This window comes from Dipodomys spectabilis, unplaced genomic scaffold (assembly GCF_019054845.1).
Source record: "Dipodomys spectabilis isolate Male_0828 unplaced genomic scaffold, ASM1905484v1 ptg000006l, whole genome shotgun sequence".
Classification (NCBI taxonomy): domain Eukaryota; kingdom Metazoa; phylum Chordata; class Mammalia; order Rodentia; family Heteromyidae; genus Dipodomys; species Dipodomys spectabilis.
This window is the reverse complement of record NW_024870683.1, coordinates 10505215-10620321: the sequence shown is the minus strand read 5'-3', so window position 1 is coordinate 10620321 and position 115107 is coordinate 10505215. Positions and strand designations below refer to the sequence as shown.

The 115107-nt window shown below is 49.6% G+C and overlaps 3 protein-coding genes and 1 long non-coding RNA gene across 7 annotated transcripts; 2 read left to right on the top strand and 2 right to left on the bottom strand.

Moving 5' to 3' along the window:
* The first annotated feature begins 2446 nt into the window (after positions 1 to 2446).
* Coro2a (coronin 2A) lies at positions 2447 to 56558 on the top strand. Of its 2 annotated transcripts, XM_042697993.1 has the most exons (12): positions 2447 to 2554; positions 30814 to 31014; positions 42081 to 42197; positions 44807 to 44956; positions 46288 to 46467; positions 47038 to 47154; positions 48279 to 48383; positions 48791 to 48887; positions 50777 to 50889; positions 51182 to 51272; positions 52412 to 52686; positions 55915 to 56558. In XM_042697993.1, exons 2-12 carry the CDS (start codon positions 30814 to 30816, stop codon positions 56044 to 56046), a joined length of 1578 nt encoding a protein of 525 aa, XP_042553927.1. In that variant the 5' UTR covers positions 2447 to 2554; the 3' UTR covers positions 56047 to 56558. The 2 variants fall into 2 exon arrangements, with proteins under 2 accessions (XP_042553927.1, XP_042553936.1); XM_042698002.1 differs by lacking the exon at positions 48279 to 48383 and having other exon boundaries at positions 2499 to 2554.
* Positions 48375 to 59112, bottom strand: LOC122123620. Of its 3 annotated transcripts, none has more exons than XR_006150418.1 (4): positions 59011 to 59112; positions 58018 to 58112; positions 57522 to 57582; positions 48375 to 48458 (listed from the first exon to the last, which is right to left on the bottom strand). It is a non-coding gene; the product is annotated as an uncharacterized LOC122123620 (long non-coding RNA). The 3 variants fall into 3 exon arrangements; XR_006150417.1 differs by lacking the exon at positions 48375 to 48458 and adding an exon at positions 55495 to 56019; XR_006150419.1 differs by lacking the exon at positions 48375 to 48458 and adding an exon at positions 55495 to 56004.
* A 91-nt stretch (positions 59113 to 59203) lies between these two features.
* Trim14 (tripartite motif containing 14) lies at positions 59204 to 80179 on the top strand. Its single transcript, XM_042698794.1, has 6 exons — positions 59204 to 59413; positions 62351 to 62446; positions 71372 to 71605; positions 72602 to 72764; positions 75347 to 75439; positions 79610 to 80179. Exons 1-6 carry the CDS (start codon positions 59204 to 59206, stop codon positions 80143 to 80145), a joined length of 1332 nt encoding a protein of 443 aa, XP_042554728.1. The 3' UTR covers positions 80146 to 80179.
* Positions 80180 to 85663: 5484 nt separating this feature from the next.
* Positions 85664 to 102091, bottom strand: Nans (N-acetylneuraminate synthase). The gene is made up of 6 exons (XM_042695983.1): positions 101904 to 102091; positions 98564 to 98779; positions 92787 to 92886; positions 90782 to 90936; positions 87855 to 88121; positions 85664 to 85904 (listed from the first exon to the last, which is right to left on the bottom strand). Exons 1-6 carry the CDS (start codon positions 102033 to 102035, stop codon positions 85695 to 85697), a joined length of 1080 nt encoding a protein of 359 aa, XP_042551917.1. The 5' UTR covers positions 102036 to 102091; the 3' UTR covers positions 85664 to 85694.
* Positions 102092 to 115107: the final 13016 nt, after the last annotated feature.

The following is a 115107-nucleotide window of genomic DNA, read 5'->3' as shown; positions in this document are numbered from 1 at the left end:
GTCAAACTAGAATTGTAGCCATACCCTTTTCATCAGAGGTCTGTCCACAGACAGCAGAGGTGGAGGAGGGGTATGCAGAGGATGCTGGGCCTGCTGCTAATGCTGCTCCAAGGGGCCTGCCCACCTCCTGGACGGCCACTGGAGCCCACCCCTGGTATCAGATTCCAGGCCCTGCACCACAGCTGTTGCCCCTTCCCCAGGGGCTGCTGCCTTCCAGACTGGAGGATCTGATCCCCACAGCCATAGCCCTCCCACCCTCCACCCCCTCCCCAGGGCAGGGACAGACTTCCCGCTCGAAGCATCCCTACCTGGTAAACTGAGGTCCACAGAGGAGGAAAGTCGCCCAGGGGAACCTCCTCTCATTAAAGGGACTGGAGGACTCTAGAATACCGTATACCCCCTTCCACAGAGTGTCCAACAGACCTTCACCCTGGCATTGTCTTCTCTCAGCCCTCTCCCCCATGGGCACAGAGCCACAGCATTGAAAAGCTCCAGAGCAGGTAGGTAAATGGAGACTGAATCATGTACAGACACAGCTACACATACACACACACACATACACACACACCCTGAACAAGATGTTGACCCATGTGTGACAGAGTAAACAAAGATGGCTGTGCTGATGCCCTGGGAAGGAGGGGAGGACATACTGACCAGTCTATCCCAGTCAATACTAAGGCCCACTAGCAGGTGCTGACAGATGGCTCAGCCTTGGAGTCAGATGTGCTGCCTGATACCCAATCCAGATCCTGGCTAGCTCATGGGTCCACTCAGGACTCAGTTTCCCTGTGTGTGTGTGTGTGTGTGTGTGTGTGTGTGTGTGTGTTTTGCTGGTACTGGGGCTTGAACTCAGGCCCTCTCATTCTTGTTTAGCTTTTTTGCTTAAGGCTGGCACTCTACCACTTAAGCCACATCTCTACCTCTGTCATCTTGCTGGTTAATTGGATATGAGTCTCTTGGTTTCCCTGCCCAGGCTGGCTTCGAATCCTGATCCACAGATCTCAGCCTCCTAAGTAGCTAACGTTAAAGGTGTGAGCCACCAGCACCCAGCCTCCCAAGGGTGCAATTCAGATGGTCCGGACCGCCATCCAGGCTAGACCAAGAGAATTAGAAGAAGGATAGAAAAGCCCTCCCATGCACATGTGTGTGGACACACACACACACCTCTCTGGAAGGTCCCAGCTCTTCCGCAAAGCGGTCCCTGTCAAGCCAGCCTTACCCCAGACAGTAATGGCCTGTAACTCCATTGCACAAGCCTGGCAAGGACAGAAGATGATTCTGGAAGAGCCTACCAGGTGGAGGGGATGATGTGAGCAAGAAGATGATTCTGGAAGAGCCTACCAGGTGGAGGGGATGATGTGAGCAAGGGGGGTCTGCAGTGAGTCAGGACATTGAGGTGCTCGGTGTGGCTCCTCTCTCTACCCTCCTGGAAACCAAACAATCATGGAATTCTCACCACTGCTGGAGTGCCCAAATACTGAGCCCATAAACCATCCTGGGTGCTGGGAGCACTTCACCCAATGGGGGCCCCTTTGGATCCAGTCCTGAGCCTCTGAGGCAGACGCAGCACTGTCTCCTGAAACACCCAAGGCCAGCCAGCTCACCGTTGAGTTCAGAGACCCAGGCACTGACTGACCCTGGCATCTCTATAAAGAGGTCATCAGCAGCTCGCCAGTACCTAGCCATTCTGTTTTCCTCTCTATGAAATGGGGTTATGAGTAATGGCCGGATAAAATGTAAGAAAGTACACACCGTTGCAGAGCATGCTTGCTTATTCTCTCAACAACCATGAAGTGAGGGTCTGCCGTGTGCAGGGGGCTGATCTGAGCTCTGAGCTGAACCACAAAAACAAGAGCTCTTTCCAGGGGGGTGCGGGGCGGGGATTGCGCTGCCTAGGGTGGAATTCCCGTTCGCTGTGTGATCTCGAGCTGCGTGCAGGTAAAATGGGTGTGTGCTCCGGCAGTGCCCGGCTCAGAGGTGTTCGGCGGGGTTATCAGAGCGCCCTCCCCCCCCTGCCCCCCCCCCCCGGCTCCCCCGCGGGCGCTAAGCTGGGGAGGCTTGCAGCAGCGCCCCCTCCTGGCCGTCGGGGGAAGGACGCGCTTCCCGGAGCCTAGGTTCCTCTGAACCAGTCCTCGGCCCCCAATGCAGGTGCGGTACAGTCTCCATTTCACGGTGGCGTAAACTGAGGCTCGAGCTGGTCGCTCCCCCTTGCCCTGAGCCACGTGCGAGGGAAGCCGGACGTGCAACCAGGCGGGTCTGGCGGGCCCCACCCTTGCGGGGTCTCGTGCACCCCGCCCCGACTCTGCGGGACGCGGGCGCGCGCCGGCGTGCAGAACGCGCGTGAGCGCGCCCAGGCCGGGAGCGCGGCGGGCAGACGGGCAAGGGGCGTGGTCGGCGTCGGCCCCGCCCACGCCGGCCCCGCCCTGCCCCAGCCCCGCCCGCCAGGCCGCGCCGGGAGGCGGCGGCGCCGGGCGCGGGGACTCAGCGGGCGGCGCGCAGCGCGGAGCGGGAGTGGGACGCCGCCGCCGCCGCCACCTGCGGGGCCGTCAGCAAGGTAGGGCGGCCGCGCCCACGCGGGCTGCGCGGAGGGGCGTCGGGCGGACCCAGCGCGCTGCGCCCCCGCTCCTCCCCCGGCGGCCGCTCCCGGAGACGCAGGGATGCTGGGCTCGGCGCGCCGCGGGGACCCGGCTTCCAGCCCCCCGCGTGACCTTGCACAAAGCCCCGCTCCTCCCCGGGCCTCAGTTTCCCCCATCGGGAGAGCGGGCGCAGTGCGGCCCCCTCCTCAGCGAGCGGTTGCGGGTTCTGGGCACGCAGAGCACCGCCCGCCCCTCCCGGTGCGGGGAGGTGGGGAGGCGGCTCGCCCTGGGCGCGGCCAGCCGGCCGGGCAGGCCCCCTGGTGGCCCGGTGACACCCCCCCCCCCTCACCTGGCTGGGTGACCAGCTGGGCCTCCGGCTGCCCGCGAAGGAAAACAAGGCGGAGAAGCCTCCCCAGATCCCCGCAGGGCGATCTGGGCTGGCGGGTGCGGGGTGCCGCGTGCACTCGCCGAGACTGGCCTAGGCTGGGGCTGGAGGAGGCCAGCGCGGGCAGTGGCCAGACCCTCCGCCACAGATCCGCCCGGCACAGACCCAGGCGGACCCTCACCTGCATTTGAGGTCGGGGTAGAGCTCCTGGTGCATCTCCTGGAGCCCACTTCAGTGCTTCAGCCAGGTGGGACAGAGTGATGGCTGCACTTGGAGCAACAGCACCAGGGGGAGCGGGGCGCGGAGGGGGGGGGGGGTGATGTCTGCATGGGGTTGGTGCCTGGGAGGCACTGTGGTTCCAAGCTCTCTGGATAAGCAAGACCACTGGAAGGTCTTGCTGGCCCTTGCACACTGATGGGGATGGGGAGCTCACTGGCTGCAACAGCTGGAAACCACTTCCCACCCTACTTCTGCCTCTAGTCCCCACCCTGGGGCAGTGATCTCGTGCCTTCACCCTCCAGGCAGAATAGTCCCAACTGCCAGAGTCCCTGGTCAGAACCTAAGGTGAGAAAAAGGGGATAACGTTTCCGCTCCCAGAGCTGGAGTTACTGAGCACCTTTTAGGGCAGACCCCACTAGTGTGTCAGGACTGGAACCCTGAACTTCTGGTGCCTCCAGCCACCTCTTGTCAGGTATAAAGTGAGGGGTGGAGCCAGCCAGTCTCCAGGCTCTCCCTGCCCAGGAAGGCCTTTCCCCCACTTCCTAATACCTGTCCTGATTAAGGAGTACCTTCTAGAAATCAGTTCCAAGTCTTCCCCTCTTTCATACCCTTCATGACCCCACCCCTCACTCAGGGCCTTTCTTGTACCTTGGGCAGGAGATTAGGCAGAGGCTGGATGAGAATTTGTAGCATGATGGGATTCCTGGGCTGAAGCAGAGCCAGCATGACCCTGCCCTGTGGCCTGGTGGAGCTGCCCAAGACCTGGAGTTGGACCACAAATGAGGGTTATTATCCCCTCATAAAAGCAGACTAAGTATATGTGCTGCCCCAAAGCACAGGCTTAAGTGCTACCTGTGTCCCTGTCATCTGCACATGTGTGGTACCTGGGGCCATGCTCCTGCCTAGCTGGTTCATGCCACCATGGGCTGCTGTAGGAATATGTCAGGTTCTGGTTACTAAAAAGTCATCCTATTTGGGGGCGGGGGGAATAGTGGGATTTGAACTCAGGCCTTTGCACAGGCAGTCTACTTGAGCGACACCTCCAATCATCTTTGCTATAGGTTATGACTGTTATTATTATTATTATTTAGATAAGGTCTTATACTTTTATCCTCTAAAGTCTCAGGAGTAGCTGGTACCATGGGCTTGCCACACTCAGCTATACTGACACTTTTTTTTTTTTAATGTACCATAGAATTATGTATTATTGGACTCCTGAAACAGATTTTTAGAAACCATCTACGCAACCTCCTTTGTTTTATAGACATTTGCTCCCAAAGGATGTGACAGGCCAAAGGTCACACAGCAAACCAGCTACAGAGCCCCAGGAATCCTAATCCCAAGATCGCAATGGCAATGATATAGGGCTTTGCCATGGCATTGACATTACTGGGTAATTGGCAGCCCAGAGCGAAAGTCCATGAGCATGGAATTGCCCTGCCCTTTGCTCTCAGGCAACTCCTTCAGGGACTTTGATACCCCAGGATAGTGGCAAGAAAGACACCCAGGTAGCACCATCACGAGTAAGAAGTTATTTTACAGTGAAGATGTTTTCACTCTGCTAACTCTTGCATTTCATTTTCAAAGGAGCCACCAGGAAGCTAGCTACCTTACCAGAGTGTGGCTGGCAGAAGCAATAATCCAGAGGAAAGGCCATGAGACTAATGGCAACCGTCATAGATCTAGAATAGGCTTCCTCTCTGCCCCACAGGGTGTGGTTAGGTCAGCCATTTTGCTCACTGGACTTCACTTTCCCCATCTGTAGAATGGGCACAGGCTCGGTGATGGCTGAGTATGTCTAGTGCTGGCAACGAGGGTTAGCCTTCGCAAGTCTGTGTCAGAGCCTTCTGCGGGAAGGGAAATGGACTCAGGATAACAAAAGGTTTCAGCCTGTCCCCAAGGGGTTTTCTTCTTTAGCTTTTGCTCTTTTCAAAACTGGGATTGTTTCAGTTTTTTTTATTTTGTTTTTGTGGGTTTTTTTTTAATCTTCAGGGAGACTGGGACAGTGCCACAGGGCCCTGTTATTTTCAGTCCTTGGCTGGAGTAGAGCCCTGTCAGAATAGGGAGGGATGCACTGGGCTTCAGCCCTGTGCTGGATAAACATTTTTGGGAGGGGGGGGTGGGGGGGAAGGGGTATTTTGGTGTGCCTGTCAGGAGTGGGTGGAAGCCGGCTAAACCATGCAAAATAGCCAATAGTTGGCGTTTTGTGTGTGTGTGTGTGTGTGTGTGTGTGTGTGTGTGTGTGTGTGTGTGTGTGTGTGTGTCAAGTGGCTTGAACTTTCGAGCTTGGCTTTGTCCCTCAGCTTTTTTGCTCAAGGCTAGTACTCTTCCACTGTGAGCCACAGTGCCCCTTCCAGTTTTGTGGTAGAAAATGGAAGGGTCTCACGGCCTTTCCTGCCCAGGCTGGCTTCAAACTGCAATCCTCAGATCTCAGCCTCATGAGTAGCTAGATTACAGGCCTGAGCCACTAGTGCCCAGCTTTGACCATTTATTTTATTTTGTTTATTTTTGGTCATGGGGCTTGAACTCTGCCTGGGTGCTGTCCCTGAGCAATTCAGCTCCAAGTAAGCGCTCTACCACTTGAGCCACAGCGCCACTTCTAGTTTTCTGGTGGTTATTTGGAGATAAGAGTCTCAGAGACTTTCCTGTCCTGGCTGGCTTTGAACTGCATTCCTCAGATCTCAGCCTCCTGAGTAGCTAGGATTAAAGGCATGAGCCACTGGCGCCCAGTTCATTTTTTGACTTATTAAAAAAACAATAATTTCATTTGGTTCATCCTAAGTGGAAAAAGGTATAATTAAGGATGTAATTACTGATCCTTGCTGTAACTGAGTGGTGAGTGCAGACAGGAGGGTGTGATCGTGAATCTGGAGTAGTCACGGAGTTGGTATGAGACTGCCTTGAAGAATCAATAATAATAATAATAACAACAGTGATGATGGTGATGACCATCCCTTGACTCTCTGTCTGGATCTGCTTTTGTCCTGGGGACTTTGTATTTCACTCATTGAGCCATTCTGCCATGTTTCCCAATGACTCCCTTGTGTTAAGCACTTCCTAGAAGCCAGGGTGACAGTAGAGTTCGATAGTACACAACAACCCCAGAGGTCTGCCCCGAAGAAGCTTAAATCAGATAGGGAGAAAAGGCAAACAGAAAAATGAACAAGAAGGGGGGGGGGGCTAAAGGTATGGGAGGGGGGATAGATCAGAGGATTACACTTTTCAGTCAGCTTTTGAATTGACTTGGGCAAAGGCTTGAAGGAGTGAGCAAGTGGGGCTAGTTGCTGGGGAAAAGCCATTCAGGTACAGGAGCAACCAGCCAGTGCACAAGTCCTGAGGTAGAGCTGTGCCTGGAAGAGCAGGCTGGAACAGAGTGGAGAAGGAGGAGGCAGGTCAGAGGGCCATGGTCCACCTTGTCTAACCCCCTCCAGCATGGCATGGAATCCTACAGGTTTGTGAAGGAGGTACTATTTTTATTCCTCTTTTTTTTCCAGTGAAGAAAGCAAAGGTACCCATAGGTGAAATCACGCTGGCCAGTGATTTCCCCTTCTCTTAGCCCTGATGATCAGCATAAACACTTTGCCATGCTAGCTTTCAGCCTTTGTTCCTACTGCTTCCACTTTGCAGATGCAAACTGAGGCCAGGAAGGTTGGCAGCTCTGGGGGTTGGGGGAGCGGGGGATGGGCTGCTATGTTCTGGCTACTTTCCTTCCCAGCCCAAGATCTCCATTTCTGCTCCCAGTCCAAGATCTCCGTTTCTGCTCCCATACACAGACCTATGAGTGGCTTCTCTTAAGACTCCCACATCCTCCACCAATCTCCAACATCATCTGATAGTCAGGGCAGTGTGGCCAATGGAAGTAGGGCGTTGTCTAATGTCTGACAAGGTCAGGTACGCAGAGGTGTCACTCACAGAGTGGACTCGCTGAGAGCTGGTTCTGGTTCCTGTGCTATTGCCTCCACATCTGGGGTTTGCAGGAGGCTGGCCAGTGTTGGGACAGTATCCACCCCCTCCCCAACCCCCGGAAGGTGTGGTGACTACAAGGCATCCTGGATCTGTCCCCAGGCCTAAAAGTCTTATTCCTCCAACACCCAGATGATGGGGGGGAGGGGGGAGGCGGCTCTGTGAAGCCATGGCCCCTGGGAGTTGCCTTCTTGCTCTGAGCGTGTTCTTTCCAGCTGTCAGCTGCCTGGGATTCAGCCCAGGCCTCCAGCCCCAGCTCACCTGCTGGCTGACCTTGGGTCAGGATCTCTCTGTACCTCCCCTCCTGCAAAGTGGCATCATAATGGTGCCAGCCACAGGCTGAAGTGAGATGTGTGTCAGGTGTTGGTAAGGCCGGGCGTGGCACAGGCTGCTCAGCAGATGGGCAGCTCCCTGGTGCTCTTCCTCAGGCTGCACCAGGGGTTTGCCCCCCTGGCTTGTCAAGGCCACCGTAGACAGCCACCCTCCTGCCGGCCTCTCCTGCACACCTGGCCGGAACAGGTAGGGCCCAGCCAGTGCAAGAGGAGTCGGCAATGAACCCCAGTCAGTGGCTTACAGTCCAGGATTGCAGACAGCAAGGGGCACTGTGGCACAAAACGCAGGAAGGAGACCTGGCCCCCACCCTGGTGTGCTCCTCAGGCAAGTCCTGTCCCTTCTGACGTCGGGTCAGAAGGGATATTTCCACCCCTGTTACAGAGTGAACTTCACTCCAGCCATCCACATATGGAGGCTTCTATGCCTAGGGAGGGGGCGGAGACAATCTAGATCCATCGCAGCCTCCCAGGCAGGAAAGCTATGGTTAGAGAGCTGTAGATCCTCGGACAGCAGTGGGGGAGGGAAGGGAGGGGGGCGTACATGAGGAGAATTCAACACAGCCTGGGTGGGGTGTGGTGAGAGGCCAGAGGAGGAGGTACTGCTGGGCAGGTTGTGGGGTTTGCTTTCTGTAGGGCACCCACCCCGCCTCTCTGAACCTCAGTTTCTTTTTCCTCTGTGAAAGGGGGGTGGTGAATATTCGCTCAGTCTGATGGACAGGGTGATTGAAGGCCATGGAAGCACTTTGTTAACTGTACAGTGGCATTCTTGTGTTCCCTGTTGTGTCCGGTCATTTCTGGGGCTCCTGGGGAAGAGGTGTGGTAGATGCCAGCCAGTCAGACTTGGGGGACTAGGAGAGCTTCCAGTCTGTTATCAGAAGGCTACGAGCAGATCTTGATCTTGCAGGGGGACGGACAGTGTCACTAACCTCACACTTCTCTGTCTGCCCAGAGGGGCCTTGAGAGCAGACGAAATCACAGCCCACCCCACAGGGGCAGCGTCCTCAGGAACCCACCAGCCCACGGCACTGCTTCCCTGCTGTGGGTCTGCAGTTCACACAGAGGGGGCTGTGGGGACTTGCAGGGTGGAGTTTTGTGGGTCACTCTGTAGCCCTGTCTCCGCAGAAGCTGGAAAAGCATGTAGTAGCAGAATGTGTGCATGTGCAGTGAGTCTATGTGAGTTGGAATATGAGAAAAGAATATTTGTCTGCACATAAATACAGAAAAATGATTGGATAGACAGCCATCAAGCCAATCAGTAGGTGGTAGAACTGTGTTTACATGAAGGTTTTCTCTGCTTTAAAACTTAACATACAATAGATATTTTATTTCTCTGAAGATTTTGGCTATCTGTCTAAAATATAGGTTACAATCAATGATTAGGTAGCCTAATAATCAGGCCAGGATGGCACTACCAGGCCAGAGAACCTCCCAGAATATTTGGGAGCAAATCTTAGGGGTAGCTTGATGGAGGAGTCATTCTATAGGAGAGGTTTCTGGGGAGTGGACCCAGGACTCGTTCTAGGGATATCCTGAGGGTTTCGGTGGCTATAGACATGGTGGGCATTGTGACCAAGACCCTGTGGCATGTGTAGGAGCCAAGAACCAGAGCGTAAGGGACTTGCTTGCTGCCACGGGGCCACCTCTGGGTGAGACTTGAGCAGCTGGGACAGATCTTGAGGCAATAGGCTAGGGAAAGGGCATCAGAGTTCAGGTTGTGCCAGGGACTCAGGCTGCTGCTAGACCCCAGGATCCTCCTGTATTCTTCCCGGCTCTTTGCAGACAGAAAAGTAAAAAGGCTAAGCTCCGTGGAAGGACTGGTACTACCTATTATTTTATAATCTGTTAAGAAGGAAAAAAAATGGGCTAGGAAGGTGGCTCAGTGGTAGAGTGCTTGCCTTGCATGCATGAGGCCCTGGGTTCGATTCCTCAGCACCACATAAGCAGAAAAAGCTGGAAGTGGCGCTGTGGCTCAAGTGTAGAGCACTAGTCTTGAGCTGAAGAGCTGAGGGACAGTGCCCAGGCCCAGAGTTCAGACTCCACGACTGACAAAAAAAAAAAAGAAAAAAGCCGGAAGTGACGCTGTGGCTCAAGTGGTAGAGCGCAGGCCCCATGACCGTCCCTTCCAAAAAAAAAGAAGGAAAAAAACAAGCCAGTTGCTGGTGGTTCACTCCTATAATCCTAGCTACTCAGGAGGCTGAGATCTGAGGATCGTGGCTCAAAGCTAGCTGCCACAGGAAAGCCCACAAGCCTCCCCCAATTAACTACCAAAAATAGCCAAAAGTGGAGCTGTGGCTCAAGTGGTAGAGTCCTAGCCTTGAGCTTAAAAGCTTAGGGACAGGGCTGGGAAGGTGGCTCAGTGGTAGAGCGCTTGCCTTGCATGCCTGAGGCCCTGGGTTTGATTCCTCAGCACCACATAAGCAAAAAGAAAAAAAGCCGGAAGTGGTGCTGTGGCTCAAGTGGTAGAGCGCTAGCCTTGAGCTGAAGAGCTGAGGGACAGCGCCCAGGCCCAGAGTTCAGGCCCCATGACTGGACCCCCAACCCCCCAAAAAAACTTAGAGACAGCACCCAAACCCTGAGTTTAAACCCCAAGAACAGGCCCTCATCCCACCCACCCCCCAAAAAAGAAAGGAAATAACAGCAGATTGCACCCCACTTTAGAGATGTTAAGATGATTTGTAAAAACAACAACAACAACACTGTGTCTTGAAAACACATGACATGCTACAGCCCCAGCTAGGGCAATCAAAGAAAAAGGAAAATCAGATTCCTGATATAAAAGGCCGAACTCTGCAGACAGCGGTGACATCTTCATCTTGAAATCAGCTATTGGTCACGATACAGCATAAACACGCGCCGCCTCACACCGCGCCTCACTCACCAGCATGGTCCTCCTCTAGCGGCTCCTCTTGAGTGGTGCCTGATGTGGTTGCCAGTTTTCATTTGAATCCGTTGGAGAAGAGGATGGTTTACTTTAGCTTTTTAGCCAGGAGTTGCTTGATTCTGAAAGTCGTGCGGGGAGAAGCTAGCTGATCATGCCCCCCAACCATCCACAGACGAAGCAAAGGTGTCCCTCCTAGACTCTGACTAGCACTACTGTATACATGTGTGACATGTCCATGCATGTACACGGTGTTTCCCAATCAATCCATCACTCTCCCCTGCCTCTCTCCACTTCTTGAAACCATTTCGTAGGTTTCATCGTTGTGTTGACATCCTTGCAAACAAACAACATCCATTATATCCACCCTCCCTCCCTCCCACATTAGGTCAACCCCCGCCCCCTCCTCTGGTCCCCCCTGTAACAGAGCCTTTTCCTCTTTTCCCTCCGCTCACCTCTTACGGATCAACAACTTCCATTGAGACTCTTTATATTGTCTTCAGCAATTGCAATGTATTTAAAAATTATTCACCCTCTTTCTTCCTTTCCCACATCCTCCTAAATAGTTCCAAAGTTAGTATCATGTTCTGTTGTTGTTTGTAGACATATTTACATAGATTTATGTATATAGGTGCATATCTGTATGTACATGTCCTCAAATAACAGTAGCCTTTAAGTCTAGTTTCCACTTAGGGGCAAAAACAGAATATTTGACTTTTTGTGAGCTTGGCTTGGTGTGTTTAACCGTATGTTTTCTAGTTTCTCCCATTTCCCCACAAATGATATGATTTCATTTCTCTTTATGGCTGTGTAATAATATTCCATGGTATATGCGTACGTATATATATGCCTTATCTTCTTTATTCATCTGTTTGTTGGGCACAAATGCTAATTCCGTCATTTGGCTGTGGTGAACAGCACGTCTTTCTGGTGTACTGACTTCCTCCCCTTCGGAATTATACCCCATGGTGGTGTGGCAGAGCCACAGAAAAGTTCTGGTTTGTTTTGTGAGGATCGTCCACACTGATTTCCAGAGTGGCTATACTCGTTCACATTCCCACAGACAGTGAGTAAGGCTTCATTCTCTGATTCCTCACCAACCTTTGTTGTTGTTTTTGTTTGTTTGATTTTGGTGGCTATTCTCAATGAGGTGAAACAGAGTCCTTTTTTTGGGTGGGGGGTCGGTCGTGGGGGCCTGAACTCTGGGCCTGTCCCTCAGCAATTCAGCTCAAGGCTACCACTTGAGCCACAGCGCCACTTCTAGATTTTTCAGCTTATGTGGTGCTGAAGAATCAAACCCAGGGCCTCAGGCATGCAAGGCAAGCACTCTACCACTGAGCCACCTTCCCAGCCCATGAGACAGAATCTTAGTGTGGCTTTGGTTTGCATTTGCCTATGGCTAAAGCTTTTGAATATTTCTTCATATATCTATTGGCTGTTTATACTTTTTCTGAAGAACTGTCCTGTTCATTTGCCATTTATTAGTTTGATTACTTGTGTGTGTGTGTGTGTGTGTGTGTGTGTGTGTGTGTGTGTGTGTGTGTGTGTGTGTTTGGTGGGGCTTGAACTCAAGGCCTTGACACTGTCCCTGACTCTTTTTGCTCAAGGCTACCACTTTGAGCCACAGCCACTTCTAGTTTTCTGGTGGTTTATTGGAGATAAAATCTCAAAGACTTTACTGCCTGGGCTGGCTTTGAACCATGATCCTCAGATCTCAGCCTTCTGAGTAGCTAGGATTACAGTTGTGAAGCACCAGTGCTCAGCGGATTACTTACTCTTTTGCTCTTTAATTTTATGTGTGTGTATGTGTGCGTGTGCGCACGTGTGTGTTCACGTGTGCGTGTGCGTGCTAGTACTAGGGTTTGAACTCAGAGCCTAGGCACTGTCCCTGAATTTTTTTGTTCAAAGCTATCACTTGAGCCACAGCTCCCCTTTCAGTTTTTAGTGGTTAATTGGAGATAAGAGTCTTAGAGCCAGGGCTGGGAAGATGGCTCAGTGGTAGAGCACTTGCCTTGCATGTATGAGGCCCTGGGTTCGATTCCTCAGCACCACATAAGCAAAAAAGAAAAAAGCCGGAAGTGGCGCTGTGGCTCAAGTGGTAGAGCACTAGCCTTGAGCTGAAGAGCTGAGGGACAGCGCCCAGGCCCAGAGTTCAGGCTCCACAGCCGGACCCAAAAAAAAAATGAGTCTTAGAGCCTTTCCTGCTTAGGCTGGCTTTGAACCATGATCCTCAGATCTCAGCCTCCTGAGTAGCTAAGATTGGTCTCTGGCATGCTCTTTAATTTTTGAGCTGTTTGTATATTCTGAATATTAACCCTTTATCTATTAAATAACCAGAGAAAGTCTCCCATTCCTTGGGCTATCTCTTGATTCTGGTAGGTTTCTTTTGTGGTGCAGAAACTCTTTAATTTGATGTAGTCCCACTTGTCAATTCTTGTTCTTGTTTTCTGGGCAGTTGGAGTTCTATTCAAAAAATAATTGCCTGGGGGCTGGGAAGGTGGCTTAGTGGTAGAGCACTTGCCTTGCATACATGAGGCCCTGGGTTCGACTCCTCAGCACCACATAAGCAGTGGGGGAAAATGCCGGAAGTGGCACTGTGGCTTAAATGGTAGGGCACTAGCCTTGAGCTGAAGAGCTGAGAGACAGTGCCTAGGCCCAGAGTTCAGGCCCCACAACCGGACCAAAAAATAAATAAATAAATAAAATAATTGCCTGGGCCTATAACTTCCAGAGTTTTCCCTGTGTCTTCTTGTAGTAGATTTACAATTTTAGGCTTTTCTTTGAGTTCTTTGACCCATTTGGAGTTGATTTTGTACATCGTGAGAGATGAGAGTCAAGTTTAAAGTTTTCTGTGTATGGACACTGAATTTTCCCAGCATCGTTTGTGGAAGAGGCTGTTCTTTGCCAGTGTGTTTCGGCACCTTTAATCCTCGCATCAGCCTCATGGCTAGACCTTCTTGTCCTTATTTTTTATTTTTTGGCAGCTGAAGAAATGGGCCCAGAGAGGTTAAGTGACTTTCACAGGGTCACACAGACAGGTAGTGACACAGCTGGGGTTTGCCCTTGCTGTCATTAGATTGCACCCATTTTTCCTCAGCCAGCCCTACAGAGACACTGCAGAACAGGTGGGTGCTAGGTCAGAAAGGCTCTGCTGGACTGGCCACTGAGAGCTATCCTGTGCTGTTCTCCTGGAGAGGCCTGGGGTGGGGGTGGGGGCGAACTTAACGACAGGAAGGAGCTTTCAGGCTGGTTGGCTGGTCATTAACCTCATCCTTGCCATCACTGGGAGTGGCTTGGCCCGTGGCCCACCCTGGAGAAAGGCCGCAGATCCACCCCGCCTCTGTGTGTCACCCTGGAGTCCACTTGCCAGACGCGTCCTGGAGTCTGGCCCATTCATTCATGTATTCGCTGAAACTTTTATTTTTCAATTTAATTTTTCATCAGGATCTTTGTTCATGTATCGATCGCTTTCTGCACGTGAAATATAAACCCCAGCATTTGAGGCAGAGCAGAGCAAAACAGAGCCAGGCCCTTTCCTTGTGGGATCCCAGACTAAAGAGACACAGACGGTAATCACTGGGCCTTACACAACCTGGGACAGGTGCCTGAGGGGAAAAGGAGCTGAGAAGCTGCAAAGGAGAGTGTGCCTGGCCCCGGGCCAGGAGACCAGAAGGCTTCCCTGAGAAAGGAACTTTTGAGCTGAGCTCTGAAACCTGAGTAGGGGCTGAGCTGGCAAGGGTGGGGAATGGGGCATGCTGGACCCGAGAAACCGCCTGTGCAAAGGCCCTGAGGCAGGAGGAAATGGGCCTTGGAGGACTTAAAAGTGTCCTGTGTCTCCAGCTCAGATCCCAGGACCGAGTGAGGCTGCAGAGGCTGAGAGCCACGTTATGCTTTGTTGTTCTTTTTGTGTTGAGATAGTGTCTTGTTGAATAGCCCAGCGTAGTTCAAGATCCTCCCTGTCTCAGCTTCCCAGGTGCTCAGTTTACCACTAAAACCGCTGGGCTGGCCAAAAGACCAGGGGCAGGCAAGATGGCAGTGCTGGGACCTAATGATCAGGTGAAAGGGTGAGGTCCGAGCCATGGGAGTGGAGGCAGGTGGAAGGTCTGGGGTCCAGTGGGATCAGCGGTGGGTACTAGGTGGAGGAAGTCAGGCTGAGACCCAATCCCGCAGGGCCTTTCTTAGGCCTGGCTGGCCCAGGAACACCTGGGGCGGGGCTTGGTCCCGCAGTCCTTAGATACCCTACTTCCTCTAATGCTGGGATTGGCTAGGTGATAGGAAAGACAGTGGGAGGGAAGGATCTGAGGGTGACCATGAAAATGAGCTGACCTCCCAAGAAGCGGGCCTCCCAGCCTGCGGCTAGCTGTCATGTGACCCCGATGCCATCCCAGAGCTGGGCGCGCTGTAGTGGGGTCAGGCCGTCGCTTAGTGGGCTGGGTTATCTTGGGAAGGCCCTCTGCGCCTCAGTCCTCAGGCCTCATGCTGACTGATCACTCAGGGATGTGGGTGAAGGGTGGTTCCATGGACAGGGAACAAGAGGAGAGGCTGGAGGTGGCCTCGCCAGCTGACTGACTCTTCATCCCTTTGTCCTGAACGGAGGGACTTGGGAAGCAGTAGTGCTGGGGTTCAGCTGTGGGACCTCAAGTTTGCTAGGAAGCTTCCACCACGTGAGCCATACCTCCGACCCCGGTGCAGTGTGTAGACAAAGACAGTGTTCCGATTAGGTGGGGCGCACGCCTGTGGTCCCAGCTACTTGGGAAGCAGATGCAGGAGACTGTGAAACCAAGGCCTTCCCAAAAAAGTTAGGGAGACTGGTGCTGGTGGTTCATGCCTGTAATACTAGCAACTCAGGAGGCTGAGACTTAAGGATCAGGGTTCAAAGCCAGCCCCAGCAGGAAAATCCACGAGAGACTCTTATCTCCAACGAAATACTCAGAAAAGGCCGGAAGTGGAGCTGTGGCTCAAGTGGTAGAACACTGCCTTGAGCAAAAAAGCTCAGGGACAGTGCCTAGGCCCAGAGTTCAAGCCCCAGGCCTGGATAAAAAAGAAAAGAGAAAGCAAGGAAGGAAGCAAGCAAGCAAACAAGCAGCTAGCCAGGTACTGATGGCTCACTCATGTAATCCTAACTGCTCGGGATACTGGGATCTGAGGACTGTGGTTTGAAGCCAGTTGGAGCAGGAAAGCCCATGAGACTCTTATCTCTGACAAACTGCCAAAAAGCTGAAAGTGGAGGTGTGGCTCAAGGGGTAGAGCACTAGCCTTGAGCACAAAAATTGGGAGATTACAGTTTGAAGCCAGCCCTAGCAAGAAAGTCCATAAGACTCTTATCTTCAATTAACCACCAAAAAAGAACCAGAAGTGGAGCTGCAGCTCAAGTGGTAGAGCGCTAGCCTTGTGCAAAAAAGATCAAGGATCACATCCAGACTCTGAGTTCAAGCTCTAGAACCTGCACACACACACACACACACAAACACACATTAAAAGAAGTCTAGCATGGTGGTACACATCTATAATACCAGCGAGGCAGGAGGCAGAGGTAGGAAAGCTTTCTGAGCCAGGGCAGTCCAGGCAAATGCATGAGACCCTATCTGAAAATCAAACCAGAGCAAAAAGGCTGAGGCATGGTTCTAAGTGGTAGAACACCCACCCAGCAAGCGCTTGGGCCCCAAGTTCAAATTCCAATACTACCGACACCTCCCAAAAGAAAACATCACAAAGAGTGTGGTCAAAAGAAGGGATGGGGGGTGGGGGCTGGGAGGGTGGCTCAGTGGTAGAGCGCTTTCCTCCCATGCATGAGGCCCTGGGTTCGATTCCTCAGCACCACATAAGCAGAAAAGACCAGAAGTGTCACTGTGGCTCAAGTGGTAGAGCACTAGCCTTGAGCTGAAATGCTGAGGGACAGCGCCCAGGCCCAGAGTTAAGTCCTCACAACTGATACAGAGCGGGGGGGGGGGGGGGGGGGGGGGGAGGGGGGGGAGGGAGGGGGCCAAGGTCAAGGGAAAGGCATCATTTAGAAATGAGCTTCACTTTACAGAGGTGAAACAGGCTCAGAGAGGCTGTGGGTCTTGCTGAGAGCACACAGCTAAGAAGTGGGCAGAGGCCCACCTTCTGTAGATCTTTGTGCCGTGGGTTCCTTTCTTTCTAGAATTTTCCATTGAAGATGAAAACATCTTCAAAACACTGTCTGGGAGTCAGGAGGCTTAGGAGGGAGTCAAGGCATGATGGCCCGTGTGTAGGAAGGCTTCCTGAAAGTGGGCCGAAGGGCAGCTGGTCAGAGTGTTGGGGAGGTAGGCCGGGCAGAGGAGAGGTCACAGGCAGAGGAGGTAGAGGGGGCGGGACTGCTGGCCTGTGTGGGCTGCGATGGATCTGGCCTTGGGTTTGGTGTCAGGGAAATGGTACAGTCCTGACCTGACAGGGAGGGACTGCATTCACTTCCACTCTGATCCTTGGTGCTAGGATCAAGGCTTAACGGTTCTGCAGGGCACTCCAAGCCCAGCCTGGAGCAGAATTTTCCCTCTCTGTTTAGCATTGCCACTGCATCAGTACACACGATCAGACTATGGGCTGGTACTCTTACTCATTTAAATTCTCTGTAGAACTGCCCCTGTGCCCACCGGTCCCCTCCCCGCTGCCTTGGTCCTTCCTACTTCCGCTTCCTCTCTGGGCACACCCTATTCCTGGGCTACATCTTGCCTTTGATGGCTGACTGAGAGGCAGTGGGAAGTCTGGAAGACCCTGCCCTCTGACCTTAGCCCCTGGGGGGGGGGGGGGGGGAGGGCGGGGAGAGGACCTCAACCCAGGAGAGGTCCCAGGAGGCTGGCAGGATGCTGAGCCTGGAGACAGGAATAGATGTTTCCCCCACCACCACCTAATCCAGCCCAGATCTCCTCCCCTGGTAGTCCTGGCTCCAAGGGCTCCAGGGCCCAGAGTGCACTGCTGCGATCGGCAGGTACAGGCCCACCTTCTCAGGCCCCAGGAGCACTCAGATTTCAGCCCCCCCTGCTCTCTCCCCCTCCCCCCAAAAGCAGACCTGCCCAGGCTGTGAGGAAGGGTGACTTCAGTCCAAAGATGTCACAGGACCTCGTGCCAGGTCTGATTGGTCCCATTTCACAGGTGAGCAAGCAGAGGCTGTGCAGAAGCAGAGAGGCACAGAGAGCCAGCAGGCCAGTGAGAGGACCAGCAAAAGGGCCATCCGGTGGCCAGCCATCTAGAACCGGAAGCTCGTGTTCTTCCAGAAACCTGCCTCTGAGCAGCCATTGACCTGGGAGGAGCGTGTGAGGGATTTACCCAGCTCCCACCTCTGCAGCCTGAGATCCGGGGTCTCTGCAGCATCTACACCGGGGGCTTCCAGAGTGAGGCGCAAGATGCTCACTGGGCACAGGCAAAACACCCCCTACAACAAGAAGAAAGGGTTCAGCATCCCTCATCTCTTGCAGGTGTGGACAGCAACTCCCCCAGGGAGGTAGAGTTCCAGAAGTCTCCCAGGAGGAGGGGAGACACTGAGAAAAGGGGTGACAAGGACTCTTTACTCTTTGGTCTGCAGATCATCCCAATTAAGTAACCTGGTTCATTAGCCTAGGTGAAGGCAAACTAGTGAATCCAGGTTGTATTTACAGGTCATTGTTTAACCTGTTAAACACCAGTAACTAACCCTCAAAAAATGGGTAAGTGGCTGCTCCTGGAGATTGAACCCAGGGCCTTGAACTTGCTAGGCTAACCTGCTAGGCTAACTTGCTAACGCTGTACCCATCTTTGCTCTTTTGTTAGAATGTTGGTTTTGAGATGGGGTCTTGATTACTTTTGGCCAGGTTGGCCTCCACTTCTTGAGTCACTGAGGTCACAGGAGTATGCCATCTTGCCTAGCTTTAATCAGTTCCCACTAAGAAACTGGGTTAATAGTCGCCCTTGTGTCAGCATGTCTGAACAAGGACTTTGGAGAATTAACCCCGGGATTCTAGCATGATCAGCCATGGGACAACACAGTGGCAGGCTAACAGAGTTTGCAAAAAGTCCGTGTGAGGTTTTATGGTTTAATCTGGGGGCTTTGTTTAAAATACAGGTATGAGCCATGAGCTCATACCTGTAATCCTGGCTACTCAAGAAGCTGAGATCTGAGAATCATGGTTTGAAGCCAGCCCAAGCCAGAAATCCACAACACTCTTATCTCCAATTAACTACAAAAAAAAAAAAAAAAAAAGCTGGAAGTAGAGCTGTGGCTCAAGTGGTAAGAGTGCTAACCTTGTGCAAAAAGCCTAGATTCAAGCCCCAGGACTAGTACACACATGAACCAAAAGAAAAAAAGAAAAACAATTTGATATTCAGGCTGGATGGTGATGCCTCACCCATGTACATGTTGTATCTTGAGGCTACCAACGATGGTGATCTGTATATAATATAAAATAGTGTGGGTAGGGGGTGAGCTCAAGTATTTTTTTCTCTTTGGCAGAGTGATCAGGGCTGGGCCTAGTAGTAAATGCCTGCCATTTCAGCTACTCAAGAGCTAAAAGGCAGGAGGGTCTTAGTCTGGGGCCAGCCTCGGCAAAAGAGCAAGACTATCAGAAAAGCAAACAATCAAAAGGGCTGAGGTGTGGCTCAAATGGGAGGCGCTGGCTTTGATCTCAGAACCCCTCCTAAAGAATGTATGCATGTATGGACATACATAGAGACTAGTGAACAACTGAGAACGTCTGAAGGACCCCTGATTTCTTCCATGTTGCTGTCACCACCCTGACTGCGCTTGAGTTTTGTTTCCTGGGGTGCGACACCTCCATCGGTCTACCTGTTGACAGGGCAGAGACCATCCCCTGTCCCCTAGCTGCCTCTGGGCAGCATCCAGTGTGTCCTTGGAAGAGGTAGATTGAGGGACTGTGCTCCAACTACCCTATGCAGGAGGGGCCATGGGATTTCAAGTCTGTCTTCCCTCCAGACCCCAAGGCCTCCACCTTTCCAGCCCACACCACTCACTCGCTGGAGAAAGAGTTCCACTTTCACAGGTCTGAGCCTGGGAGGGCCCATGGGGTAATGACCTGAGCTCACCATTATAAGGCCTTTCTTCCCTCTCTGGCTGTCTTGGAATTTGCCCTTCCACATACAAGCTTCTACCAGTACTTAGAGCAACACAGATAAGGAACAAAATATTTGGTACCATGTCCAGGCACAAGATGAAAGGCACTTTGTTCTGTGTCTTTAGAGGACAGGACTCCTGGGCCTGATCCTGTTTCTGGTTCTGCTCTGTGTGGGCCAGTGTGCCTGGGCATACTGACTCAATTTCTGTACCCCACTAACTTTCAGGGGCAGGATCAGAGGCTGGGATCCCTCTGGGAACCTACTCCCCCCTTAAGGCTAAAGTGTAGTTCAGAATCTAGACAAGGTGAGAGATGGGGCAGCCCGTGGAACACCAGGGAAAGGCAACAGAAGTGAGTCACACCAGGAACTCCCCAGCTTTAATCAGAACACGCCCAGGGTCCCACACTCAGGAGGGTTCTGGGGTCTTGGCCTTGCTGTTAATGAGGCAGAGGTGGCAGGTGGGGCTGGTGGGGCCCCCAGGATGGAGATGTGGCAATGGGAGGCAGCTAGGAGAGAGGAAGTGTGGCTGTTGAGCTCTTCCTTCCCCAGGAGTGAGTTCCTCATCTTTGGCATGGTGCATGTCAAAACCCTCAGATCTTCCCATGGGCCCCCACCTGGGGTTCTGACTATTTCTGGGCATCTTAGGGATACTCGTGGCTCCTTGCCCAGATAGAATACAGTGTTCAGATCATTTGAGAATTAGATTCAATCACAGAGCTTTAGATTCTGAATCAGCATGAGGGAGGTGGGGGGGGCGGTTACACAGCCTTCTCGGTTTTCTTCTACTTCTGGGCTTTGGTGCCTCCCTGCCCCGAATCTTGAGAGTGTTGGGTAGTGCTGCTGTGAGAAGCTGTGTGGAACTTGGATTCCTTGTGCTCTCATGGCATATTGAAGGCCTATGTTTGCTTTTGTTAAATGTCCCTGTCAATCCTGTTTTTGCTGGTGCTTGGCTCTATAAAAGTGATCCTCATATACTTCCTTTCAATTGGTTATACAAACAAGCACAAAGCTTGAGTTGACCTTGTGCCAAGTGAGATTCTAGATGCCTGAAGGACATACTGGCATCTCACTCTACAGATGAGCATAGACTCACTCCTACAGATGAGCTCAGCCAGCCAGCTGGTACATGGCAGGACACCTAACTGTGTGCCTAGCCTTGCAGCTGCCTCTCAGCCACCATTGGCAGGATCACTGTATGTTGTAGATGACCCAGGCCCCCCATTGCCTCCCTTCTCCCTCTCTTCAAGCCTCTGAGGATAGGGGACAGGCAGGATGTCATTCCCATTTTATAGACGAGGACACTGGAGCCAGGCTCCAGGAAGAGGGAAGTTGACAGGGAGAACCACTCCTCTATCTGGGCGTAGGGAAGAAACACTTGGGGAAATGAGGAGGCTCCTCATCCCCTAGAACCCCTGCACCCCATCAGAGAAGCACGGAGCAGCCCGACTTCTGCCACTAAGACTCCCAGCTAGGCCCCAGGGTCAGGAAGAGCTAGTGAGTAAGGACTGCCCAGGAAAGCTGGCAGATGGGAGCCACTAACATCTCTGCCAAAGGGTTCAGGAAATCTCTCTATGTAATGACTCTTGTCTTCTCTTTATTGAGTTGGGGTGAAATGTACAGAACAGTTACCATCCCAGCCATCTGTAGCTGAGTATGCCCTTCTGTGGCAGGAATAGAGTGACAATATATCACATTGTCATGTATCCATCACCACCACGAGTTTTCAGCTGAACTCCTAGCACTGGTCTTGCTTACATGAGGTCATGAAGAACTCTGTCCCCAAGCCAGGCACAGCTCTTGTTTTCAATGAATAAACTCATTGGAACCTTACAGCACTAGTTCACTTACAGGTAGGAGAAACTTGGGACACAGAGAAGTTTCATACAGAGGCCAGGCATGGAGGGTCTCAGATTAAAGCCAACCCCAACAAAAATGCAAAACCCTCTCCCCAAAATAACTGAAGCAAAAGGTCGAGGGAGGACTGGGGCATGGCTCAAGTAGTAGAGCCATTGCCCTGGGAAGCAACAAGGCCCTGAGTTCACTAGTACCAAAGAAGAAAAAAAAAACAACCAACCCACAAGATCCTCTGGTCCTTTCTGGTCTTCCTCAGAGCCCTTGCTTGCTGTAGTTGCTCGCTTGCTGTAGTTGGTTGAGAAGTTCAATCTGTTACGTTCTTCCCTGTCTGCCAGGAGCTGGGGAAGGTGGGTCTGGGTTCCTGTGGATGCCTGTCTCTGGCTCTACCTGAGCCTGACTGCTGTTGGGATGGATAGCTAGACTGTCATCACTAGAGAGAAACTGTTGTGTATGAGTTTCTATTCCTGCCCTCTTCCAAGTCAGTTAAAGGGTCTGCGAGGTACATGAGGAGATAGAGGATCAAACCCTCAGTTCTTGAGTGATTGGTGACCAGGAAGGCCTTTGTGAATCGTGAGCAGGGCCGCCCAATAGCCATCCTCTGAGAGTAGCTGGGACCAGCTGCCTCTGGGCACCCAGAACTTGTTAGGCTGTACCCAGCCTTGTGGGTACATGAAGTGCTGTCACGTGGTCCAGCAGCCAGTCTTGGGGCAGGCCGAAAGTGCCTCTTCCTACAGGGCACTGACATCTTTTCTGTACTCTTCGCGTCCCTAAACCCTGACTGCCAAAATCCAGGAGAAGCAGTTTGGCTCCCAGCCCTCCCTGCCTTCAGGCTGGGCCTGAGCACTGGATTAGAGCAAAGGCCTCTAGTCTCCTGCCAGCTGTTGCAGCCCCTATCTGGGGAATTGATTATGGCTGAGCCGCAGCACTTATCTCCATGGTAATAAGCTAGTGAAGAGAAACAAAAGAATTTCCCATCACTCTCCTGTGTTAGGACTGAGTTTGGAGACAGTGTTCCGCTGCCCAGCATCTGCAATCTTTTTTTTTCAATTTTTTTCTCCTTGTACCTGTCTTGGAGCTTGAACTCAGGGTCTGATGCTGTCCCTGAGCTTTTCTGATCAAGGCTACAGTACTGCTGCCTGAGCCACACATCCACTTCTGGGTTTTGTGTGTGTGTGTGTGTGAGAGAGAGTTAGTTGAAGATAAGAGTCTCACTGACTGTTCTACTTGGGCTGGCTTTGAATCGTGATCCTCAGATCTCAGCCTCCTGAGTAGCTAGGATTATAAGTGTGAGCCATGGGCACCCAGCGCCATCAACATTCTTATCTGGTACCCCATCACAGGTCAGTCATCCTCTTCCTCTCCATCCAAGGAGGTCCCCAGAGCTCTCTCCACAGGGTGTTATTTCTTCCAGGCTTGAAGAAAGAAAACATTTCTTCCAGGCCAATCATGTTAGTTTCCTAATGGCAAAAGTACTTCAGCACCAACGGTTACAGGCCTGGTCACGCACTTCCGTGCCTCCTGTTGCGGGCCAAGTCCTAGGCTGGCACTCAGAGCCCTCTGGGTCCCTGCACCTGGCTGGGCACCTGCTTCCCACCCTCACACTGTGAGCCTAGCACCAACACCAGGCTAGCTGTGGTAGGCACAGCAGCTCCTCCTGCCAGGGCTGCCTTTCCCTCTCTCTGCTTGTGGTGAACTTGCTGGTTCTTCCCCGCCTCGCTCATCCAGAGTGTCAGTAGCCTGATCCTAACTGCTTCACCCTCATCTCTGGTCCATGGTGCCCAGTGTGGTGTCAGGCTCAGAGAGGGCACCCGCTCTGAGGATGGCTTTGGCAGCAAGTCCCTGAGACAGGTGACAAGGGATGATTTTTTTTGGTGGGGGGGGGGGGTCTTTGGGGCCTCACTGAAAATAGAACACAGGAACCTCCCTGGGATGATTCTTTGGGAGCAAAGCATGAGCAAAGCATGCTCTGCCTTGGGGCTTCGGGGCCCCCCTGTCTAAAGACAGCTCCAGAAGCCCTGTGTCAGATTTCAGCCTTGGGAGGTGTCTTGGAAAATCTCCAGTGACCCTTGTTGCCTGAAACTCCCAGATAAGAAGCTTGTGGGGCAATAAACGTGAATGGAGTTTTGGTCAGGGGCCTGGGTTGGGGAGTGATCAGGAAGCTCCATTCTGTCCTTCAGAAGGTCCAGGAAGGCTGAAGACCCAGCCCTACAAGGACTGGGGCAGCTGGCACGTGGACAGCTCCCTAGGTGTCTGACGGAAAGGGGATGAGATTTGCCTAAGGTCACGGGCCAAATCAATGTGGGAGTTGGGGCTGTCAACCTGCCCAGAGCTCCTGGTAGAAGACGGCCAGCCACAAGCCTCTGGGTGGGCACCAGAGTGGGTGGGCAGAGGGGGGCCATTTGGGGTTACTAGCTCCATGGAAGAGGTGGGGAAGGGAAGCGCAACTCCCCGCTGCATACATCATCCCCTTTAGTCCTCAAGACCCAGCACAGTTAAGCAGGATGCCTTTAAGATGCACCTACAGAGGCAGAGGCAAAGGAGCTGCAGGACTTGATCTTGGTGTGCTTCTCTCCTTGACCTGGGTCTGTGAGGATAGGGGCTTACAGGATGGAGAGGACCTGGGAGAGCTCTCAGAGTCAGTCCAGGAGGAGAGGAAGAGGAAGGGTACTCTATGAGCCCAGCCAAGGGCCAGCCAAGGACTTTCCCCTCCCCCACCAACAGAGCGGGGGGAGGGGGGAGCCAAGATGGGGCATCTGGGAAGGTCCATGCTGAAGAGAGCCCCCAGCCAGCCCGGCTCTCGGGGAGCAAGTATGTGGGGAAAAGGACGCGAGAGAGGGTCCTGCGTAGGTCTTTGTGCTCCACACTACGGGACTCTGGGCAAGGCTTAAGAGAAATGGGGTACCAGGGTGATAGATACAGGAGGCCTGGGGGTGGCAGGGAGACAGAGCCCCCAAGAGCACACGCCTCATAAGGGAGAGGAAGGCGTTGGTATAATGGGGACCATGGTGGGGAGACCTGGGAGCCGCCGTCTGGGGATGTGCCCCCTCCCTCCCTAGATCTGGGTCTGGACAGTGTCAGATGTGGGAGGAGGCGCTCACCGAGGCCTTAATCGCATCAGGAAAAAGGTCTTTCCTTGGCAGCTGCCCACAGCAATCTGTGTTTCCTGTGGGCCTGCCAGGAGGCATCTGTTCTGGACCAGAAGGGTGGAGGAGGGGAGGCGGGGCAGGGCCGGAGGGGACAGGGCAGAGTGAGCTGGGGCAGCATGGTGTTCCTTCGTGCTCTGCGGGACGCCTCTGCCTGGAGATTTTGAGCATCAGGGTCTGCTCACCCTCGCTCAGAGTGCTTGCCTAAGCTGTGGCTGATGGAGAATCCAGAGGACTGCCCCAGGCTCCTGCTCTCCCACCCCCCATCCTCTCAGCCATACTCTTGGGAATCTTGACCAGCTTGGGACTATTGGTCAGCTTTCTCCCTGCAATGATGTGTTTGGGGATCATCAGGACTCCGTGAGAATTTTCCTTTTTCAGTACTGAGGATTGAACCCAGGGCCTTGTGAATGCCAGCCCTACCACTGAGCTAGACCCCAGCATGATTTTTTTGTTTGATTTATGTCAGTCCTGGAACTTGAATTCAGGGCCTAGGTGTTGTCCCTTAGCTTTTTCACTCAAGACTATTGCTCTACCACTTAAGCTACAGCTCCACTTCCATACCAGCCTAATTTTGAACTAACTCCCCCCCCCCCCCCCTGTCTCCTTGAACTCAGGACCTGGGCACTGTCCCTGAGCTTCTTTTGCTCAAGGCTAGCACTTGACCACTTAGGCCACAGCACCACTTCTGGCTTTTTCTGTTTATGTGGTACTGAGGAATCAAATCCGGGGCTTCCTACATGCTAAGCAAGCACTGTACCACTGAGCCACCTTCCCGGCCCCTAGTTTTAAACTTTCTAGTTTGAGGTGTTTGTTGTTGCTAGCCTAGACTCCCCCAGTTTGAGTCCTGCAGAACAAACTGGATATATTCAATCAGAGCTGACTGTTGTGTAAACATTGGAAGCCCCTAAGGTCTCACCAGTGAAAATTTGTTGAATACTAAGTATGCACTGGGACAGACACACACACACACACACACACACACACACACACACGCACACACTGTGCTCTTAGCCCTGTGCAAGGTGCAAGCCGGTTCTGGACTACCCAGATTCTCATTTCAGTGTCATCACTCATCAGCTTTGTGACCTAGGTTGCTTAACCTCTCTGTAAAAATCATACTTCATGAGGGCCGGTGATGTACATAGATGTTCTTAACTGTTAAAGTAATACTCTGCAGCTGTTGTTTGTAGTTTAGTGTGCTACTTATGTTAGTAGAGAAGAAATGGCCACATGGGCCAAGTTGAGACTGGAACATGAGAGATGGCGTACTGGAGCTTTATGTTCATTTACTTTTGATTCGTTTTTGTTGTTTTATGGTCCTAGGGATTGACTCAGGGCTCACCCTTGATAGGCAAGCTGTGTACCACTTGAGCCACACCTCCAGCCCTTTGCTTTTAGTTTTGTTTTCCAGACAGGTCCTCACTATTTGCCTAGGCTGGCTGTGATTAAAGGAGCTCTTCCTGCCTCTGCTTCCTGGGTAGCTGGGACTACAGGTATGTACCACTATGCCCAGTGCTAATTTTGATTAGTTGTTTGGTTTGGTTTTGGGTGCCAGTAATAGTAATAGACCTTGAGCCCTCAGTTATTTTGCTCAAGGGTGTTGTTCTATACTTGAGTCATACCCCCATTTCCAGCTTTCTGCTGGTTAATTGGAAAATCTAAGGATTTGTCTGTCCAGGCTGGCTTTGAACTTGATCTTTAGATCTCAACCTTTTAAGTAGCTAGCATTATAGGCATGAGACATTGGCGCTCGGCAATTCTTTTTTTAGAGATTATATAATATTTATGTGGTATCTGAGTGTCGGTGTGCACAATACATTTGTATTCTGTTACAGGCTTACTTTTTATGGTGCTACTGGCTTTTGAACCCAGGACCTCACACTTAGGCAGATGAGCTATGACTTGAGCCATATCCCAAACCTCCTACCTTGAATTCTTCAGGATATATATTCCAAGGTGGAAATGCTGGTCATTCTAGTTCAATTTGTGAAGAATTATCCATCATGGTACTGTTTTCCACAGCGGTTGCACAGATTCCCACCAGTTCTCCAATTCTTCAGCAGCACTTGTGATTTTTCTGGGTTTTTATTTTTGCTTTTGTCACAGCCATCCATGGGGGTGAAGCTCAGCAGTAGAGCACTTGCCGAGCCTGGGCAAGGCCCTGGCTTCAATCTCCAGCCATCCCAATGGATGTGAGGTGGCATTGGCACACATTGGGCTTTTTGTTAACCTAGACTCCCCCAATTTGAGGCTCACAGCACATACCTGTCACAGAATCTGATCTGTGTGTGGTTTTTATTTGTATTTCTCTAACAATAATGATATTGGGCATATTTTTATATGCTCTGTGGTCATTAGTATATCTTCTCTAGAGAACTGTCTCAGGTCTTTTGCCCCTTCTTTTTTGTAGTATTAGGATTTGAAGTCAGGGCCTATCCTTGCTATCCAGGCACTCTACTACTTGAGCCATGCCTCCAGACCTTTTACTTTTCCAATAGGATCTCTAATTTGTCTCTAGGCTGTCCTGGACTACCATCCTCCTGTTTACACCTCCTGTGTAGTTAGGATGGCTGGTATGTACCACCACATCTGGATAGTGGTTGAAATAGTGACTTATGAACTATTTGCTTGGGCTGACCTCAAACCATGATATTCCTGCTCTCATCCTTCTAAGTAGCAGTTGTGTAAGTGGCTAGGATTACAGGTATGTGAGTAGCCAGGCTTACAGGTGTGTGAGTAGCTAAGATTGCAGATATGTGAATAGCTAGGATTGCAGGTATGAGCCATCATGCCTGGCTTGCTCTTTTACTTTGTTGTTGAGTTTTGAGAGTTCTGTATGTATTCTGTGTATCCCCCATTCCACAGGTTGCCTTTTTTCCCCCTAGAGTTCACTGATAAATATAATTTTATATGATCAGAGGCACAGAGGCACCGTGTCTTTGTGTTCCTCCCATAAGAGTATCCTCCTCTGGCAGGTTGCATTTTTACTGTGTTAAAAAATATCCCTGGGGGCTGGGAAGGTGGCTCAATGGTAGAGCCCTTGCCTTGCACACATGAGGTCCCAGGTTCAACTCCACAGCACCACATAAGTAGGAAAAAAAAGCCGGAAGTGGTGCTGTGGCTCAAGTGGTAGAGTGCTAGCCTTGAGGTGAAGAGCTGAGGGACAGCGCCCAGGCCCATAGTTCAGGCCCATGACTGGAACCCCCCAAAAAAATATATCCCTGAGAAACAAGTTTTGATTTTCATGAAGTCCAATTTGTCCATTTTTTGCATTGCTTTTGGTGACATAGCAAAGAAATCATTGCCAAATCCAGTGTCGTCAAGCTTTTGCCTTGTGCTTTAAGTTTTTAGTCTTCTTTGATCCAGTTTGAATTCCTATCAGAAGTAGATAATGAGCCAGGTGCTAGTGGTCCCACCTGTGTAATCCTAGCTACCCAGGAGGCTGAAAACTGAAGATCAAGGTTCAAAGCCAGCCCAGGCAGATAAATCCCAGAGACTCTTACCAACAGTTAATCAAAAAAGTCAGAAGTGCAAGTGTTGTTTGGGTGGTACAGAACCAGCTCTAAGTGGAAAAAAAAACAAAAACAAAAAAACAAGCAAGATTGTGAGGCCCTGAGTCCAAGTCCTAGTACCAACACACACACACGCGCGCACACATGCACGCACACGCACACACACACAGGTGCATGATAATGTAATGCAGAGGGTTTCCTGTAGTCTAGAGTTTGCTGATCCCTTCCTTATGGAGGGGCATTTCTCCATACCCCCTGTGCACAGTTACAGGCAGCGGCTCGGCCATGGTGGGTTCCATTTCTTAGTCATGTAGCTTCATAAGGAATGTCATGTTCTTTGGCTTTGACTTTGGCTTTGCATTGGGCAGTGTACGGTGCTGAGACTGGTCAGTGGGTTCAGGTGTTGCCAGCAACCCATCCATTATGCCTGGCATCTCAAATCTGACATTCGCCACATGGAAGGGAAGCAGGTTAGAACATAGCCCAGCAGGCTGGCCCGCCCTACAGCAGCCTGTTCAGTGTGTGAGGCAGGGCTTGAGAATGTGCAATTCTGAAATGATGCCCTTGGGGACTCCATTGTGAGAGCACTGGGTCACATCCACTGGAAGTTCTGCTAGACTCTCACCAGCTGAGATTCACTGGGACTCCCTGCACAGTGAGGATGGCTGTGGCCTGGACCCCACCCCCAGAGATGGGAAGGAATATGTGTTTGTGTGTTTGTTTATCTTTTTTAGAGGCAAAGTCTGTTTAGCCCAGGCTGGCTTTGGTGTTTGGGATTTAGGGTTTTTTTGTTGGTAGTGATAGTGGTGGTCTTGGGGATTGAACTCAGGGCCTGGGTGCTGTTCCTGAGCTTTTTTGCTCAAGACTAATACTCTACTACTTGAGCCACAGTTCCACTTCTGGCTTTTGGGTGTACAATTAGACATAATAGTGTCATAGACTTTCCTGCTGCAGCTCACTTTGAACCATGATCCTCAGATCTCAACCTCCTGAGTAGCAAGGATTACAGGTGTGGGCCTACAATGTTCTAACACCTGGATAGAATATTCTTTACTCTTGCTAACTGTCATCTTTTTATTTCTTAAAGTGTCAAGGTATACTGTGGTTCTCCACACACACACACACACACACACTCACTTTGGCAGTGACAGAAGTGGGGTTCTTCAGATCACCACGTGGGACACTGACAGGGAAGCCTCTGTGCCCACAAGGTCAAACTTTAAGAGGGATACAGGCGAACCCTTGAAATACCAGGTGTGTGGAACCACAAACTTACATAAAGATTATGGTAGCTGGCAGTGTCAAACCAGGTTATTTCATTCTTTACCCTAAAGCCACCTACAGAGATGGTGAAAGACTTGTGTCACACCCACCTGGGTGGTTTCATCTACCCTGTAGCTAACCCTTGTCCTGAAATGATGTTAGGGCAAAGAAGAGAGGCTCTGGTGAACATTCTCTCTCCCTCTCCCTCTCGCTCTCCCTCCTTCCCTCCCTCCGTCCATCCCTCCCTCTCTTTTTCTCTTTCTTTCCCCCTCTCTTAAGTACACACACACACACACACACACACACACACACAGAGTACCCCACCACCACTACTACCACCATCCTGTTCAGAGCAGGGACTTAGCCTGATGTCCACCTGCGCTGCTGGTACCCATCTGAAGTTCACCAAGTCTCTTTCTACAGCTTCATTTTCCCATCATGCAGCAGGGACTATGATCCCACTGCCAAGTGGTTGTCTGGTGTGGGACAGGGCCCTGGCCCCTGTACTGCCAGGCATGAAGGAATGAGCACAGAGCTACATTAAACTCACTCATAGCTCAATCCACAGTCCAAGGAGCCTGGCCTTGGGGCCCCTGCGGGTGGGACGGTGGCACAATGCATGGGATCAGGCCTGTGCTCCACGGAGGAGGCTTGGTTGCGGCTTGGCTATGGGCCCTGCCCGTCCCCAGGCTGTGCAGTTCTCACTCCCAGGCATGTTCCTGCTTGCAGAGAAAGCGGAACTCCCTTCTATGATTGCTGAGTCATTAGAGCCAGGCCCTGGCCCTGAGTGCACACCCTTGGGAGTCCTCACCTGGGAGTCAGTGCTGAATGTGGTGCTCACGCACATGCGCACACACACTGCACACGGCCAACCCGCGCCTGCGGGCTTCTCCTGCACGCATGCCCACCCACGCCTGCACCATGCACACAGGCCTGCTGGGTGCCACCTCATTCCCACTTCTGCAGCTTTCCTTTGAGGCATCAGGTCTGGTTGGGCTGGGGCCAAAAGGCAAGAATGTTCACTCTCTTTCACCCACCACTGGTATCATCCCCCACACTGTCCCTGAGCTTTTCTTTTTGCTCAAGACACACTCCACCACTTAAGCCATAGACAGCTCTGCTTTCAGCTTTTTGCTGGTTAATTGGAGATAAGAATATCATGGACTTTCTTGCCTAGGCTAGCTTTGAACCGTGATCCTTAGATCTCAGCCTCCTGAGTAGCTAGGATTATGGGCGTGAGCCACCAGCACCTGATTTGTCTGAGACTTCTGTTATCCCATTGTACAGACAAGAACATGGAGGTTAGATCTCTTGCCCATTCAGTAGGTAAGGGCAGAACTGGAACTGGAGGCCAGGCTGGGGCAGCACTGTGGGCTCGGGTGAGATGGGGGGGGGGGGTGGCAAGTCCCCTGTGGTTTCTCTGTACATACTTGAAGAGATGAAAAGCTGGGCATAGCAGCCCAGCGTGTCTCCCTGAGGGAGCAGGAAAAGCCACAATTACAGCCTGCTCACTTGGTGGCCTTCCTAGCGGGTCACCTGTCCAGGTAGCACTGACCGCCATCCCGGTGTGTCATCTTACTTCCATTGAGCCTCAGGCCTCTCGTCCCCCTTGTCACCCACAGATGTCATGGCACCCCCAGTACCGCAGCTCCAAGTTCCGCCACGTCTTCGGCAAAGCAGCCAGCAAAGAGAACTGCTACGACTCGGTGCCCATCACCCGCAGCGTCCACGACAACCACTTCTGTGCCGTGAACCCCCATTTCATTGCCGTCGTCACTGAGTGTGCTGGTGGCGGGGCCTTCCTTGTCATCCCCCTGCACCAGGTAAGGAGGCCAGCGACACGCCCAGGACAGCAGGGGCTCTGCGCCACAGGCTTCCAGCCCCCAGCGGGACCCGTGCATACCGTAGGACCTCCGGTCAGTCCTTTGGCCTCTTGGAGCCTTGGTTCCCTTCTTAAGAAAAATGAGACCTCGCTGAGCACCGGTAGCTCACGCCTGTCATCCTAGCTACTCAGGAGGCTGACATCTGAGGATCACAGTTTGAATCCAGCCTGGGCAGGAAAGTCTGTGAGACTCTTACCTCCAATGAATTACCAAAAAGCAGGAAGTGGAGCTGTGGGTCAAGTGGTAGAGTGTTCCTGAGCAAAAGAGCTCAGGGACAGCACCTAGGCCCTGTGTTCAAGCCCTACAACCAACAAAAAAGCAAGGAAGGGAGGGCAGAAGGAAAGGAAGAAGGAAGGAATGGAGGAAGGAAGGAAGGAAGGGAAAAAAAAAACAACTAGAGTCCAGCCCCTAGCTGCTAGCCCTGTCCCTCCTAGGACTTCCTGCCTACCTGCACGACAGGATAGCAGATGAATTCTCTCTTGAATAAGATGTCCTTTTCCTTGCTTGCTGGGCTCACATGGATTTGGGGGGATTTCCAAGGCCCTCTGAGACACCTAGCGTGGGGGGGGGAGGGGCGTGCAAGGGTCTTGAGGCTGGAAGCTGTGCCAGGGGCTGAGGCTTGTCCTCAGGATTATGGGGATGGCAAAGACCTGTGCCATGGCTGGAACTCGTGTTTCTGACCCCCAGCAGTGCAAGTCCTTAATGCAAAGTGCAGCCTCTGTCCAAGGCAGAGCACCTCATGGACGGGCTTCAGGTTTTGGGTGGCTTGGGGCCTCTGGCCCTCAGCAGAGACAATCGAGCAATCCCAGGTTAAAGATTAGGAAGCAGAAATTCACTCAGACCTCCAAGCATGTAATCCCCTGTGAGTAAGTAGGCTGCAACAACCCCTGAGGTACTTCCACAGTGGCTACTATACAAACAGGCCAGAATCTCATAGATCAGGCTTTGTGATCACACTGTGCTTGACGTAGAAAGGTAGAACAGGTAAACGTTGAAGTTTCACCCATCTGCTATTCTTAAAACATTTTAAAATCATTTATGGACCTCAGATGAAATCAAAATGGAATTATATTTTATATATTTATTGTTTTTGAATTATTGTTATTATCCTTAAGTAGTTGTACAGAGTGTTGCCATTCAGCAAAGCAGTTTATGAATACAGCACATCTTGACCAATATCACCCCTTTCAACATTCTCACGTACATACTTAATTTTATATTCTTAGTTTTACTTTGGGGGGGTTGGGGGGGCGTGTGTGCACCAGTCATTGTTCTTGAACTCAGGAATTAGCTCTGTCCCTGAGCTGTATGTATGTATATATGTATGTATGTATGTATGTATGTATGTTGTGCCAGTTCTGGGGCTTGAACTCAGGGCCTGAGCTCTGTTCCTGAGCCTCTGTGTGCTCAAGGCTAGTGCTCTACTACTTGAGCCACAGCACTACTTCTGGCTTTTTCTGAGATTAGAGTCTCATGCCTTTCCTGCCTTGGCTGGCTTCGAACTGCGATCCTCAGATCTCAGCCTCCTGAGTATCTAGGATTATAGGCATGAGGCACCAGCACCCAGCTTGCTTTTGGCTTTTTGCTAATTAGAAGCAAGAATCTCTTTCCTGCCTAGGCTAGCAACCTCCTGAGTCGCAAGGATTACAGGAGCCACTGGCTCGGATAGGTTTTTTTAGTTTTAGTTTAGTTTTGTTTATCGGCTGGTCCTGGGGCTCGAACTTGGAGCCTGGGTGCTGTCCCTGAGCACCTGTTCTGTCTCTTGATCCATAGCTCCACTTCCTACTTTTTGGTGATTAATTGGAGTTAAGAGTTTCCTGCCCAGGCTGGATTCAAACTGTAATCCTCAGATATCAGCCTCCTGAGTCCCTAGGATTATAGATGTGAGCCCACCGGCACCTGGGTAATATTAACATTTTTTAAGGAGTAAAAGTTGGTGGTTTTGTAGAATGTGGTTAGACTGGGTTGTATGATCAGGACAGCGATATTGCACACAAGGTGTGGTTCCTTTCCCAGTACATCACAGGTCACAGCTGTCACTCAGCTCTACCCTGTACTGTCTTTGGCAAATCCTGCAGACCACATTCATAAAGGAGAGATATGAAGAGCAACCTCTTGAAAGATCCTGGCTTGGCTTGTAAGAAAAGTCATTTGATGCTAGAGAAACAAATGGGGCGAGATGGAAAGGCCTTGGATGCCAGAGTGAAACAGGAGAACTGTGCTCTAGGGATAAAATGTATGAGCTGGTGCGGGGCCTGGGCAGAGTGAGACTTCCTGGGAGATGTCCAGGTCAGAGCTGGAGAGATGGGACCCCCAGCCTTCATCCTCGCGGCTACTTGTTAAAGATTCTCCCCACCAAACAAACCACATCCTTAAAGAATTCATTAGGTCTGGGAATGTGGCTTAGTATAGAGGCTTGCCTAGCATGCATGAAGCCCTGGGTTCAATTCCTCAGCACCCCATAAGCAGAAAAAAGCCAGAAGTGGCTCTGTAGCTCAAGTGGTAGAGTGCTAGCCTTGAGCAAAAGAAGCTCAGGGACAGTGCCCAGGCCCTGAGCTCAAGCCCCAGGACTGGCCAAAGAAAAAAAAAGAAAAAAAAAAGAATTAATTTATTTTCCTGAGTTTATTTTTTATTACTCAAACTCATTCAGAACTGTCACCATCTCTCATGAACTACTCATGTGCGTGTAAGTAGGTGTGAACAGCTAGTACCCAGAAAATAAATTGGTTTGCTGTGGATGGGAAGAGTGGACAAGATGATCTGGAAAGTCCTTCTTCAGAAGTGACCTTTAAGCACAGAGCTCCTCCCTTGAAATTCTGGAGGAGGAGTGTTCAGCCAGAACCAATAGCAAGTGCACAGGCCCTAGGACAGGAGTGGACCTGGTTGTTTGTGTGCGGTTGCTTTGCAGAAGGGTGGACATGAGGTCTCGGGAGGAGTGGGGCTACAGTGTAAAAGTTGTTTAGGCCACGGGGAGCCTGGGCTCTTGATCCAGCAGGAAGCTGCTGACAGAGGAACCTGGAGGGTGTCCTTCACAACCTGATCCTAGGTAAAAATCACGATCCATTGGGTTGTTTTGAAGTCTGGTATATAACTCAAAGAAACATCTCAGACGCTGACAAACTGAGGCTGAACAGGAGCTCCCAGCCCCTGGGGTCCACATCCTGCACTTGAATGCCACCCAGATTCTCCATTCAGTAGGTTCTGAGTGTGGCAGGGAGCAGGATTCCCAGCAGTCCCCAGGGCTGTTGGCTCATTTTTCTATCGGTGGAGAGTCTTAGAGATGCTGAGGACTCCTCTAACCAGAGCCCAGCTAGGGCCTCTGTCTTGGTCCCGTGCCACAGCTACCATAATGAGTCTGTCAGGATGCAGAGCTTTTCCTCGTCCACAGAGATCTCTCTGAGCCCCCTCTATAGCCGCCCCCTTCCTCTGTCCCCCAACAGCCACTCATCTGCTCATCTCTACATTTCTGCCATTTTACGAATGTGGTATCAGCCGGGTCCCCGTGGCTCACGCCTGTAATCCTCGCTACTCAGGAAGCTGAAATCTGAGGATTGCGGTTTAAAGCCAACCTAGGCAGGAAAGGCCGTGAGACTCTTATCTCCAATTAACCAGAAGTGGTGCTGTGGCTCAAGTGGTGGAGTGCTTGCCTTGAGCTGAAGAGCTGAAGGACAGTGCCCAGGCCCAGAGTTCAGGCCCCACAACCAACAACAAAAAAAATAGAATGTGATATCAAAACGGTAGCTCGGCTCAGGTGGTAAAGCACCTTGCTTAGGAGGACCAAGATCAAACCTCAGTACCAACCACCAAAATAAAGTGCTATAGAAGTAGAACCTAACAGTATATCTTTCTGAGTTTAACTTTTTTTTTTTCTTTTTGGTGGTAGAAAACAACCAAGAGCGCAGAACCCATGCATGCTAAGCCGGCGCTCTACCACTGAGCCATGTTTCCCAACCTAAGCTTGACTTTTTTCACTCTACAATTCTCTAGAAACCCCTCCAGGCTGTGGCATATGCCCGTCATGTGCTCCTTTTCTTTGCTGAGTAGTATTCCACAGTTACCCTTATGTCGATTTGACACCTTCACCCATGAGAAGCTATCTGGTTAGCTATGGTGGCGCAGAGGCAGGAGGATCCCCAACTCCAGGACAGCTGGTCCTATATGGGGAGACATGCTCAAAAATACAACAGGACAAGCCATCTGGTTGTTTCCATTCCAGGGCTGTGAGGAGTAAAACTGTTGTAAGCAGCAGGTGTTGGGAGAGCACCAGCAGTTATGTGTCAGGAGGAGCGGACACGCCCCGTGCTTCATTTTATAGAAAACTGTCAACACGTTTTCACAAATAATTTTGTTGTCTCTGAAGTCTGATTTCACTGGAACGTCCTGTTTTGGGGTTGTTTTTGAGACAGGGTCTTGCCATGGAATCCAGGCTGACCTCCCTGCTGTACTTCCAGGCATGCGCTACCACGCCCAGCCTCAGCTGTGATTTTATTTGCTAAGTCTGGTTTTTCAAAGGAAGCCACTGTTGCTGGGTTGTAAATCCCATCTTGAGTAGCGAGTTTTTTTATAATTGCGGAAAACATCTCCAACACAAAAGTCAATACATACAATGATCTCTTTTCTGCCAGATTCTAGAATCATCACAAATTTACCCTGTCACTTTCTCCATCCTTTTTTTTCCCCCTGAAAGCAAATCCTGGATATTTTGTCATTTTACATACATACACACACACACACACACACACACACACACACACACACACACACGCACACACACCCTTTAGTATGCAATTCTAAAAACATTTTCAGACCCTACCACAATGCCAGGTGACATTAATAATTATATCAGGGACATGTGAGGTGTCCCGTGGGCAGCCTCATTCCTAGATGCCTCTGCCTGAAGCCTCTGACAAACCTGGGTTTGGTTGAAGTGTTTCTGAGTCAGTGTGGGTGCTGTCACTGGCTTGAACTTGGGAACGCCAGCTCTTCCTAGGCCTGTTCACTCAAGGCTGGTCCTCTACTCCTTGAGTCACACTACCACTTCCAGGTTTTTGATGGCTAACTGGAGATAAGAGTCTTATGGATTTGTCTGCCCAGGCTGGCTTCAAACCTCAGTCCTCACATCTCAGCCTCCTGTGTTGCTGAGATTACAGGCTTGAGCTGTTGAAGTGTTCTTAAGTAGCCATGTGGAATGTTCCAGAGCAGCCACATGAAGCGGAGAAGGGGAAGAAGCAGTCCTTGAAGTTCCCACCCCCACTCATGCCTGCTCAGACAGGCCCAGTGCTAGCCACGAATGTGGGCCCCTTACCTACCTGACCTCTTCTGTCCTTATGGAAAGTGATCTTCTAGCACCTAAGCAGCAAGGCACAGACCCTAATGAGTTCTCAGACCTGGGTATGGGCTTGGGCCTGCTCTCACTTCACCTCCTGCTGCTCCTGGGGTTTGGCTCTGTTTATTTACTCAGCTCCTCCTTGACTACCAGGGACTATGGTCTGTGCTGGGCTGTGGAAAGTGCCAGAAACTGGTGATGTGCCAAAAGAGGAGGAGACACAAGTTGTCTGATTTTTGTTTGTGTGGGTTTTTTTTGTTTGTTTGTTTCATGTGTGTTTGTTTGTTTGCACCAGTCCTGGGGCTTGAACTGAGAGCTTGGGCATTGGACCCTGAGCTTTTTCACTCAAGGATAGCACTCTTACCACTTGGCCACAACTCCACCTCGCTGGCTTGTCTGCCTAGGCTGGCTTTGAACTGCAATCCTCAGCTCTCATCTTCTGAGTAGCTGGGAATATAGGCATGAGCCACCAGCACTGGGCAGGTTGGCTAGTTCTTCACTGCTACGGGAGGAGCACTGCACTGGCAGGAAGGGGACATGTCTCTGGAGGTTGTCTGGCCCTGTCACCATGTACCTCAGGTCATCATCACACGGCAGGGCTGCCCCGATACTGCCCAATGCCCTTGAAGGCGTGTGGCCTCCAGTAGGGTCCCAGGGGCCTTCCCTGCAGGGGTGAGCTGCTGTGGGCAGTCCTAAGGTCAAATTCCCTTTTGCACCTTGCCTGGTAGCCTTGACAGCCAAGGCCTGAGCTCCGTGATAAAGGTCCCTCATCAAGATGTAGGGAGAGACCCACCCTGAACCCCAGGACTATAGCTTGAGTTCCTGGCCTGCCCCACCCCCTGGCCTGTATCAGAACAGCCCTACCCTGAGATGTTGGACTTTGCTGTGAGGTGTGGACGAAGGCAGGCCTGGGACAGGCAGAGCCCTAGGAGGGGCAGGTTACAGCTGGGCAGAGCAGGCTGGGGGCCTGAGGGGCTGGGGGTGCGGGACACCATCAGGAGAAAGTAAAGGGGATGCTTCACCTGTGTTCTGTCACAGCCGACTGAACTTTCTCGAGACACTGTGTAGGAGAGACTGAAGCTCCCTACCCCCACCACTTTGGCTTCTTGCCAAAAAGTGTTATCTCCCAGACCTTGAAATAAACTGAGCAGCCAGAGGTGGGGTGACTCCATGGTACAGCCGGGCCTAGCATGTGCCAGATTCCCTCCCCAGCACCTCTGAAAAACTACCCTTGTCCTTCTGATTGTCCCTGTGATGGACCTACACTGTCATTCACCCAGTGTGAACCCAGGGCTTTCCTGTATATCTCATGCCATCCCTACGGTTGCCATTCTGTAGCCGAGGAAACTGAGGCACAGAAAGCTGAGGTCCCTGGCCTGAGGCAGCCCAGGTATAAGTGGCGGAAGAGGGCGATGGCTGAGAGCAAGAGTTTTTCTCCCAGCTCCTTGGGATCCACGCATGATCCACACGTGTTATGGGTCCACAGTGTCTCCCAGCAAGGAGAGGCTCACAAAGTGGAATGTGAGCAAGGGGTGGTTGTAGTATGACGGGATAAAGGAGGGGGGAATGGGAGCCAGAGTGAACACTCAAGATGGTGGCTCTCATCCTCCATTTTCCTACTTTCTGAGCTGGCAGAATGCATGCAGCCATGTCATCTAGTAAGCCCTCGTCATTGCCCAGGGTTCTAGGTGGCCAGGATGGGTGCTGTTTATTCTAAATCATGGCAGTGTGATCTCAGCCACCCAACACACAGGGATAGTAGATGCTTAAATTACTTTGTAATTTAACATAGGAGGCACAAAAAGCTTCCTGGGTTTCTGGGTTGTTGTTTTTTCTTTTTCTTTGCTTTTACTTCCTGGTTCTAAAGTCCCTGGTCCGCAACTTTCTTGCCTGCCTCAATAAATGCTGGAGCAGAAAAGGAGCCCAGGAAGCTGGAATTATGACTGCCTGACCCCAAAACTACACTAGGGAATGGCCCTCCGCCTCTCGTGTGTGTGTGTATGTGTGTGTGTGTGTGTGTGTGTGTGTGTGTGTGTGTGTGTGTGTGTGTGTGTGTGTGCGCGCGCGCGCGCGCGTGTGCCAGTCTTGAACTCGAGGCCTGGGTACTGTCCCTGAGCTCTTTTTGCTCAAAGCTAGCCCTCTACCAATTCTTAGCCCCAGCTCCACTTCTGGTTTTGGGGTGGTTAATTGGAGATAAGAGTCTTCTGGACTTTCCTGCCCAGCCAGACTTTGAACCATAATCCTCAGATTTTTGCCTCTTTGCCAGGATTACAGGGGTGAGCCACAAGTCCCTAGCAGACAATGGGTTCTTGGATCCCAGCATCCCATCCATTCCTCTGTACAGGGAGCCCCCTGCAGACTTGGACACTGTGCCTGTCCAGGAGACACAGCCCAGCCTGACCCAGCCTGCAGGTCTATGAGGGACAAGCTTAATTACTAGTGTCCTCATAAATCCAAGGCCTATCTCTAACCTAATGGGCCGAAAGGTGAAAATGGCCTTCCTGGTTGTAAATGCCCTGCCCTCACAGGCTTTTGGCAGCTCATCTGACAGGAGGTGGCCTGGGTCTGAGGCTGAGGAGAAGGAAGAGCTAGCCAGGGCTGAGCTGCTAAGCTGCTACTCTGGAGGCCCGGTGCAGCCTCCAGAGGAGCTGCCCTGAGCTGGCCTGAGCCAGGGCTCCAGCTGGCTGGAGGCAGAGGGAGTGTCCTGCGAGGTGACCCCATCCCTCTGTCAGCTCAAGGCCAGCCTGACAATTAGCTTTTCCTGAGAAACCCACAGGGCAGAAATTAAGGCCTGGCCCCAGGCCAGAAAGCAGAGATAAAGGCCCCTATGCCCTTTGACCCAGGAAATGCTCCAAGAAAAGGGAAAGACTGTATACAGGAAGTGGGTCAGGACTCTGACTCAGAAAAGGCTGCTGCTCCCTCAGCACAGAAAGCACCCCACAGACTCACACAAGGGGTGGGAAAGCCTCTGCCTCTGTTCTTCCCAGTCCTGGTGACCCAGAGTGAGTCCTTCTATCAATCTGGCCTTCTTCAAGATCATGAGTGCTGTGATCCATTCGTAATGCCTGAGATAGGTACCAAATAAACATCTGGGCTGTTCACTGTTCCTAATCTTTAAAAGCACTTGCAGCTTTTATGACATTTTTTGGGGGGGCGCTAATTGTAGAAAGGCTCATCGTTTCAGAAAGTCTGTCTTTTTCTTCTTAAATACTTTGTTTGAGGCTTGCTTTGTTGCTTTGTTTTAGGCTTGACATGGGGTTGCACTATGTAACCCAGGCTTGCCCCTGAATCAGTTTTTCTTCTCTTCCTCCTAAATGTTGGGGTGACAGGCATGCATCACTACATCTGGGTATTCGTTTTATCATTTGCCAAATAGACACCACTTTAAAAAAAAAAAAAGACAAAGATAAGGAGCTGGTGGCTCATGCCTATAAAGCTACTCAAGAGGCTAAGGTCTGAGGATCATGGTTCAAAGCCAGCCTGGGCAGGAAAGTCTGTGAGACTCTACTCTTATCTCCAATTAACCCCCAGAAAACCAGAAATGGCATTGTGGGTCAACATGGTAGAGCACTAGCCTTGAGCAAAGGAGGCTCTCAGGGACAGTGCCCAGGCCCTGAGTTCAAGCCACAGGACCCACACACAAACAAAAGACAAAAATGGTTAAAAAAAAATCATGATCCCATCAGGTAGGTTAACATGTAGTACATTTCCTTCCAGTTTTTCTCGGCCTTGACATACATCACATATGCATACACACACATGGAACCACAGCTACTATTACTGAGCACTGAGCACAGCCTGTTTGGCTTTCCAGCAATAGAGAGCTTACCCAGCATGTGTGAGATCCAGCATCCTGGGGCTTGAACCCAGAGCCTACATGCTGTCTCTGTACACTTTTTGTACTCAAAGCTAACGTTCTACCACTTGAGTCACAGCTTCTGGCCTTTTGGTAGTTTTACTGGAGATGAATCGCACAGACTTTCTTACCCAGGCTGGCTTTGAATGGCAATCCTCAGATTTCAGCCTCTTGAGTAGCTAGGATTACAGGTATGAGCCACCAGCGCTCAGCCAAAAAAAAGTTTTTATATGAAGAACTACTTTGTGTGTGCCTTGCATGCCATCTTGATTCTTGCTAAGTGTACACACATCCACATCATTTCTTCTCAGCTCTCCCTTGGAGCTATGAGCCCCGATGTACCTGAGCAGGCAGTGACAGCATTGCAGGGTCCTGAGTCTGGTCCCAGCTCTACAGGGCTGTGTACCGTGATGTGGAAAGGAATGGGCTAGCCAGTTCCAGCCCTGGGTTCTATGACTTTCCTGGTAAGACGGTCCCTGGTCCCTGGAATTCCAAGTCTGTTAGTGTGATGGGAATCTCAGCCTCAGCCTTGGAGCTATGGGCAACAGGACGCCATGTCCCTTCCTAGGAGATGCAGACAGGAAGTCTGAGCAGGAAAGGGGAAGGAGGGGGGTGCCCAATTTATAACTAAAATTCAACACATTTATTGTAAAGCTCAGCGGCGCACTGGGGCTGTATATCACGAGGCTGCCATCACTCTCCAGTTGCACTCATTACACAAAGCCTCCTTGGTCATTAGCAGTCCCTCCCCATCAGCCCTCCTCCCCAGCCCCAGCTCATCACTACTCTGGCTCTGTCTCCATGAATTTACCTTTTCTGGGTGTTTCATAGGTATTAGCCAGGGCTCTGCATAGCAGGGACTAGAAGAAGTGCTCATTTGATCAATCAATGAAACCACATCTACATACCATCCAAGTAGGCTCTCTGTAGGTCTATGTGTGCATGCAGTGTGCTCTGGCTATATTGCTCAAGTTGGCTGCCATCTCTAGACTCTCTGCTTAGTTTCCAGTGTAACTGGGGCTTGTTAGTTTTGAGACACAGTATCACTGTGTAACCCAAGCTGTCCTTAAACTCCTGGTCCTCCTGCCTCAGCCTCCTGAGTACTGAGGTTCCAGGCATGCATCACTGTGCCTAGGTAATACGTGACTTTTCCAATCTGTTTCTTTTGCTTAACGTGTTTTCAAGGTTCATCCATATCATGGCATATTATTAGTGCTGTGTTCCTTCTTCTGGCTGAATAGTATTCTGATGCATGGGTATATTTTATCGATTCCATTTATCCTGTGATGGACATTTGAGTTGTCTCCAGCTCTGGCTGTTATGAATGCTGCTGCTGTGAACACGGTGGATGCATTCCATGTAGATCTGTGCTGTCATCTTTCCCGGGGATACTAGGTCCTGTGGTGACTCTGGTTAACTTGGAAGGAGCTCCAGACTTTTAGAAGGCTGCCACTTGCATTGTGTCCCCCGGTGGGGCATGAAGATGGGCCCTTTCCCCAACATCCAGCCTGTGCTTTGCATACAGCCTTTGTGGCCCTCACACCAACCCACGAAGTTCCCAATATTTCCTCCACTTTGCCAAAGGGGGACCCAGGGCTCAAAGGCATGAAGTGACCCTCCCCTCAAGCACACACTGGGTGCCTGATCAGGCTACCTTCACATCCACTTCACACCCACCCCTCCCGCTGTCCGGCTCACTCGGTCACTGCTGACCAAGTGATCTTAGCCTGCTTTCTTCTCCAACCCTGGGTGCAGCGCTCCCCCCCCCCCATGCCTCACTCCAACCCTGCATGCTGCCCTCTAACCCTGGGCACTGTTTTGCAGACAGGAAAGTTGGACCCTCATTACCCCAAGGTCTGCGGACACAGAGGGAATGTCTTAGACATCAAGTGGAACCCTTTCAATGACTTCCAGATCGCCTCCTGTTCTGAAGATGCCACGGTGAGTGTCACCCCAGTGGGCACGTGCACTTCAGTTGAGAAGAATGGGTGAGGTGGCTGGGGCAGGCGGGGCAGGCCTGGGAGGTGGCTGCTGCCCACTGGGCTCCATTGGGCTCCTTCATTACCTAGTTGAGGTTGCTGCATGGGGGGATGGTGTCAGAGATCACAGAAGTTCTGGGTGCAGTGAGACTTGGTAGGGGACACACCTTCTCTCTCTAGGCCTTGGTTTTCCCCATCTGTAAAAATGGGCACATAGCTTCTGCTCATCTAATAAGACCTATCCAGATTCCCACCACAGATCCCACCACAGGGGTGGCTGTAAACTGTCACGAAAGTTGACAGAGGGAGACTTGCATGAACATGGACACCTAAACCATCCCAGAAGGTCCCAGTTTTTTTTAAGACTACAGTCTCAGCCAGGTATGGTGGCTCATACCTGTAATCCCAGCTACTTGGAAGTGAGGATAGTGCCAAGCTTTTTACCAACTCTCTTGCGCTCCTTCTCTATGCCAAGGACATATTTCCAGCCCCCACAATGTTCACTGTCAGTTACTTCTAATTCATTCTGTGCCTGCTTTTAATACAGTGGTTGTGATGTATAAAGCAAATGCAACCAAGAGATGAAAGTCAAGTCGATGCCATGGCTACTGTTTCTTGTGATCCCACCGTACCCCTGACTCCTGTTACTTCGCTGCAGCTCAGTCTTCCCAACAAAAACATCATACCATGTACAAGTCGTTATGTCGAAAACAAACTTTACAACTTTGGTGGGGGGGGAGGATTGGGTGGGGGGGGGTGCGAGGGAAGGATGAGAAAGGATGGGAAGGGGAAACAAAAGAGGAGGCTACAATGCTTGATAAGAAATGTACTCATTATCTTGCCCATGTAATTGTAGCCACTCTGTACAGTATTTTCACAATAAAATTAAAAAAAAATATCATACCAGGCATGATATTTTGCTAAGGCAAAAAGAGAAACAAAAGCCGGGCGCTGGTGGCTCACGCCTGTAATCCTAGCTACTCAGGAGGCTGAGATCTGAGGATCGCGGTTCAAAGCCAGCCCGGGCAGGAGAGACCGTGAGACTCCTATCTCCAATAAACCACCAGAAAACCGGAAGTGGCACTGTAGCTCAAGTGGTAGAGCACTCGCCTTGAGCTGAAGAGCTGAGGGACAGCGCCCAGGCCCAGAGTTCAAGCCCCACGACCGACCAAAAAAAAAGAGAGAGAAACAAAGTGTTGCAGAATGCTTATTGTTTGATCAAAGGAAACAGATTAGTTCATCAAGAAAGGAAAACAGAAGAACCTGAGAAGACCAGATATGGTGGTACATGCCTGTATTCTCAACACTAGGGAGATTGAAATGGGAGCATGAATTTGAAACCAGGCTAGCCTACATACTGAGACCTTGTCTCAAAAAATACACAGAGGTCAGACACTGGTGGCTCACACCTGTAATCCTAGCTACTCAGGAGGCTGAGAACTGAAGATGAAGGTTCAAAACCAGCCTGGGCAGGAAGGTCCCTAAGACTCTTATTTCCAATTAACCATCTGAAAACTGTAAGTTGCGCTGTGGTTCAAAGTGGTAGAGCACTAGCCTTGAGCAAAGGCACTCAGGGACAGCGCCCCAGGCCTCAAGACTCCAGGTTTTTAGCCCTGGCTGCCTCATGTACATTTGCCCTGAATGGTCTTTATTTCAGGCCCCATGGCCTGCCACTGTTCCTTCTAGATGCCCCAGGAGAGGGGAAAGGACAGGAAAGACAGGACTGAGGGCAGCAGTAATCCCTTCCCTGTAGATGCACCCATGCAAGTGCTCGGTTGCCTCCTCCCTGCCCCCCTGTCTTTAGTGTCAGGGTATGACCACAGCCAGCCTTGAGCAGTGACCACCCTCACCAGTCAGCTGTGAGTGGCATCTGGCCACACTCCAGGGAGAGTTCACTTCCTAGTTTTAAAGCCAGGATGACCCAGAAGGAAACGTTGCTCAACTGGAAGCAAAACTGTCTCCCTGAATACCTGCGCATGACACTGGGACCTGAGAACCTTGCAGGACCATAAGGAACATCAAAATAGCTCCAACTCCCTCTGTTGCCTCCCTGGGCCTAACACTACGCCTTGGTATTCCTCCATGCCTGGCGGTCATGACAACTCCTTCCATCTTCAGATTATTCCACTCTGGAAGGAAGTCTCAGCCTGGCCTCCTGGACTTTAGTTCTCTCCCTTTCCCGGTCATCCATGTATTCCTTCAAATGGACATGTTTATCCCTGCCCTGCCCTGCTCCACAGCCTACAGTGTCTCTCTTAGTGACTGGAACACAGACCCTTCATCCTGGCATTTGAGATGCCATGCCATCTGGGAGATAGGCTTGCAGCCCACACACCGGCCCCTCAACCTAGGCCATCATGGTGGCAAAGGCCCCTGGGGCAGACCTAGAAACAAAGCCTCTTCCCTGGCCAGGGTTCCACTGGTACTCTGAAAGGCCCAGCTGCCCCTCTGCTGAGGGTGGAAGCCATGGAGAGTGCTGTCCTAGTCCTTCCAGAAGACACTGCCAGATCTAAGACATAGGCGGGTCAAGGCCCCAGCCTCACCTTCCCTGGCCCATGTCTCTCCTGGCAGATTAAGATCTGGGACATCCCCAAGCAGCTGCTGACCAGGAACCTCACAACCTATAGCAAGGAGCTGGTGGGTCATGCACGCAGAGTGGGCCTGGTGGAGTGGCACCCTACTGCCGCCAACATCCTCTTCAGTGCCGGCTACGACTACAAGGTGAGTCTGTGTGTGCTGTTATGACCCATCACTACAAGCCAGGAGTTCTCACGGTGGTAGAGACCGGAGATCCAGATTCAGCTGCCATCAGCGGCAGAGGGAGACCCCTACGCACCTCATCTAGCGTCCATTTGGCTCCCTGCCCACTGGACTCCACTGGGCTCCTTCATCACCTAGTTGAGGTTGCTGCATGGGGGGATGGTGTCAGAGATCACAGAGAAGCTCTGGGTGCAGTGAGACTTGGTTTTCCCCATCTGTAAAAATGGGTACATAGCTTCTGCTCATCTAACGAGACCTATCCAGATTCATGTTCCTGTGTCAGATCCTATCACGGGTGACTGTAAACAGTCATGAAAGTTGACAGAGGGAGACTTGCATGAATAAGGACACCTCAGTGTCCTCTCTTGTTTATGAAAAAGCTGCTGTTGGATTTAGGGCCCACCCTGATTTATCATGACCACACTTTAACTACATCTGACCCTATTTCCAAATAAGGTTCCACATGAAGGGTCTAAGTGGACATGTCAACCCTTTATAATCTGTCTGCCAGAGACAGGCTGGGCCCTCCAAGACTCTTCCCCTGCCCTGACTGCCCAGCAAGCAGTCAGTGGGCCGTGGAGAGTGGGACACTTCACAGCCCAGGAGGCATGGGTGCTCTGCATCCCTGCCTCTGACTCACCCCTTGGAATGCAGCCCAGTCCTCTGGCCTCCCTGGGTCTCTTTCCCAGTGGGTAGGTAAATCAGGTCACTGGCCCCCCAGCATTGGTTTCTCGGCCCTTCTATTTCCATGGGAGTTTGCAGTTGCACCTCAGGGGCTTCTGTGGTAGATTTGGAGGAGTAGGAGCTGTCCCCGGGAGCTCTGGCTTTCTGCGGCCTTCTGCTCTTTATGTGAGGTATGTCTACATGTCCAACGGAGGTATTCCATCCCCACCTCCAGGGGGCGCTACGCACACACAAACTGTGGCTATGGGTTGCCTTGGAGATGTGCAGAGCACAGCCTGTGCACCTAGCCATGGCAGCCCTGGTTAGCCAAGTAAAGTGAAAAACGCTTCTAATAACGATTCGAAAACTGGATCATCTGGTCCCCTGGGGTCCTCCCAGCACGGGCAGAGAAAGATGGTATTGATCCTCCACCAAGCTAGTTTGACTCCAGCTTCCACCCCATGCTGTGGGCCAGGCAGCCAGCTACATACACATACACACACACACACACACACACACACACACACACACACACACGGGGGGGGGAGGGGGGAGGGGGGGACCATGTGTAACCCTGTGAACTGTGTGGGTCAGGCCATGGTGCTCAGATCCAGCATTCTGCCATGCAGGTGATGATCTGGAACCTGGACACAAAGGAATCTGTCATCATGAGCCCTGTGAAGACAATCGCCTGTCACCAAGACGTCATCCTCTCAATGTCCTTCAACACCAACGGCAGCCTGCTGGCCACCACCTGTAAAGACCGCAAGATTCGCATTCTCGATCCCCGGTTAGGGACCGTCCTGCAGGTCAGTGCAGGCTGAGGAGACTCTGAGGGAAGTGTGCCAGGACTGCCATGGACGGCTGGGCTAGGCAGCATAAAGAAAGATGGGCCACGCCTACTTTTCAGATAAAATGAGACCAAAAAAGAAGTGACATACCCACATCAAGCTGTGGAAGTTGGTCAGAATGCCTCAGCTCTGTTCTAGGTTGCTGTTCTGGGTCAGGAGACCGAGGCCCTACTGAGTACCCTTAGGCAAGCACTCTGCCCCTTTCAATCCTTCCTCATTGAGGATCAGATTGGACACGCTGGGTGCAGTGCACATCCAGCTCTGTGCCTTGCTTGGCATAGGTGCCAGGCAAGTATGCTTGGCATAGGCTATTAGCAAGTATGAATCAGGACAGAGATTGCCTATCCTAGCTCAGAAACACCAACTTCTAGACAAGAGTAGGGAAAGACTCTACATGGCTTCCTGGAGGTGGTGTCCCCCTGAGGGATGGTCTCCAGAGGGCTGGGTAAGAGAAGGAGGCCAGAAGCCCCAGCTGCAACCAGGAGCCCCAGGCAGGATCCCCCTGAATTGACACACATGTCTCTCCAGGAAGCCAGCTACAAGGAGCACCGCGCCAACAAGGTGCTGTTTCTGGGGAGCATGAAAAAGCTGCTGTCCACAGGCACATCCCGCTGGAACAACCGGCAGATGGTCCTGTGGAACCAGGTGAGTCTCCACACCCTCCTTACCCTTCCCACCACCCTCAGCCTCATCTATCTGGTATACAGAAGCCAGGGACAGGAGAGGTCAACAGCCCATTGGCTTTACCTCTTGTCATTCAGGAGGGAGATGGGCGGGGCCCTGGGGGGAGAAGGGCACAGCTGGAGACAGGCCCCCAGTGTAAGGCTAATAAGCTTAATGGATGGGCAGCTGAGGGAGAAGGGTTGCCTGGCAGTGCTGTCTGGAAGGAGCACTTGGCACATGCTTCAGAGACTGGACAGAACCTTCATCCATCCAGATAAAGGAGAAAATAAACTCAGAGCAGGGTAGAGATATGTGAGATCAGGTATGCCAAAAATGGCTTGCTAGCCAGGTGCTGGTGGCTCACACCTGTAATCCTAGCTACTCAGGAGGGGCTGAGATCTGAGGATCACAGTTTGAAGCCAATCTGGGCAGAAAAGTCTGTGAGACTCTTATCTCCAATTAACCACAAAAAAAAAAAAAGCCAGAAGTAGAGCTGTGACTCAAAGTGGTATAGTGCTATCCTGGAGCACAAAAAGCTCAGGGATAGCACCCAGACACTAAGTTCAAGCACCACAGCCAATAACCAAAAAAAGAGAGAGACTTGCTAAGCCAGCTATGACTCCAGCTACGCAGGAGGCAGAGGGTAGTAGAGTGCCTACCCAGAAAGCACCAGGCCTGGGTTCAATCTCCAATCACTCTCTCTCTCCCTCTCATACACGCACATACACACACACACAACATAAATGCACATACATGCATGTCCTTTCAGCAAGAGTGAGGTAGATATATGTACACATATGTACATGGTAGATCGAGTTTGTCTTACGTGCATGTGTGTATGCATAAACACACATGAACCTTTATGCATGCATACCCTTTCAGAAAGGGTGGTGAGATACATACATGTACACAGGTACCCTCTGCACCCACGAGGTCACGTTTTGTCTTGTACCTGTATGGGTACACAGACAAACACTCATGCCCATATAGACACATCCTTTGGGTGAGGGTGATGATACACACATGTATGTGTGCACACACATGCACACTGCCCTGGGGTACCAGGTCTCTAACTCACAAGCCTTCCTGACTCCCTCCCCTTGCAGGAAGACCTGTCAGTGCCTCTCACCGAAGAGGACCTGGACGGCTCCTCGGGCGTGCTGTTCCCCTTCTACGACCCAGACACCAACATGCTCTACGTGGTGGGGAAGGTCAGTCCAGCCAGACGGGGAGGCAGGAAGGGTCCGAGCTCAGCTCCACAGCTGTCTCCACGGCAGCCCTGGACTCTGGGGGTACAGAGAGGAGACAAGGAGAGCACTTGTTATCCCAACAGAGACCAAGTCCCTCTGGCCTCAGGTCACCATGACAACCAGAAATTCCCCCCAGGGGTAAGATCCACTGGTGGTCTCTGAAGACAGCCTCTCTTGAGACTTGGGCCTGTCCTCAGGGTGTGTAGGTCCTGGTTAGAGGGCGGGTTGACCTCTCTTCCTTCACTGGCAGTAGGGTGCATTCCCTGGATCCCCTGGGGTTCACGCAAGGCCAGGGTTCTGCTGCCTGGCCACTGTGTGGGCAGGGCAGCCCTGATGGCCGGCTCTGACCTTTGCCCTCCCTGCCTCAGGGTGATGGCAACATCCGCTACTACGAGGTGAGCGCCGACAAGCCGCACCTCAACTACCTGACTGAATACCGCTCCTATAACCCGCAGAAGGGGATCGGTGAGTCGGGGCTGGCCGGGCAGCCACAGGAGGGGAGGCAGGAGGTACAGCAGGGCTGACCTGTGGGCCTTAGTGCTTGGTTCTGGTGCCCATCACACAGTGCTGCTCACCAAAGGATTTAACCAAAGGAGATGTGTCTGGGCTCATGGTTCAGGAGGTCCAGGGCGGAGGGGCGGCCCTTAGCAACATCCTTTGTGCTGGCTGAGTCCTGAGACAGGCGGGACGTCCCATGATGCGTATATTCCCTCCCAGACTCCCACCCTAAACACCGCACACACATTACATCGCCATCCGCTTTCATACTGCCCAGTGGGAATTTTATTGCCACATATGAAACCTTGGGTGGGGGACCCTCAAACTACAGTAGGGCTGTCTCTGAGGTGTAGGGCAGCACAAAGGAGCCAGCCAGGGGGGCTTCCTGGAGGAAGCAGTAGTAGAGGAACTGAAAGAGGATGAAGAGCATGGCTAGGAGAGAAGGACATGGCTCGGGCCATAGTGTCAGAGAGATGAAACACATTGACCTAAAGGGATTTCCAGCAATCAAGCCCTGCTCCTTTCTAAATGTAGTAGTTTAGAAAGATCCAACTATATGCTACTTTTAAGAAGTCCAGGGGGCTGGGAAGGTAGTTCAGTGGTAGAGCGCTTGCCTTGCATACAAGAGGCCCTGGGTTCGATTCCTCAGCACCACATAAGCAGAAGAGAAAAAAAAGCTGGAAGTGGCTCTGTGGCTCAAGTGGTAGAGCGCTAGCCTTGAGCTGAAGAGATGAGGGACAGCGCCCAGGCCCAGAGTTCAAGCCCCATGACCGACAAAAAAAAAAAAAAAATCCACATAAGTTGATTTAAAAAAAAAAAGTAAGGGGCTAGATGGGTTGGATGGGGAAAAAAAAACTGGGAGAAAATAAGAAAGGGGGGGTGACACTGTTCAAAAAGAAATGTACTCATTATCTGACTTAGGTAGCTGTAACCCCTCTGTACATCACCTTTATAACAACAACTAAAAAGTAAAGGACTGAAGACAGATATACCATGCTAACACTAATGAATAGAAAACTGGAAGCCAGCCACCATAATGTAACTTCTGTCACCTCAACTACTTGGGAATTGGAGATCAGGAAGACTGATGTTTGAGGCTAGCCCAGGTGAAAAGTTGGTAAAAATCCCCACTTCAACCAAAAAGCCAGATGTAATACTAAATGCCTGTCATCCCAGCGGGGGGAGGAGTCCAGCTCTGGGCAAGAACACAAAACCCTATATGAAAAATAACTAAAATTTGTAAAAAGGAGCCAGACCAGGCGCCAGTGGCTCACACCTGTAATCCTAGCTACCCCACATACTGAAATGTGAGGATCGTGGTTCCTGAAGCCAGCCCAGAGAGACAAATCCAAAAGATGCTTATCTCCAATTAGCCACCAAAACACTAGAAGTGGAAGTGTAGCTCAAGTAGTAGAATGCCAGCCTGGAATGGAAAAAGGGAGAAAACCCAGGGGAGTTCCAGCCCCAGTGCCAGCACCAAAAAAAAAAGATTAGAGGCATGGCTCAAGTGGTAGAGCACCCACCTAGCAAATGCAAGGCCCTGAGTTTCAGGCTCAGTGCTGTCAGTCAAAAGTAGGCTAACCGGACTAAGCAGCTGTTACGGAGCAGAGGCTTTGGGATGGAGGTAGGTGAGTAGAGCAGAGCGTGCTAGTGCCCGTGAGGTTGTAGCTAGAACTATTGAAACCCTTGAGGGTGGAGAGGAATCTGGTTACTTTGATTCCATTTTTCTAGCCCAGGGTCTGGCCCAGCCTCCACTAAGGGTCCGGGTATTCAGCTTGGCTTTGCCTTGTACTCTAGGCCCACCGGGGCCCAGCCTGACTAGAACGCCTTGACCCTCTTTGGCCATCAATCCACAGGTGTCATGCCAAAGAGAGGTCTCGACGTGTCCTCCTGCGAGATCTTCCGCTTCTACAAGCTGATCACAACCAAAAGCCTCATTGAGCCCGTCTCCATGATCGTACCCCGGCGGGTAAGGCATGGAGGAGGCAGGCCTGGGATGCCCAGGTCCCAAAACCTCTGGCCTATGCTGTGAGGGCACAGCCACGGTGGGGAGGGGCTGAGGGGCCCTCACTGGGGGAATGGCCCTGCTCAGGGTCAGTGTGACATCACTGGGGCCTGGGGGCTTGGGCCTCGCCCACCTTTGTTGTGCACTGGGCAGATCTGGGCCTTGGTGGCCTCAGCTCAGCAGGGGTGGGGGTAATCCTCCCCATGTGGGCAGCCACCCCTTGGCCATCCCCTCACTGTCCAGAGTTCTCTTACAGTCGGAATCGTACCAAGAAGACATCTACCCACCCACGGCAGGGGCCCAGCCCTCCCTGTCTGCCCAGGAGTGGCTCAGTGGGATGAACAAAGGTGAGGAAGGAGGAAAACAAGAGAGTTGAGGGCAGCGGGGGGGGGGGGGGGGGGGGGGGGGGGGGCAGTGGAGACTGGCTTTTCAGTGGCCCCAAGTGGCTGAGCAGGGTTTTGCCTATATTTTTTTTGTCCTGTCTCAGAGGACAGCCAGTCCCCACAGGTTACAATCACACATAGGGCTAGCGAGTCAGGCGCTTCACCAAGGCACTCCGAAACTCCAGCTCAGCCTGGCACTGGCGGCTCACACCTGTAATCCTCGCTAGTAGGAGGCTGAGATCCAAAGACTGCAGTTCAAACCCAGCCTGGGCAGGAAAGCCTAGGAAACTATTTACTAGCAAAAGGCCAGAAGTAGAGCTGTGGCTCAAGTGGTAGAGCACTAGACTTGAGCAAAAGAACTAAGGGGCAGCAAGGAAAAGAGAGAAGAAAGGAAGAGAAAGAAGGAAGGAAGGAAGGAAGGAAGGAAGGAAGGAAGGAAGGAAGGAAGGAAAGAAGGAAGGAAGGGAAAGAAAGAAGATAGGAAGGGAAGGAAGACAAGAAGGAAGTCTAGCTCAAGGGATGTTCCCTGTGGAAGATGTCATATTCAGGCTAATCAGGTGACTATGGTTAGACTCCTGTCTGTTCCCCACCCACACATTGCATTTACCTCCTCTGCCCACTGCCTGGCCTGACTGTCCACTTCTGTCAGTGCAAGTATCAGCCCAGCAGGAGGAGAACTATGTCCCCACCCATATCTGGTGCACACTCCCATAGTTCATATATCCCCAGGATCTGAAGTCCTGACCCTGCTGACTAGTGTCATTTCCCAGTTTTGTGCGGTACTTATCTGGACTCTGCACCCTCCCTCCAGCCTCCACCTTCCCTCTGTATTGTGGTGCCTGCCTTCCTTGCTCCCTGGAGTGCTAACAGACAATGAACTTAGTAGATGGCAGAGGTCACTGAGGGTGGCCCTCTCCCCTCAAGCTCATGGCCTCTGGGGTAGCTCTTGTGCACATGCTCTGCTGTTCCCACACGCCAGCCTTTGTGTAGGTAGCTGCACGCAGGCGGCTGCCTGTCATGGGGGCACCTACATTATGTCGGTGCCCTATGCCCATCTGCTTAGGGCTGCTCAGTCCGCTGATAGCCTTTTGTTTTCCTCCCAGATCCAGTCCTGATGTCTCTTAGGCCCGGCTCTCAGCTGCTGAGTCCCCAGCCCCTGACTCCAGAGAGACCCCTCTCCACTTCTGGGGCCTCTGCCTCAAGCCCGCCCTTGGGGCCTACAGCAAAGCTGGCTGTAGATGTTGGCCGGAAGTCCTGCTCTCTGCCAGAGGGGAAGGTGACAAGTTGGACAACAGAACACCAGCTGGAAGAGAAGAAGTCTTGGCTCACAAATGGCTTTGATGTTTTTGAATGTCCTCCACCAAAGACGGAGAATGAGGTATGAGGGAAAGCAGGCATGTGTGTGTGTGGGGGGGGGGGGTATTGGGAGAGGGGATCAGCTTAGCCCCCCATGGAAAGGTCCTAGAAGAAGGCAGAGGAATAAGGGCATGAGAGATACAGCCATCTCTCTGGCCTGGCCTGGTCCTTGGCTTACCTGAATAATTCAGTCAATAATAAGTAGGCTCTGAGCACCGAGTCTATACCAACATGAACAAGAGAATGTGAGTTGCTGGCAAAGAAGTATCTGTAAAATTCACATTTAACCTGGAGAGCATTATACAGCACCAACCTTCTGGAATTTTCTAAGCTTTCAGCATCAACCTTTAGGGCTTGGGATTGTGGCTCAAGTGGTAGAGTACCTGCCTCAGCAAAGACCCTGGATCAAATCCTCAGTACTGCAAAAAAGAAGGTAGAGTTGGCTTTGTTAAGTGTCTGCTGGGTGCCAGGCTCTGGAGCGAGCAGGCAGGCCCTTGGCAGTACTTGGAACTCAGTTCTCTCCACAGCCCTGGAGGTCAGTGTGGAGGAGCTGATAAGACGGCTGGCATGTCAGTGAGGATGCAGAGGTGATGGTGGCTCTGCCCACGGCCTCAGACCTGGGCTCACTTCCCTTTGGTGGAGCGACTCTCCCCACCAAGATCTAGACTGCTAACCGTACTGTGTGAATGGTGAGGTAACCTTTCTGACTCCCATTCCCAGAGGAGATTGAAGCTTAGAGTAGGTAGGTGACTCACCCACAGATTGGTAAAACACCGATCTCTAGACATCAGGACAGAATATCCTGTCCTCCAGTCCTCAGGAAGCATTCAAGCCTTTTTGAATTTCACTTGCTGGATGAAATAAACAAGACTTTGTAGCAGATAGGCATCATGGTTCTCCCTTGTTAATGTTATCACCTCTGCTTGAGTCAGAAAGTGGCAGTATTGGGCAAAAGGGGTTCATGCCTGTAATCTCAGCTCCATGGGAGGCCTTGAAAAGTGAAGGCCTGTCCTCCCCCCTCCAAAAAAAATTATCAAGACCTAATTTCAAAGAACAAGCTATAATGGCATTTGCAGGGAAATGGATGGAGCTAGAAGGAATCATGTTGAGCGAGGTAAGCCAAGAACAAAGAGACAAACGGTACATGGTCTCCCTGATAAGTGGATGCTAAATCCAAAAGGTTAGGTGATACGACAAAACTAACAGGACTTAAGAAACAAAGAACTCCCGCTCATCTGGTTGAACCACTACTAAATATCCCCATGCTGCTGATCACAAACATGGTATATAACATGTAAACACTGTTATATATTACAGACTGTGGTAGACAATTTGCTCCAGGGAAGTTAGAATGAACTTGTGACTTTGAAATTATGTAATCATTTAATCACAATCAAAAAAAAAAGAACCTCGGGGAAGGGAGGGAGGGAGGGGATGGTAGGGGGAAAACAATGGAGGGGGTAACAATGTTCAAGAGGAAGTGTACTCATTACCTCACTCATGTAACTGTAACCCTCTGTATAGTAGCTTTACAATAAAATTAAATTAAAAAAAAAAAAAAAAAAAGGAACAAGCTAGATGTGGTGGCACATGACTATCACCCAGCTACTCTTGGAGGCTATAGTAGGTAGTCCAAACTCCACTCAGGCAAACTTGTACACCCTATCTGAATAATGAAAGCAAACATGGCTAAGGGAACTAATCAATAAAAGGGCAAAGGAGCCAAGGAGAGCCTTCTTAGAAGAAGAATGGCAAATTGGCACATGAGGAAATGCTCAACATCCCTGGCCATAAAGGAAATGTAAATCAAAACAACTCTGAGATTCCATGTCACCCCAGTTAAATTGGCCAACATGTATTTGGACAACAACAAATGCTGGCAGGGATGTGGGGAGAAAGGAACCCTACTTCACTTTTGGAAATGTAAACTAGTGCAACCATTCTGGAAGGAGGTTTGGAGATTCTTTTTTTTGGGGGGGGGCGGGGGGGTCCGGTCGTGGGGCCTGAACTCTTGGCCTGGGTGCTATCCTTCAGCTCTTCAGCTCAAGGCTAGCACTGTACCACTTGAGCCACAGCGCCACTTCCGGCTTTTTTTTTTCTGCTTATGTGGTGCTGAGGAATCGAACCTAGGGCGTTAAGCATGCAAGGCAAGCGCTCTACCACTGAGCCACCTTCCCAGCCCCAGGTTTGGAGATTCTTAAAAAAAACAAAAACAAAAAGCCTAAACATAGAATTTCCCTACAAGCTGGTGCTGGTGGCTCACACCTGTAAACCTAGCTACTCAGGAGGCTGAGATCTGAGGATCACAGTTCAAAGCCAGCTTAGGCAGGAAAGTCCGTGAGTCTCTCCAATAAGACCACTCAGAATACCAGAAGTGGCGCTGTGGCTCAAATAGTAGATCACTAACCTTGAGCCAAAGAGCTCAGGGACAGCACCCAGGCCCAGAGTTTACAACCCACGACTGGAAAAAAATATATTCACCCATTAGAAAGAATAAGATTATGTCATTTTCAGGGAAATGGAACAATGAATCATGTTAAGTGAGGTAAGCCAAGCTCAGAGACAAATGGCACATGTTTTCTCCCAGATGTCAAAGGTAGACCTAAAATACCCCTGGACATGATAAGCTGAAAACCTACATAGGATTCTAGGCATTCACATACAGTCAGCCAGACTAAAGGCAGATAGATACCCTTAAGGGAGGAACCCAAAGGTGTAACTCCTCTGAACATTTAAACTATTTATTGAAATGAACACCAGGAAATGGAAACATGGAGGTTTTTTTGTTATGTTATTAGTGGTGGTATATGTTTTTACTTTGGGGTTTTTTTTCTCCTGGGTTGGTAAAGTAAAGGTGCAGAAAGGGAGGGAGGAAGAGTGAACAAATGCAACAGTGGTCTTCAGTATACACTATGGTGGAAAATGACCTGTGTAACTTATGGACAAGGAATGAAAGAGAGAAACTGGGGAAAAGTAAAGGAAGGGGTGATATTATCCAAAAAAAATGTACTCATTATCTGACTTATGAAATTGTAGCCCTTCTGTATATCATGTTAATAGTATCAAAATTATTTTTAATGTCTGGGCATGGCTCAAGTGGCAGAGCAACTACCTCTTCCAAGCATGAAGCACTGAGTTCAAATTCTAGTATCACTAAAAAAGGGTGGGGTGGTGTTTTGGTCTTCTAGTGCCCTGCCCCAGCATCCCAGGCTAGCCAGGTAACTCTGTCCTCTGATCTCTGCTTTCCCAGCTGCTACAGATGTTCTACAGACAGCAGGAAGAGATTCGAAGGCTCCGTGAACTGGTGACACAGCGAGAGGTCCAGGCCAAGCAGCTGGAACTGGAGATCAAAAACCTGCAGATGAGTTTGGGACAGTACTGAGCAGAGGCCTCTGCCACCCTCACCTCAGGGACACCACTCGGCTCTGTGGGGAGGTCCAGAACCAAACCACAAGTCCCAAGAACAACCACTATTTCTATATTTTTTACGAGAAGACAAAACTCTCGGCCTTGGAAAGAGATTGCAGTGGGACTCGGAGCCGGTGTTTCTCTTTGCCTTCTTTCAACAGCGGTTTTGTCCTGACTTTGTTTAGATGACACTTTGCCTCCTGCTGAATTCAGTTAAGGGTCTGCTATGGCTAGAAGTTCTTGAGGGGGGAAAAGAACATTGTAGAAAGTAAGAGCTGGACCCGAGATAGCAAGTGGTCATTTTTTGTTTTTACATTTGTAAACGAGTGATCTGGCCCAATTCCCTCATTTTACAGGTGGAGAAATCTGTAGGAGAAGCTAGTAGGATCACAGCAGGGTTGGGCTTGAGATCCTGCTCTCCTGGGTCTGTCTGTCTATTTGTCTGTCTGCCGTTTCTCACCCTGAACTCAACTGGTTTTGGCCTTGGCTGTGTTCAGCTTACTTGGTGACCTCTTCCAAAGTCCTCTTTATTTTCCGTTTCTCCTTCTGAACCAGGCACACCTGGTGTGAGCCTCAGTAGGACGGGCTACCAGCAACCTTGACTTGACCCTGCATGGTGCTCATGACCTAGGTTGGCTATAAAGGGGCCCAGGAGGCTTTAACCTGAGGGCGAGTGAACCGAGAGTCAGCCAGATTCTTTCCCCCACAATCGGCCTGACCCAGGGATATAGATAGTAGGGTCTACCTACAGAGCTATCTGTGACTTCTTGGTGACAGCCTGCCTCCTCCAAGATAGCAGAGGGGACCCATGGAGGTGGAGAACCCCAGTACAGGATGTGCAGAGCCACCCCGTCACACACACACACACACACACACACACACACACACACACACACACGCTGGAGAGGAAGTAGGACTAGGGCCAAAAATGCGGTCCAAAGGCCAAGTGGGTGTCCCTGCCCTGTGGATCTATGTCCTGAGTGCTGCTCTGAGCTTGCTCTTTCTCAGGGGCCAGCCCTCATCCCTAGGGAGAATGAGAGCTGAGACTTTTCTGTGGCTGCTCCTTAACCTGGGGGCACAGACCACACACACACTGGCCTCTCTCACTGGGTCCTTCTGGATGGCCACTGTAGGAGAGCCACCCAGCATAGCTTTGGGCCCACAGTGTATGTCAGGAAATACAGATGCCCAGGCCCCTCCCAGGGAATCCGGAAGCTGACTGCAGACAAGAGCCTGGCGGGCTGTGTGAACACAAAGCCGAGCTGCAACAAGAAAGTTAAGAGCAGAGACCAGCTCATCCCTCTGCACCTCTTGGCACTCATCAAAGTAAAGAATGAGCACCAGACAGGACCTAGGACTCAAAACTCAGTACTCCCATCTGCCCTTACACCCTACCCATAGCTGGTACCCCATCTAACTCGTCACAGACCCCATCCCTCAATCACTTACTTCTTCCGTCATTGGGACTCAGGCTCCCATGATGCACCAGCCAAGCTTCTCATACTGTGCTCTGGAGGAAAAGGCCAAGCATGGGCATGACCAGGGAAGCAGAGCACCCCTAGGTGGGATTAGCTCCCCCACTGCATTTGTGCGCAGCACTTCCCACCTCCACCCACTGGTGCGTGCTATCTCCCACAAGTCAGCACATCCTAACCCTGAGGTCTCAGGTTGCAGCTGGGGAGGGAGCCCAGCAGCCTGTGGCTGCCCACCCAGCCCAGCCCAGCCCTTCCAATGTGCTCCTCCCCTCCCCCAAGGGATCCAGGCTTCACACTCAAAAACAGGACACAGGCAGCTTTGAACAAACCTTTCCCTTTTTACATCTAGAATAAATTATTTATTTCATAGCAAAGGAGAGGGATAGGTAATTTTTATCAGGTATTTTTTTAAGCCATCTTATTTTTTTAATTGTGTTTTTTACGTTCTTGAGCTGAGTGAGCATACCTACCCTGCAATGACAAAGGGTCCAGCCAAATGGGCAGAGCAGCCCCAATCTCCTTCCTGCACACCTGGGAGGCCCCTTTCTGTTGACTCAGGAACTTTCTGCAGATAAGGACAGCAGTTGGAGATCAGTGGCTGATGGCCCACTTAGCGCTACAATAACTGCTTCCTGGAAAGATACTTGAGGTTGAATCTTGGTGGGAAACAGGAAGTCAGAAATTGATCTGTGCTTTTAATACGAAACCGTGCCTGAAACAGTTTGTTTTCATGTTTCTGAAACGCCTTGTACCTTTGTAAAAATAATAATAATAATAAAGGCCTGGGAATGTAGCTCAGTGGTGGAGCACCTGCCTAGTAGGCTCAAAGCCCTAAGTTCCATTCCCAGCACCACAAACACACAAAAACGCATCTATACAAAAAGTAAAAATGGAAGACATGGAATTGTGCAATGAATAAGAATAACAAAATAATAAACATCTGGTTAGACATTTTAATAAATGAAACTTTCTTTTCTTGATTTGTTCCACAAATACTAGTTAAGCATCTATTGTTGGGGCCAGACGGGGCTGGGGAGAGGTAGAACCTTCCAGAGCATCACCACTACCAAAAAAACGTTTTCCATCCTGGTTAGGAAAATGGGGAGGGCCAAAATGGGGGCAGGCAGGGAAGGCTGCTCTGGGAAGTAAAAGCAAGAAAGGCTTCCTGGAGAAAGGTGACAGGCCAAAATCCCTAAATCAAAATGAGCAAATCAAGGCTCATTTGGAGAAGCAGGAAGGAAAGAGGAAAAAAGAAGCATGTCCACAAGGAGTAGCATATAGACGAAGGCAGGCAGTATGAGCCTAATGTCATGTAAATTTGAGCCCAAGGCAAAGGCTTTCTCGAGGCTCTCCCTCTCCCTCTTCCCCAGGAGGGCAGGGGATGCGCCCCGATGCGCCCTCCGGGGACGGCCACGGCCACTTTGGGCACACCCGCGCCCCAGTGTGCGGAGCGCGATGCCTACCTTCCGCTTCGCGTTTCCTTGGAGACTTCGCTCCAGTCCCAGGCGGGCGCAGAGCACCCGGTGCCCCGCGCTCGTGGGCCGATGCCGCCCTCGCCGCCCCGGGGCCCGCCCCACCCCCGGGCCGCTTTCGCTTCCCGCGAGCCCCGCCCGTGGCACTGCCGGCGCGCCGGCTCCGGGATCCGGGGAGCTGGGCATGGCGGACAGCGGGGCGCCGTGCGGGACCAGCGGGGACCCCGCCGAGCTCGCGGAGGCGCGCGCCTGGTGCTGCCCGGAACACAGCGACCGCCCGGCCGAGCTCTTCTGTCGCCGCTGCGGCCGCTGCGTGTGCGCGCTCTGCCCGGCGCTGGGCGAGCACCGCGGCCACCCGGTGGGCCTGGCGCGGGAGGAGGCGGAGCGCGTGCAGGTGGGGTCCGCGGGGCACTGCAGGGGGGAGGGTGTGGTGTGCGAGGGGGGGGCCGGAGTAACGGGCGAGGGGCGGGCGAGGAGCGCGCGCCCCAGCTCCCTTCACCGGTTTCCCCGTTAACACTTGGAAACGCAAGGTCCCGCAGGAAGACCTAAATGGGGAGACTGAGGCTCAGGGAAGAGCAAAGGTGAGCCAAGACACCAGTGAAACTTCAGAGGAGGATGGTTGGGCGGGAAGGGGGGACTTGGGAAGCCCCTGTGGTACCCAGATGTCTTCGACCTCATCCACCCACCATGACAGGCCCACAGCAGAGCTGGAAGAAAAGCTACCTTCTAGTGAAAGAGAGGAAAGCCCTACTATGCACCCCTTTAGAAGATGTTTGTGCGTGGCTCTGGACCATCCTAACTGGCCTGAGAAAGCGACTGGATACTGACTCCCCTAACAGTCTTGCAAGCCTGAAAGCCTCTGCCCACCTGCGCACCTGCACACCTGCCCACTGCCGAGCCCTCCACAGACAGGTCCCTTCCAAGTGGCAGCCCTCGGCCCGCTGTTATCTGCAGCACCATCCCCATACAGATAACTAAAAGCTAGTTTGGGAACTAGAGGCTAGCCTTGAACCTTGCATTCTGGCATCTACAAAGTCCATGCTCTCCTTGTCGTCCTCACTGGGCTGATGGTAGTGTAGCCATTGTCTTTGGATTTTTTTGGGGGGGAGGGGTCCAGTCGTGGGGCCTGAACTCTGGGCCTAGGCACTGTCCCTCAGCTCTTCAGCTCAAGGCTAGCGTTCTACCACTTGAGCCACAGCTCTACTTCCGGCTTTTTTCTTTTTGCTTATGTGGTGATGAGGAATCGAACCCAGGGTCTCATGCATGCAAGGCAAGCTCTCTACTACTGAGCCACCTTCCCAGCCCTGTCTTTGGATTTCTGTTCCAGCCCTGTGGCCCACTGGGTGGGAGGCACTGGGCTAAGCTCCCCTCTCTCTGGGCTTCATGAAGTCTGGGCTAGATGCCCTCTGTGTCAACAGAAACAGGTGTGCTGCCACCCCTAAGAAGTCCACAATGAACTCTACCTTATGCCCTCAGGACATTACATCCTGGAGACCCCATCCTGCTCAGAATGACTTGCTGTCACAACTTGCAAGGTGAAATCAGGCTGTTTGTAGAATCTTGGGTTCAAGAACCTCCAGGACCTGCCTTTTTTGATAGCTATAAAATGGGCTGAGAAGGTGGCTCAGTGGTAGAGCACTTGCTTTGCATGCATGAGGCCCTGGTTTCGATTCCTCATCACCACATAAGCAAAAAGAAAAAAGCCGTAAGTGGCGCTGTGGCTCAAGTGGTAGAGCGCTAGCCTTGAGCTGAAGAGCTGAGGGACAGTGCCCAGGCCCAGAGTTCAGACCCCACAACCGGACCCCCCCCCAAAAATAAAATAAAATAGCTGTGATAATAGCTCCTAGCCTGTAATCCTAGCTACTCAGGAGGTTGAGATCTGGTGGATCATGGGTTTAAAGCTAGCCTGGGCAGAAAAATCTGCTAGAATCTCCAAAATAGAAAAAAAAAAAAAAATGGAGGGGGGGCGGTTAGCTAGAGGCATGTGTCAAGTGGTAGAGTGCTAGCCCTGAATTCAAATCCCAGTATCCCAGTACCATTAAAAAAAAAAAAAGCCTGAGTTAACAAGCCTACTTCCAGAAATGTTTCAAGAGTCTCCCACAGTTGTTCTATCTTCCATCTGTCTACCCACCTCTACCTATATACACCCTTTTCCCATCTGCATGCCCACTCACCTACCCACATATCCATCATCAAACATCCATTCAGCACATACTTGTGCCATGGATCAGGAGGAGGTGGCTGGGAGAGAACAGTGACAGTAATTGGGGAGTAATCACTGTAACTAGAGGGTCCAAGGCAGTGGTCAGTTAAACAAATAGGAAGCCCTGGAAGGCTGGGTAGGGGAGGTGGCCATTGGAACTGGTCCTGAAAGTTTGCGTAGAGTGTCAGCAGGTGCTGAGGTAGAAGGACCTATGGCTGGAGGGCATAGCCACTTGGAAATTAGGATGTTCTTGGTCTGTGATGAACAGGAGCTGGCTTCTGAGTTACCATACTCAGGGTGCGCTTCTCCAAGCCAAGGCCAAGCTATGCTTGAGTTATGACCATTCTCCTGAGTCTACCCCATCCTTTAAACAAAGCTGTGCACAGAAATGGAGCTGTGGCTCAAGTGGTCCATTCCTTAGCAAAAATTCTAAGGGACAGCACCCTGGCCCAGAGTTTACGCCCTAGCACCAGCATAAACAAAGTTGTGCACTTCATAGGGAAGGTTTGTTGGAGGTTAAGATGACACATCAGCCCGTGTTGAGCACCTCCATTGGCCAATCAATCCCTCCTTTAGTTCCCAGGACAGAGGTTTACACAGGTGAGGGAGCAGAGCTGGGACTCAGAGCTGGGTCCCTTTGGTCTCCTCTCACTCTGGAGTTTTTGCTTGTTATCATTTGCCTGGGGCCTCAGCCCTCCAATGGCCATTGGCAGGTCCTAGTAATTGTTTGGTTCATCAAAGGCTTCTGAGTGCCTGTCCTTCATGGTCCCCAGGAAGAGTCTGGGGTCAGGCCCAATAGCCACTGGAAGGCCAGCTGTAAGGAAGACAAAGCTAGATTGTGGCTGCCACACTTCTTGGGGATGGAGAAGAGAGCAAACCTTTGAAAAAAGAGGAGCTTCAGAAAGTAGAGATTAGGAAGGTGGAAGAGAGACCCTCCAGACCTGAGAAATCTCTGGCATGGCCCTCTGAGGCCCAGCTCATCCTCCATCTTCTACACTACTAGGCAAGACTCAAGACCTTCCAAGTCTCAGATACCTCCTCTGAAAAAGAGCCCAGGTGAGGGGAGATGAGCACTTGTTATCTGGATGACATGGTGTTTCAGCTTTTTCTTTCCTTCCCTCCCATCAGAAGCTCATCCAAGAATGTTTGCAGCATTTGGCCACCAAGAAGCAGCAGCATGCTGACAACATAACTGAGATAGAAGATGCTGGGGAGAGGCTCAAGGCAAGTAGAGCTGTTCCCATTTCCCCTGGGAACACAAGTGTCCCCTAGTGTGACATTTGCCCAGGGAAAATAAAGACCAAACTCAAATGGGCAGTCAGAGTTGATGGGGTCTGAGACTTCTCTGGTTTGGGGACCTTTTTTTTTTTTGTCAGTCGTGGGGCTTGAACTCTGGGCCTGGGCACTGTCCCTGAGTTCTTCAGCTCAAGGCTAGCACTCTACCACTTGAGCCACAGCGCCACTTGCAGTTTTCTGAGTGGTTTATTGGAGATAGGAGTCTCATGGACTTTTCCTGCCCAGGCTGGCTTTGAACTGCAATCCTCAGATCTCAGTCTCCCGAGTAGCTAGGATTACAGGGGTGAGCCACTGGCGCCTGGCTAGGGAGCCATTTTTGAGGAACAAGAATGCAACATTAGAGACAGATTTCAGTGCCAGACCATGAGGGGTCATGCAGGACCTGGGGGGGGAGGAGGGGAGGAAAGGGGTTAGGCTCATGCCTCGGCAGAATTGGGGAGAATCTGCCCAGAGCCAAGCAGAGAAAAGACTGGCCTTTCTCCCGCCACCAAAGCCATCTTCCCTCAGCTCATCTCTTTTGGAGGAGCTAGTCTTTCACTGCCTTCCACCCATGCCCCAAAATGCCTTAGGCAAAGCAACATGCAACTTATAGAACATGCACATAATTATTTAAAAAATAATGATTTTATTGCCGCTCTTAATGCGCTGTTCTGAGGAGCTACCATTTTATAAGTCAGGCAATGAATACATTTTTGTTTTTGGACAGTGTTACCCTTTCCTTTATTTTCCCCCGGTTTCCATGTTCCATTCCTGTCCACAAGTTACATAGGTGATTTTTCCACTGAATATCATGATTGCTATCATGTTTGTTAATCCTTCCTCCTTCCCTTTCTGTACCCCTCTTTGCCCCTCCTAAAAGAAAAAACAAAACAAAAACAAACACCACCAACAACAACAATAGCAACAATAACAACAATAAAACCCATGTTTCCATTTCTTGGAGTTTGTTTTGTGTAAATCATATTGCAAATGTTCAGAGAAGTTACACCTTTGGGTTCCTCCCCTAAGCGTATGCTCTTTTTGTCTGACTGTGTGTGTGTGTGTGTGTGTGTGTGTGTGTGTGTGTGTGTGTGAGACTACATAGAGCTTCATATAAGTTACCATGTCCAGTTGTATTTTAGATCTAGCTTCCACATTTGAGAGAAAACACGCACTGTTTGTTTCTCTGAGCTTGGTTTGCCTCACTTAGCTTTATTTGTTCTAGGACCTAGAACAAATGCAAATGACATAATCTTATTCTAATGGATGAGCAAAACTCCATTATGATATGTACCATGTTGTATTAATCCACTTATCTGTTGTAGGGCATCTGGGTTGTTTGTATAGCTTGGCTATTGTGAAAAGCCAATAACTTGGCTATTCAGACTTGAACATGGATGCTCAAGTGTCTTTATGATATCCTGGCTTGTAACCTCTGGATAGATGCCCAAAAGTTGTAAGGGTGTGTCATAGGGAAGTTCTGTTTAGATTTTTGAGGAACCTCCAGGACACCATCCAGAATGGCTGTACTAGTTGACATTCCCACCAACAATGCAATAGGACTCCTTTTTCCCCACATCCCTGCCAGCATTTATTGTTCAGATTCTTGACCATGGCCAATCTAACTGCGGTGAGATGGAATATCAGAATTTCAGAGTGTTTTGGTTTACATTTCCTTTATGGCCAGGGATGTTTAGCATTTCCTCATGTGTCTATTTGCCATTTTTACTTTTTCTTCTGAGAAGTCTCTCTTACGCTCCTTTGTCCATATGTTGATTGATTTAATTGTTTGACTGAGGGGGTAGCTTTTTAAGCTCCTTGTATATTTTGGATATTGTCAGATGTATGGCTTATGAATATGCAATTGATTTTTAAAGTTGCCCTGCTACAAATGAAATTAAATAGGTAATGAGTATAACCCATGAACAACTGCTTTCTTCAGGCTTCCTTTTGCATACAATATTTATTTAAATGGATTCCTCTGGGGGGTTGGGGCAGGAAGCTGGAGCTGGCCAAGGTCAGCATGCCAGCTTCCCCTGAAACAGTTGTTTAGAGGCCATTAGAGGCCTTCCTCCCCTCCTAACTGGGGCTGGTTCCTTCTTCTCAGTCCCAGCTGGAGCTGGGTGAGTTCCCCCCAAGGCCTGGCCCTCTGGGACATATATGAACCCCTGACTGACCCCACAAGGCAAAGAGGAAGCCCAGCTCTGACCATGGTCCTAATGTCAGGCCCTCAGCTGAGTGGGGCTGGAGCTGAAGACCCCTCTTGCTGGAGCCCCGGTCAGGCCATGGAACTGACCCCCATATGCCTGACATCCATTCCCTGCCAAGCTCCTAAACACAGCAATGTGCTGAGGGCCTTAGCAGCTCATAGCTGTGGTCCCAGCATAAGGATGAATACTGTCCTTTGAGTTTTTTAGAAGTGAGACTGTGGAGCAGGAAGATAAATCAGTTGAAAAGGACTGGGCAAGTGAAAGTTGCCAAGTTACAAAGTGCATCTCCACAAGGGCTGATAAGGCCCTTGGCTATTGGGGCTGAAGAACAGGTGAGGCTCAGTCTACTGTCTGCAAATCTTGCAGCAGAGATGGGTTAGAGGCTCCTGGGGAAATAGGATCAGCATGGAGGACTGAAGGGAAGGCCTAGAAGGTTTTCAATGTTGTTTTTTCAGTTTTTTCCTTTGAAATAATTATAGATTCATAAGAAACTGCAGGGACGGTACAGAGAAACTGCATGCCCCTTTACCTAGTTTGTCCCAAGTTAGGTAATTATAGTGCAGTTGCAACACAAGAAAATCAATGGTATCGTTGTCAACTTATCACAGTGGACATTCACATGATGACCATGGAGCTTGAACCCAGGGCCTGGGCACTGTCCCTAAGTGTTTGTCCTTAAGGTGGCACTCTACCACTTGAACCACAGCTCCACTTATGGCTTTTACTGTGAGTAATTGGAGATAGGCTCACTGACTTTCCTGCCCTGGCTGGCTTTAAACTATGATCCTCAAAACACAGGTGCCTACCCTGCAACTCTTGTTTACAGTTAATCACCAAAAAGGCGGAAATGGAGCTGAGGCTCAAGTGGTAGAATGTTAGACTTCAGCAAAAACCAAACCAAAACAAACAGCAAGAACAAAAAACTCAAGGATAGTGCCCAGGCCCTGAGTTAAGCCCCACACTTGGAAAAAAAAAAAGTTTTACATTTTTTTTACATTTTACATCTAAGTTTATAATTTTTCACTTTGAGTTAGTTTTTTAATAAGATGTGGTATTTAGGTTAGGGTCTTTGTTTTTCATTTTGTTTGTGGATATCCAGTTACTCTAGAGCCTTATTTTTTTTTTTTTGCTAGTCGTGGGGCCTGAACTCTGGGCCTGGGCGCTGTCCCTCAGCTCTTCAGCTCAAGGCTAGTGCTCTACCACTTGAACCACAGAGCCACTTCTGGCTTTTTCTGCTTATGTGGTGCTGAGGAATCCAACGCAGGGCCTCATGCATGCAAAGCAAGCACTCTACCACTGAGCCACCTTCTCAGCCCTCTACAGCCATTTTTTGAAAAGACTATTTTTTTTCTCCATTGAGTTACTTTTGTCAAAAAATTAACTGGGAGGGGCTGGGAAGGTGGCTCAGTGGTAGAGCGCTTGCCTTGCATGCATGAGGCCCTGGGTGCGATTCCTCAGCACCAGATAAGCAAAAAAAGAAAAAAGCTGGAAGTGGCGCTGTGGCTCAAGTGGAAGAGCGCTAGCCTTGAGCTGAAGAGCTGAGGGACAGCGCCCAGGCCCAGAGTTCAGGCCCCATGACCAGACCCAAAAAAAATTGGAGCTGGGAGTTGGGAGCTCATGCCTATAATCCTAACTACTCAGGAGGATTATAAACCATTCAGAAAAAGCCAGAGGTGGTGCAAGCCTTGAGCAAAAGAAGCTCAGGGACAGCATGTACGCCCAGAGTTCAAGCCCTAAGACTGGCACATACACACAAAAGTCAACTGGGGATGTAGCTCAGTGTTACAGCACCTGCTGAACATGACAAGGCACTGGCTTGGGTTCAGTCCCCAACACAAAAAGAAAAAAAAAAGCCGGGTGCCCGTGGCTCACGCCTGTAATCCAGCTACTCAGGAGGCTGAGATCTGAGGATCGCGGTTCAAAGCCAGCCCAGGCAGGAAAGACCATGAGACTCCTATCTCCAATAAACCACTAGAAAACCAGAAGTGGTGCTGTAGCTCAAATGGTAGAGCACTTGCCTTGAGCTGAAGAGCTGAGGTACAGCGCCCAGGCTCAGAGTTAAGCCCCATGACCGACAAAAAAAAGAAAAGAAAGAAAGAAAATCAAAACTCAAATGGGAGCTGAGGACATTGATCAGTGGTAGACTGCACGTGGCCTTGGCATGTGTGAGGCCCTGGTCCTATAGTACACACACACACACACACACATACACACACACACAGAGAGTCAGTGCTATACTCATGTAGGGCTATTTCTACTCTGGTCCATTGATCTCTGTGCTATCTATGCTATACAATTATGGCCACTGAACCTGTTAATAGATGTAAAAATAGCTGATGCCTCCCACCTTATTTTTTTCCAAAACTATATTTAATCTCTTCTAGTTCCTTTGTGTTTTCATTTAAATCATAAAATAATCTCGTATATATGTATAAGAGAAAGGTTTTGTTGGGATTTCAGTAAGAGTTGTATCATAACTTGTGTATCACTTTGAGGAGCGTTGACATCTGTACTATGTTAAGTCTTTTTGAATCCATGAACATGGTATCTCCTCATTCATTTAAATGCTGTTTTCCTTCATCAGTATTTGTAATATTTCTTAGTGATTGCTCTGCATTTTAAAGCTGAGAGGTATTTGGATCAACATTTAGACTTTGAAAGGTGGAAAGATTGTTGCCTCCCCACTCTATTCCAGTGGGAGCTGGTGGAGTTGAGCAGTCTATACTTCTGTGAAATAGGCATGCATTCCCCAGATAGCTCAGTCCCCCAGTGGCCCCTATTTCTCTCCATGTTACCAGCCTGGCTTCTGTGGGGGCATTGACAATCCCATTGCTGGTTAAGAAGCTGACTTTTAAAAACAATTCAGACTTAATCCTACCACTTCAGCACAATGTTTGTTCACACTATAAGATTTTCTTTTTTCCGTGCAACACTTTTGCTTCCATGTGCTTTGGATGTATTGTTTATGTAGTTCTAATGTCATCTCCCTGGCTGGAGGTGAGGCATGGTGGTTCCGTCCTATATGTGATTTGCTACTGGTACGGTCAGCTTGTCTTCTGTATGTTCCCTACATGTCCTACAAGCCATGAGCTCTGAGGGTGGCTCTTGGGAGCACCGTAGAACGGGCGCATAGACATGGGAGAGGCCTTGTGTCCCAGCACTGTAACCACATACCTGACAGAACAACTTACAAGGAAGAAAGGTTTTTATTTTAGCTAACCATTTCAGAGGACTCGGTCCATAGCCCATGGCTGTGCTGAATCTGGGCTGGTGATGAGGCACCGCTGTGGGCACAGGTACAAAAGGCTTCTCCCTCACGGCTTCCAGAGACAGAGAGAAAGAGGGGGCTGGAGAACAAGTTTCAGCCCCCAAGGACACTCATCTTCCAGTAGCCTGCTTCCTCCAGCTCGGCCCCACCTTCTAAAGTTTCCAGAACTTCCCAAAGTAGGGATTGCACCTTTGGTGCCTGAGTCTGTTGAGGGGATGCTTCATACAAACCATTATAGAGATGCTGTGTTTCCATAGCTGCAGATGTGTTTTATGTTAAATTTGTAGTAGGAACTGCAAGCCTGCAGAATGTCAGCCCACTGTTTTTGTTTGTTTGCATTGCTGGTGATTTTATGGTGACTCCAGATGGATGAACAGATGCCTAGTGATGTTTGGGCAGTGGGGGCTTTTTCCTAGTTCAGGGATGGAACAGAGCAGCCAGTTCCCTGAGCTTCTTGTAGACATTCAGGCCCAGCAAGGAGCAGCAATCTCCTCCACACAACACACTTCCAGCACCATGCCTGCTAGGGTCACGGGCTTCAGCCCCTGATCCCACTACCCATACTGGCTCTCCTCTTTGGTTTTGGATCTGAGAATTTTCCTTTAAGTGTCGATCTTTGTGTGTTTAAAAAGAAAGAGGAGCTGGGAGCTGGTGGCTCATGTCTCTAATCCTAGCTACTCAGGAGCCTGAGATCTGAGGGTCACAGTTCAAAGCCAGCCCAGGCAGGAAAGTCCATGAGACTCTTATCTCCAATTAACTACCAGAACACCAGAAGCGGCACTGTGGCTCAAGTGGTAGAGCGCTAGCCTTGAGCTGAAGAGCTCAGGGACAGTGAACAGGCCCAGAGTTCAAGACCCACAAGTGAGACAAAAAGAAAAAGAAAAAAGAAATAAAAGAGAAGATTTTCTATGTTAGTACTCTCTACTTTCTCTTTTATTATTTATCTTTTTATTTATTTATTTATTTGCCAGTCCTGGGGCTTGAACTCAAGGCCTAGATGCGGTCCCTGAGCTTCTTTTGCTCAAGGCCAGCATTTCAGCCACTACACCAATTTTGGCTTTTTCTGAATGCTTCTTGGAAACAAGAATCTCATGGACTTTGCTGCTCAGGCTGACTTCCAACTGTGATCTTCAGGTCTAAGCCTCCTGAGCAGCTAGGATTACAGGCAGGAGCTCCACTGCCTGGCTTATTGTTATTTTGGTTTTTATTTTTATTTTTTTAGCTCTCAGGATTAAACCTAGGGCCTCATGCCCACTAGGCAAGTACTTTACCACTGAGCTATATCCCAGCCCTCCTTCTTTATGAACCAAAAGAAAATGTTATTTTATTTTATGGGTTTGCGCTGTTGATTAGGAACAAAACACTTCTTTATGTTATTTAAAAACTCTGTCATTGATATCATTAAAAACTGTTTGGCCAGGCATAAAGCAGTTTTGTAAACAGACCAATAAACTTTGTGCATGGTCCAAAGGCTGTCTATTGAGTTAAAGCCAGGCATTATGCCTTATCTAAGCGCCATTCCAAAGGAAAGAGGAACTTAGTCCATAATTCTGAACCAACAGATGCTAACAGGTTTCCTTATTCATTATTGTTAAGCTTTCTACACTTCTAGGTGCAGGGAGACCCCCGACCCAAACCTGCTACCCTAATTCCACTCAAATCCTGGGACTAGATAACTGCTCTTCCTAAATCTTCCAAATCTTCTACTGGGAGCTTTTACATTTTTAGCTATAAGAACAAAAGTCTGGGGGAGTGGTGCATGTAGCAGAATGCCGGCCTTGCAAGTACAAGGCCCTAAGTTCAAACCCCATGCCAAACAATTAGATAACAAATGAAGGAGTGCAAAAATATTAATAGAGCAGGAGCAAGAAGCAGAGGAAGCTGTTCTGTGTGAGCTGGTGGGTGGAAGGGACTCAGGGAGACACTGAGATGTCCTACCCTCTGGCCTCCATCTCGTCCCATCTCCTGTTGACCAAACCCTAAAGGGAGAGCCTGGAAATGAAGCCTATGAGGGCTCAGCCTGACAGCACAGAGAAGGACAGCAGAAAATGGACTCTTGACACACAGGCCCAGTCTGCAAGCAGACCTGTGAGCACTGGGGGCCACGATCAGCCACCTTGGTTCAGGATTTGCGTCTTTCTCTAGCTGTAGAGATGGAACCATGACTTGAGGCCTGGGCCAGTGGGTTGGCATGAAGCAACATTTGCCAGACAAGACAGGAAGGCAAGGACTCTTGCCAGTTATTATGTTCTGTTATTGGCTGATGTTGTATGAACCTTCCAGTCAAGATACCCCTTTCTTTTCCATGTACCTCTTGTATCTTTCAGGATATTTTTAGATTTTTATGTCGGTCTGGGGATGGAACTCAGGGCCTTCTGCATGCTAGGCAAGCACTCTACCACTAAACTACATATCCACCCTTTTATTGCTGTTTTCTTCCTTCCTTCCTTCTTTCCTTCCTTCCTTCCTTCCTTCCTTCCTCCCCTCCTTTCTTTGTTTCTTTGGGGGGGGGGATCAGTTATAGGGCTTAAACTCTGGATCTAGGTACTGTCCCTCAGCGTTTCAGCTCAAGGTGAGCACTCTACCACTTAAGCCACAGAGCCACTTCTGGTTTTCTGGGGGTTAATTGGAGATAAGAGTCTCATGGACTTTCCTGCCTGGGCTGGCTTTGAACTGCAACCCTCAGATCTCAGCCTCCTGAGTAGCTAGGATTACAGGCATGAGCCAGCAATGCCTGGCTAGTGTTGTTTCTTATTAGAGATTTTTTTTTTAAATTTCTTCCTTACTTCAAAAAGGATCTTTAGCCAGGTGCCCATGGCTCACACCTGTAATCCTAGCTACACAGGAGGTTGAGACCTGAGGATTGCAGTTCAAAGCTAGACCAATTAGGAAAGTCTGTGAGACTCTTATCTTCAGTTAACCACCAAAAAGCCAGAAGTGGAGCTGTGGCTCAAGTGGTAGAGCACTACCTTGAGCCAAAAAAGAAGTTCAGAGACAGCACTCAGGCCCTGAGTTCAAGCCCCAGGACTAGCACAAAAAAAAAAGGGGAGGGGGGTATCTTTAGCAAGTCCTTGTGGGATATGCCTACATACCTATAATCCCAGAATTTCAGAGGCTGGAGGAGGATCAGCTTGGCTACATAGTAAGACCCTCGCTCAAAAAAACAAACAAGAGAGAGAGTCAGATTGCTGTTTCTCCACGTATGTTGCAACCAGCTATGAACAGTACTGAGGGAAGCTTTGGTTTTTTGTTTTTTTTTTTAATCTGACCCAGTGTCCTACTGGCCACTTCTCTGGGCTCACTTTGTAGATATAATTTTTTTCTGGATTTCCTGATTGTTTAACTTACTGTCTGCAATGGGTTCTCCTCCCCTCCCTCTCCCCCGTCCCACCCCAGGCTCATGCAGAGTCAAGTAAAGCCTGGCTGACAGAGAAATTCGCTGAGCTCAGATTACTACTTGATGAAGAGCAAGTGCAAGCCAAAAAGTTCATTGATAAGAACAAGGAGCTGGCTCTCCAGGCATACCAGGAGCAGGTGGGGTCTCTCAGGAAACAAATCGAAGTTCTGGATGATCTCCACATCCGGGTCTGGAGTATCAGCCAGGAGCCCAACCCTGTCCAGCTGCTGCAGGTAACAATAGGGCTGCTGCTCTTAGTGTTGCCACTTGATACCTACATTCCACCTCATTTATCCAGGAGCTGGGCAGTGTTTACACACCCAAAAAACCCACATAGACTTCCTCATCACCACGTAGAAGGCCAGAGAGTAAATGTCATTAGGAAGATGATAGACATCTTGGGCTGGTTAAATAGTAACAGCGACTATTCTGCATGGCCTTTGTAGTCCAAACACTTATGGATCTTAGCACCAATGTTTGCTTGTACTCGGCAAAGTAGATCTTCTCACTCTATGTTGTAAATTTAAATGAGAAGTTGGGTGATTTTCCTAGATGGGTAGGTGGCAGAGAGCGCATCGGATCACAGGTCTGTCAAACTCTAAACCCATGAGGTTTCGAGTTGCCTGGCCTTCTGCTTGAAAAGCCATATCTAGGGCATCCTTCCTACGGAGTCCTGGCCTCCAGCAGTTCAGGCTTGGCATCGCTTTCCTTTTTCTCATTGTCAAGGCTACTGGTTTTAATTATCATTTATTTCTTTTATTTGTTTGTGCCTGTAGCCATCAAATTCTTCCCTAGCTAGATGTCCTGATACACATGGGGAACTCATGTAGCTTTCCCACAAACTCAGAGAATTTATCTACAATATAGCTCAAACAAGCTAGCTAGCCAGTGCCAGTGGCTCATGCCTGTCATCCTAGCTGAGATTTAAGGATCATGGTACAAAGCCAGCCAGGGCAGGAAAGTCTGTGAGATTCTTAGCTCCAATTAGCCACCAAAAAGTCAGAAGTGGAGCTGTATATGTCTCAAGTGGTAGAGCACAAGCCTGGAATGGAAAAGGGTAAGGAAGGGATAGTGCTCAGGCCCTGAGTTTAAGCCCCAGTATTACACACACACACACACACACACACGCACACACACACACACCAAACTAAAGTATGCCCAAGGTTTGCTTCCACCTACAAATGCAGCCCCCAGAGCCTTCCCGACCCTGCGCTCACTACCCCCACCAGGTGTACATGGCCACCAAGCCAGAGATGCAAAGACAGAGGGGCCTTGCAGAGCTGAGCCACCCTGTGCCCTACTCCTTTGAGCCAGTCAAAAGCTTCTTCAAGGACCTTGTGGGAGCCATGCAGAGGACCCTCCAGAAGCCACTGGACATTCGTCTGAAGAAAAGTGAGTCAGCATGTGACAATGGGGACTTAACACCCTGTGGAGCCCCATACCCCAGACAGCTAGGAAGGTCTCCCCCCTGAATGATGGCTCTCCCACCCAAATATCCATGGCTGGGCAGCCAGGGCTCCTGGGTGTGGTATCCAACCTATCCTTAATGCCTTCTATGACGTCGCTTTCTCTTCCTGAGAGGTCTCCTGCTTGCCTGTCCAGCCATGGGGCACTTGAACCTAGCCAGCTCTTGCTCCTCCTCTGCCTCTGCCTGGGGTCAGCCAGTCATCACCTTTGCTAGGCAGTTGGGGGCACCATTGTGCTCTCTGGGAGCCTTTCTGGTCCCAGGCTCCCTTACTTCCTCCATGGCCATCTCCCCTCTGCCTTCGCCCTGCAAGGTTCGCCCCATGACCTGCCTGGGCACACATGACCTGCCTGCTCAACTCGCATTCCATGGCGGGCAGGGAGACTTTGGGGGCCAAATCTGAGGTACATGTAGAGTCTGACACAAAGCAAGTGCTCCAAAATCTGTCCCAAGAGTCCTTTTATTCCCCTCTGCTGTGAGACACAGCAAACTTGTGTCCATAGTAAGAACCACAATGAAGTAAAGTACAACAGCAAGAAGCCATTTCATGCAGCAGTTGGGAAACCCCTGGAAAGGGGGCACCTATAACTAAATAGCTAAAAAAGGTCTGGGGGTGCAGCTTGAGTGGTAGAGCATCTGAGTTCAAAACCCCAGGGCGAGCTGGAGCAGGGCTTTATATAGACTGCAGACCCAACGACAGGAGAGCATGTGGTCACATGCAGGGCTCTGGGGAGCCCCTGTCACCTTGAGAATAATGCCCAGCTTGCCCACACCTGAACAATGATGTTGTCTTCAGAGGTTGTGGTGAGGAGTGAGGTTTTTGTTTGTTTGTTTTGTAAGCCATGAGACTTGAACTCAGGCGCTTGAACTCAGGCACTGTCCCTGAGCTCTTTCACTCAAGGCTAGTAGCTCTACCACTTTGAGACACAGTGTCACTTCTGGTTTTCTGGTGGTTAGTTGGAGATAAGAGTCTCATGGACTTTCCTGCCCCAGATGCCTGTTCTTGAACCATGATGCTCAGATCTCAGCCTCCTGAGTAGATAGGATTACAGGCCAGAGCCACCTGTGCCTAGCAAGTGAGTTTTTCAGTATTCAGGAATATACAGGCACAACACAGACACAGCACAATGTAAATGTTCGCAGTTTTCATTCTTGTCACCTCTGGGAAATGTTCTTCAGGCTGAGGGGAAAGTGAGTGCTGAGGTCCTGAGGCACAGTGGGAGTAAACATGCCCTGCTGAAGGATATGCTAAGGTGTCATCTGGGAGGAGGCTTTGGGCCTGAGCTACTAACTGGTAGAAGGAAGGGATCATTTTATGTAATGGGAAGAAGCACCTATTAATTTTTTCCTGTCACTGTGACAAATACCTGAGAGAAACAATTTAAAAGTAGGAAAGATTTATTTTTTTGTTGGTCATGGGGCTTGAACTCTTGGCCTGGGCGCTGTCCCTCAGCTCTTCAGCTCAAGGCTAGTGCGCTACCACTTGAGCTACAGCACTACTTCTGGCTTTTTCTGTTTATGTGGTGCTGAGGAATTGAACCCAAGGCCTCATGCATGCAAGGCAAGCACTCTACCCCTGAACCACCTTCCCAGCCCTGGAAAGGTTTATTTTTGGCTCATGGTTCCAGAGGTCTCAAGCCTAAAGTCAGCTGGATCCGTTACCTTGGGCCCAAGGTAGGGCAGAAAGATTAGCAAGGCACTAGAAGAGGGTGGTAGAGGAGGCTGCTCACCTCATGGTGTCCAGGAAGTAGAAAGACAGACAGGAAGGAACCAGTGCAGGACCTCAGACCCTTCAGACACACAGCCTGCTTCCTTATCTCCATCACTTCCCAATGATATCATCAATCTAGAGTCCATCCATAGAAGAATAGAGTGCTGAAGGCAGAGCCTCCTGGTCTAGTCATTACCCAGAGCCCCACCTTCTGAACACGGCTACACTGGGAATCAAGCCTTTTGAACCTGGTAGGAGGTGAAGAACTTAAGCTCCCATGTGGAGATTCACATAGGCAATAGCATAGATGATTCTAGAGTTGGGGAGAGGGGGAGACCATGCTAGCTGTGATGATGATGAGCAAGTGGGTGAGGTGGGGGGAGAGGGAAGGGGCACCCTCAGCGTTTCTGGGGAGGAACTAAAGCCCAAACACCTGGAAAAGCAGACACAAGAGGAGGGCTCTGGGCAGAGAGCCGTCCAAGATGACCCCAGGGGAAAGCGTTCCACCCTCTTTTCTTGCTAAGAACTTGACCTGGCCACAATCTTGCCTCTGATTCCTTGTTTGGGGGAACCTGCATGTGCCTAGAGGCTACCTCCTGGCCCTGAGTGCTGCTCTACTGGTCCTACTGTGTGGTCCTGGGCTCTTCTCTAGCTCAAGCGTCTCCTCCTTTAACTTTGCATGTGTTTCTTAGGGTGAGGCCATATGAATTCCGAGCTTTGCCATATTCTTAGTATGTTTTATTTCTGCTGCTTGTATAAACTCTTGCATTTACTTCTCACCACTCAAATTCATTACAGACATAAACAGCCAGCTCTCCAGCTCCTCCAGCACCAAGCCAGGCACCTTGTTGAAAATCAGCCCTTCACCAGAGAGATCACTCTTCTTAAAATGTAAGCCCAGGGTGGAGAGAGGGTGGATAGGGTGGGAAGCATTGGTGAGGAGGGCCCTGGAGAAGGCAGCTCTACACCATTACTTTTTTATGTTACGACAACCAAATTATTTCTTTATTATTATTATAAAGGCAACATACAGAGAGGTAACCAAATTATTTTTAAACAAGTGTTGTTTTTAAAAAAGAAAGCTTTGCCAGGCTCACACCTGTAATCCTAGCTATTTATGAGGCTGAGATCTGAAGATCGCAGTTCAAAGCCAGCCCAGGCAGGAAAGTCCATGAGACTCTTATTTCCAAATTAACCACTAGAAAACCAAAAGCGATGCTGTGGTAGAGCGCTAGCCTTGAGCTGAAGAGCTCAGAGACAGTGCCCAGGCCCAGAGTTCAAGCCCCATGACCAACCTAAAAAAAGAAAAGAAAGAAAAGAAAATTTTGCTAGGCACCAGTGGCTCAGGCCTATAATCCTAGCTACTCAGAAGGCTGACATCTGAGGATTGCAGTTCAAAGCCTGTGCAAGAAAGTCTGTAAGACTCTTATCTCTAATTAACTCCCAGAAAACTGGAAGTGGTGCTTCAATCAAAGTGGTAGAGTGCTAGCCTTGAGCAAAAGAAGCTCAAGGACAGCGCCCAGGCTCTGAGTTCAAGCCCCATGACTGACAAAAACAGAACGCTTTTGCTGGGCATAGTGGTACATCCCTTTAACCCCAGTATTAAGGAGGCAGAAGAAGGAGAATCATGGTCAGTTGGGCTACACCAAGACAAAAGAAAACCAATAACTTTTATTATTAGTCTTTTATTTCTTTTTTTGTTGTTGTTGGTGGTGGTGGTCGTGGGGCCTGAACTCTGGGCCTGGGCGCGGACTGTCCCTCAGCTCTTCAGCTCAAGTCTAGCACTCTACCACTTGAGACACAGCACCACTCCCGGCTTTTTCTGCTTATGTGATGCTGAAGAATCGAAACTAGGGCCTCATGCATGTGAGGCAAGCACTCTGCCACTGAGCCAACTTCCCAGGCCCCAGTCTTTTATTTCTTTAAGTGGTTATGCAAAAGGGTTTCAATTCAACATAGCAACACTTGCCTAGCAGGCAGGAGGACCTGGTTCAACCCCGAGCCCCACAAGAAAAAAAAAGAAAATTATCAAAGTAATGTATGTATTGTGATTAAAATCACAGAATATAGATGAGCAAAAAGAAAATAATGGTCCCTCCATGATAAATGCCTAATATTAATATTCTGGCATCTCTTCATACAAGCATTTAAAAACGTGTGTACAGATGTTTTAAGAGGGAATCACGCTCTATTCTTTTGTAATTTTTATGTAACAATGTAGCTTGAACAATTTTCTTTTTTTTGTTGTTGTTGTTGGGTTGGTTTTTTTTTGGGTCTGGTCGTGGGGCCTGAACTCTGGGCCTGGGCGCTGTCCCTCAGCTCTTCAGCTCAAGGCTGGCGCTCTACCACTTGAGCCACAGCGCCACTTCCGGCTTTTTCTTTTTGCTTATGTGGTGCTGAGGAATCGAACCCAGGGCCTCAGGCATGCAAGGCAAGCTCTCTACCACTGAGCCACCTTCCCAGCCCAAGCTTGAACAATTTTCTACCTCAGTCTTTTCAAAGGATACATAATATTGTCTCTTTTCAAAAGATACAAATATCTCCTGATGTTGAACCTTGGGGCAGATTTACACTTTCATTTTCTCTTTTACTTTTCTTTTTATCTTTTTTTTTTTTTTGTCGGTCATGGAGCTTGAACTCTGGGCCTGAGTCCTGTCCCTCAGCTCTTCAGCTCAAGGCTAGTGCTCTACCACTTGAGCCTCAGTGCCACTTCCAGTTTTCTGGTGGTTTATTGGCGATAAGAGTTTCACAGCCTTTCCTGCCTGGGCTGGCTTAGCACCATAATCCTCAGATCTCAGCCTCCTGAGTAGCTAGGATTATAGACAGGAGCCACTGGTGCATAGCTCTTTTTCTTTTTTATCCAGGCCTGAGGCTTGAACACTGGGCCTGGGTACTGACTCTGATTTTATTTTGCTCAAGGCTAGTGCTCTGCCACTTGAGCCACAGTACCACTTCTGGTTTTTCTGAATAGTTTATTGGAGATGAGAGTCTCATGGACTTTCCTGACCTGGCTGGCTTCAAACTGTGGTTCTCAGATCTCAGCCTCCTGTGTTACTAGAATTCTAGGTTCCCAGCTGAGGAGGTATTTTAAAGAAAACTTTGAAAATAAAGTACATTCAAAGAAGAGTGCACAGGGATGGACATGGTAGAATATACCTATAATCTCAGCTACTTGGGAAGCAGTGATAGCAAGATTTCAATTCAAGGCAAACTCCAAGAAAAAATTCAAGACCTCTATCTCAATTAAAAAAAAAATGAGTGTGGTGGTTCATACCAGTTCTCAGCTAGGCAGGAGACATAGGAGGATCATACATAATCTAAGTTTGCCTGGGCAATAAACCAGAGATCCTATCTGAAAAAAAAACTATAGCTAAATAGAGCTGAAGGTGTGGTTCAAGTGGTAAAGTGCCTGTCTAGCAAGTCAAGCTCATACCTAGTACTGCCCCAAGATATAAAGTATTCAAAGTGTGCTGCCTCCAGTATATGTGTACATATATATATATACATATATATTAGCTTATATATATATATATGAGCTTTCTTCAGATCAAAACATGGAAATTTCCAAGTCTCATTCATGTCCTCTGATTTGCTCTCCCCAAAAAGTATCTACTCGCCTCACTTCTAACTCTAGAGGTTAGTTTTGTCAGCTTTTAACTTTATGTAATGGGGTCATTCTTTTGTTTCTTAATATGGATAAGACGTATCCATATTATTACAGAGATCTGGTCCTTTTCATTGCTCTAAAGTATTCCCTTGTGTAGCCATAGCAACTTTATTCCTATTACTGATGGCACTGGGATTGCTTCCATTTTCCTTTTGTGAACATACTTGCTATAGCATTCTTGTGCATGTCATTTCAAATTATTTAAATATTTATTTTCTTTTATGTTATATTTAGAGCTTTTTATTTTTCCTGTCCTGGGGCTTGAACTCAGAGCCTGGGTGCTGTCCCTGAGCTTTTGCTAGTGCTCCATTAATTGAGTCACAGCTCTAAATCATTGGAGATAAAAAGTTCTATGGACTTTCCTTCTTGGGCTGGTTTCCAACTGTGATGCTCCAATCTCAGCCTCCAGAGTAGCTAGGATTAAAGGCATGAGCCACCAGGACCCAGCCTATTTAGAGCTTTTTAAAGATCACATATACCAATCAATTTATTTCAAGTAGTAGAGAAGAATTACAAAGTATTCGTTTAATAGGGTAAAGCATTAATGGCTGATGATTATTGTTGCTAAACCAAAGGTGGTAAGTACATATAATGGAATATCTATCTTTCAGCCTTAAAAAGGAAGGAAATCTTTTCATGTGTGTACATTTGAGGAAATTTGTGCCAAATGAAATAAAATAGACAAAAAAATACAAATACTGTAGGATTCTACCTGTATCTGGCATCTGAAGCTGTGAGATTCATAGAAACAGGGCCTACGTGCTGTCCTTGAGTGTTTGTGTACAAGGCTAGCGCTCTACTACTTGACTTGCAGTGCCCCTTTCAGTTTTGTGGTGGTTAATTGGAGATAAGAGTCTCCTGGGTTTCTTGCCCAAGCTGCTTTAGAGCCACAATACTCAGATCTCAGGCTCCTGAGGAGCTAGGATTACAGGCATGAGCCACCAGAGCCCTGCAAATCTTTTTTTTTTTTTAATTTTACTTTAAATTTTTGTTTTTCTTTTTTACCTTCAAGCAGTTGCACCAAGGTTTCGATTCAACATGTCAGTTTATGAGAACAATGCATTTTGATCAACGTCACCCCTTCCATCATTCTTGCCCACCTCTCCCAAACCTCAATGGGATTATTCCTATTGAATTATTAAGAAATGGGCAGTAAATTCCGTGGAAGAAAATAAAAAAGGCCTGAAGAGTGCACAGCCCAGTCCCCCTTTCCTCGGGCCCACAGGCACCTCACTCCAAGGGGTCTGCGTTAGCAGCCTGTCCAGGCAGCCCTCATTCCCGCTGGCTTTCCCACTGTAAGGGGCACTGGAGGAGGGGGGCGCCGTGGGCGTGTCTCATGGGCGCGTCTGCAACAGGACACGCCCACCAGAGGCCCCTTCTCCCCGCCCCCGCAGACGCGCGCACGCCCACGCTGGACCCGGACACGATGCACGCACGCCTGCGCCTCTCGGCCGACGGGCTGATGGTGCGCAGCGGCCTCCTGGGCCGCCTGGGGCCGGCGCCCGCCACGCGCTTCGATGAACTCTGGCAGGTGCTGAGTCGCGACTGCTTCGCCGCCGGCCGCCACTACTGGGAGGTGGACGTGCAGGAGGCCGGCCTGGGCTGGTGGGTGGGCGCGGCCTACCCGTCCCTGCGGCGCCGCGGGGCCTCGGCCGCCGCCCGCCTGGGCTGCAACCGCCAGTCGTGGTGCCTCAAGCGCTACGACCTGGAGTACTGGGCCTTCCACGACGGCCAGCGCAGCCGCCTGCGGCCCCGCGACGACCCCGACCGGATCGGCGTCTTCCTGGACTACGAGGCCGGCATCCTGGCCTTCTACGACGTGACGGGCGGCATGAGCCACCTGCACACCTTCCACGCGGCCTTCCAGGAGCCGCTCCACCCGGCCCTGCGGCTCTGGGAGGGGGCCCTCCGCGTCCCCCGGCTCCCCTAGACGACGCCCGCGGGGGGGGGTCCCTGCGGCACGGGGGGGGGCTAACGTGTCCTAAACCCATCTGCTGCCCCCCCCCATCCCCAGCAGGTACTAGTGAGAGTCGCCTGCCAGTGGCTCTTCTCTGCCTTGAGGTCCCCTTTATCCACCGCCTTCCTGATCTGGACGTCCCCCCAATCTTCACCTTCTATTCGGAAATCAGGGTGACCTGCCCCAGACCACTCAGGACCATGGTGAGGCTCCTCCCCCAGAGCCAGCGAAAAACTCACTCTAGCATTCGAGACCCGTCTAGTCTGCGCTCCAGCCCCGTGCCTTTTCAGAGGCCGTCCAATAACACTGCCCCAATTTCCCCTCTGCACTTCTGTGCATTTTTTTCTACTTTTTTTCCATTTTTTTTCTCGTCAGGAAAACCCTGCCCACTCTTTGCCCGTCTCAGGTGCTCCCTGGACTTCCGGCTGCGGGACATCTTCCCAGGCCACAGGAATCTGATGTTTCCTAAGACCTCAGAGATTTACCCCACTTGACCTCATTGCATGTTTGGAAAACTGAAGTTCTAAGAGCTGCCTTAAATTACCCATACTGATTCAGGGCTGGACTAGGCCTGAAGCCCACATTGGTGCCTTATCCTCCACCCCTACAACGGCCAAGAATCTGACCCGATCTTTGCCCTGCCCTTGGGGCCCAGTTTGTAATCTGGGAGATGACTGGTTTTGAGGCGTTGGGAAGAAATCTGCAGTGATGTTGCTAAGTTTTACCCAAGCTCCTTGAGACAAAAAAAAAAAAAAAAAAAAGAATGGCTGTCAGAGGGGTTGGATAGCTCCAATCCCTGAAACCAGGCTGAGGCAACCCAGAAAGATGTTTTCTTGAATAAAGTGATGGGAAAGAAGCTAAGAGTTGCACTCTTAGGGAGAAAAAGCCTCTTCCCAGGGTCTGTACCTGTTGGGGAGGATTAAGCATTCTGACCTGTCAGCTCCTTAGACAGGTGTATGGCTACACAGCCTAAGTAGAATACAAAGCAGAAGGGACTAAAGTGCCTTAGTTCTAACCACGCAAACTCTTGAGTAGACATCTAAGCATCCACCTGGCTCTAGGCATCCTGAGAAGGAAAAACTACTGGGAATGGCCCAAAGCTGAATTCTGAAAGGCAGAGGATATTCCTGACAGAGGGGAATAAGCACTTGATTCTACATCCACTCACCTCCAGAAACCCAAGGTCTTTCCCTCAGACCCACAACTACAGAGGCCAAGTCAGATAGCTGTGACTACTGTCAGGTGATGCCCTGTGTAACCCTACAATTACATTCACGCTATCCGTATCCCTAGCAGGTAGGAATCACTCCCATGCTACACATGGCAGAATGAAGACGGAACAAGTCACTTGCCCAAGGCCACACAGTTAACCTGCTCCTGTCTCCGGGCCCTGCTGTTAATTCTGATAGCCACATGCTCCTGTCCCCCTCACTGAGTCACAGCCTCTGATGCTTTGCTTTCGCCTGGTTACTCTGTGCAGCCTGGTTCTACCTGTTGATTTCCCCTCTGAGTTCTGAGATGAGGCCTCATACCCCAAAGGAGATGTAGTGTGAGAATCTGGGATTTATGCAGGGAAGATAGATGATAACTGTACTGAAGAGCAATTAAATTGGCTCTAAGTCAGTGTCTGCGCTAGCCAGAAAACTAGTTGCAGCCTATAATTGGGCTTGCTCTCTACTTCGGCAACCTCATCTGCAAGACAGGGGTAAAAGCTCCAGTTTACCAGGGCTGATGCTCAAATGAACCAAAGCTTATGAAATTTCCTTCAGAAGTGTAAAAGGCTACACAGCCTTTACAGGACATATGAGGTCCTCCAACAGAGTTCCCCTTGCACCCTGACACAGTATGGGACGTGCAGCAGCCTGCAGCTGTGTGCCAGCAGGGGGAACTCCGTATTCCCAAAGCAGAAAAGAAGTTTCCTTGGCATCCAAGTCATGCCATTGTGATGTCATTGTGCCTTTACAAGTGTTGTGCTGGTCAAAGTTTCCTCATTGATACAGCAAATCACTTGCAGTTTTTCCCTCTGTGATGCTAGGCCTCAAACCACACTGGACAAGCACTTCTACCACTGAGCTGTCTCCCAGCCCCAGCAGGCTTTTCAAATAACAGTAATTTCCTAGTGTATTGTCTTAATGAGCACTGTCCTTGTAACTCTTCTTTACTCGTAGTTTATGTGACTTGAATAAAATACATAGTACCCAAAAACTGGACAACTTCCATATTCTTCACCGGTTTTCTTGTGGCAGAAGGCTGGTCCCTGAAGAAAGCCCACTATGTCTTTTCTTCCAAGGAAGCAAACCCTGACTCCTGGCTGTTCCTACTCAGAATAGAATTATGTAGCTTTTAGCATCTTTCTGGCTACCCTTTATTTTTGTGCCAGTCCTTGGGGATTGGACTCAGGACACTGACCCTGAGCTTTTGTGCTCAAGGCTAGCACTTTACAACTTGAGCCACAGCTCCACTTCTGGCTTTTTGGTGGTTAAGTGGAGTCTCATGGACTTTACTGCCCATGCTGGCTTCAAACCACGATTTTCAGATCTCAGCCTCCTGAGTAGCTAAGATTACAGACGTGAGTCACCAGCACCTGGCCTGGCTCTCCTTTAGCACCACTGAAGCTGACTGTAGTGGTAGTCTTTGAGTTTCCCCCTATGGCATTGTCTCTTCTGCCTGCAGGTGCACTCTGTCAGGCACAGCTGAACAGAGGACACAGGCATCCTGAGTGGAGTTGTGAAGGCAGCCTGCTCAGCACAATAAGCTGCATCTGATAGGGAGACAGCAGGAGAGTGGATGCTCCAGGTCCTGTTTGGAAATCATGGTTCCCTGTTGCCCATAGACCAGCCTCACACAGCAGAACTTCTTCCCCACGTGCTCTCCTGCCAATCACTTCCTAGTCCTCAGACACTTGACACTTCCCAAGTTGTGCATAGTTCCTCCCTCGTTCTCTGGTAACTTACATGCCACTTCTAGGAAGTGGTATCTGGCCAATATCCCTCTTCCATCCTTTCCCATCCTTCTCCCATGACCCTTTTTGAACATCTCAGCAACCCACATGTGGGGCATCATAGGCCAGTCTGCTGCTTTGCCATGGGCCGGGCACTGTGTCTCCCATCTGGCAGGCACTCAGGCATGTCTTCTAGACCTCATTTCCCAACTTGATCTGGCGAGAGGAGTGCCCAAGTGTCAATCCTTTAGCCCTGGGGGTAACTTAGGGAAGCAGGAGGAATCTTCTAACCCAGCTGTTACTGGCTGCGGGCAGCCCAGTGATTCACCCATACCACACACCACACTGTCGCCATCATCGTATTTTGCCCCATGCCCTGATGAGAAGTGAAGTATAGACAGTGGCCCTCTATCTTTTCCAGGCCTGTGACCTTAGGGCCCCTCCAGTGCTTAGCACCACTGATTCCGTTCCTTAGGGGAATGCAGCGTGGAGTTCACAGAGCAGCCTGGGCCTGTCTGCCAGAACTTAAGAGATGACTGCCCACCCCACCCTCACGGCCCCCAGCTCCCTGCAGGAAATCAACTGTACATCCTTGGCTAGCACCTAGGCCCTTCTTTCCAGATCCAGGCCCTGGCGCAGCACCCCTTAATACTACCCAATTCTCTTTTGATTAAGCATTTGCTTAACTGTCACTCTACAGCTGTAGAAAATCAAGAATGGGTTGCTTACTGAGCAGCTGCTTATAGAGAGAAAAGTGAGGAACGCCAGTCATGAACCGGTCTCACACCTCAGTTCTTAGCATACCAATTCACAGGTTTTCCTCTGCAAACAACCAAGGATCCCGCCCCTTCTCCCTCATCCCCCCCACACACATACACACTCACACATCTACACATACCTCTCCAGAAGTTGTTTTGGGATCCACGGGAGAGGGAGGCCCTACACTAACAAGGCTAATTATATTAGAGACACAAATACCCACTGAAATAAGAGGAGTTATGTAGTAAATGCACTCACATATGAACAAAGATTAGGAATCGGGCTGGGAAGGTGGCTCAGTGGTAGAGCGCTTGCCTTGCATGCATGAGGCCCTGGGTTTGGTTCCTCAGCATCACATAAGCAGAAAAAGCTGGAAGTGGCGCTGTGGCTCAAGTGGTAGCGCACTAGCCTTGAGCTGAAGAGCTGAGGGACAGTGCCCAGGCCCTGAGTTCAAACCCCAGGACTGGCAGAAATAAAATCTTGTATATTAGCTGGGTTTGTAATTTTTATGTGTGTGTGCGCATAACAGTACTGGGGCTTGAATATAGGGCAGCGTGTTCTCATTTGGCTTTTCTGCTTAAGGTTGGTGCTCTACCACTTGAGTCACATCTCCAGTTCCAATTTTTTGGTAGTAAGTTGGACAGAAGAGTCTCACAGATTTTTCTGCTTGGGCTGGCTTTGAAACTTGAGCCTCTCATCTTCCCAAGTAGCTAGGATTACAGACATGAGCCAACAGCCCCTGGCTAGATTTGTAATTTATATACCTTTTTCTTTTTTAATTTGGTACCAGTCCTAGGACTTAAACTCAGGACCTAGGCACTGTCCCTGAGCTTTTATTGCCCAAGACTACTGCTCTATCATGAGTCACAGCTCCACTTCTGGCTTTTTTGGAGTGCTTACTTGGAAATAAGAGTCTTACTCACTTTCCTGCCCAGGCTGGCTTTGAACCATGCATGACTCTCAGATCTTAGCCTCCTGGGTAACTAGAATTACAGGCATGAGCCACCTGCACCTGCTTTGGATTTGTAATTTCATAGTGGGCGATGTAACATTCTGTTCACTTCAGCATCACCCTCAAGATTTGCCACTTGCAAGCTCCAAAACCCATGCTGCTGTCCCTTCCCACTGATCGGTTTTCTTTGCTACTGAACACATCCCCTTCTCATATACTGATGCCAGGCTTCCTCACCAGGCCGTGGTATCCTCAGAGCCTGCCCAGCGGAGGGAAGTCCCACAAGCAAGGGACAAGGCTGCTCACTGCAGTGTCCAGGCACAGAGGCCCTGGGAGTGTGCTGAGAGGTGGAGGAGTACTCACTCCCTCCTCCCTGTTCTCAGGGAGTGCATTCCTCAGCCCACACAGTAGTATGACCAATCCCTTCTCTAACACCCAGGACCACCACAGAGTGTTCCCATACGGAGTCCAGGGCCGGGAGGAGCGGTGAGGGCGAGAGGAGGGGCAGCTGGCGGGGAGAGCGAGACTGCAGGTCATTTAGTCTGACTGCAGAGACAAGGCTCAAAGACAAGCCAGCTCTTGTCCCTGTGGGCCACAAGGAAATACAGGACCTGGATTTGCTTTGAGCCCTCCTCACTCTAGGCCAACCAACTTGAAGCAGAATTTGTGTCATTTACCCTTTTTCCTTCCAGTGGGCTGGGCCCTGGGCCTGGACAGAAATGACTCGTGTGTGTATGTGTGTATGTATGTGTGTGTGTGAACAACATACAACAGCCATGTTTCCAGAGACGACTACTCCTGCCCCACCTCACCCAACACACTAGACAGTAGCAGCGAGGTGACTGAAAATTCAGAGGATTGCACTTTATTTTAAGACTTGATTTTCTTGCCATGATTTTCTACTGATTCTTCCAGGATAGTATCATCTTCTTCAACAGTGACCAGAACCTTCTTGCCCACTAGATTAAAGATATCCTCAGGAGGATAGCCTTTGGGCTCGCCCACCTTCACTGTGAGCATGTCCAGGGTTAGAACGGTGCCTTCTGGGATTTTCACCTTGGCCACCACAGACTTGCCCAGCTGTGGACAAGATGGAGACGGTCAGACTCATAGCAGTAGCTCCTTTGTACTGCTTCACACCCAAGCTCTTTGCTCAATTTCCACAAGAACCATGACAGACAGAAAGGACGCTTGTTCCTGTACTCAGAACACCACCTGATATACACAAGGCCTCAGACAATATGCGGTGACCACTCAGACCTGGAGGTGACTGTCCAGGAAGTGTGAACCCAGGAGATGTAGCCAAACACAACCAGGCTCAATCCCTGTCAGCTGGGGAAAATGCCTTGTCAAATGGGAAACATCAGTGCCTGTAGCTTGTCAGATGACTGTGCAGATGAGTGACAACTCATGACATTTCTGGAACAGCATGCTCTTAATACAGGATTTCTGGGGCTGGGAAGGTGGCTCAGTGGTAGAGCACTTGCCTTGCGTGCATGAGGCCCTGGGTTCGATTCCTCAGCACCACATAAGCAAAAAAGAAAAAAGCTGGAAGTGGCGCTGTGGCTCAAGTGGTAGAGCACTAGCCTTGAGCTGAAGAGCTGAGGGACAGCGCCCAGACCCAGAGTTCAGGCCCCATGACCGGACCCCCCCAAAATAAATAAATAAATACAGAATCACTTCCGAACTCTCACCGTAAATATGGGGAAAGTGAGGCCCAAAGAAGACAGGTGAGTTGGCCAAGGTGGCAGACAGCAAGGGTGAGACCCGAGGACGCCATTCCTGGTCCACAGCCCTTGAGGGATCTTCAAAGAAAGGCCACTTTGTTTGGTAAAATAGAGCTACAGAGGACACAGTCACTGAGAGCAACTGTGATGCAGATCACAGGACAAGCGGAGGACAACGAAGTGACAAAGTTCACCAGCAGTGTTTCTGCTTCTTAAATAATTTTTATTTGGTACTATCGGCGTTTGAACTCAGGGCCTCACAGTCTCACTCCACGTTCTTGCTCATGGCTGGTGCTCTACCGCTTGAGCCAGGCCTCCAATACTGCTTATTTGCTGGTAAAATGGAGTTGGAGACTCAGACTCTTCTGCCTGGGCTGGCTTTGAGCCTTCGTCCTCTTGAGTAGCTAGGATTACCGACGTGGACTACGAGCGCCCAATTCTTTAAATATTTTGAGTCCTCCATCCCTCCCCGTAGGAGCCCAAGAAATAACTTCTGCTTAGAATTTAGTGTCAGGAGAAAAGGCACATCAACAGATGATTATCAAGTAATACATCCTGTTATATTTCAGTGTTTGCTCAAAAAGCCAAAACACAAGTTCAACGGCTGTGCCTCCTACTCTAGGGTCTCTCCTCTTCCTCTGCAAGGCATCTTGTTCCTATCTACTTCCAACTGCCCAGTAAGTATGCACTTCTACTTTGGAAATGACATAATAATAATAGAAGTGGGGGCTGGGAAGGTGGCTCAGTGGTAGAGCGCTTGCCTTGCATGCCTGAGGCCCTGGGTTCGATTCCTCAGCACCACATAAGCAAAAAGAAAAAAGCCAGAAGTGGCACTGTGGCTCAAGTGGTAGAGCGCTAGGTTTGAGCTGAAGAGCTGAGGGACAGTGCCCAGGCCCAGAGTTCAGGCCCCACAACCGGACCCCCCCACATCCTGCCATGGTAGGATCCAGTGCCTCAGTGGTTAGGAATTCTGCTGACTCTCCTCCTAATACTTCAGGGCTTCCTTATCCAAGGGACCCCATGCTTGGCAAACCCCAGGATTATTCCCCTTACTCCTCCTGTAGGCCAGGAGCCCTGGCACCCCATGCTTCAGAGACTTGGTAAAAACTTGAATGTGACCTGATGTTCCTCCGCTGCTCCCAAGAGCGGGCTGACACTCGGAGGGAGTGATCTGCTCTCCAGCCTCTCCTGGGCCTACCTCAGAGAGGATCTGCAAGGACTCCTCAGGCAGGGGCACTGTGCCCCCCTCCCTCTCCAGTACACTCCCCCAATACAGAGCCCAGCAGAGCCTGGTGGCACCCACCTTCTCATTGCAGGCCATCTCACAGGGCAGCAGTTGCTTGCTTGGAGAGCCGAGTGCCCTCTCCACAAGGCGCACAGAGCGCACTAGCTCAGCCAGCTCTCCAGGCTCCAGTGAGGCTGAATGGTCACTTCCCTTCCAGGTCTTATCCAGAGTTATGTGACGTTCCAGCACCTTGGCTCCCAGAGCCACAGCAGCCACAGATATTGCTATGCCCGTCTCGTGCCCAGAATACCCTATGGGGATATCAGGGAAAAGCTTCTGATACTCCTTTAAAATAGAAAAAGGGATAAAGGTTACCTACTTGGGTGCCTTACCCACACTTTTCAAGTTAGGCAATGCTGGGCATCAGTTCAGCCTCTCACTGGCTTCACAACAAGACACTGGGACTCTCCGAGCCCTCCACTGGAGATGGCGGTGCATGTAAGATGGACACCCAGCACACCCTGAAAGCGCTGAAAGGATGGTCACTGCTGTTGTGAAGAATGCAGCTCGCGCCTGTCACCCCAGCTACTCAGGAGGCCGAGCTCTGAGAATTGTGGTTCAAAGCCAACCTGGGCAGGAAAGCCCATGAGACTCTTATCTCCAGTTAACCACCAAAAAGCCAGAAGTGGAGCTGTGGCTCTGGTGGCTTGCCAGCAAAAATCTAAGGGAGAGTATGAGGTCCTGAGTTCAAGCTCTTGTACCAGCACAAAAAAAAAAAAGAAAAGAAAAGAAAAAAGAATGCATTTGGTGAATGTTTTACTCTGCACAGACTGCCGGAAATAATATCATAACTAAAACTGAAAGCCTAAACCCATTCAAAAAGCACTTGTCACACAATTAGCCTGAGCTGTTAAAACCAAGCATGCTTCTATGCACAGATACCTTCAATTATATACACAGCCTGCCCAATCCCAACACAACCCATTGGAAGAAAAGTTGAATAATTAACGAATCAATTATCTATAATTCACTGGCTGCAACAGTAGACATTCTAAGATGGGTGGGTCTTGTCAGTAAGGGTGAACAAAAGCTTAAGTACAGCAGAAAGACTCAGATAAGGATTAAGAAAAAAATCCCTAGGTCAGGAGACGCGAGTTGCTATGATGCAGGTGGGCTGGGCCCCAGATGGTGGGCTGGCAAAGTACATCTGGCCACATCCATCAGGAGCGGAGGATGGAGGAGAGAGGGTGTCTGTGACATAATAAGTAAGAGAATCAGGGAAAATATCTGGGATCCCAGGTACAAAATTGTTAAGATGTGAGTCTGTGGGGTGTATTCACATTCGGCAGCACAGACTTCAGAATTAAGAATCATACAACCATGCACCAGTGGGCTCAGGCCTATAATCCTCGCTACTCAGGAGACAGAGATCTGAGGATCATGGCTTGAAGCCAGCCCAGGCAGAAAAGTCCACAAGATTCTATTTCAAACTGACAAGCAAAAATGTTGCACTAGGGAAGTGGACATGGATGAAAGTGAACTATACAACTCGAAGGTGGAAACGGGAGGGGGGGACTAGGGGAGAGTGAGGGAACAGAAGACACAAAAGGAAACTCATGGAAATGTGAACTCTCCGTACATCACCTCTAGAATAACAATAAAGTAAATTTTTTTTAAATATTGCACTGGAGGTATAACTCAAATGGTAGAATTCTAACTATAAATGAAAAAGCTGATCAAGGGCTGGGAAGGTGGCTCAGTGGTAGAGTGCTTGCCTTGCACACATGAGGCCCTGGGCTCGATTCCTCAGCAACACATAAGCAGAAAAAGTCGGAAGTGGGGCTGACACTCAAGTGGTAGAGTGCTAGCCCTCAGCTGAAGAGCTGGGGGACAGCGCCCAGGGCCAGAGGTCAGGCCCCACGACCGACTGAAAAAAAAAAAAAAAGAAAGAAAAAGCTGATCTAGAACTCAAGGCCCTAAATTCAAGGCCTAATACTGGCCAAAAAAAGGGTCCCCATGGAAGAATAAATATTGAAAGATAAATAAATTCCTCTCATAGAATACCTAGAGTATAGAGTACCTATAGATGTCCCTTAAAGGTACCTAGAATAGTCAAATTCCTAGAGACGTAAAGTGCTTGGTGTCTGCTGAGGTGGGGAGGGGAGGGAGTTGGTGAAGGGATCTAAGGTTCAGTTTCAGGTAATGCGGTAGTCTGTATGGGTAAGGGATGGTTGTACAATGTGAACGGACTTACTGCCACCTAACTGTGTAACTTAAAATGATTAAAAGGCTAAATCATATGTATATTTTTACAACTTAAAAAAAAAAAGGGCACGAGTGGTTCACACCTGTCATCCTAGCTACTCAGGAGCTTGAGATCTGAGGTTCTCAGTTCAAAGCCAGCCCAGGCAGGAAAGTCTGTGAGACTCTCATCTCTAATTAACCACTAGAAAACTAAAGTGGTGCTGTGGCTCAAAGTGGTAGAGTGCTCGCCTTGAGCTGAAGAGCACAGGGACAGCACCTAGGCTCCGAGTTCAAGTCTCACGACCAACAACAACAATAAAAGGCACTACACCAAGAAGGATATGAGCCATCAACTCACAGAAGACTGACCTTTGAAGGCCAACACACAAGCAAGCAAAAAGTCCATAAAGAACCACTGGAGTCCACTTTCAACTTATAATGGCAGAAACCAGGATGGTATTAAGAGCTAAGTTATAGTCTCCCTCTTTAGAATATACATGCTTTCAGCTGCTTGGTTCTAACTTGATTTTAGTAACAGCAAGACCATCCACAGCTAATTAAACTATAAAAGAGGCTATGGTTGATTAGAATGCTGGTTATAAAGAAGGCTAGAGCTGCTGTGGAGTGCTTACCTACCCAAACTCTCAGTTCCATCTCTGGACATTGAAAACACACAGACAAATAAACAAAGCAAAGAGGCCCTATCTTTCCCACAGCTAATGGTCTAAGAAAAGCCACTATGGCCCCCAGCCTCGCCTCACCGAGATGACTCGCAGATTGGCATCCTCAGGCTGCAGTGGGTATGCGCTGGTGCACTGGAGGAAGCAGAAGTTAGGGTTCAGGGGTTTTACAATCTGATAGACTTGCTTCATGGTGTCCATTGACTGCATCCCACTGGAAATCACCATCGGACGACCTGAGAAACCCAATATTTTCATTTTAGAGGTCACAGTCTCCTTTAAATACATCCTAGCTGTTGATCTCAGCTTCCAACTTAATCATGAACATCTCTAGGTTGTCCCAGCCACACAGTGGGGGACAAGGTGAATGTAGTAGCTTCCAGCCCCTGGGCAATGTGAGTCCCTGCCATCCCAACACTGCTCTTCTCCAAAGTTTCACAGCCTCTCAGGGGACTGAGAGGCTGCACAGTATGCTACAGGTTGAACATTCCTTTGCCAGATCAAAAATCCAAAGTGCACTGGGCACAGATGGCTCACGTCTGTAATCCTAGCTACTCAGGAGGCTGAGATCTAAGGACTGCATTTCTAAGCCAGCCAGGACAGAAAAGTTCATGAGACTCTTTTTTGGGTCCGGTCGTGGGGCCTGAACTCTGGGCCTGGGCGCTATCCCTCAGCTCTTCAGCTCAAGGCTAGCGCTCTACCACTTGAGCCACGGTGCCACTTCCGGCTTTTTTCTTTTTGCTTATGTGGTGCTGAGGAATCGAACCCAGGGCCTCTGGCATGCAATGCAAGCGCTCTACCATTGAGCCACCTTCCCAGGCCCGGGACTCTTATCTCCCAATTAATCACCAGAAAACTGGAAGTGGCGCTGTGGCTCCAAGTACTAGAGCGCTAGCCTTGAGCTAGAGTCAGGGACAGCACCCAGGTCCAGAGTTCAAGCCCCACAACCACCACCACCACCAACAAAAAAATCCAAATTGAAGCTGAGTGCCAGTGACTCTCATTTACTCAGGAGGCTGAGATCTGAGGACCAAGGTTCCAAGTCAGCCTAGACAGGAAAGTCCTTGAGACTATCTCCAATTAACTACCAAAAAGCCAGAAGTGGAACTGTGTCTCAAGTGGTAGAGCACCAAACTTAAGTCAAAAAGCGAAGGGGCAGTTCCCAGCCCCTAAGTTCAAGTCCCAGTACTGGTGTGCTCGCGCACATGCACCCCCCCCCCCCCCCCCACACACACACAGAATGTTCTAAAACCCAGGATATTTCTGATGAAGAGATGTGACATGGATAATCTAGGGAGGGGGCAGAGAGCATCATAACAGAGCTGGGTTAAGAGGTCAGCTGAGATCACTCCTGCTGTAAAACTACCTCACAAACTATCATGCACAGATGGTAGACAGAATACACCTTCAGGGGCTGGGGGTGTGACTCAATGGTACCATGCTCTCCCAACATGCAAAAGAACCCACGTTCCATCCTCAGCACTGCCTCAAAGCCAAAGAGGAGAAGAATATGCTGTCAAAAGAGGTTTCTGAAGTTTACTTCATAAGAGCTACCTCAAAGCAGGGTGCCACTATGGAGGTAGAAATGTGAGTGCTTCAATTTGCTCAGATTTTACAACAAACACGAGACCCTTACTTTGTGTGTGTGTGTGTGTGTGTGTCACTAGAGATTGCAAGCTAAGCAAGTAAGTGCTCTACTACTTGAGCATGCCCCTGGCCTGTTCTTTATTTAGTTTTAGTTAGCTTTAGTCATTTTGGGGATAGGTTTCAGTTATGTCCAAGCTGGCCTAGACCAAGACCATGACCATGTATCTTAGACATAGCTCCTATATAGCTGTGACAACAAATGCTCAGTTATTGTTTGAAATGGAGTCTCATGAACTTTGTGCTTAGGCTGGCCTTGAACCATGAGCCACCCTATTTCTTCCTCCTGAGTAGCTGGAATTATAGGTATGAGCCACCATGTCCAGCTCATCTTTTGTTTTTGAGACAAGGTCTTGCTAAATTTGCCCAGCTGTCCTCGAACTTAGGAGGCAGACTGCTATAATCACAGAGGAGTGCAAGCACGCCTGGCCACGGAGCTTACCTTTCTTGGCTGTCTTCTCTAGATATGGAAAATTGTTTGTGTCTCCAGATCCAACTTTGAAGAATGGAACGTTCAGTTCATGTAGAAACTCAACGGCCATCTGCAAAAATTGACAAGGAAGCTCTTTCTCACCATTGTGGAACCTGAAGGATTGGCTCTGTCATCTCATCACCTTCCAGCTGGCATTGCTAGCCCCTCCCCCCTCTGTCCACCACACATCTAGTGCTGCCCTTGACAGGCTCCCCTAATCTACAGAACACACATATGCACATCTAAAATACAGCAGTGCAACACCTTGGTGCACTCAACACAAACAAAGCTGGATCGGGCTGGGAAGGTGGCTCAGTGGTAGAGCGCTTGCCTTGCATGCCTGAGGCCCTGGGTTCGATTCCTCAGCACCACATAAGCAAAAAGAAAAAAGCCGGAAGTGGCGCTGTGGCTCAAGTGGTAGAGTGCTAGCCTTGAGCTGAAGAGCTGAGGGTCAGTGCCCAGGCCCAGAGTTCAGGCCCCACAACTGGACCCCCCCAAAAAATAAATAAAAAAAAAATAAAGCTGGATGCCGGTGGCTCACACTGATAATCCTAGCTACTCAGGAGGCTGAGATCTAAGGGCTGAAGTTCAAAACCAGACAAGGCAGGAAAGTCCATGAGACTCTATCTCCAATTAATTACCAATAACCTGGAAGTGGAGGGTGTGGCTCAAGTGGTAGAGCACTACCTTTGGAGGAAAAAGCTAAGAGACAACAAACTAGGCTTCGACTTCAAGCCACACACCCACACCCACACCCACACCCACACCCACACCCACACACACACACACACACACACACACACATTGAGAGGAAACCAGAACCAGCTCTGTTAAGGAATGAGCACTTTTAGGAGGGGACTGAGCTAGAATGGAAGGCATCAATGAAGATGAATATGGCAGAGAGTTGTTTATTTGCATAGGTGAAAATAAAACAACGAAACCTGATGAAACTGTTTTAAGTAGCAGTTTGGGGTGTGTGTGTGAGATTTATCGGGATGCATTTTTACCTATATGGAAATGTCACAGCAAACCCTCTACTTATACAACAAAGGCATGGTAATTTAAAAAACAACAACAGATAAAATAACTCATTAGGCTTAGGAAAAAAAATAAATCTGGGGAAGACGTTTGCCTCCGGCCAGATCCTTCCTTCCCTGTGCAAAGGTCCTGACCTAATCTTTTTTGTGTTTTTTATGCCAGTCCTGGGGCTTGAACTAACACGTGCTCTCTGTCTCTCATTCTCCCTCTCTCATTCTCTCTCTCTGTCTCTCTCTCTCTCTCTCTCTCTCTCTCTCTCTCACACACACACACACACACACAAAAACAAAACAAACAAACAAAAAAAAAAAACAAGACAAGTGCTGGTGGCTTATGTCACTGTGTGAACCAGGAAGGAAGGAAAAAAGGAAGAAAGGAAGGAGAGAGGAAAAAAGGAAGGAGAGATAAAAAAAATAAGGAAAAAAAAGAGAAGAGAGACAGAGAGAGAGAGAGAAAGAAAGAAAGAAAGAAAGAAAGAAAGAAAGAAAGAAAGAAAGAAAGAAAGAAAGAGAAAGAGGAAGGAAGATGCTCAATATAAGTTTAGCAGCCAGGCATTGGTGGCTCATGCCTGTAATCCTAGCTACTTAGGGGGCTGAAATCTGAGGATCACGGTTCAAAGCCAAGACTCTCATCTTCAATTAACCACCAGAAAACCAGAAGTAGTGCGGTGGCTCAAAGTAGTAGAGCACTACCCTTGTGCAAAAGAGCGCAGGAACAGCGTCCAGGCCCTGAGTTCAAGCTCCAAATGCGAAAGAAAAAAAAATTTACCTACGGGGATGGGGAACTTTCCTGAAATTCTATTTTCCTGCTGGGAAGGGAGGGGAACTACCACCACCTAGTGGCCACTTAGAAAACTGCCAGTTTGGATTCCTGGCCCTAGAAAGGGTGGCAACTTCAGTTAATGCAGCTAGCATGGAGCCTCCACAGGCTAAAGTCAGAGCTGGTGGCCCCTTTCTCTCAGTGGGCTCCTTGAAAGTGACTCAGGCACAGTTCACACAAGGGGGCTGGGTTTAGTGCACAGAAGAGGGCTCCCCCAACAGGCAGGTCTGGGGAAAGCGCCTCACTATTATGGATCCTTAAAGGGGAGGGGGGGAGAGAGAGAGAGAGAGAGAGAGAGAGAGAGAGAGGGAGAGGGAGAGAGAGAGAGGGAGAGGGAGAGGGAGAGGGAGAGGGAGAGGGAGAGAGAGGGAGAGAGAGGGAGAGAGAGAGAGAGGGAGAGGGAGAGGGAGAGAGAGGGAGAGAGAGGGAGAGAGAGGGAGAGAGAGGGAGAGAGAGGAGAGGAGCTGGAAGGAGGGCAGCTCTGCTAAGGTGGTCACTGCTGTAAGCTAAAGGTGTCCTCTGGGGTACTACTGAGGTCATGCTTGCTAAGTTTACACTTGCTAAGGTCATGCTAAGGTCATACCCTCCACCTGCTTCTTCCACAGACCTGTCCCTTTACTACTGCTGTCAGTGCTCAGGTGCCCTGGAAGTTTTCTTGGCCTTAATAAAATCTGGCCACACCTTTACCTTCCCTTAGCCCTCAGAGAACATCCTAGAACAGCACATGCATTGTGGAAACTAGCTGCCTGCTGGCTATGAGGAAGTCCACATGGGTAAACATTCGGCACTAACTGCTCAGCCAACCCGGAACAAGAGACCAGCCCTGGCCAACGTCTCCAAGGGCTGCGTGACAGGAAATGCCAGCTCAGCTCAGCAACCAGTGTCAATGAATGCTTTTCAAAAGGGTGTTATTAAAGTTTTTCTGTGTATTTAATCTTGATTGGCTTATTTTGCTTTTTTTTTTTTTATTCACAAAAAAAGTTTTTCAGTATCTGCTTTCCCTTTGTGGCTCATGAAGGCTCCAGAGTAGCTAGGATTACAGGTGTAAGCCACCAGCACTTGGCTCAGAAATATTTTTTTAAATAAGGCTTGTCCAGATGACCCACAATAGATGAATGGATCCAAAAAGTGTGGTACCTATACAAAATGGAATTTTACATAGCCATCAGGAAGAATAAGTTTCTGTCATTTGCAGGGAAATGGATGGACCTAGCACAAATCATTTTAAGTGAAATGAGCCATGCTCAGAGCCACAAATGGCACATCCATGGGACATGATAAATTATACAGGACTCTATTTATACAAAGTGAGACCAAAGAGGATATTCTTTTTTTTTTCTGGTCGGTCGTGGGGCATGAACTCTAGGCCTGGGCGCTGTCCCTCATCACAGTCAGATGTGGCTGCTGCGACTCGAGTGGTAGAGCGCTAGCCTTGCGCTGAAGAGCTGAGGGACAGCGCCCAGGCCCAGAGTTCAGGCCCCATGACTGACAAAAAAAAAAACAAACCACCATTTTAAATGAGTGAATTATGTCTCAAAAAAGCTGTTCTAAAAAGAAACTGTCCAGACACTAATGGCCCATGCCTGTAACCTTAGCTACTCAGCAGGCTGAGATCTGAGGATCTGGCTTCCTGGTTCAAAGCCAGCCTGGGCAGGAAAAAGCATGAAGACTCCTATCTCAAATTAGCAACCCTCACCTCCTTCCCCCAAAAAGGAAGAGGAGCTGTGGTTCAGTGGTAGAGTGCTGGCTTTGAGCAAAAAAGCAAAGGGACAGCACCTAGGCCCTGAGTTCAAGCCTCACCAGCACACTAGCATAAAGAGAAAAAGAGAGAGAGAGAGAGAGGAGAGCAGATAGAGAGAAAAGAAAGGAAAGAAAGAAGAGAAATGGAAAGGGAAAGGAAAGAAAAGGAAAAAAAGAAAAGAAACCAACTGGAACTGATTCAGTCAAATGGTAGCATGCTTCCCTACGAGTTGTGAGGGTCTGAGTTCAATCCCTAGCACAGCCAACCCAGGAAGAAAAGACCATTAGACTGTCTCTAATTAACCAGCAAAAAGTTGAAAGTGGAAGTGTGGCTTGAGTGGTAGAATGCTAGCCTTAAGCAAAAAGGTCAAGAGTGAGAAGTCCTCAGTTCAAGCCCAGTTCCAGAATTAAAAAAAAATAAAAACAGAAAAAGAACTTGAAAATAAACCAGACATGATACACACTATACTCCTAGCTACCAGGAAACTGAGGCAGGAGGATCAAAAATTTAAGGGCAGCCGAGTGCCAGTAGCTCACGCCTGTAATCCTAGCTACTCAGGAGGCTGAGATCTATGGATCACGGTTCAAAGCCAGCCCAGGCAGGAAAGTCCATGAGACTCTTATCTCCAATAAACCGCTCAGAAAACTGGAAGTGGTGCAGTGGCTCAAGGGTAGAGTGCTAGCCTTGAGCTGAAGAGTTTTGGGACAGTGTTCAGGCCCAGAGTTCATGCCCTATGAGTGACAAAAAAATAAATAAATAAAAATTAAGGGCAGCCTAGGCAAATTATCAAGATCCTGTCTGTCCCGAAAGTTTTCCAAAAGGCTGAAAACGGTAGTTCAATGGTAAATCAGTTGCCTCTCATGTGCAAGGCCTTGGGTTCAACTCCAGGACTGCAAAAATAAGAAAATAACCGTCATATATAAAAGTAAGGAAGCAAAATAATTAGGTGTGTTATAGTACACCTCCAACAGAAATACTACTTTCCTATTAAAGTCTTTACAATGGATGTAAAAGCTTATAGTATAACATTAACCAGAAAAACTCATGCATAAAACTAAATGTTACAAGCCACACAAATACTGCCACCAAGCCATGAAGCATATGAATTTAGGAGGGAACTGATCAGAAGAGATGATAGATAGGGATCACGGGTCAGATTTCCCACCCTTTCCTGTGTTCTAAACTTTCTGTACTATGAAATGATTTCTCAAAGTAAAACTGTTGCCACTCAGAAAAGAGACAAGCTGAGAGTATGCTGGGAGACAAGTCCCACTACAGAAGGGCCTTGATACCTGGCATGAGCTGGATTCTTCCAGGATGTCAGTCCAGCCAGCACACCCATAACCACCTGGAGCCACTCCCTTCTGGATGAGGTCAAAGCCACCCCATCCAAAGCCATTGGAACTCTCTGCAAGGTGCCCTGGCTTCCAATAGACCCCTGTCCCCTGGGAGAGCTTGACCCACAAGTTAAAGGGATGGTAAAGTGTCCATTGAGGCTGTCTCTACATCTCAAAGCAACTTTATTTTTGTGGAGTTGTTTGTTTTGTGTAGTGCTGGGGCTTGAACACTGTCTCTTAACTTTTCTGCTCAAGGCTGATGTTCTAACCACTTTTTTTTGTTGTTGTTTTTGGTCATGGGGCTTGAATTCTGGGCCTGGGCGCTGTCCCTCAGCTCTTCAGCTCAAGGCTAATGCTCTACCACTTGAGCCACAGTGCCACTTCCAGCCTTTTCTGTTTATGTGGTGCTGAGGAATCGAACCCAGGGCCTCATGCATTCAAGGCAAGCACTCTACCACTGAGCCACCTTCCCAGCCCTGTTCTAACCACTTGAGCCACAGCTCCATTGCCAGCTTTTTGCTGGTTAAGTGAAAATATGGACTTTCCTGCTCAGGCTGGCTTGGAACCTTGATCCTCAGATCACAGCATCCTGAGAAGCTACAATGACAGGCATAAGCCACTGCCCCCAGTGACAACTTTGGTTTTTAAAACCCGGGTACTTTCTCACAAACATCACTAGGCTTGGCACCTGCTGACTTAGCTGAGCACAGAAAAGGTAAGCAAGAGCTACAGCTGGCTCTAAGACAAAAGCTACCAACTTCCCGCTGCCCGCTGGGTCTGTTAACATGGCAAATGAATGACAGAGGACTCACCTCATCCATGCCAGAGGCAGTGAAGAAAATGCCGATCTCCTGGGCATATTGCTGCAGCTCCTTGTACTGGGCATGGCTGAATTCTAGGTGCCGTTTGTGCTCCCCGTATGTCTTCCCCCAGGAGTGTTTTGAAGTGTACGGCCTCTGCAGAGCCTTCCGGTTAAACTTGAATTCCAGCTCACTCTTCTGGAACTTGGCACAATCAGCCCCACACTCCTGCAAAACAGCAGGATGCCTTTCATTGACCAGTTGCATTCTCAGAAAGAGCAGAAACTCTAGGACAACCAGATTACAGCAATGCATCTAAAGATGAGGTGGACGGACAGATTTTAAGAACCTGCAAAGAAAAAGAGATGGAAGAAAAGTCTGGAAGAGAAAAAAACGTCAACTGGAGATGGGAGACCCTCTCCTCCTTTTCTCTCTTTAAAAACAAACAAGAACAAAGGGTAAACAAATGCAACAATGGTACACACTAATCCTATATTGAAAATGAACTATAAAACTTGTGAGTGGGGATGGAAGGGAAAAACTGGAAGAGAATGAGGGAAGGGGTGACACTGTCCAAAAAGAAATGTACTCTTTACCTGACTTATATAACTGTAACCCTTCTGTACAACGCATTTATAATAACAATAAACAAATTAAAAAAACAAGAAACAAAACAACAAAGTTTTGTATCATAATATGTAAAACCTATTTCATGTGACACATACCTGGAATCCCAGTCAGTAATCCCAGCACTGGGAAAGCTGAGGTAAGAATATAGTGCATTTGAGATCAGCCCAGGTTACATAGAAAGACCCTGCCTCAAAAAAATTAAAATTAAAAAGGAAAGAAGGGTAAAGGAAGAAAGAACATGTCCTCCTCTATATTAAAACAAAACATAACAAATAAATAAATAAAAAACAACAACAACAACAACAACAACCTGGACGTAGTGGTACATAGCTGTAGTTCCAGCCTACATACAATTCCCGGTTCAAGAGGATGGCAAGTTCAAGTACAGCCTGGGAAATTTATTGAAAACCTGTCTCCATACAGAATTCACAAAGGGCTGGGTCGTATCTCAGTGGCAGACCCTACACCAGACCCTGAGTTCAGTCCCCAGTACCACCGCCCACCTCCCCACCCCCATACAGACACTGCAGCAAACAAATAAGGCTGAGAGAAGAAAAAGCCACTTGTCAAAAGATTTATTCATGCCAGGTGCCAGTGGCTCACACCTGTAATCCTAGCTACTCAGGAGGCTGAGATCTGAGGATCGCGGTTCAAAACCAGCCCCGGGGACTGGGAAGGTGGCTCAGTGGTAGAGCGCTTGCCTTGCATGCCTGAGGCCCTGAGTTCAATTCCTCAGCACCACATAAACAAAAAGAAAAAAGCCAGAAGTGGCGCTGTGGCTCAAGTGGTAGAGTGCTAGCCTTGAGCTGAAGAGCTGAGGGACAGTGCCCAGGCCCAGAGTTCAGGCCCCACGACCAGACCCCCCCCCCCAAAAAAAAAACCAGCCCTGGCAGGAAAGTCCATGAAACTCTTATCTCCAATAAACCACCAGAAAACTGGAAGTGGCACTGTAGCTCAAGTGGTAGAGCACTGGCCTTGAGCTGAAGAGCTGAGGGACAGCGTTCAGGCCCAGAGTTCAAGCCTCACAACCGACAAAAAAAAAAAAGATTTATTCACTAGTAAATGTGTGAGTCCAGTCTAGGACTCTGTACTACAATAAAGCCTGAATCCCAGCACTCCCTCACCACCTTCCAAGTTTAAGACAGTATAAGAGAAACCACAAACGCTATCCTTCCTCAGCTTCTCTAGCTATTTTGCAACCTAAGCATGAAAACGTGGTCACACCTTGACAAAACAGACTGTTCCTTTAAATTAAAAGCAGGAATTTCCCCCTAGAAAACTTTACAATAACCAAAAAACAAAAACAAAACTTCACAATACAAAGGCTACAATCCAGTGGTCAATAGCAAAGATTTCTTAAAGCCATTATTGACCAGCAGTATACAGTAGGCAAGTCACCTCTCAGTGCCTTGAAAATAAAATCAGCACCTCCTGCCTTTAAGTGTTGCAAGAATTACATGAATGGATGTCGGTGGCTCATGCCTGTAATCCTAGCTCCTCAAGAAGCTGAGATCTGAGGATCGTGATTCAAAGCCAGCCAGGGCAGGAAAGTCCATGAGATTCTTATCTCCAATAAACCACCAGAAAATTGGAAGTGGCACTGTGGTTCAAGTGGTAGAGCACTAGCCTTGAGCTGAAGAACAGCGTCCAGGCCCAGAGTTCAAGCCCCATGATCCACCAAAAAAAAATTACATGAGTGGGTGTATTACATGAGCCCAGTGTCTCAAAATAAGAGTCCAAAAATTGTTGGCAATTTAATTGTTAGAAATGGATAGTTTACAATTCATTGGTTAAGTGTCTATTAAAAAACACACAATTAGTTCTGAAAGAAGGAAAACTAATCATAAATTATCTGAAATCAGGTGAACAGCACTGATGAAAGGAAAGATGACAAGAACTATCTCTAACCAAGCAATCGACCTCATGCAGGAGGCTGGGGCCCGCATTGACAGTCTCTCTCTTCATAACAGAGAAAGGCTTCACAGTAACCACAAGAACAGGATACAGGCTGGAAAAAGCATCCAGGCCCGGGATGCTTGTAATCCTAGCAACTCAGGAGCCTGCGCTCTGAAGATAGCAGTTGGAAGCCAGTCTGGGCAGGAAAGACCATGAGACTCTTATCTCAATTAACCAACCTAAAAACTGGAAATGGAGCATCCAAGGGGTCCCGAAAATGAGTGGAACCTTACCAACTTTACTCACAAATAAGAGCTGACATTTATGGATCAAGCACGGTACCTGAGCGCCCCACGGGGCTGAGCTCTCTCACTAGAAACTCAAAACGGTTCTATGAAGTCAGTACAATGATCTAGCAGCCCGATTCTCGAATGAGTAAACTGAGGCTCATAGAGGTTGTTAAACAACCAGGAGGACTTAAACCCGCGACCTAACTTCGAACCGGTTCCAGTTCCGAACGCGGCAGGGCGGGCGAGCGCCCGGGGCAGAAAGTTCCAGGGGCTTCCAGTCACTGCCGCGCGGGTGGTCAGAGATGAGCCAGGACCGGCGGGAAGGGGCCTGGTCACCTAGATCTGGATGGCCACGCGGGGGTCACATGTGGCCGGGTGTGCGTGCTGGAGCGGGTCCGAGCCGCAGACCCAGCAGGCGGGCGCGCAGGGTGCTGGGCGCGGGCGCACGCGGGACCCCGGGGGAGGCCGGCCCCGGCGGCCACCGGCCCCGGCGGCCACGCCCTCCCGCGGCCCTCCCTGCGGGCTCGTCCCCTCACCTTGGCCGTGCGGATCATGCGCTTGGCCACGTCCAGGTCGCCCTGATGGTTCTGGCCGATCTCGGCAATGATGAAGCATGGGTGCTGCCCTCCCACCCAGCGCCCGGGGCACAGCTCCAGCTCCAGCGGCATCGCCCCGGCTCGCACGCCCGCGCCTCACTCCAGGATCCCTACGTCTGTCGCGGGCACAGCCCAGCAGGTCCGCTGGCCGGCCCGGCCACGTCAGCCCCCGCGGCCGCTAGCGCAGCCAATCCCTGGGCCCCGCCTCGTTCCCACAGCCAATTGGGATCGGTCGTGCGTGAGGGCGGGGCCTTGCGCGAGAAGGGCGGGCGGAGGGAGGGGCGTCCGCGCGAGCGCGGGGCGTGGGGCTGTCTGGCAGGAAGCGCAGGCGCCGGACGGTCTCCCCGTGCTCCTGAAGGTTCCCGAAGGAGACACCTGTCCCCTCCGCAGTGTGGGAGCCTGGGGACAGCGCGCCCTACGATGTAGTGGGAAAAATGAGAGACTCTGGAGTTCCTGATCGTTGTGTTCCTTTTCCTCCGAAGCAAGAAGATAATACCAGCCGGGCGCCGGTGGCTCCCGCCTGTGATCCTAGCTACTCGGTAGGCTGAGATCTGAGAATCGCGCGGTTCGAAGCCAGCCCGGGCAGGAAAAGGTCTGTGAGCCTTTTACCTCCAGCCACAAACAAGTTGAAGTAGAGCTGTAGCTCAGGTGGTAGTGCAGCAGCCTTGAGCAACAAAGCTCAGGGACAGTGCCCAGGCCCTGTGTTCAAGCCCCAGCATCGGCACACACGCAGTGTGTGTGGGGAGGGGGGGGGGGCAATTCATTCCTGTTACTGGCAGGACCCGGGCTAGAGAGGTCCTCATTTTGGAGAAACCACAGTACTCAGACGCCATGGGGTCTTGGGCTTGAGGTTGAAGATGGAAAACTCAAAGAGACCCAGGACCACCCAGACTATGCCCAATTTCTCCCGAAACTGGCTCTGATAAAGCTTCCTCCTATTAGGACTCCTGCCTAGTGTTTTGACATAGTGTGGCCCAGCTACCCAGAACTACATTGAGTCCCCCTTAATGGGTCATGTTCTGCTACCTCCTGGCCTTGGCAAAGTGTGGGTGCCACTTCCCATTCCTCCAGCTCCCAGCACAGCCTTGCCTGGCCCTCTTCTGCACATTCTTCAGCATGGCAATCCCTTCCGTTCATTCTTTGATCTCCCCAGTTTCTCTTGAATGATTTTAGCCTATGTCACCCACACCTTCTCTGCCTCCACTTCCCTAAATGGACTTCAGTGGCACATCCAGAAACTCATTCCTGAGTGGCTGCTTGTGTGCCTGGCACTGCATCAGACACTGCAAATGGCACAGGGAGCAAGGGGCCCACAGGCCTTTTCCTGTGAACAGTAGAATAGAGTAAAAGTTGTTTATATAAATGCATAAGCTACATGAACACATAAATGCATGACCATGCATTATAACAAGGACAATGAAAACAGCACAGTGTTGTGTGAGAAGCTAGTACAGAGGGTGATTGGATGGATGCTCAGAAAGTCCTGCCTTAGAGTTGACATTTAATCTGAGACCTCTACCCCACTCCAATTTCCTTTCAAAAGGTAATATCTTCTGCACTGCACTGGATTCTCCACCATTCCATCGCCCCCCCCTCCCCCCCCCCAAGATACTGAAACAGCAATGTCCTGAAAAAGAACAAGCTCTGGGATAAGTCAGGCCTAGATTCACTTCCCAGCTGAGGAACTAACTCAACTTCCTCTTGAGAGAAATCACTTCAGTGACCACCAGAGGGCAGTAGCGAGAAAAGAGACAAGAGTGTGCAGGCCTGACAGTCCAAACCTGCCCAACATGGGAGACGGTCTCCAAGCTACACGCATGGCCTGTTTCCTGCTGCCTAGGGCCTGCCATCACCTTCCTACTCCCAGACTTTGCACTCAACAGTTAAAGCCTGTTCCTAGTCTGATCCTCCCTGTGGCCCAGTTAGGACAGTGAGTCTATGATTTGTCTCTACCACCTCTTCAGAATCCCTAAAGCTTTAGCAACTTCCTGTCTTCTGTCCGTATGCTGTCCTAGGGAAATGTGGACATTCACAGGGCTTCAGGAATAGCACATTTATGGCTTCTGCCACAGGCCGCCCAAAGCTGCTCAGTTCTCTTCCCTTCTCCTTCCCTCTTTTCTCTCGTTCCATTTTGTTTTTGTTTTGAGATGGGGTCTTAGGCTCATGTGAAACTTGTCCCCTGTGCTGGGACTATAGCCACCACATCTAGCTTCCCATCTCTTTGGAGACCCTCTCTTGGATTTTAACTCTAGTAACATCCTAATAACCAGGAATCCTCTGTGTGTGTGTGTGTGTGTGTGTGTGTGGTGTGTGGTGTGGTGTGTGTGTGTATTGATATGCACTTCCCTCCATCCCTACCCTATCCTTAACTCCTGGTGACCATTACTACATCATTTCAGCATGGTTTTATAGATGCAGCTCTACAGAATGTAACCTATAATGGGCTTTTCCATACAGCATAATTATCTAGGGAATCCATCCAGGTTTTTTCATGTATCAAAGTGTGTTCCACTTCATTACTGAGTAGCATTCCATACTATGGAAACAGTACTGCTTCTCTTTTTTTTTTTCCTTTGCCAGTCCTGGAGCTTGAACTCAGGGCCTTTTCAACCTTTGGTTCTTCCACTTGGGGGCCTCCTTCTCAGCAGCAAGCTTCTGGCCCTGTAGCAGCTGCTGGATCCTCAGCGACTGACTGGTCATGGAGCGGGGAAGCAGAGGACAAGGCCAGTGGGCCTGAATCCATGGGATGGCCACTCAGGTCCTTTAGTGTAATTTTTCTATCTTTTTCTGCCCTTCCTTCCTTCCTTCTTTCCTTCTTTCTTCCCTCCCTCCTTCTCTCTCTCTCTTCCTTGATTTTTCTTTCTTGTGCCTGCCCTGTGGAGTGAACCCAGGGGATAGGTGCTGTCCCTGAGCATTTTTGCCTCTGGTAGTTAATTGGAGATAAGAGTTCCATGAAATTTCCTGCCAGGCTGGCTTTGAACTGTGATCCTCAGATCTCAGCCTGAGTAGCTAGGATTACAGGTGTGAGCCACCAGCACCAGGCAGTAACTTAAAAAAAAAAAAAAATTACAAAGGTGATGTATAAAGGGGATACAGTTGCATATATCAGGTAAAGAGTACATTTCTTTTTGGATAGTCTCACTCCTTTGCTCAATCTCTCCCAGTTCACTTCTGGCTATTTTGCTGGTTACTTGGAGATACAGTTCATGGACTTTCCTGCCCTGGCTGGCTTTGAATCATAATCCTCCGATCTCAGCCTAGCTAGGATTATAGGTGTGAGCTTTTGGCACCTGGCTGAGATCTACCTTGTGCATGTGAGAGTTTCTGGGGATCTGGCTTATTCTGTTTAACATGACTGTCTCTAGTTACATCCATTTTCATGTAAATAACAATTTTATTCTTTGTGACTAAATAATATTCAATAGTGCAGATGTGTACACATACATTTATTTTCTTTATCCATCTGTTCATGTGTACTTAGGTTGCCTCAGAGCTTGGCAATGTGACTAGCACGCTGTAGCATGGGTATGCAGGTGTCTCTATTGTGGGACCACAGCTGACTTAACTGTCACCCTGTTGAAGTACATCTGGCGGTTTCTAGTCAGGAGCTGTTATGACTAAAGCAACTTGAAACACTTGTGCACATACTTTGCATGTGAAGATAAGTTTTCCTTTCCCTGAAATAATGATCAGAGGCAATATCTGCAATAGTTGTGTATTTAGTTTTATAAGAAACTGTTAGGCCGGTGCTGGTGGCTCACGCCTATAATCCTAGCTACTCAGGAGACTGAGATCTGAGGATCATGGTTCAAAGCCAGCCCGGGCAGGAAAAGCACTAGCCTTGAGTTGAAGAGCTGAGGGACAGCGCCCAGGCCCAGAGTTCAAGCCCCACGACTGAAAGAAAAAGAAAAGAAACTGTTGGGGGGCTGGGAAGGTGGCTCAGTGGTAGAGCGCTTGCCTTGTATGCCTGAGGCCCTGGGTTCGATTCCTCAGCACCACATAAGCAGAAAGAAAAAAGCCAGAAGTGGCACTGTGGCTCAAGTGGTAGAGCGCTAGCCTTGAGCTGAAGAGCTGAGGGATAGTGCCCAGGCCCAGAGTTCAGGCTCAGGATCCGACCCCCCCCCAAAAAAAAAAGAAAAGAAAAGAAAAGAAACTGTTGGCCAGGCACTGGTGGTTCACAGGACTGTAATTCTAGCTACTCAGAAAGGCTGAGATCTGAGGATTGAGGTTCAGAGCCAGTCCTGGCAGGAAAATCTGTGAGACTCCTATCTCCAACTAACCACCAGAAAAATGGAAGTGGAGCTATGGAATAAGTGGTAGAACTTAGCCTTGAGCAAAAAAGCTCAGGGACAGAGCCCAGGCCCTGAGTTCAAGCCCCATGACAAGAAGGAGGAGGAGAAGAGAAGAGGAAACAACTATTGGAGCTTCTAATTATTAGGCTGGGAATGTGGCTTAGTGGTAGAGTGCTTGCCTAGCATGCATAAAGCTCTGGGTTCAAAAACTCAGTATCATATAAACGGAAAAAGCCAGAAGTGGCACTGTGGCTCAAGTGGTAGAGTACTAACCTTGAGCAAAAGAAGCTCAGGACAGTGCCCAGGCCCTCAGTTCAAGCCCCAGGACTGGCAAAAAATAATAATAAAATAAATTATTGCTGAAACTTCAAAACAAAGGGGTGGAAGGTGGGGAGATGACGGAAGAAAAGCAAAGAAAGTAGAAGAGAAGGGAAAGGAAGAAAACAAGAAGGGAGGGGGAGGGGAGAAGGGAAAGAGAAGGGAAGAGAAAGGAAGGAAGCAGAAGAGAAGGTAAAGAAGGAGATGGGAAGGAAAGGGAAGGAAGAGAAAGGGCAGGCCTTGGAGCAGAACAAGGGGTGTGGGAGACATCTCAGCCCTGGCACAGGGCTCACACAGGAAGTTTCAGTGCAATCAGTCCAGTGGCTGTGGCAGATTTGTGCTAGCATCAAGGAAGTTGGGAGCCAAGGCTGTTTTGGTATGAGTAACATGACTAGAGAAAGGGGCAGGGTACTCCTGAAGGACACTATCTATTGGCTTCACCATTTAAACACGTATCTGTATGCACACACACACACACACACACACACACACACACACGCGCGCGCGCGCGCGATGGCCACCTATAGGCCAAGAGCCTAAAACAATCCTCAGAGGAGCTAGTCCTGTCCACACCTTGATTTCAGACTTCCAGCCTCCAGAGCTGCTGATCAATCTCTGTGGTAACTTCCACTGTGCGGTACTTCATTGGTCCCAGAAAACTAACTACCCTACTACCCTGGTTCATCGAGGAAAGGCTGTAAGCACCACTGTGCAAAGCCCAGAGGGACAAGGCAGGTGCATGACCTAGAGGTCTCACTGGCGCGGAGTTAAGCTGGAACAGCCACTCCAGATCCATGAGGGTGCCTGGACATAGTGAGGACCTGTGCAAGGTCCTCTTTGCCCCCACGTTGCCTACAAGGCTGTGGGGCTAATGCCCTTGTTCTGGTTCTTACACATGAGGAGGGATGTTTGCTTGTGCTTGTGCAGGAAGTGTGGACACAAGCAGCAGCATGAACAAGATTGAAGTCAAGTGTGCAGGAAAGTGCCAAAGCAAGGCTGGGGAAGGGGCTTTTGGAGTAGGTTGTGGGGAGATTCAGTGCCAGTGGTGCCCTGTAGGAGTGCTAGGCAGGCAGAGGTTCCTGAGCAGAACTGCACAGGAGAGCCAGCTGTATGGATGAGCTGGGCTAGTCCATGCAGACCCAGGGACATGTCATTGGAACTGGCTCCTTTTCTCCTGTCCTTCCACTTGTTCAACACTGGTGCTGAACAGACATCCTCTGAAGTTTCGCCAGCAGGCCTGCTAGCTCCCTGGCTCCCAGGCTTCTCTCCCAAGAATGGCACAAGGCAGGAAAAGAAGTCAGCCTTGTTCTGCAACCATCGCTCTGAGCATCACTTTCTACAAAATGGAGAATGGTTTCAGATCCTCCTACCACCTCCTCTGAACAGACATGGAAGAGCTGTGTGAACTGCAATGTGCTATGGACACAGCAGATCACTGCTTTTGGCAGAAGTGAGCCAGGTGGTGTCACACACCTGTCATCCCTGACTTTGGAGGCTGAGGCAGGAGTTAGAGGCAACACAGACAGCCTCATTTCAAATTTGGATAAAGTGAGGCTCCGAAGAGCTTAGACTGCAGCTGGCCAGGACTGAACTTGGCCCGAAGTTTGTAGGTGGCTGTGGAAGCATGGGTGACTACAGAAGACAAGGGCCTGACAGGAACTCCCACTTCAAGGCTGGCAGGCCCTGCCACCAGTGCCAGCTTTCACCCACTCACCACTGTCCTAGCTCCTCAATACAGAGGGCCTAACATCAGCCTTAGAGAATATCTTCTATGGCTCATGCCTATAATCCTAGCTACTCTGGAGGCTGAGATCTGAGGACCAGTTTTTTTTTTTTTTTTGTCGGTAGTGGGGGTTGAACTCTGGGCCTGGGCGCTGTCCCTCAGCTCTTCAGCTCAAGGCGAGTGCTCTACCACTTGAGCTACAGCGCCACTTCCGGTTTTCTGGTGGTTTATTGGAGATAGGAGTCTCACGGTCTCTCCTGCCCGGGCTGGCTTTGAACCACGATCCTCAGATCTCAGCCTCCTGAGTAGCTAGGATTACAGGCGTGAGCCACCAGCGCCCGGCTTGAGGACCACAGTTTAAAGCCAGCCGAAGCAGGAAAGCCCATGAGACTCTTATCTCCAATTCGCCACCAGAAAACCAGAAGTGGAGCTGTGGCCCAAAGTGCTAGAGCACTAGCCTTGAGTAAAAAACCTCAGGGACATTCATGTAATTGTAATCCCTCTGTATATCACCTTTATAAGGTCAATTAATAATAATAAGACAGGCACTGGTGGCTCACGCCTGTAATCCTAGCTACTCAGGAGGCTGAGATCTGAGGATCGAGGTTCAAAGCCAGCCCGGGCAGGAAAGACCGTGAGACTCCTATCTCCAATAAACCACCAGAAAACCGGAAGTGGCGCTGTAGCTCAAGTGGTAGAGCACTAGCCTTGAGCTAAAGAGCTGAGGGAAAGCGCCCAGGCCCAGAGTTCAAGCCCCATGACCGACAAAAAAAAAAAAATAAAAATAATAATAATAATAATAAAAAGCTCAGGAACAGTACCCAGAGTACAAGCCCCATGACCAACACAACAAAAACAACTTCTATAGATTCCTTATAGACCCAGGCCTTGGCTGAATGTACACCAGCAGTCTGTGCTGTGGACTGTCCCCAGCCCTTCTCAAACTATACCTCACGGCAATACAGCCCTGCCATTGTATTGGCTCACAAGAGTGGGCGGGGCACTAGATTGGAAAACTTGAGTTCCGAGAAGTAAAGGTTCTTCTGCAAGTTCAGAGTGTGAATTTCCAATTAACAGCAACTGTCGATATTATGGGCACTGTAGTTTTATAGTTTTGCCAGGTGCTGGTGGCACAAACCTGTAAATCCTAGCTACTCCTGAGGCTAAGATCTGAGGATCATGGCGGGAAAGTCCCCATGAGACTCATATCTCCAATTAAACCACTCAAAACCCAGAAGTGGTACTGTGGCTCAAGTGGTAGAGTGCTAGACTTGAGGATAGAGAGGCTCAGGGACAGTGCTCAAGCCCTGAGTTCAAGCCCCATAACCAACAAAAAAGAAAAACAAAAGTTTCATAGTTTCAACTGGAAAGCTTTTGTTTTTACCACCTTAAGCCTTTTGAAGGGTCTTGCTAGCCATAGCCAGTATGTACTGCCCTCCCAGGCTGAGGAGAAAGAAAGGCCCGTTAGAAGCCTTTATCATTAGGATTGTGCTAGAGCCCCAGCTGGGGTACAGGCAAGTGGTGGCTTGGGTTGAGGGCAGGCAGGTGACTGGCATGCCAGCCTGGTCAGCCATTATTTGGCTGGGTGCCTCTAAATCCTTCAGGTTCCACATCTAGAAAAGTGGGTTGGTTGGCTTATTATTTTAAGGGACCTTGAGGACTGAAAAAGAATCTTTCTCAGCTAGGTCCAGTGACACAAGCTTGTAATCTTAGCTACTTGTAAGGCAGAGCTGAAGGGGATAATGGTTAGAGGGCAGTCCAGGCATGAAAGTTCACAAGACTCCATCTCACTCCATGGCTGGACATAGTTGTGCATGCCTGTTATCCCAGCCACCAGGGAAGCACAATGGCTGGGTACAGTGGTGTGCCCCAGTAAGGCCCAGTGATGTGGGAAAGAACAAGGAGGAGGATTGCAGCCCTGGTTGTCCTGGACAGAAAGCAAGACTTCACCTCAAAAGCAAAATGGGGCTAGAGTATGGTCCAATCTCCAGTACTGCAATAATAATACAAAGTGGAGTGCTGCTAGCTCACGCCTATAATCCTAGCTACACGAAGGCTGAGATCTGAGGATCACCTTTTGAAGCCAGCCCAGACAGAAGTCTGTGAGACTTTTTTTTTTTGGGTCCGGTCGTGGGGCCTGAACTCTGGGCCTGGGCGCTGTCCCTCAGCTCTTAAGCTCAAGGCTAGCGCTCTACCACTTGAGCCACAGTGCCACTTCCGGTTTTTTTCTTTTTACTTATGTGGTGCTGAGGAATTGAACCCAGGGCCTCATGCATGCAAGGCAAGCATTCTATCACTGAGCCATCTTCCCAGCCCTCTGTGAGACTCATCCCTAAACTACCAAAAAAAAGCTGGAAATGAAGCTGGGTCTCAAGTGGCAGAGCACTAGCTGTGAGCAAAAGAAACTGAAGGACAAAGCCCAGGCTCGGAGTTCAAGCCCCAGGACCAGCACACATACAACTCCTTCCTTCCTTCCCTGCCCCCATTCCGTCCCCCTTTTCCTCCAACACAAGTGTCTCCTGGTTAGTGACAGATCTATTGTGCTTATTATGCTCATCTGAATCCAGACTGATGCCAAGAGTCTGCCAGGGTGTATAGGGTGTGTGCCCTACTGCCTAGGACTCAGTGCTGGGTATGGCGCTCTCATCTGCCCCTGTGCATAACCAACAGCCTCCTCCTGGCCTCTTGCTACTGCTACCCCTTCCTCTTCCATGAGCATGACCAAGCACAGATGTCACATCCCATCAGCTCAAATCCTTTCTTTGTTCCTCAGCAGAGGAACTGGGAAGAAGAGCACGAGAAGAGAGGACTAATACCTGCTGTTAGCTCTAAATTGCTGGGCTACAAGGGGTCCAGATAGCAGGAACCACCTGTGCATACACTGAGTTTGGGCTCCAGGTCCACAGTTGAACTGGAGGTTCCCCAAAGGACTGGTCTGGGAGGGTCCAATACCAGTCAGTGGCCATCTTCCAGGGCTCTGGACTCCTTTGGAGGCCTTCCACCTGGTTCCTTCTCCCTCAGATGGGGAAAGGACAGCGTTGTCATAAGCACACATCTGAACTCCTCTATCAGTGAGGGCTCAATTAAACAAACTTTCTATTTTTCAGTGCTCCTCCCCTCTAAAAGTCCTGCTCCATCAGGGATTATTGAGCTGGCTAACTGGCTCTGGGAAGAGCTTCCGTCCTTGTGGCAATCTTGGTGGTTTGCCTGCACAACTGTTTGGCTGCCTGAAGCTGTTAGTAACTTGATTCCCTTCCAAACTGTCAACACAGCACTACCATCAGCCTCATTAAAATTGATGTCAGCACATGACAGGGCTGGAGCAGAAGGTCACAAAAAAGGGTAGTACAGTCCCTTGTGTCCAACTGTCTCTCTCTGATGGTTAGGGTGATATGGGCCAAATGGGAATTCCAGTAATGGAAGGAATCCAATCTACAATTCATCCTCCTATAGTGATCCTATGAACCAGTTAAGACTATGGTGGTAGGGCTCCTATTTGCTCAGCTGTCACTCTACCACTTGAGCCATTCCTGGCTTTTTGCTGGTTATTTCAGATGGTGTTCTAGTGGCCTTGTCTCCTTCCCACCCATGCCTAAAAGAGGATGTGCTTTAAACTGCAATCCACCACATCTCAAAACTCCAAAGTAACTAAGATTACCAGTGTGTCCCAGCACCAAGCACTTTTTTTTTGGTCATGGGGCCTGAACTCTGGGCTTGGGTGCTGCCCGTGCACTCTTTAGTTCAAGGCTAGCATTCTACCACTTCAGCCATACTGCCACTTCTGGTTTTCTGGTAGTTAATTGGAGATGAGTCTCATGGGGACTTTCTGGGATGGCTTTGAATCAAGATCCTCAGACCTCAGCCTCCTGAGTAGCTAGGATTAAGGCATAAACCACTGGCACCCAGCTATACCAATGCCCTTTAATCTAGTATGGCTGAGCTTCAAGCCTCTATGAGGGCCAGAATCCTGTCAACTTCTGGTAAACTAAAAGAAAATCATGATGCAAACAAAACATGCCTTGAGGATTTCCTAAGGCCTCTCACTGGCTACAGCGGAAGGTCAAGCTGACACTTTACACAGTGAATACAAAAGCGAAGTGTGGCCTCTACAAGGCCTGTAAGAGAAAGGTCCAAATTATTTCTCCAGCCTTACCTTCCTCCCAATATCTTTCTCCTTCTCTAGTCCAATTTGCCTCCTGGTATCTAAATGTATGCAGTTACGTCACACTTCCTACTTCTGACCTGTTTCCCATGACCCTCCCTCCTCTCTCCATCCCCCTCTTTTGCTCTTGCTAAGCAGGTACTCTACCAGTCCTCTTTTGTACTGGTTGAAATGGGGTCATGTTTTTTGCTCAGGCCAACTTGAATCACCATCTTAATTACCATTCCTAACATAGCTGGAATAAGTTTGCACCATCATTCCCAACTTCAGTTGGGATGGAGTCTTGTGTATTGTACTGCCTGGGCTGGCCTGGTACAGTGATCCTTTGCATCTCAGCCTCCTTTCTAGCTTGGATGACAGCACAAGCAACTGTGCCCTGCTATTGGTCAAGAAGGGATTATGTGTGAACTTTCAACCTACTGGCTTTTTGAACTGTGATCCTCTAGTTCTCAGTTCCTCAATAGTGGATTTCTGTCACTACTTACCACCAGACCTGGTGGCATACTCCTATTATCCCAGTTAGACAGGAGGAAAAGATCAGAAGGATGACGCTTTGAGGCAAAAAAGCTTGCAAGAACCGGGCGCGGTGGCTCACAACTGTAATCCTAGCTACTCACGAAGCTGAGATCTGAGGATCGAGGTTCAAAGCCAGCGCAGGCAGGAAAGTCCATGAAACTCTTATCTCCAATAAACCACCAGAAAGCCGGAATTGGTGCTGTAGCTCAAGTGGTAGAGCACTAGCCTTGAGCTGAAGAGCTGAGGGACAGTGCTCAGGCCCAGAGTTCAAGCCCCACGACAGTCACAAAAAATAAAAGCTTGTAAGATACCATGTCAATCAAAGCCTGGCCATGCACCTGCAATCCTAGCCGTGTGGGAGGCATAAACAGGACAATGGCCCAGTCAAGCCTGGGCAGAACCACAACACCCCACTTGAGAAATAACTAATAAAAGCTGGACACTGGAGCTCACACTATAATCATAACTACTCTGGAGACTGAGCTCTGAGATAATGGCTTAAAGCCAGCCCAGGCAGGAAAGTCTCTGAGGCTCTTATCACTAATTAGTGGAGTGGCGGCTCAAATGGCAGAACTTGAGCAAAAAAGCTAGAGGACAGCACCTGCCCAGGCCCTGAGTGTAAACACTAAAACAAAAAAACCTAAAGCATGAAAGGCTGAGGGTGTGGCAGAGTATAAGTCTAGCCAAAGGGTCAGAGTACAAACCCCAGTACCACCTAAAATAAACTAATTTTACTTATATACTTACACATATATCAAGTTTCATCCTAAAAAACTTTCCCTAAAAAGGACTTTACCTAGTACAGTGCCAGTGGCTCATGTCTGTAATCCTAGCTACTCAGGAGACTGAGATCTGAGGATCATAGCTTGAAGCCAGACAGGGAAGTAAAGTGGGTGAGACTGATCTTCAATTAACCAAAAATGCTGAAGTGGAGTTGTGGCTCAAGTGGTAGGGCAGCTAGCCTTGGGCTAAAAGTACTGTTCGGCTGTGTCACATGACTACATCTGAACCAAGTGTTATAGCAAAAGATAGAATCCTCTGGCTCAAAGGAGCAGAGCCACATGGTTTCCTCTGAAATAAATAGGATACAATCTAGTTTATGAAACCTCTGCTCTACACTCTTACCTGCTGAGGCTCTTGGTCCCTGGGTTTCATAAGTGCTACCCTCCGACTCATGTCTTCACTCCTTTGTTTTGGCTAATCTTTTAAAAATCTGTCCATTTTCCTCTTGCCCAAATAATATGTCTGGGCATATCCTAGGTAAAACTGGAAAGCTCTAGAAATTAGCAGGAAAAATAACCATCCAAAGTTTGGTATTTGACAAGATTTGTAAAACTTGTAGGACACTTAGGCTACAGAAGAAACCACTACAAAATGTACCAAAGGGGCTGGGAATGTGGCTTATTGGTAGAGTGCTTGCCTAGCATGCATGAAGCCCTGGGTTTGATTCCTCAGCACCACATAAACAGAAAAGGCTGGAAATGGTGCTGATAAGAAGGCAGAAAAAGCTGGTTTGGGGTGGGGGGTGGGGACATGATGACTGGAAGTAGAGCTTGGAAAAGCTCAGGGACAGCACTCAGGCCGAGTTCAAGCCCTAGGACCAGCACCAAAAAATAAGGTACCCAAAAACATGGATTTGAAGGCACAAACTGGGGAGTTCCACTAATATCATGTTAAGTTTTTCTAGTTATAATGCTAATTAAATTCTTCCTACTTTCATATTGCCTTTATATTTACTCTAGAAGCTGTAGGTAAGATTTACTGCAGTAAATATAGGACTGTAGTCATACATCATTTCGCTGAATGGCTGAACCACTGGACCTTCCCCTCCTAGTCTTGGAGCAGTGAGTTTCCATGATCTGTTAGGTAGGACTGAGCTGACCTCAAGTCTGCCACCCATTCCTCCTGAGGCTCTCACACATTGCTCCTGCCCCCCCACCATCTTGCTAACATCAACCAGTCAAAATTGTATATTTCAACATTAGCATGAAACACATTTTTTCCTCCAGACCTTCTTGTCAAGCAAGGGTCAGATTGAAAAGACTTCAAAAAGTCATGTGGTCACATCTCTTCAATTTTAGACTAGAAGAGGGCCTACACCTCAACACGAAGTCATAAGGAAAATGAATGGCA

Excerpts from the sequence above, each read along its gene's own strand:
- Trim14 (XM_042698794.1), top strand. The coding sequence starts at position 59,204 with ATGGCGGACAGCGGGGCGCCGTGCGGGACCAGCGGGGACCCCGCCGAG. Across the intron at positions 59,414-62,350 it reads AGGAGGCGGAGCGCGTGCAG|AAGCTCATCCAAGAATGTTT; the intron begins GTGGGGTCCGCG and ends CCCTCCCATCAG. Across the intron at positions 72,765-75,346 it reads GGACATTCGTCTGAAGAAAA|ACATAAACAGCCAGCTCTCC; the intron begins GTGAGTCAGCAT and ends AATTCATTACAG.
- Coro2a (XM_042697993.1), top strand. The coding sequence starts at position 30,814 with ATGTCATGGCACCCCCAGTACCGCAGCTCCAAGTTCCGCCACGTCTTC. Across the intron at positions 42,198-44,806 it reads CCTGTTCTGAAGATGCCACG|ATTAAGATCTGGGACATCCC; the intron begins GTGAGTGTCACC and ends CTCTCCTGGCAG. Across the intron at positions 48,384-48,790 it reads TGCTCTACGTGGTGGGGAAG|GGTGATGGCAACATCCGCTA; the intron begins GTCAGTCCAGCC and ends TCCCTGCCTCAG.
- Nans (XM_042695983.1), bottom strand. The coding sequence starts at position 102,035 with ATGCCGCTGGAGCTGGAGCTGTGCCCCGGGCGCTGGGTGGGAGGGCAG. Across the intron at positions 88,122-90,781 it reads CCAATCTGCGAGTCATCTCG|GAGTATCAGAAGCTTTTCCC; the intron begins GTGAGGCGAGGC and ends TCTATTTTAAAG. Across the intron at positions 85,905-87,854 it reads AGATGGCCTGCAATGAGAAG|CTGGGCAAGTCTGTGGTGGC; the intron begins GTGGGTGCCACC and ends TCTTGTCCACAG.